Here is a 144179-nt window from a genome sequence, read left to right as displayed (position 1 = left end):
TAATTTGGGAACTTACGTCTACACAAAAGCTGCACAGGAACATTTAGAGTAGCTTTATTCATAATCATCCCAAACAAGAGGCAACCAAAATGTTCTGCAAGGGCATATGGATAAATAAACCGGTATATCCATACACTGGAGAAACGAGGAATGTTCCCGGTCCCTCCCAACCAAACGGCCTGTTTGGGAAACTGAGACGTGTTTGGAAGGGCCCCTCCCCTTCCTGCCCGGGCAAGGGGACCGAGACACAGCCACACTCACTGTGGTTTTCAGCTCCGTCTGACCAGAAGGGCTGATGAGAACACCTGAAAGCTGTGCAGCCCAGCAGTGCTCAAGCTGGGATAAAAGTAGGCACAGCCAATCGTTTGCAGCAAAGCCAGTGAACCTGTTCAAGCAGGGAACTTGGGGTGCAAGTTGGCTTAGTTAAGACAACAAAGAGCTTTACTAGATTTAGAGCTGCTCCTCCCACTGCACCTGGGCAGGGAAACTAATCTGTAGCCCTGCTCGTTGCTGACTACAACCTGCAGCCTGCCTTTCCAGGGAACCTAAACAGAACACACAAGAAGCTTCGAAGCCCATCCAATAGCCTGGCTTACAGTGTCCCCTGAACAGATGGAATGGCCCATGGTTTTACCTGCAGAGCAAAACCAAGGAAAAGATAGTCTTTTTGTAAAATGGAATGGGAGCAATTAGATATACATATGGAAAAGTAATGAACATCTATTCATACCTTTTCCCATACACAAAAATGAATCCAAAACATATTATATACCTAAAATACCTATATACTTAAGATCTAAAACTATGAAACTTCTAGAGGAAAACAAATGAAAAATATATTCACAACCCTAAGATAATCAAAAACACTTTACACAGGACACAAAACATTATAAGTAGACAATCCAATAAAATATGGATAAGTGACTTGAAGATACATCAAAAAAGAAGATAAAGAAATGGAAAATACACACATGAAGAGGTTTTAAACAATATGGGGAAAAGTAAACTATCATCACAATTATATACCATTGCACACCCACTTAAAAGACTACAATTAAGGAAAACTGCTAATACCAAGTGTTGCCAAAGTGTGGAGCAACTAGAACTCTTATATATTGCTGGTGGAAATGTAAATATAAAATGAAACAATCACTTTAGGGAACTATTTGGCTATTTCTTAGAAAATTAAACATACACTTACCTCTGACCCAGCAATCTACTCCTAGGTATTTTATCTAAGAAATATGAAAATATATATCCACAAAAAGACTTATACAAGAATACTCACAGCAGTTTTATTCACAATTATTTATAATTATGAATTATTATATATTATTATTATTTATTAACACTATTTATTCATAACTCCAAACTGGAAACAACCTAAATGTCTATCAGTAGGTGAGTGGTTAAACAAATTGCAGTACATTTATACAATGAACTATTACTCAGCAATAAAACGTAAAAAGAACAAAATACTGATTCGTACACTATAGATGAATCACACAAACATTATGTTGAATGCAAAAAGACAGACACAAAAAATACATACTGTGCAACTTCATTTATGTGAAGTTCTAGAACAGGCAAAACTAGCCCTGTGTGATGGACAACAAAATCAGTGTTTGTAAGGAGAGTAACAGGCTGGTTGCCATGGGACCTGAGGAAACTTCCAGAATGATTAAAATATTCTGTATTTTAATTGGGGTGGTGATTACGTTAGTTTATACATGTATCAAAACTGGTACACTGAAAATATATACATTTTATTGAATGTAAATAAACCTAGAACACTGGTAGACAAATGTTTGAAAACTCACATGGCAGTATGTGAGTTATTAGGAGGGGAGAGCAGTAAATTATCAGGTGGTGGGAAATATGTGGAGACAGCAGGACTTAACCTTCTCTTACGTCCTTTGTACTCTGCCGAGAATCCCATAATGAGACATCAAACACAGTCTGTCCCCTCAATGACACCACTGCGTAATGAACAGAGCAAATAAGTAAACACAATGAGGACAACGCTGTGACAGAACGTGCCTAGGTGTTATGGGAACCCTGGGAGGATGCCCAATTCAGCCAGTAGGAGCACTTCACAGGGGAGATGCCAACCAGAATTCTGAAGAAAAGAAAAACCAGATATGCTTAAGGAAGAAAACATAAGTGGTGATGAGGAAGAAAATTCCTGGCAGAGGCAAAGGAGCAGGAAATAGCATAGTTTGCTTGGGGAACACAAGTAAGTTCAAGACAGATGAAGGAAGACACGGCAACGTAAGCAGAAAGCTGGCAGGGACTGGGTGGGACCAGCCCCCTTAAGGTCGGATTCCAGTTTTAGGCTGCAGATGATTGGGAGGCATTCGCCTGAGAAGCACAGAATCAAGTTGTGATCTTGGAAAGCTCACTGTAGCATGGATGAGAGAAAGGACAGGAGAGAAACTAGAGGCTGCAGGAGACTGGGATGTAAACTGAGGCAAGGAATAATGACCCGGAGTGGGGTGGCCAGGAGGCGGTGAGCGGAGGAGGGGTGAAGTCCAGCACCTGCTACCATGCCTGCGGCAGGTCACAAATCCAAGTCCACTGTCTCCCCCAGGTTGAAATCTGTCCTAACATCTCAACTCATTTCAGCTACCGAAAACTAATTCAGTGGGTCAACTTATGCAGCCTTAAGTAGCACAAGAGCCTTATGGTGACTGGAAGGGACATGCCTCTGAGCATTAGCTCATTCAAATTCCCCTTGGGAATGACTGTCTTTCTACAACCTGTTGGATAGGAAACTCTCGTTTCTGGCCATGCGGCTTGGTCTTTCTTCTCAGATGACTGCAATTCCTGTACACTTCATTTTGCCATTCCTCTGTCTCCTGCAGCTAGGACTAGACTGACTCTCTTTATGCCAATGAGATCTGATTGCCGAGGGAGCCATTCTACTTAGTGTCTGGTGGCAGCCTGGACAAGAGGCTATCCCCTCATCTCAACATGTTTAACCATTAGGTGGAAAACAGGAAAAACAGACTGGGCACTCACTGTCTGAATATTCAGTGTGGAGAAATGTTCCAAACTGCCCTCCACTGAGAGTCCTCAAATTGAAGACAAAATCCAGATTATTTTAGATGGGGACTGTGGCAATGCCTCCTCCCGCAGGACTCCAGGAGTCACCCAGCCGAGCAATCATTGCTGAGCCCTGCAATGTACTGGGCCATGCACTGCGTTACTGGGGCCACCAGAGGAGGGGTGCTGGGGGATCACGAAGGGACTGTAGAAGGCAGTTCACACACTCACACCGCAGCTCCCTGAAGGCATACCAGGTGCTTCCCTAGCTTGGGTGGAATGTAGGCCTGGCAATGGGCAGACTTAAGGTGGGCACCTGAGGGATGCTCCGGGCACTCAGGCGGGGAAGGTTCTTAGCTCAGAGCCTCTGATGCCCTACTATGCTGGCACATGTAGGAGCAGAGAGAGTCTTCCGCTCTCAGGGACATGGACATGCTGGGGGGATGAACCATTGTCCTCCGAGGCTCTGACATCCTGTACTCTGGAAGGAGGCCAACAGCAATGTTGAGAGTGTCCTTCCCCTCATCTGAGCCTCTTCACCTGCAGGGGCGCCCCTCTTCCTCCTGGGAAGCTTCTCTCTCTTCTCTGCCTCTGAATCCACCCAGACCCAACTCAAACAGCCCCTCCTACCTGAAGCCTTCCAGATAACCCAGGGCAGAGTTAGTTCATCCTCTGCGCTTCACAATTTCTGTATGTCACAGAGGTGGTGGCACTGCAGCTGTCCCTAAAGAATGGGTAAGATTCTGGAAGAATTATGTATATAGAATACTACAGGGGCCAGTCACGGTGTGAATGAAGTCTTAGAGGAATGAACGCAGTCCCCCAGTTATTCACTCACTCACTCGTTCAACATACATTACTGAACTCTGACTAGGTGCCAGCCTCAATGTTGAACATTCACTTGGGAGCCTGACAGACATGGCCCTGACCTACGCAGAGACGTGCGCTCCTGAACAAGCGCTGGTCTCTCACATGCACACTCTGGATTTCAGAAAACAATCATCTGCTGTAGTGTAAACTGCACATCAATGTTATGCCAACCTGCTGGCTCAAGCTCAGGAAAAGAGTTGGGATTTTATAGCAGATCTGCGTACAGCAGAGGGAACCACAATCTCTATCCTATTTCTGTATTTCATGACTCTGGAGCTAACAGCAAGATTATTTTCCTGGATTTTTTCTCATTTATTTCTCCACAGAAAGAAATGTTTATTTCTAAAAGAAAAGAAAATCTCCTGATCAGTTATGTATCCCCTGGAAACACCGATGAACTGGGTTATTCTAATCAAGGTGAGCACCACAGTATTTATCACAGTCAGAGAAAAAAGACTGGTTGAATGTGGTTTCTCTTTAAGGACTAGTCAGAAATTTCAGAGAAGGGATTTTCAGATATTCACACTGTTTCCTAGGTCTGTGGTCCCCCAAACTGGAGTAGTTCTGACCTCAGCTTGATTTCATTACAGCTATTTTCAGTCTCCTTTTCAATTGAGTTACATGGCTTATTCATCTTCAGATGTGAACTAAATGTATTTCTCTTTGGGAGGAATGTGTGATGCTTTTTGGAATAATGAGTGGTTCCCTGGCAAAACAGAGAATGGCCAGAGGGTCAGAGACCGTGAGGTGTACAAGCCCAGAAGCCAACCTTACTGACACTGTGGAAGGTAGGAGCAGGTGGAGGGATGGTTTAGAACTCACCAACCACTGCCTGTCACCAGGCCAGGCTCGAGTTGGAGAGGCAACCGCCAGGACACTCACACCCTTTACGCATCTAACACACATTCTGTGAAGTCTGGAGGCTGTTTGCTCCGGTGGGGAACCGTCTAGTACCCTGCCTCATGCAGACAATCTCTAGTGTGCCATAGCCAGAGAGGAAGGAACTTCAGGGGGATGGCAGAGGTGCTGTAAATGGAAGAAGGAAGAGAGAAATAATAAACTGAATAAATTTCAAAGGGTAAATGGAAGCGAGCCAGGTGATGAGGGCTCAAGACCTACCAGAGAGAGAGAAGCAGCAGCACGTGTAAGTATGTGGGATGCGAATGGTTCACACCGGAAACTGCAGCTCACTCTGCTTGGCTAGAGTGAGGGCCTCCGGAGGGGGCAGGGTGGGATATCTGCAGTCAGAGCAATGTAACTCCATGCAAGGAAACCCCCCTACTAAAACTCTATGTTAAACATTGAGCTCTAGAATCATTCTTCAGTGACATCAATTAATGTTCCGCAGATAAAGAAGAGTAGCACATGTTTTATTATGCTAATCATTTGTAACCATGTGTAAGATTCACTTTAGCACATTAAAAGGCCCAGGTCTATGTGCTGTCTTTCCTCCTTCAGATCTGACGAGGTAATTCTGCAAACTGAGCAACTAACTTAGCATGCAGACCCAGCTGTAGACGGCATGGTGAAAGGCAGGAAGAATTCCATCTTAAAGATAAGATTGCATTCTAACACCCAGGAAGTTCAAGAGGCAAGATTCTTTAGCAAGTAGACAATACCTCAGCCCACCTTGGGGGCTGGGCAGGCAGCCTTTTGATATGCTCCTGACCCAGGCGCCGATGTCCCAGAGAGAAATCAAGGCAGGAAATTCCTTATGTTAAGTTAATTTTTAATATTCAGAGACCACTTAACAAGTCCCCACCCCTAAGTTTCTTCATGTTCTTGAAAAATCCTCAACTGCCTATAAAACCCCCTAGACAACACACCACTATGGACTCTCTTGTCCCCTCCTGGCGTGAGCCGGGGGCTCTGTCCTTTCACTTTATCTCTAAATAAAAGCCTGTACCTCGCTCTCCTACCTTGAGTGTTTGTGAAGCTCATTCTTCGACTCCGCAAACAAGAACCCCGGCATCAAAGGTATTTGCCTTACGTGACTATTCAGTGATAATTAGAAAGCACAATTATTTCCCTTTTAACTGGTAAATTAAAAACATTCCACGGGAGAGACACGAACAACACAGAGAGTAAAAATATTTTACAAGGAAACTGAGCCCTGTATATTAACAATGCAATTAAATGGATTGGAAAGAACTTCCTGTGTTCCCTTAAGTTTTAAAGAAATAGTCCATCTGATACTAATCAAAGTCATAAATAAAATATTAGTAAATTAAATCAGTACTAAGTCAAACAAATAAAAATTGGTATCAGTGCTAGAATGAGTCCCTATTATGAAACATATTAATGTAATTAATCACATGAATATTTGGAGGGGTAAGAGGAAGTGATTGTATGATAATGTGGGAGCAGTTTCTGTGGAGGGGCTGAGCCAGAAGCTCTGACTGCGATGGATTCGAGGGCAAATCACACGAGGAAGTGGAGGGGGTAGTTATAGGACAGTCAAGGCTTGGCATGAATGAACACAGGAAAAAGATGGGGTGGTATTTTGAAATAAGAGCACAAAAGATAGTGGTGTATAGATCTATCTTCCTCTCCTACATTCCTTAAGGTGTCAAATACTACGAGACATAGCCTACAGGAAAGGAGCTCACATAGGGGGAATATGTAAATATTAGGAAAGTAAAGAGGTGAACTATGCAACCATCAGTGAGTTATGTAAGTGGTTAAGAGCTCAGACTCTGGAGCCAGACTGATGGGTTGAGTCCCGTCTCCATAATTTACTAGCTGTGTGATCTTGCGCAAGTTATCTAGCCCTCTGTGTCTTGTATACCTATAAAATTAAAATAACAATGGTGCCCTACTCATAGAGCTGCTGTAAGGATTAGACATAGCATCGTTCCTGGCAGTGCATTAAAGAAGTAAAATCAATGTTCTCTACAAAGTATAAACTACTTAGTCCTACTAAGTATAATGCCTGATACTATTAAGTATAGAATAGATATTACGTATCTATATCACATCAGAGTATAGGTACTATTTTTTTCTGATTGGGTACGTAGAAAAGCACAGAAATAAGGAACTGAGAGGATGTCAGACAATGAGAGGAAGAGCTGAGACCAGAAGCTGCTGTGTCATCACCAATAACCGTCGTCATGAAGCGGGTTCCTCCAAGTGTTGAAGTCAGAAATCCCAGAACTCCATTTTTCCCCAGGATGACCTTGACCATTATAGCAAGAAAAGGAAAAAGCTAAGAAGTATAAGGAGGAAGGGGCACAGCACACTAGAGCAATGTCCATGTGAGGAAAAAAATCCAGAAGAATAGGGTTCAAGGTGGACGTTCTGTATACTTCAGTATTATTTGAAACTATGACGGTGAAAATGTACTAATGCAATATTTACGTACTAAAAAAATGATAAAGTGCAAGATGTCACCATCAGGGGAAACCAAGTACAGAGTACATGGGATCTCCTTGCATTATTTTTCAAAACTGTATGTGAATCTCTATGCAACTCAATAGAAATTTCAATAAATACAAGAATAATAATGGAGACTGTGCTTGAAAGAAAACCCTACATTGTCTTCCTCGCTCTAATCCTAGCCACCGCTGCAGAGAGGGGCAAAGGAGCATCTATTTTATACAGAGAAATTAAAACTACGACAACAGGCACGTTTCTCTCCCTATACGTGATGATGCACGGGGGGAAGGCGGCAGACACTCCCTCAAGAGCCACCCAAATAACCTTTGCTTTGGTCTCTTTGCCATGGGTCAGGCCCCTTCCTCTGTGTTGCAGCTCAGGATGTGGTGGCAACCGGTCCAGGGGTGAGAGGGAGATGCGCACAGGAGCCAAGTTCACACATTTGCAAAAGAACCCATGATGCCAGGGCAGCCAAGGAGCTAAAACCAGGGGCTGTTACAAGGTGCTTTGGGTTCAATGCTCCTGCTGTCACTTTCTGTGTGGCTTTTTGCAATCTCCTTAACCTCTCTGAACATCGTTTCCTTACCTGTAATAATCACATTATAACAGTATCACCTTATTTGGAAGATGAAATGCCACGGAGACTTCAAGATAAACAGAGTGGATTGAATAATCCATGGATGTCTACCTCTGCCCAAAACTTTACTAGAATAATAGTTAAGGACTAAAGGAAGTACGATACTCAAGGCCAAAGAGAATGTAGAGTAGACAAAAGGGGAGACACATCAACAATATTCTTAGTATACAGAACACAGTGAAGAAATGTAACAAGTCGGATTGAACAGAGGAAGCTGAAACCTAAAAGCATCTGGTCAGCCTTCCTTGTAAAATCAAAGTACATAAGAACTAGGAGGAATGAAAGCACCTCAAAGTTGTCTTTGTAAAATGTAGAACTAAGACCTAAGGAACGGAAAGTTGTTCATGGCGCCACAGCAATTGGTGTCAGAGTGGGACTAAACCCCTGTCCTGACTCCAATCCTAATGCTTTGCCACAGGGCATTTCGTCTTCCTTGTCTTGATATCTAAGCAGTAGTTTCCAACATGCTGACCAAAATCAGGATTTTCTATTTTTTTTTGAGCTTGTGGCTGTAGGGTCCTGAAATGGGAAATGAGGCTCACTGAGATGAGAAGGGAGAAAGAATTCTTGGGAACCAGGAGGTGCACCAAGGTACCTTCCGTGGCCAAACAGAACGTTGCATGCTAGCTCTTTGACTTTCCCGGAAAGTATCTGCAAATCAGAAAGTACTGCAGAAGACAGCCACACAAAGGAGGCTGATCTGGATGTTATGAAACGAGTGGAGGTTCAGAATTAATTTGCTGTTTCTCTGGTCCCAGGTGACAGTGCTGCTGGAAGCTTGAATGAAGTTCGGCAAATTAATCGTGCCTATTTTATGGGTCCTGAATACTGTGTACACAGCATTCCTGAGGTTGATTACTGTCTCAGGCAGTGCAGGGGGATTGGTTTTATGATGATTTCAATTACAGATAACTGCTGTACCCAGGATCACACAGCAGCTGCTTGTAAACTAGAGCTTGATATGGACCACTGGCTGCCAGAGGCCAAGGGCTGCCCAGAACATGCTTTTAATTTAAAGCTGATGATGAAAGAGCTCTGTTTCTAGAGAAGGAAGTGCTGTTCCTCCCACGTTTTGTGTGCTTTCCCGTTGGTGCTGCCCCCACTTTGGAGTCAGGCAGAAATGACAGCGCTGCTGCAGCTTCCTTTCTGCTTTTCTATAAGAATAACTAGCATGTGTATATTGCCAGTGGGTATGCGAAACTGGCACAGGGAAACAGCCCAGCAGTCCTGAGGCCCTCAAGAGGAATTCCCGGCATTATACAATAGGTCTCTGGCTTCCTGCAAGTGACCTGAGAGGATGCCTAAGCATGCTGGCCAGAAGCACCAGGGCCCGCAGGCACCCAGACGGCCTGCATAGAGAAGTCCTTGCCCCTGTGTCACCCTCAGGCACCTGGAAGCCAGCCTTCCTCTACCGAAGCCATCAGTGAGTGTGTCGCCAAGGGCAGCACTCTAAGCGTCTCAGTTTGAGAGACCAGGTGCCCAGCAAGTGGTCGCCCCATGGCAGTGGCCTAGATCATCACAGCTGCCCAGGAGCAGGGCTTCTACTGCAGGGAACGGAGGTCTGGGGGGCAGGGCCCCCCTCCAGGTCACAGAGAATTGGAGCATCACCTCAGACTACCATCAGACCTCAGGGCTGCACATTCAGTGATGAAGGTTAGAAACTCATTATTTCTATTTTCTTACTGGCTTCTCACATCAGGGTTGTTGTAAAGGCAAAATGTTTATGAATCTGTTCCTACTCACACCTTCCAGCTCTTACGTTTTCCACGAAATCCCACCTTTACGAATGCCACACGTGGGGACCTCCATTAACAAAACCTGGTAGTCAGCACTGCAGCTGTCCCCCATCATAAGCAATGGTTTGCAGGGAAGCAGAGCAGCTGGGGGGCAGCCCAGCCACCCTCCAGACCATGTGAGTCTATGGAACAGATCTGTGTCCTCCCACCTGAACTTGCACAGTTTGAGCCTGCATTGCCCTGACCCCTCTCGGCCTTTGTCCTTCTGGCCCAGAGCATTTCCAGTGCTTTGATCCCAGGGCCCTGGCATGAATCCCGCACACTAACGTAATTTCGATTTTGGTTTTTATGAGGAGAAAAAATATACTGATGATACCTGTGGGGAACCCCATAGAAACCACCAACCCACATTCTCACCTGCCTGTGACTATAAAACTAAGCTGCCTTTTCAGAACAAAACACTTAAAATCTGTCCGTAGCACTTCCCTTTTGTTCTTTGGTACATATGGGGCTGACCCAAGAAATAAGAGAGTCGTTAATTGCCATACATCTGTATGGCTGAAAGGGCCCCCACTAAAGAGATAGTCCTAGAGAAATGTAGGAGATCTACTCCAAAGATAAATTGCAGTGTTCATCCAGGAATGTTGAAACTGCTTTCAACTCCACAAGTGGCAGAATGTCTAGCTTCTAAATGAAGTTTAGTGTCTGTCAGACTTCCTGCCGCATTCAGATGACACTCTCAGTGCTGTCACATAGAGATCCCATCATATGAGGATGTTTCCTGGCTCTTTAATCCCAAAGGGTTGCTGAAAATGCAGCAATCAGACGTCAGCATTAACTTAAAAAAAAAAAAGGAGGTCACACGATGGCAGGGCCACAGCAGGACCAAGTATTAAAGAGGACTTTTTCATAAACTGAAGCCTTTAAGGAAAAACAGTACAATAAACATCATGGCCCAATTTGGCACATAATTTCGCTAAATTAGAAGGAGACAAGGACCTAGCATTCTACATGTACACAGACAGTCAAAAAAAGAGAAATTGGGATCCACTGACATTACAAATGCTAGGAGGACACTATGGGCCGCACTGCTCTGCCCAGGCCCTGCCGCCACTGCTAAGTGGATGCTGCCCTCTGAGAGCGCCCGGTGCTCAATGGCCCAGGGGTTCTGGAGGCAGCAGGGCTGCATGTATGCTCAGAGGGCCCCAGAAACCGTGCTTTCCAGTCGTCTCCATTAGGCCTCTCCCCAGCTCCCCACTCACCACATAACATTATCACCCATCAAAGAGGCCCAAGCCCAGAGATAAACAAGGGAAACAGCCTTTCACTGACCTGCCTGGCTCCTTCTGCCTTCAGGGTGAATTCTCTCCAGGAGGCTCCTCGGCCCCTTGGCAAAGAGGATTTTGGCTGGTCAAACCAATCCAGCAGACATGAGTCTGCTGCCCAGGGGACACTAGGCTCCCACGCCTCACAAACACGTCATCCACACGATGCCCCCACGCGGAGGGGGGAGCTGCTGTGTCTGCCCTCTGCAGTCGCCAGGATGGGCCTGTGCTCACTGGCCTCCCCCTTCCAGCGTCAGTGCCTATTTCTACCTCAGAACATGGCACATGCTGGCTGAATGGACTATTCTTTAATGGAGACGTCCAGAACGGAACACCCAGGACATTTAGAAGAGGGGTGGGTTGTAGTTGGGATGTCCCTTCTGCCGGCAGTTGGGACGGCCTTCCTTAGGCCCTTCAGAAGTCGTTGGGGGAAGAGGTCATTCTTTCCTTCCTCTTTTCTGCTGATTCTCTGTGGGCCACACTCACAGAGGGCTGCCTCAGGAAGAGAGGAGTGAGTCTCTATGTGTAGTGACCTCAGCGCAGTGCGTTCAAGCCCCGCCCCTAATGTCCCATAGCCCAGCATGTCCAGGTATTCAGAGAGCTCTTGCATTTCTGAAGCCCCATTGCTACCACATCACTTGCAGTTCCACCTCAGGGTATTGAGAAGATAAGAACCACCATGGACAAAACGTCACAACATGTATAAACATCAGGAAGACATCTCCAAAAGAAGCAACCTCCAGTGCAGCCAAACGTTCTCTTTTGTACTAGAAGTAACCACCGTCCTGGGCATGGGGTTCCAGGCCCAGCTGCACCCATTTCTTTAGTGAATTTAACTTTCACTTACGGATTTAGGTGCAGTGCCCTTCATCTCCTGCCTGGGTTGACAAGGAACTGAGTTGATAGGGTGCAATATTCCAATAAAAAAAGTACATATAGGAACATATGTTGGCTCTATAAATCAACAACCTCTAACATGCCCATTCAGGGATCATTTCCTATTTGTTCTCAGGTACTCCACGAGGAAGCTACCAAGAGGAGGGACAAAGTGTGAGGGTGGAAATCAGACCCGAGGCAAAGCAAACACTCTCTTCCTTTGTCTCTCTTGCCAGTGTCACTAGTTCATTGATGGCATCATTGGAGAGTTTGGCTTTGAGCCAAGTGTTGCTTTCTGAACAAGGAGCAGGGGATGGAGAAGCCATAAAATGCTAACTGCTCCACATGTAAGCTCAGGGCCACCTGCCCATGCTCCTGTGTCCCATCAGTCATTGCAGCCTCTAGTCCCACCAAGTGTAAGGCTTCCCTAACAGACACCCAGAAGAAGAATAGCACTGGTCTCCCCTGGTGCCTATAGCTCCTGACTGCCTAGTTAACATAAGATGAGCCTAAATTTATTTCCAAAGCTCTGGAAACTCCATTTCCCAGACTGAGATACTGAGTGCAGAATAAAGCAGAGGCCAGGACCACTAAGTCAACAGTTCCACAAGGAGAGAGACCCCACCCGCCACTGCAGAATCCCTCGACCACTGCTCAGCCCCTGCCCCTGAGCAGGAGTACAATATTCCTGGTCCCTCCGCTCTGACTGTTGCCTTCACTTCTCTCCTGGCTCCCCCACAGATACATGCGGTGACACACAGAAAAGCTCAGCCAGACACCCAACCACACACACACACAGATGTACACATACGTGCATACTCACACATAGGTGCTTTAATAACAAGGTGTGGGGCTTCTTATTTCTTTCACCAGCATGGCACTCCAATTTGCTGGTGAAAACAGCAATTTACCCCAGTTGGGTCCCTTTTTGTTTCATTAATTTCTCACATGCATTGGAAGAGTCCTTAGAGACTAAAAGTAGGAAAACTGAGGCCCAGATGTGGAGGGTAATTGCTTGAGTGAATTAGCAACGGTCAGGAACCACTGGGTCCTCTGTTTCCTAAGCTAAGCGGTCCTCGGTCCCTTCTGGTGATGACTTTTCAGCCATTTGCCCCAGCCAGGTTGCCCTGATAATGAAAGGGGCCGCCCACTTCCTGAGTGTCCCCCACTTGCCAGGCATGGCCGAGGCCTCTGATACGCACTGTCTGTAATCTCAGTACCAATCCTGCAGGGTACGTGTTATCATCCGTATCTTAGAACTCAAGAAACCAAAGTTCAATTGAACCACATGAAATGGACAGTATTTGATCATTTCTGCTGATAAAAATGGCAAATCAGCAATTCTCCCCAGACCTCAGAGCAGGTAAGGGACCATGCCAAGCTGTGCCCCGGAGCCCTTGCCCTCTGCTGCGGCCTCCTCCGCCCCCGCACTGGCCTCTGGGTCAGGCCCGCTCCCTCTGCCAGTCGGCCTGTGGCCTCCTTTCATGTCTATGCTCAGCCCAGGCCCACTGCTCCTCCCTGAATCCCCACTGCAGCAGCCCTCTTTCCTGGCCTCAGCCCTCTCTGCCTCGGAGCTTTTCCGCTCTCATCAGATGTCTGGCGACCCCTCTGACTCTCCTGTTCGCCATGAGGACCCCTGTGCCCACACTGAGGCTCCCCGTCCACACCGATCAGGAGAGCTCCTCTCCTTTCCTGGCCTGCCTGCCCTTTTCCTACTTGGAGCCTCCTAAGTATTTACTCCTCACATTTTCACAGTTTACGCACAGGCGCTGTCTTGGCCTTAAAAATACGTCCACAAATGTTCTGATATTTCTGCTTTACAGAGGGAGAGCTTACCTCCTCTCCTCCTGAGCACAGGTTGGCCTTAGTGACTGGCTTCTAACGAGGAGAATACACCACTTCTGAGGTGAAGTTATAACAAGACTGCGGCTGCAACCGGAAGCTCGCTCTTTCTCGACGCTTGCCCTGGGGGAAGCCGTGTCGTGCACAGCCCTATGGAGAGGTCCACTTAGCAGATTCTTGCCAACAGCCACAGGAATGATCCTGAAGAGGAATCTCCAACCCCATCAAGTCTCAGAGAGTGCAGTCCTGGCCGGTAGCTTGGCTTGAACCACCCAGCTAAGATGCTCCTATATTCCTAACCCACAAAAGTTGTAAGATAATTAACATCTGTTGCTTTAAGTTGCTAAATCAGGGAGAACTGAATAGCTAATACAGGTACCTTGAGCCTAAATCGGCAGAAAAAGGCCACCACCATATTGACAATCGCACATCATAGATGGGCTTGCTTACTGGTGTTCCTTAATTATTCTCCTCACTGCCTCCGTAATTGAAGACTGACCTACACTTGCTCCCTTCCCAGGATCGTTCCTCGCCAGGTGCTATTGCTTCCAAGACCTAAGCTAATGGATATTTTCAGACTAATATTTGTTTTTAGTTCCAAACAAACCAATGAAGAGTAAAACAACTAAATCTCCAAAGATACGATGTACTTGTCTAGCATGAGTATGTGCTGACGCAGAAGGACTTACATAGCTATCACACCACTCAAAACATCTCACTGCTTTGTTCTTGGTTTCTGACTTTGAGCTACAAGATGAGAATTTTCCAGTCCACTGAAATGCATGCTGACATTAAAAATGTGTCAGAGCGGCGACAGAGACAAAAGACTCAAATATCTGAAAACTGAGTCTAATTCTCAGGAGTGTGCACCTTACCCTGTGGGCAAATCATTTTAAACACTTCTGTGGGGATAAAACCCTGCAATTACAAGCATGGGATGTCCCTGTGGGTTATTTGGTGGCCATGGAATCCTATTGAATAGAGTTGATTTAATGTAAGTGAACTCAAAAACCCTGCTGGGGATTCAGAAGCTTTTTACCACGGGAGTGCTACTGAGATAAGACGGCGTTTGCTTTCTACAGGCCACTGAGGCGGATGCACTTGGCATTTTCTCTCTCACCCCCTTTGCTCCCCTTGTCTCATCCCTGTGTCACACTCCCTCATCTGCGTGTTAAGCTACTCGGGTCTGTTCAGAAGAGTTAGGGACAGGTTTCATTACTTGTGGCAGGTCTGTCACTGTGGAACCAAGGAATTAGCCTTTCCTTGTTTGTGTCATGCTTACCAGGCCTTTAAATTGATGCACAACAATATCGTTTCTAACCTTTGGGAAATGGACAAGAAAATCAACTTGAGCTTTCTAGCTATTTCGCAAAGTCCACAGCAAGTAGCTTTGCTCATTCTTGCTCTGCGGCATTCCCCAGCTCTACCTGCCCCCGAGTGAGCGGCTAATAGTATTGTGCATCATCTGGAGTCCAGGACACTGGGTAGGAGCTAACGTTAATGATCTGCCCATCCTCAGAATCACCCACCCCAAACCTCTTCTCCTAACAGGGGCACCCTGAGAACACTGCCTTGCTCCAAAGGTAAGCCTCTCCAGTTTGACAGAAACCAGGTCCTTGGCAACCAAAATGGAAGATTGTCCTATAAAAAGGTAAGACATGGATAGGGGAGGCCATGTGAAATGGGTAAACGGGAACCTTAATCAGAGACAAAAATGAGTCTGTTGGATTTGCTTTTGATATTACAGAGAAGGGAATGTCCAAGTATTAGCCCAGAAGTGCTTCCTCCGCTCACCACTTCCACTGACTAAACGGACCTCTGAAGCAGCCAACTGGAAATGTAATCTGTACTTCAAGGAAGCATACTCAGCCTCCATCATTTGAATTTGGTGATTTAATGTTTATACACATGCTAAAGCAGGAAAGAGAGTAAAATAATTTGAAATCAAAATCTGAAAACACACAGGAGTTTGAAAGGAAAAGCAACTGGGCCCCCGTACCAGCAACACCTTTTATTGTCCCAGCTGTCAACCAACTCTGGGATCTGGCTGTAGGCTTTCAGTTCTGTTATATAACCTCTCTATGGTTTCATCACCTGGAGATATTGATAGAATCTTCCTCATAGGACTATTGTGAAGATTAAATAAAACCACATATTAGAACAATTCTTGGCACACAGGGAGCCCTCGGTGCGTATTAGCTATTGTTGTTGATGTTACTTTTATTATCATCCCGGTTCTGTCAGCAGGTCCATGTAGGAAGCCACATCGTCAGCACAGTGCTGCTTGGTGAGCACGGGGCCTGCACATTAGGATGAATCCAGTGCTTACGGACACTGGCCAGAAGGCATGCGGCCCCCATATCTATTATATACAGAGGATCTCATCAGTGGGGTCAGAATACTCTAATTCTGCTGCTTAAAGCTTCCTCTGTTCTGGTGGGGTGAGTGCTGCTCATGCGCCGTTTGCGGTTCTCCTCTGCCTTTCTCTTTCTTTATTGTAAGTCAAACATTCTAGACAGTCTTTCTGGTGAAGAACCACTGTGTCTCCTCCAGGACTCTTAATCTATCTATTATGATCAGTATGCCTTAATTGGAACTTTCAACTCTCGAGGGCCTTACGTCTTTCACAGCCTAGCTCTTGGTGGGCACTACAGTCCCCAAGAATTTACTAGTTTTCTGACAAAGCTTTCGCCCACAATAAGTTTTTGGAAATGTGTAAAATCATCCAAAGAATTCAGTTTAGATACTTCCTAGATTCCTAGTAGTCCAATAAAATGTTCTCTTTTCTGAGTTTGATGAAGGAAATTTGTCCCAGTGCTTAATGTTCTTGTTTATTTCTACTTAAAACGGAAGGAGGAGGAGATTATCCACAAGTGTAAGGTGCCTTGAAACTATAGTCATTATTCCTGCTGGCCTTTGGGTTCTCCTAGGCTGATCACAGGGCAGGACAGCATTACCTGCCCAAGGGGCCACATCAGAGACTGGCAAAAGCAATTGAACCACTGAAAATGGTTTTCATTATATTTTCTAATGATAGTTTTCATTAATTTCTTAAAACTGTCCTTAAAACAAATAGATATCCAAGGGATACTTCAAGCCAGATTAGATTTCCATGTCAATTATAATGAAGCCACTTTCTCTGAAATGCTATCCTAACATAAACACAGCTGATTAGGTCAAAGTCTCCTGGCTAATACTGGAAGAGATCTTCCCGTGTGCAAGATGCCTTATGTAATCTGCGCCACTGGGTTTTCACAACAAACCTTTGAGGTAGGTATTATCCTCAAGAAGCACAAAGAGGTCCCATCAACTTATTAGAGGACCAGAACTGGCAAGGGAGTGAGTTGGGATACTTTTTTTTCTGGTTCATAATTCAATCTAAAAAAGCAGAAGCCACTCTAGATATTTCAAGTAGAGAGGGATTTAATACAGAGAAATAAGTTACAAAATTGTTGGGCAGGCTGGAAGAACGAAAGGGGGCCATGGTGTGATCCAAAGATGAACTACACTGCCCTCTTCTGACCCATGGCCCTGGGCCCCTGAGCTGCCAGGTCATCTGCCTCAGGGGGTCAAGAACCATCAGCATGCTTACCGCTGAAGCCGTAACAACTTCTCTGTCATCCATTTGTAGCACATGCAGCCTTGGGAATCCCGAGTGACCCCTGGAGGAGTACCCTTTTCATCCAAAAGATCAGTTCTTTTCAAGTCGGGTGGAGAGGACTCATCTCTGATCACCTTTGAAGAATCTGATTTGATTTCCACACATGCTACCTTCTCATTTGCAAGGTGCCTCTTCCAATGACTTCATTAAGACATCTCAGAACTGCAGAGCTGACTCCTATTTTCTCAGGCAGAGTCAGGCCATGTGCAAAGATTAAATGCTGGAGTGCTCAGAGGAAGAAATAAAGGTTTTCTCCTGTGGTATCTTCCATGGAAAATCCAACTCTAAATGCATGTGAGTGGTATTTTCTTTTCTGACAGGGCTTCCATCTGCGAACCTGGCTAGAAATACGGACGACCTGTTTGTCCTCACGCATCTGAAAATGACAGAACTAGAAGAGACCTCACTTGACAGATAAAGAGACCAAGAGAAATACTGTGTCATGGTTAAGGTCTAAGTCACAGAGTCAAATGGACTTGGGTTTGAAGTCTGACTTCTCATACTATTTGTGTGACAATGGGTACAAACCTGAGTCAGACGGTCACTTAATCATAGACTTGCCATCCATGAAGTGAGGGGAAGAGGGAAGATTTACTTCTCAAGATATTTTCTTTTTGGTAATAAATGAAATAAAACATGAAACAACTAGCACTCACAACGAGTATTATTAGCATAAACAGAGACAAGGCTACTCAAGGTCTTAAGAAGGGATGGTACAGAGCCAGGTCTGAGACCCAGGCTTCTGGCTCTTTCTTTGGTTATTTTCCGCATGGAGACCTTTTTGGGACAGTTTTTCTTTCCCCTAGGATTTGGCTGGGCAGCTGGTGACCTGCCTGGCCCCTTTCTAATATGTGCCTAGAGAAGGAAAGGTATAAAAACAGCATGTTTATGTAACGAACAGAGACCCCCTAAGCAACACCTGTTCTTCCATCTCCAGAAAAATGAAAGAGTAACAGTGGACCAGCTGAAGACAGGCATCAAGTGAGCTTTTAATCTTGTACCTGCTAGAAATCAGATTTCCGGACTCTAAGCTCCCTCTGATGAATCGGCTGCCCTCTTTTCTCATCTCTGAGATCCATTCGTAGCACATGCTCAGCCAAGGCTCCAGTTCAAAGCATGATCACCTCTGGCAAACTCATCTCCAGGTGATTCAACAGATTTCCGAGAGATGACATGTTCCCAAGTTGTGCTGTCACTCATGTGGGCTCCCTCTACTGCCCACTTGGCTGCACAGACTGGTAGAGGAGCACCTCTGTTACAGTCCAGGTCCTCAGGGGCTCACGGTAGAGAGGAGAGAGCATTGGCAAACAGGCCAAGACCCCACAAATCCAGGATGCCGGGGGAGCACATGCCAGGAGGTGTGATCTTAACAGAAGACATAGTCAGGAAGAGCTGCCGGGAGGGAGTCACATAAGTGGAGAAGTTCAACAGGTGAAAAAAAAAGATAAATGCCAGACAAAAGAGAGCGCACACCCCAAGGCCCAGAGGAGAGAAGCAGAGTGGGTTTGCAAAACCGAAAAAAAAAAAAAATTCTGTAGGATTCTGGGATTGGTAAACATTAAATTAAATCTTGAATCTTGGATTAAGGATATTCCTTTTCCCTAATGCCTTGATACCAGAAAGAAGTTATGTTACACTGACATGATGCCATGGGGATCACCCTTGCAGACCTCCAGCTCAGAGCGGAGAGAGCAGTGCTGGGCACCCAACAGGAGCTGAGGTTTGTATAAAACATAGCAAGCGCCTTAAAAGAGAGCCTTTTCAGCCTGGCAGCTGGGACGGCCTCCCTGTACATTTGCCACCCAATGAGAGTGAGTTGGGCAGGGAAAAGACAGCATTCCTGCTGATGTGGCCACCAGGAGACTCCACACCGGAGGATCTGACTAGAGATGGGACCGGATTTCTGCTGGGCACTCCACTGAGTCTTCAAGCTCCTGACAGCCGAGGGCAAGACAGCAAGTCAGTATTAGGGCCCAGCTTTTGATGATTCAGCTTGGGTTGTCAAAGCGCTCCAGTTTGCCTGGGACTCGGGGCTTCCAGGAACAGGGGGGCTTTCCATGGTAAATCTAGGCAGGTGCCCAATGGGCCGCAATGCCTTGATCACCCAGGTTCAGCCCATGACAAGTGGGCCGACTCTGTGCTGGGCCGCTGATGAGGCCTAACAATATGGAGATGGTTAAGACACAGTTCCTGCCCTCAAGAATTGCACAGGGCAATGGAAAAGACAGATGTGCAACCAAAATACCCTGGGACCCCCATGTAGCCTTGTCTTGATTAAGTGGTAAATTCAAAGAAGTAAGTCTGGCAACTAAAGTACTGAAATCACGTTTCTAATTTCTCTTGCTCGGAGAATATCAAAGGAGGTCCATTTCATCACCACCAGTCTTCTTCCTTTTTACAACCCCCCTTCTGTCACCTCTTCTCCAGATCTCTTGGGAACTCAACGTGCCTAACCTTCTGGGGCCATCCTCACAGTCGGCTCCTTCCCGGGGTTTTCCTGGCACCCTAACTGCAAGGGTTGTCTCCCTTCTCTCTGCCGTGAGCACACAACACCATTTCTCTACCAGAAGCAGCGGCTGGGACGCAGCCTCCTCCTGGGCCAGTCCGGGAGGGCTGGGGGCCCAGCGACTCCACAGTCCCAGTCCTCCTCTCTATCCACAGAGGGGCAGGGCGGTTGTTCCCTCATGTGATCGCTCTGCTTGCAAGGAAGTCTCCACCTCATTTCCCACATAAGCAGATCGTTTCAAACTGCTCTGGTAAGGGCCATGATGAGCATGATACATGCACAGGCACAGAAGTGGGCACTGAGCCCAGGAACAAAGCACATACTCGGTCCCTGGAACTAAACTAGGCTTTGTCCTAGAGAGTCAGGGCTTCTTACTGTTCCACACCCAGAGGAACTCTAACTGTGGAGGCGGGCGGGGGGGGGGGGGGATCTTTTAAGGCCGCATTCAACCAACCCGCAAGCAAGTGAGCCTGAAAACAAAGTGAAACGCATACACCAAAGGGCTCTATTTTCTAAACCTCTGAAGAAAAATAGGTGTTTTGTAGGGGAATCTGGGGTAGGGATAGCTAGGTCTGCAGGGGATAATCTGTTTGGTCACTAGAACTGTGGATTAATTCTGTGGCTAAAGGAACATACAACCTCATCACAGCAAGTGCTAGCAGTATCCTGGCTGCGACAGAGGAGGCCTTGTGCACGGCAGTGCCCATTTGCACACTCACGGCCCTTTGCCACGGTCCTTTATGGAACGCCAGTAAAATCATGCACTGCACAGATCGATACAGAGCCAGACTGCCTGGCTTTGAGTCCACTGACCAGCTGTGGGACCTTGAACAAGTTTTTTCACCTCTCTGTGCCTCGATTTCTACCTCTGGAAAACAAAGGTAATAATATTAACACCTACATCAAAAGGTTACTGAGAACATTAAACAACACAATGTCTGCAAAGTACTTAGAATAGTGCCTGGTATATAGTGAGCAGCCACGTAAGTTCTTGCTTAATGACTTTTTTATTTTCAGCACCATTTAATCTATATTTACATTGCACCAAACACTACTTTCACAACAGTCCTAAAAGTTCAAAATTACGTCTGGTTTATATTCAGGGAAACTGAGCCTCAGAAAGGAAAGCAGCTCACCCAGATCACAGGGTTGATAAATAGCAAAGTTAGGAGCCAAGTCCAGGTCTGTGTGGCCTCAAAGCCCACACTCTGGGCTAATTTGCCATCCTGACCCCTGAAACCAAGTTTTGGAAGGCATTGCTCCAAAGGTTTTTGTCTAAGTCCTACCTCCCTTCTGAAGTCCCTCAGATGTTTGGGGCTGGTCTAGAAGCAGCTCTGGGAGCTGCAGTTTGTTCAGGGAGAGGCCCAGACATGGGCCCGGCCAGCCTCTACCCGGCCCCGGGGAGGTGGGGTCTCAGGCTGGATTCTGGTGCCTGCGAGGCTCCCTGGTGGCTACTCAGGAGAGTGCCTCCCTGGGAAAGTGCCGCCATCTTCACTGTCAAGTGGCCCAAAGGAAACCAGACGTCCCCAGAGCCTCCTCGCCTCGGCCAGTACCCCTCCTCAGGGGAGGGGTGCCGCCTTTGACTCTAGGGACAACCTGAAGGAGAGGCGCAGGCAGGACAGAGGACAGGGTGCTTTCCCACCCTGACACCATAGCTGTGTCTGCAGAACAACAACAGGAAGAGCAAGCACCACAACGGATGCAGCGGTTATTACACATGGACAAGGGGACTGACACGGCTTGAGTTACTGAGTGCAGAGAGCTACTCTGAGCGACCTACACAGAGCATCTCCTATACCCCTCACAACAACCCTACAAATGGTATTAATGACCCCACCTTACAAATGTGAGATTTAGACCCAGAAACAGGGAGTTATTTGCCCAACACCCCACAATTAGTTAGTGGCAGAACAGGGGAGAGGGCCACCTGATTCCAGTCTGTAAATCTCTTCCCAATTCAGAAGACTAGGACTGAGACCTTCCTCTGGTAGCTCTGTGTAACACCTAAGAACTTCCTAACCGAGTTCGCCCCCTTCCCTGACGTACATAGCTTTAACTCTCACTCCACAGGTCAAGTTACACTTCTCCAAAAGGACAATGGCATGTTCCACACCTCTGTACCTTTGTAAGCCTTCTTCCTCTGTCGGGAACACCCCAGCCCAGTTTCTTGGGCTAGCTCATTCCCATTGCTTTTCTTTCAAGCACCACTTTTTCTGAAAGTCTTCCCTGATGCATCCTCCCACCCCAAGCTGCATCAGGTGACCTCTTATGAGCTTCCATAGACCTTCCCTCATCATTGCCAGCACCACACTGAATCAGAATGACCTGTGTAGCAGCTAAGTATCTCAGCATGCAATCTAAATTGTGCAGAAAAAACACCTTTCCTTCATTGCTCCACAACTGAACTTAATTCCCATTTGCGCTCCTAAATCATAATCTCAGTCACTTCGGGCAGTATTAGTTAGCCTCTCAGTCAGTCTGGCTCACGCCTCATGCCCACACCTTCCCAAGTCTGAGTAGGGGTTGAGGGCTCTCTTTCCCCCACAGAACACCCACCAAGAGCAAAGGCTTATCATACTGAGGCATAAGTGAAAAGAAAGATGGATGGAATATCTGCTCCTCGGTTGTCATCCTTAACTCATGCTGGCATCTGCTGAGATACGGCCCACCCCACTTTGAGCCTCTGTTATCTATACACAGAGGCCTTAGTCCCTGTCTCAAGATCTGGTCATTTCTGTGTCTCTTGGGATACATGGGAATCATTTACCTGTTCTCCATGCAATGCTGTGCTCTAAGAAGCTGTCTCAAGGCCACCTGCCCTACATACGCCACATATCCACCTCCACTGTCCCTACTTGTCAGGATAAAGACAAGGACAGCTCGGGGAGCCCTGTCATCATCCCAGGCTTTGCCAAGAAAGTTAAGTGCAGATACGCTCCCTCCAGACTGTTCCCAAACCTACCTGGATATACTGTCAATTCCTTTACCCATCCTCCCTAGAACGCATCCCTGAGAGTCACAGGACCCTCCTATAGGAACAGCATCAGTGTTCATTTCTACTGCAGTCCCTCTAGTGCTCCTCCTTTAGCCCAGAAAACTCTTTAGGGAGAGGAAACCCCAAACTCTGAATGGTCTTATATTCTCTACACTATGAGTTTCTTTAAAGCAAAGATTTGGGAAACTCTAAATTTCTAAGCTTTTGTAAATAAAAAGTCTATTCTTTCAAACTGTCATCTATGCTTTGAATTTCCAAACATTGTTTGAAACTAAAAAGCCAAGGCTCGTCTTACAGTGACCATGAGCAGCTGTCTATGACAGGCTGTTGTATAAAAACAAAGACAAAGCAAAACAAGACTTCCCTGTAGCAAAGAATGCCTCAAGGTCTAGTTTGAATAGGGAATGTGCTACAGGACAAGAAAAAAAAAAAAAGTAACCAAACAGTAGTAAATACACTGAATAGTATCCCACTACTTCTTAACATGTCTGATTCTCCATCAGACTGAGCTCTCCAAAAGCAATTATTTATTTTACTAACACCATGTGTACAATATAGTTCAGTTGAATACATAAATAAAAAAACACTGATTTCTGTTCGGTGTTTGGAATTTCAAGAAATAAACAACTGGGCTATTACACAGAATGTGCATAAGCAATATAGAAGCTCCCTGTACTGGCATAGTAAAGCCAGCAGAATGGAAACCTTAATTCTTCTGCATGGCATTTTCCCCCAGTATTTACTAAGCAGTTAATATGAGGCAGACACTGCGAGACGTTTTACAATACATTATCTCAATTCTATCTTAGAAATGAGAGCATGGAATCTTTTAGGGAACAACTCCTAGTGCCTGGGCCTCAGGTTGTTCACTAGAAAATGGGAGAGATCTTTTCCCCTCAGGATAGCCACCAAGCTCAAAGGCTTATCAGCCCAGGTATAGTGAGATGGGAACTGGAGTGCTAAGTTACAGAAAAGGAGCATCTTTCCTGGCATCTGTGGTTCTGACCTCATTAGATCTGAGAGTGAAAAACTGGGAAACGTATCTGTTATTTCATTTCACGTTTTGTATTATCAACTCTTTCACCGAGATAAATTCAGAGAAGTTAATTTGGGGAAACTGGTAATAATTTCAGGGAGACTCTTGGAAACCTCATATTACATTTGCCGGAGGCTCCTAATTTGACTTTCAATCAACACAGCTGAAATATGTGGCATGAAAATTTTATAGCAAGAGGAAAATGTGTGTGCCAGGGGGTAACCTCCTTTATGAGTTAATTATTTACTTTTAAAGGGAAAATACTGCAAAATAAATCACAGGTGCATTGTTCCTCCTAGTCTGGCTGGCACATGGAGATGACTATGCTCTCTAAAATCAGATGGAATCATTTATTCGGATGCATCCTAGAACTACTGCTGTCCAGCTGTACTGTCAAACTGGAAACTGGAAAGGAGGCAGTTTAGTCAGGGGGATAACCAGTAGACTCAGACAAGAGGTCTGAGCCCAAGCCAGGACTCTCTCCTTCCTGCCTTGCTGGGTCACTCATGACCTTTATCCCGTTTTCTCCTCTCTATCCTGGGGATAATAGTAACCCCCTTACCTGTAGCATATGGCTGCTGCAAGAACTAAACCGGTTGATACACGCGGAAGAGTTTTTACACTGTGAAACATCAGGCCCTTTTGAAAAACGAGAAGGTAACCTGGCGAACAGGCAATGTGTCCTGTTCCTCTTACAGGAAAAACAAGAATAACACAGCTAGCACTTCTGAAGAGCTCACCCCATACGAGCACAGCTCTAAATGATTAAAATTAACTCGTTTTATCCTTAAATGACCCAATATAGTAGGTCGTATTATTACTCCCATTTATTAATAAGGAAATGAAGTCAAGGAGAGGCTAAGGCGTTTGCCACGACGGTGCGCGGTGAAGCCGGGATTCTAACCCAGGCCGTCTGGCCCCGGAATCTCTACTCTTAATGTGCTCGGTAAGATCGGCTTCCTGTCTGTCAGCCTCCCCTCAGACATCTCTATCCTTTGATCCTATTGTAAAGCCAAACTTCTTTGGGCCATAAAATAGATAAAAGAAAGAAATCTCTCCAGAACAGAGTCTGCCTTGGTATCTGGTGCTCCTCCCGCCTTGGTGCTGCTATTTATGTAACTTGTGCCGCTGTAACTTCTGCTGGCTGATCCTCCCTCTGCCCTCGGAGGTCATGCAGAGCAAGACGAATCCCTTCCAGTGGAAACAATGCAAATACTGAAGAGAAATCCTCAAATCCACCATGAACCTTTCTAAAAAACTAAACATCCCTGACTCTTCAACTCTTTATCCTATAGGACATTCCTTGAACTTTTCCAGGTGCTCACTGACGACTTCCGTGTTCCTCTGCTTTTGTCCCCTAGAAATGGGCCGTGATTGGACAGACTTTATTGTGGTGGGCTAGAACCAAACCTGCAAAATCTCCAAAGTATGCCTATCTGGGGTTTTGGGGAAGAATTATGTATATATTCCAGACAGGAATTCTTTGTCAAGTACCTGTGTTGCAAATATCCTCACTCTCTGGGTGTTTTCCATTTTGTTTATGGTCGTTTTTGATGAAGAAAAATTCTTAGTTTTACTGTAGTCAAATGTTCAACCTTTCATTTCCAGTTTAGATTTTCTGCCAACATTTTAAGAAATCATCCCACCACAAAGTCAAAATATATTCTCCAATACTGTCTCCTAAAGTTACATGGTTTGAAGTTTCATCTTAATTTTTAAACATATTTTAGGAAGGAATCCAATTATATATTTTAGTATGTAAATGATCCCAGTACTATTTATCGAAAAGCACATCCATTCCCCCATTGATTTGCAATTCCAGTTTCGTCTGAAATCAAGCTCCCATGTATGTGAAGTCTATTTCAGGGTTTTCTATTCAAATTCATCAGCCTATTTTTCTATCCACAGCTCACAGAATACTTTCATAGCTTTAAAATAAATCTTCATCTCTGCTCAAGCAATCCCACCCACCATACTTTCCTCCTTTGGGAAATTTACTACCACTGCCCTTTTGCTGTTCTAAATTTTTAGAAGTAACTTAACTTCTCCAACCAACCAAAACACCCCACCACCACACATGCACAGCAAACACAAACCTGTTTTATATATTTTATAGTCTAGTAAAGAAAAATAAAGCACACAAATGTGATATGACCATATTAATATTAAATTATGGTAATAAGGCAAATGCATCTTTAGGAATAAAATAAGGTCATACTTAATGATGGAAGAAAAAATTCACCAGGAAGCTATAAAAATCCTGATCCAGTAGTAATATAACCATGGAGTCTCAAAATGTATAAAAAAAATAAGTAGACTTGAGAGGAGAAATTGATTATACACTCATCACAGGATATTTTAACACATCTCTCTTGGAAACTGATAGATCAAGCAGGCAAAATAATAATTATTATAAGGCAATAAGGGATTTGAACAACAAAATGAACAATAGTGATCCAGCAGACATGTTCTGCAAATAGAATAAACACGTTCTTTTCAAGAACACGTGGACCATTCACAAAAAGTGACCATGTCCTGGACCATGGAAGAAGTTTTTACCAAGCCATCAGTACCAGACACTGGATTCTCTAACTACAAGGCAATAATGCTAGAAATCAACAGCAAAATGACAGCCTTTCAAAGTCCATATGTACAGCTCACACAGGGTTTTTCATGGCTTGTCAAAATTGTGGAAAGAGACCCGGTAAATGGCTTTTCTCATGAGAGTAAAGAAAAAGGACTTAACAATGTAAGCTATGGACTTAAGCAGGCTCCAAGTCATTACTAACCAGCCTTGTGACCTTAGGGAAGTGACATAGCCTTTCTGTACCACCATTTCCTTAGTTAGAATGGAAAGTGTCTTTTTTGCAGGGCTGCATGAGGATTAAATGAGTTAATACACAACACTTGGCATAAAGTAAGACCACACAGAAATATCTAATGTTTACTTTTTTAGATTTTGATTTTGTTTAGTTGATGTGATTATTGTTGATACTCTTATTACACTAATACTTGTTTCTCGATTATCACAAAGTGAATTTCTCTTAGGTTTTCTACCCTGGCACTTTCAAATATGAACCATTGATTCAGGTTCAAAGTTACCAGCTTCTAGTTGCTCACATTTGGTTTCTCTGGGGGTTCATGAATCCCAAGGAAACTCCTTTCCCAACTTCTCTATTTAAAACATCCAAAAGGGTCATTCAGATTTGGTCATCTTTTACAAAATATAGGACTAATGCTCTTGTCATATCTTCTTTGAAATCTTTTCAAGCCCTTTGTGGATGAGTGTGGATCCTGGATGTCTGAAATGCTCATGAACTACATGACTTGGGTTAGAAATCCTACCATGTTTCACTTAGTCCCCTGTGACCTTAAAGAGGTTCTGGCTTACAGGTGTAAACAAAGGACAGGCACTACTAGAGGGATGTGACCAAAATGCACTTAATTTTTTTCCCTATTGAAATATAATTGACATAGAATAAGCCAAAAATATTTAAATTGAACAATGGGACAAATTTTGACATATGTACACCACTGTTTAGCCATCAGCAAGATAATGAACATTTAAATCACCCCCAAAAGCTTCCTATTCACAACCTTTCAACAGCTTTGAGATGGAGGTCTGTGCGCGTGTTTATCTGGGAGGGCTGACGTCATGATACTGGTGCAGGAGGGAGGGCAGCAGGACTGGAAACAGGGAAGAGTGGGGGGTGACCCACCATGCCCAGGAGACAGAGGCCCCACCCAGCCCAGCTGACCCGACAGGAGCTCAGAGTTGCCTCACATTGAGGCAGGGAAGCCGGTCCTTTGTACCCAACTTCTACCAGTCTCTGGATATGGACTTCCCCCTGGGGAGGAACTTAACCTTGGCAGTTCCCTTTGGCCCAAGGCATTCCTGGGGAGGGAGCGTAGGTGACTCGGCAGGCAGCATTCCCAGCATTCACTGGAATGAGTACCTATATCCTGAAGGGGTATCTGGGTGGGACAGCACAACATACACCTTCAAATAGCCCAGTAAGGGACACAGGGTGGGGAGACCTGGTCCCTGCCTTCCCAGAGTGAGGATATCGATAGCTCCACTTTGTCAGGGAGAATCCAGCCCAGCCGCACCCAGCACCGTGCCATGCACTGAGCTAAGCACTGCACATGGGTTACTGCACCACCCAGCCACCATTCCACCCTGTGCAGCAGACGGGGCCACTGAAGCCCAGGAAGGCCACGTAGCCACCCAACATCCCGCCATCAGTGAACTCAGAGCTAAGAGTCAAAACTCCAGGCTGTGCTCCTATTCCACATTCTAACTGTGCCTCTTTTAGTTTGTGTTGCCACTCGAATTTTTTATTGCATATTTTATATTGCATATCTTGTAAAAGGTACTACTTTTGCAAGTTATGTTTAAATGTGAAAATTGGCAGTTTGGCACACACTGATTCTATAAATCACTCAATGCCTGTATTAGAAATTACTAAGGTAACATCTGCAAAGTTATGTGAGAGTTTGTCATCACGTTAGGAAAGGCTGTCATTATAACTTTCAATTGTTGAAGGAAAACACCATGCTAGAATTAGCTTGATTCAAAAGTTAGAAATAAGATGGCGATATTCATTCCACAAGAAGGAGAATTTGAAGGCACAGGCACAGAACCTCATTTCTTATTCCTCAGGAAATGGTCATTTTTACTGAATTTTCCTAGTAACTGAGAGAGATCAAGTTTGACTTGGCAGTTCTCTGATGAAATTCATTACCTATTGTAGCTGACAAGGTTCAATCAGAAAGCAAAACCACTGTGACATATTAGATGTATTAAAAGATAAATCATAGGGATTTGACTTTACACAACTGGTGAGGCAGGTTAAAAATGTATGTGAAACTATTCCACCTCCTTCTGGTACTAGAGCCTGATGCAGACAAGGCCATCAGGAAGAGAAGACGGAGAGGAAATGGGGGAAGCAAGGGAAAACTGGAGCCTCTGAGGATGAACAGAAAGGACTCGTACCCACTGCGGTCTCACTATCCCCAGGCTACTACTGGGATGGGGGGTACCCTCCAGGGGAAGCTGGCACCCTTCTTCGCAGAGCTAAGCACACATCTGGTCCATGAGTCAAAAAACTTAAAGGCGGAAATGCAGCGGAAGCTGGAGTTGAGCCGGCTGGTCATCTACAGCACGTGACGGCACGCAGGGGGCTGCAGGGGCACCCCCTGCCCCACGCTGACCTTCTGGGCATAAAAAGTATGGGCACTGCTTCACTTCTACCTGCCTCATCTCCTGCAAAATGCCTCTTGCGGCCCAACTGACTTAGAATTACACAGGGAAAGGAATTCTTAAGTGTGGAAAGTGTAGTTTTAGCTAAGTGGACACAATACAAATCCACCACAACCATTTTTGAGGGCAGGTCTAGCACAACGAGGATGCAATCAGCTGTCGTATCTGAGAAAATGTCACTTTATATCTTCTCAAAACAGATTTGGTATTAGGTAGGCAAAAACTAAGGTTTTTTTATTTCCCAAATAGTAACCAGTTACTTGACATGGTGGATTTACAACCATTACCTTAGTTAATTCTTATGGTTAATACTGTATTATTACTTCCACTTTGCAAACAAATGCATTGAAGCTTGAGAAGTTATCAGGCTTACTCGGAGCTACATGGTAACTTGTAAATTTGGGATCCAGGTCTCCCTGATTCCGTAACTCCTACCTGTCACCAATTCACTATGCTAATCCTGTGGCACTAGAGAAAATCTTCAATTATCACCTCTTATCTGAGAAAATCTGAGGAGAGCCAGACTCTCTGTGGCATTGGTGTGGGTCTGCTTACTTTTTGCTGGATGGAGTCACAGACCCATAAAGAATGAGACCTGGAAGGGAGTCCAGAGATGGTCTCCCGCCAGAAACAAGGACGGAGAAGGGAAAAGAGGAGGATTAAAAGTTCAGAAGGAGAAGCGAGAGAGGAGAATCACGGCCCGTAAAGGGAATATGTGGCAGAACTAAGATTGGAGGAAAAGGGTATGAGCAGAGGAATTAAAGTACTCATGCATTTTCAAAAGGGAGAGAAGGATTTATGTAGTCACGCACAGCCCGACGTCCAGTCAGGACCTGCAACGAGGCTGCGGTGACAGACCCGAGCTGCCGTGTCTCAGTCAGACCTGATATACCTGCTGTCATGACCAAAATGACCTCACCATTCCCACAGCTTGACTGAACTTTATGGCTTCCCTTTTCCTCCAGCATTTACTTTACAAAACTTGTAATTATACTCATTTCTCTGCTTCTTTGAAATGTAAATCTTTTTAAAAGTTTCTTACCACTTTACAACCCTGTACTGTTTTTCTGACGGACCTGGAAGCCGTCCCTCTGAAATGTGAATATCTAGGGAGATGACTCTCTTATCTCCTAGTTTGTGTGGGAGGACAGGAGCCCAGGTTCCTCAGGACCCCCTGCTCCGACTTGTGAAGCGACCTCCAGTCTGGAAGACACAGGAAGCTTACTTTTCCTTTGGGTAAGGCCTATGATTCCCCCCTGCCCACTGTCCCATCTCTTAAAAACTTTTTAGCCCTGTGTTTCAGCAGAGAAGAACCCAGGCTGGGTTCTAGCCTCTCTCTAGTTTAGCGGTAACCTCCAATAAAGTGTCTCTTGCCTGTTCAATCTTGTCCAGTGTAAATTTTGCTTTAGCAGTCATAAGCCAGACTGAGAATAGGCAGAAGTTTAGCTCTGGCCCACCTATTGGGAAAGCATTTATTATGAAAAGGAAAATAATAGCATCAATCAAAAAATGAGGAATTCAAGCACCAGCAGGGCCAAACTGAGAAAGACAGCATAGAGGCTTAGAGCACAGGCTGCAGAGTTCATCAGATTCAAGTCTGAGCCCTCGATCTACCTCTTAAGGGTCCTTACTGCTCTCAGAGGCTGGGGAACATTATTCCACCTTATTTTCTCTATGGCACAGTAAACAGGGATGGTGGTAATTGTGTCATGCTGGTTGTGCTGAGAAGTAAATCAGTGCACCTGACACTTCTGTGAGGCGGGCCTAACTAGGAGTAAAGAAAATTATCCTAATTATTTACACCTCAGAGGGAGCCTTTTTCCCCACAACTTTCTATTCTGAAGTATTTCAGACCTAGGGAAAAGTTAAAGAATGGTAGTGAGTCACCACATTCCTTTAACCTAGATTCACCGACCTCTCATTTTCCCTCTTTCTCTCACTTTCTCCACCATATGAAGATAGGTTACAGACACCATGCCTAAATACTTCACCCCTAAATACTTCAGCATCCAATTCTACAGAAGGAGACATTCCCTACACAACCGAAATGTATTATCACACTGTCTTGCCAATGGGTTTGGCAAGTTCACTATGGTTTCAGTGAGACCGAGATATAACACTGGAACGTTCTTGAGGTGAAAGGGTTTATTACCTGGCTTGCTCTCCTGGCAATAGGTCGAGCACTAGAATTACATCTGCATCCAACAGTCTGCAGGTCTGTACCCCTCCTCCGCCTCTGCCTCACCCAGAGCCCTGGGCAGAGCTCTTTATATGGTGACTCAGTCAGTAATAGCTCATTGCCGACGGGTGTTGAAGCAGTAGCCTAGCAGCGGGCCAGTTACACCATCAAGTAGTTTAGGGTCAGGTAAGGACCTGGCCATAGGAACTTCCATTTTCCCCCCACACACCTAGTATCATCTGTTATTTATTCCATATTTAAGTTTCTTCAACTGTTCCAAAAATGTCTTTTATCGTTTTGTTTTGTTTTGGTTACTTTCTGATGCAAGATCCATTCGAGGTTCACATGCTTCTCTGTATTGTTTACAGAGAAGTAGGTAGACAAGTGTGCATGTTTTTATGTATTAAGTCTGTGTTTTATGACATTGATTTTTTAAAGACTCCAGTCCAGTTGTCTTGTTAATAAACTAGATTCTAGACATGCCTGTTGGTTTCCTCGCTATTAGATTCAGGCGTCCCAACAACTGCAGGATACACATTATTTTCATGTACATGTGGAACATTTGCCAAAACAGGTTACAACATGGGGCCACAAAACAAGTCCCCGATCACATTAGTATTCAATTAGAAATTAACAGCAATAAGATATTTGGAAAATCCCCAAATATTTGAAAATTGAGCAGCACATCTAAATCATCCATATGTCAAAGAAAAAATTATAAGAAAAAAATAGAAAATAAACTGAATGATACTGAAAACATCTCAAAATCTGCATGATGCAGCTAAGCACTGCTTACAGGAAAGTTTGTAACTTTGAGTAGTCATTTTTCTCTATGGAGAAAATTAGAAAATAATAAAGGTCTTAAATCAATGACCTAAGGTACAAGCCAAACCCAAAGTAAACAGAAAAGATGAAATAATATAGAAATAAATAAAACTGAAGCCAGATAAATAAAAGAGAAAACTAACAGTCATAATTCCTTGAAAAAATAATAAGATTGATAAATACTTACCAAGACTGATCAAGAAAACAAAAGGACACAAATTACCAATATTATGAATAAAAGACAGGTCATCACTGAAAAGCCTACTGTTTTTAAGAGGATAATAGGAGAATATTATTAAGAGCTCTACGCCAAAAAATTTGACCACTTAGATGAAATGGACAACTTCCTCAAAAAACACAGCTTACCAAAACCGACCTAAGATTCAGAATATTTTTTAGCAAATATTTTCTCCAGATGATGTTTTGTATAATTTCAGGAGGCACATTATGTCAGATTATCCCACTTTTAGATATGCTGTTTGTTTTCTTGGTTAAGGTGTGGGACATCAGATATGTCCATGAGAAAAGCACATTTTTCCTTTTACCCTGAATAATCTCTGGGGTAATACTTTAAGACTATATAATATCTTGACCCTGCAAATCAACCAATGGTTTCAGCATTCACTGATCATTCTAGTTTGTAAACTGACTGATAATCAATAAGTAATTGATCATTAATAACTAATTACATTGTGATTAAAATACAGATTTTCAAATTGTGTTATTCCATCTACATTTATTAACTAGCATTTTTTATAAAAAGCTTTTCTTCTCTCTCTGGCTCTCTCAATATTTCTCTCATCACTATGAACTCTTGAATTCAATTTTTACTCAACATGTTATAATCAGTTATCATCACTCCCTTTGATATGTAACTTTTCCCAAGCCAGCTTTCGTACTTTCCTTTTTAATGAACCCATTAGTCTTTGCACACTTAACTTGCTTTTTGACATGAGATTTTTCAGGCTTGCCTCGTAAATTCCCTGCTCTGGGCCTGGAAATAGCCATTTCTCTAAGAAGCACTTTACTGATGATTGGTACTTAGAAATCCGGTCTAGGTGCCAACTGTACTGAAGGGGATCTGCTTAAAGCCCTCTTGGTAACCAGAGCTAGGAAGTGTGTGTGTGTATGTCCATGTTATCTATCAATCTACACACATGTGATGAGCTCATACTGATCCCTCTCTTTGAAATCCAACCCTATATCATTTGGCCCCACCTATGAAAGTAAAAACCCTGCTTCCCCAAAACATCAATATATTTACTCATTTGCTTTATCCTATTATACACACGAAACAGTGTCAGAATTATATCACCAATGCTACCACCAAAAACAAACCTACTAAGCAAATGCCAGTAGTTCTCTGTGGTTCTTTTTGACTTTACAATACATTCTATTTAGAGTTTACAGCCAAAGCCCTGTGTTCAAGTTATTTGACCCAAATTCTTTTCTCTGTGATTACTATCAATCTGGCATACAGTTTATTTTTGTTTATATTCAATGTCTACCTTTCTGAGTTTTTGCTGTATTTTTCAGTATTTAAAATTTTACATGGTTCACTATTAAAACTATATAAAAATGATCTACTACAGAAAACCTGCATTCATTCCTATACCCTCGACACCATCCCTACATACCCTAAATAAATATTTTCATTAACTTCTAGTTGATGTACCCTGTTCCATTTTGCAAAAATGAGCAATTTCTCCTTCTTTCTTACATGTTGTAGCCTATTTTATGCACCCATTACATACTGGATTCATGGAGAGCTACCTACTTTCTTTTTGGCTGCACTGAAAGGAGCACTATGTTTGATTCAATCATTCTCCTTTGAGTGATCATTTAAATTGACTGCAATATTTTGTTATTACAACTTACTTCTGAATGAAAACCTTGCACATATACTGTTTCATATTTGTGGAGGTGTGTCATGGGGCAGGTATCTAAAAATGGAATTTCTGGTTCAAAAGGTAAATGCACAATTTTATTAGATACCAAATCCCCTTCAGAGGGGTTATTTTCATTTTGTACTCCCACCAGAAATTTATGGAAATATGTGAATTTCCATAACCTTGGTAAATGCATTATCTGGATTTTGAACTTTCTACCAATCTAATAAAAAATGGCCTCTCCGTAAAGTTCTAATTTGCATTTTATTGTAAGTAAAGTTGAATATGTTTTCTTGCATTTAAGGGCCACTTTAATATTTTTTGTCAACTGTTTGGGTTTTTCGTCCACTTATATCATATTTTGTGTTTTTTCCCCCTATTTTTTTTTGGTAGCTTTAATATACAATCACATGAGCAACATTGTGGTTACCAGATTCCCCCCATTATCAAGTCCTTACCACGTACCCCATTATAGTCACTATAGTAGTAAGATGCTACAGAGTCACTACTTGTCTTCTCTGTGCTATCCTGCCTTCCCCGTGCCCCTCCTACATTGTGTGCTAATCGTAATGCCCCTTATTCCCCCTTATCCCCCCCTTCCCACCCATCCTCCCCAGTCCCTTTCCCTTTGGCAACTGTTAGTCCATTCTTGGGTTCTGTGAGTCTGCTTTTTCCCTCAATTTTTAAGAATTCTCTGCTTATTAAAGAAATAAGTCTTTTGACCATGATATATGTATCCTGATTTTTCACTGGTCTTTTGACTTTACATGTGGTATTCTGCCATGTAAAAAATATTTTTCTTTATTTTTATGTAATTGATAATATCAATCTTTTATTTTGTTGTTTTTAGATTTTGGATTATAGTTTGAAAGTTTGTTCATGCCAAAGTCAGGAGTCAAATCAGCTATGTTTTCTTCTCTTATTGTACATGGGTTCATTTCTTACATTTAGATCTCTGATCCACTTGGAATTTGTTCTGGTGATTGGTATGAGATATGAAACTAACTTTTTTCCAAATGACTATCCGGTTGTCCCAAAAGCATTTATTTTAAAAGTCCATATTGTCCAAAACAGAAGGAATCTGAGGTATGGAAATAAGTCAGAGAAAGACAAATAGCATAGGATTTCACTTATATGTGGAATCTAAAAGAAAATAAAACAAATAAACAAACAAACAAAACAGAAATAGACTCATAAATACTGAGGACAAACTGGTGCCATGGGGGTGGTGGGTGTGGGAGGATGGGTGAAATAGGTGAAGGAGATAAAGAAGTAAAACTTCCAAGGATGAAAAGTAAAACACAGGGATTATAGTCAGTAATACTGTAATAACTTTGTAAGGTGAGAGATGGTAACTACACTTACAGTGAGCATTTTGTAATTATGTAATTGTTGAATCACTTTATTGTACACCTGAAACTAATATATTATCCTTCAATTTAAAAAAATTGAACTGAAAAATTTTAATTATATTTTAAAGCAAATAAAATTGAATTTTATAAAAAGAAAGATTATGACCCATACATAATGAATGCATTAGTTTAAATACTCAGAGGAAGCAAAAGTTTCTTTTTTATCCTTTATAATTTCTCTAGGTGCTACAATTTATTGTGATGTTTTTAGAAATATTAACTTTAATAAATCTAACTTTCTATTTTATACTATACATTAAGAAATCCCTCACAGTAATTATTTATACATCCTAATCTAGCAAAATCCAACTATAATCCCAGTTTTGAATATTTGTTAGTTTCCATAAAAGAAATACTTTGATTTTTTGAAGGAATTATTTATTCTCAGAATTAGTCCAATGAGACAAGATAACTTTCTTAAGGAAACCAATACTGTAACCCTGTTCAATTTCCTAGAATATCAAGGGCTCAATATCAGACACCTTTGCTGACTCATGATTCAGGTCCTTCAGAAAGAAGTCTCCAGGTGAGAGACTGTCTCAGCCCTTCAGTGTTCCACATACTTCTCCTATTCACCGGTGTCCTCTTCTGCACTGGGTAGTATCACATCACCATTTTGGAGAAGGAGAATCCAGAGGGCGAATAAACCAGTTCAAGCAGAAACACCCTGGTGCACAAGAGAAAGAAAGAAGTTGTCTTGTCAATGGGTTTCAGCCCCGGGCAACTTCGCTATGGATTCTGTGAGACCAAAGAAGTGACAGTAGAACGTTTCTTTGGGGTGAAAGGGTTTATTACCCGGCTCGCGCTAGCATCTCTGCGTCCTTCCAGAGCACTGCGCCGAGCTCTCTCTATAGCGCAATAATACCTTATTGCCTACAGTTGTGGAAGCGGTAGCCTAGCAACAGGCCAGTTACACCATCAGGTGGTTTAAGTTCAGTGAGGATCCTGGCCATAGGAACCCCAACTTTCCCACATAAGTAAAATAATGTTTGGGGACCATTAGTCATCATGATTCTGCATACTCCATCTCCAGTAAAACAAACCATCTTAATCAAACACCCTTGGATAATTGGTCCCAGTGACTAATACATGCCCACTGATCCAGAGCCTGAGAAGTGTGGGTAACAAAAAATAAACCTGCTTAGGCTAATGTGATTGATTTTAACTTCCTTTGAAATAAGCGCAACAAACAGTGATGCACCATCTAGTTAACCATGCAGCACAACTGCAATTGTCAAGGTTGTTCATTTCATTACACAGTGTCCTTTCTTAGAAAAAAATTTTTCTGCTCTTAGGATAAGGAGTTGTTGTCCTTCTTCATCTTACCACATGGTTTCCACTGGTGACTTGTTTTTATTTCACTCTGACTTCTAGAAAACCTGGAGCCTGTCTGTAGCCTGTGGATAGGATTCAGGGTGATACATGCATATTAGTTTAAATCATGCAGTTTATGTCCCTATTCTTAATAATGCCCTATTCTTTTTCACCTATCTCTAATTTATTTTGTATTTTCTGTCCCTGTGAGTCTTCTGTTGCAGGTTGAGCTCTTAGAAAAAGATCAGAGATAGAGTATGGGGTGCACGACGTTTATTTGTAATTAACACTGGTGAAAAAAAGAGAACACTGGAAAATTGTACAGGGAAAATTGCAGGCCTGATGAAACCTTTGCCAACCTGGCAGGTGCTCTGAAGTGAGTACAGTCCTGTGCTAAACCACAGTGGTTGGTATATTCTGCACCCCACCAGCCCCCACCAGTTAGTCACCAGACACAGGCTTCCCCAAAGAGGATGTGAGCTCAGGTAAGATGGGTCTCCACTGAGGCGGACTCGGAAGGAGCTACAGAGGCTGTCTGCTGATCATAATAATCTCAGCTGGGGAGCAAGTCCTTCCTTGAGGGAGAAGCTGTGTGGCACACCCACCTCTTTTTCTACATCAGCCTCTTTCTCCATACAGAACGGAAGAAAAGCTGAGAATCTCCCCCAGGTGTCTGCTGTGCCGCTCTTCCTTAAAGAAGCCTCGTAGAGAAATGTTTATGGGATAACTACAGTGCCTAGAGCAGAACGGGGTCTCAGAGTCCCAACTGGTACTCGTCATCTTCTTTCGTTAGGCTTATTAGATTCCATTAACCATTAGCTGCCACCTCTGCTGGGCTGGCTGCTTACACAGTAGTGTTACCCAGACCTTCAGACCTAAGGACCTGAATCTGTGGTCACCATGCCCTTTGGCTGGAATCACTGTTCGAGCCCATTTACAACCACAATTGGGCAACAGAGTACTAAGATAGCCCCTATTCCTCCCTGTCTCTACTGCACAGTAACAGCCCCATCTCCTCCAAAGTGCTCAAGCAACAAGTGAAGTTTATAGTTCAATAGCATCCCTTCCTTGTCCCCTTGAGAAAGTGTACCTCCTTGGCTAAACAGGACATCTAACCCAACGGAACCAGTAGTTACGGGGAAAGAAAAATACAGTAACTCTCGGTGGGGCACGGAGAGTGATGGCAACTGGGGCTTCTACTGTTTCCACCACTTGGTTCTTGTGTGCGTGCATTCTTCCTACTGGGGACACACCATGTAAAGGTCAGTGATTCAGTGCATACATAGCATTCTAGCTATGGCCCCATCCTTGTAGAGTACTGCCTCTGAGCCTCCACAGGTCTGTCAGGCTAGCAGTTTCTGAGTGGAGTAAGCAGAATGTAATATGGCCAGAGAATTCACAGCCACAGATCCACTCACGAACTTCCTTGGCTATAAACAGGTCCTTGGTCTGAGGCAATGGTGTTATGGATCCCATGCCAGTGACTCACAAACAATCTATACATTCCTGGACAGTAGTGCTGGCTGAGGCCATGTGGACAGGAAAGGCAAATTCATTCCCAGAATACACATCCATTGCCACGAGACATGTGAAACTAAACAACTAACCCTTCCAGGATGAAATGAGCTCAATGCAGTCAACCTGCCACCTATAGGCTAGTTGGTCTTCTTGAACAGTGTCGAATTAACACTGTTCTCTGTTGCAAGCACACTGGATATTCAGCAGTGACCACAGCTAGACAAGCCCGGATAAATGAGATTCCAGGCTGTTGGGGTCCTGCATATCCTTTACCTTTGCTACCAGCATTATGTGTCTGTTGTGCCAGCACTCAGGTAGCTGATGACAGAGGCTAGCTGCTGTCAGCTGGGCAGGTCATTTTGTTTACTTGGTTGTTTAGCATCACTTTCACAGTAGATGCTATTTGGTGGACATTAACATGTGGTACAATGATCTTCACAATTCATATCCCATATGTCCATCCATATGCCTGACTTTCTTATCTTCCATTCCTTCTCTTTCCAGGTCCCCAGTCAGCTGGCCAAGCCATTCATCACTATCCATGAGTTTGTACATATTTAATCTCAGATTCATTCTCTTTTCATGCAAAAGGGATAATTAGGTCCACCAATCCTCTGTGCATTGAGAAGATTTCCCTTATATTTCAAGGCCATCTTTAAATGATTCTAGTGTATAGCTACCATCCATTTTTGACTTGTACCCAAATACTAAGGCAACTAATCTGTATACTGAATTGAGGCTTTTTCCTCCTCTTTCACCTGGTGTATTAAATTCTCCAGATAGCCACAGATATGAGCTGAGGAAGGGTCACTGGTGCCATGGAGATCTGAGCGACCTCCTTATGCTCATGTAATTTGCTTGTGTCCTCTGGTCCTGCTACTCAGTCCTAGATACCACTTCTATTTTTCAATGAATTGTTCCTGGGTCCATTTAACCTATGACTTTTGGATCTGATAGACCCCAGCTCATGATGGACAGTTCTGGACATACAGTCAATTCGTTTCTCATGGTCAAATGGTCCATCTCTGCCAGGACCCAGTGGCATGTCCGTTGTTTTCCAAAAAGGTGTATAACTCTCCCTTGCAAATGACAAGGCCATACTTCAGAACCCCAAAGGTCCACATTATGGTTATCTCACTGGGCCTTAACACAAATTATACATATCTTTTCCCACCAATGACAACCCCTGATACTATTTGGTCTTCCAGGCTGTGTGGTCCAAGAGCAGGGCTGCCTGCACTAAAATCTGGTCCTACTATAGATTACTTTTCTGCTCGGAACTCCACCCAAAGCTGCAATATTTCATGCTTCCTTGAATACAGACTGAAACAGAATCCTTAGATGTAGAATTTGCTGCCTCATGAATTCAAAGAGGCCTGCCAGTCATTGTGATTCTTTGAGTTGGAGACTGCAGGAGAGTCATTTGTCTTTTACTTTGGAGGGATGTACCTGCACACTGCTGGTTTCTGGACTCCTAAAAATTTTATAGACACAGAAAACCCATAAATCTTCACAGGTTTCATCTCTTACCTTCTAGAACACATACGTGTAAGACACCAGACCCTCCAGCATACTGACCACCTCTTGCTTCTCTGGCCCAGTCAACATAATATCATCCATCTAATAAAGCAACATGATGTTTTGCAGTATGCTCAGGCAGGCCAGACCTCTGTTCTACACTATGACAGAGAGCAGGACAGTTAACGTAAGTCCTCAAGCAAAATTGTAAATATATACTTCTGTCTATTACACATGAATGATATCTGGTCCTCTTCTATCTGATCCTGTTATGTTATGAAAATAACACATTTTCCAAAACAATTACAGCATACCTGAGGCCTATTAATCTTCCCCAACAAAGATACCACATCTAATACAGTGGCTGTGACTGGAGCTACTATTTGCTTGAACATGCAGTAGTCTACAGTTGTCACCTGGCATTGAATGGTGGTACCATGGGGACCCTGTTATCCTTTAAACCCTACCGGGTGCCATTAACCTCCACTACTTTCCTTGTCCAGAATGCTATATTGTTTTCTTACTTTACCGTCTTGGCTGTTTAAATGGCATGGGGAATAGTTTGAAGAGCCTTCCACTTGATATTCCCTGCTGTGATAATTCTCACCCCACATGACTAGGACCAAATGTGGAGGATGCACCAATAGCTAAGCATGCCGAACTCACTTAATATTCCAGGACCAGGGAAACTGCTATCAGGTTGACCATCTGACCATGAGTAATATGCATTTAGGATCATGGATCCAGTGGACCCCTGTAAGCTCAACCCTGGTCAGCACTCCATTTCTTACCTGGTCATTATGCACCACCACACTAACAAGGGGGCATGGAGAGGTTTGGGTCCCTGGACATTCATGTCAACTCAAACCCTGTATTTAACAGATCTCAAAACTAGGAATTCCCCTTTCTCTTTTCCCTAGTGCAAAATTGTTCGAGTAAATGACCACAGGACCCATTGGAGAAAGAATAGAGGAATCATTACCTTGTAAAGAACCTAGGTGTTCTTTCTCTTAGGAATTGACCTGCCTCTGCAATCAACAGGTTCCACAACTGAAAACTGGATCCAATCTAGAAACTGGGCAAGGGGATCATGAATTCTTTTTAAAATACCAATTTTTTAAAAGACTATTTTAAGTTCACAGCAAAATTAAGCTACAAGTATAGAAAGTCCCAATATATCCTCTGCCCCCACATAGGTACAGCCTCCCCAACTATCACCATCCCCTACCAGAGTGGAACATATGTTACAATTGAGAACCTATGCTGACACAGAAATATCAAAGTCCGTAACTCCATCAGAGTCCACTCTTGGTGTAGTGCATTCTGTGGATCTGGACAAATGTACAATGATGTGTGTCCAACATCACAGTATCATACAGAGCACTTTTATTGCCCTGTTCATCCTTCCCTCCCTGCCAAGCCCTGCAACCACTGATCCTTTTACTGTCTCCATAGTTTTGTCTTTTCAAGAATGTCACAGAGTTAGAGTCATGCAGAAGCCTTCTCAGATTGGCTTCTTTCGCTAAGTAATACGCATTTAGGATCATAACTTTTTATTGAAGTAATACACCCTCAGTCCTCTGATCATCCTTTCTTGATTTTTCTATCGGCACAAACTGAACAGCATCTTAGCCACCCATCTCTTTTGTCTTTAGAGACTCTTCTCTATTAATCATTTCCATAATTCTGTGGGTCATACCCGGTTAACCGCTGCTCGTCTCGCTTATCATCACAGTATTGAAACAGCCTGGTTTAGGATCTGGAAGTACCACCATCTGGTCTCCACCGTTTCGGGTTTTATCATGCCCATCTCCACCAGTGAGCCAAGTACCTGTGCCCGACTATCCTGCTGCAGCCCTTGCCAACAAAGAAGAACCACACTGAAAATTTCAGTGGTGCTTGTGCCCTTCTTAGCAGTGCATTTCTTACCATGAACATGACCATCTCATGGGCCCTCTAGCCAGCATCCCCAAATCTATGAGCTTTTTACTCCCTTTCTCCATCCTTTGCCATGGGAATTCTGTCACTTCGACTTTGTGTAATGTAAGCCATTGCTTTTTCTCATGTTTCCAGGGGTCATCCTGGTAGTAGGTTTATACCATTCCCTGGCATCCTTGCCAGAATGTTCAACCCTGTAATTCAAGAGAACCTTTCCAGGTCAATAACCTCTTTACTATCCACTTTTTATTTCAGGCCCCCTTGGTCGAGCATCCTCAGAATCCAGACCCATATCATCTTCCCTGCCTCTAGTACATGTTGGCAAGTTCTTTTAGTTCCTTGGGACCATTGTCCTTTTACTGCCTTAGCAGGCATAGAACATCTGCTGCAGTATTATGGTCTCTAGAAATTAAAGTCAACTCAGATCCTGTGTACAACTCAACATTAATTAAAGGCCTTGCAAGCAGTAGGGGAGGTGATGTGAGTCCTAGAGCAGGCACATGGTCTCATGAGAGGCCTGTGTAATGTCTTCCAGTGCAAGATGGTGGGTGCTAGCTCTTAATAGGAATAAGTGGGCCATGTCTACAGGCTCAGAGCATTCAGGGCTACATGGGAGGTCAAAAATCTTCAAAGACATCCATGCAGATATCCTAATCCCATCAGAATCCATCCGGTTTTTCCAACCAAGGTGCTAACCTTGGCATGACAAACCTATTTTAGTTGGGCATTTAGTCATCTCTGAAATTCAGTCTTCTGAATATTAATTCCTTTGCTTAGAACATGACTTTCTCTATCATCCCACTAGAGTTGATAAGAGCTTCTCTGTGTGCAAACAAGAAGTCCTCTGGCTTTTACACCTGGATTTCCATTGTCTGTTGTACACCCCCAGCTACTCACTCTTTCTGTTGGGCTTCAGTGGCACTTAACAGTGGCCATCCAATACCATTGTGCTTTGTCATTATTATCGCTCCTGTAAGTTTTAAATGTATGATACATCACACCTGCTGATGTATTCTCTTCCACCAGTACAACCTCCCAATTCAGTACAGATGAAAGTTTTGTCACCTTGTTCCGGGAGCTGTGTGTGCTCCGCACATGACCAGTGGTGGAGTTCACACTGCCAGGTGAATGGTGGTGACCCAGCTCCAAACCCTGTATTTTCTCATACTTTCTCAGACCACACATGGCACTGACTAATGCAGGTTCAGTTCTCTGGATGCAGACACTGAGCTCGAGTTTGAGGTGAAAGATACTTATTAGGGATCAATATTTATAGAAGGAAGAGAGAGGACGTAAAATTGGGCAGAGGGATATCAAACTAGGATAATTTAGCCAATACATGGCAGTGAGCTCTGAAATAAGTATTATTCAGAAGAGTGGCCCTAAAATGACCTAAATATTCCCACCTTGATCAGTCCCCAGATATATACTGCCCAAGAAAATGTGTGCCTCAGGTAAGGTGGCTCTTTACAGCTGAGGCAGACCCTGAAGGAAATGACTGCAAGTCCATCAGCTGAATGCTATCTCTGCCCACGCCCTTCCTCAAAAGGGATCCCCATGTATAAACAATTATTTCATATTAGTTATGTTTGCTTTTTAAAGAAAATTTTAATAGGTTACTAGCAAATTATAGCTGATATAAATCCTGTAAAGCACAACCATTAAAATCCACACAGTTACAGCCCCAATGGGAAGATCAGTTTGCATAAAAGCATAAAAATGAATAGGACTAAGTTAGCATTAGTCTTCCCATCTCTCTAAGACATAGTGCCATTTCTACTCACTCCTCACTTGCTCGTGAATACAAACACAACTTTTCATGACTTGAGAACAGTCTAGAGCACAGGATGGACTTTTACTGGATCTTGTGTTCACTCTGGAGAAGTTTTCCATCAACCAAGACAAGAGAGCTCCTCTATTCTTACTGAATATGGGCTTGATGTTAATCAGAATTACTTTTCTATTGGGCTGATTTGCACTACTTTCTTAAATCAATAGTGTAGGAAGTCTGCTTGCTATATTGCTGCTTCTCTCTAGGAGAAACAGCTAATTCTATCCAGTAACCAAACAAAGTAATATGACTATTAAGGAACATTCTAAGGGGGGAAGAAAAGAGAGTGAGTACCCAAAGGATTCAGTCATTGGAAACAGACTTTCATACTCATGGCTGCAGTTTCTAAAACAACTTAGTCTTCTGACAGGCAGGAACAGTGTATCATCAAAGTGTGATTTACGAATTCCCTGCATCAGAATCACCAGAAGTCTTTGGGAAAAAAATGCAAATTCTGAGAAAGGAGCACCAGAAATTCATGCTTTTTATATTTTTAGCAGGCTGATTAGGTGATGATGGCACATTAGTCTGAGAATGACAGGTCAACAATATCATTCAGTCATAGAGTGAGATATTAAGCAATAATGAAAGCTAAAGTATGCTAAGCTCTGACTATGTGCCAGGCATTTCTGTTAAGTTTTCTCGTTTTATTAACATTATAACTCTACAAGTGAGAGACTGTATTACTTTTATCTTACAGGTGATAAAAGTGACGGACACACTTAGGGGATAGAAGATTTGGAATTAAAAAACAAGAAGTTTGTTGAAAAGTGGTAAGCACTTGTGGGTAAAATTGTAACATTTCCAGAATATCTCACCTGGCTTTAGTACATCTGCATATCAATAGGCGTTCAGAGGGGGAAAGAAGTATGGCTTTAGTGTGTTTGCATCATTTCTCAGGGGTGGAGAGAAGTTCATCTCCATATCAATGGGTAATTACCTGGGCAAGGAGGGTTTATCTGTACCTGAGAGGGGAGGGGAAGGCCGGTTTTGCTGCTGCTGGTGCAGGAAAGAGAGAGGGTCCTGGACTGCAGTTTGTAAGAAATAAATGGATTTTAAACTTTATTTCTCCCTTTGACTGGTTTCGGTTTTTAGAGGTATTCTGTCCCAGAATTTCTTCTCCCCACACTTACAGCACTCTACTGTGAAAGTAGGAGAAAGTAAAGCACAAGATCTTGTACAGGAACCTTAGACATTTATAGTCTGCTGAACTTTTGCTGGTGATAATGAGGACCTAATTACTTCCGTGTTTGACATACTGAAAACATTTTGATATGTATGTAGCATTTTTTAGAGTACAAGTTTTTACCCAGTGAACCAAACGTCATGCATGATGTCTTCAAGAAGTGATCAAGCTCTCTCCGAACACAGACATTGAACCTTGACTTCATTGCAAAACGTCATCTTATCATCGCTTTTGAAGAGCTAGCTGTCTGGCCTGATTCTGACCTGCCTTCAGTTAATATATCTACAAAATAATTTGCTCATTCCCTCCTTATGTAGAACTGTGTGCCATCACTGGCACACTTTTAAAAATGTTTTTTTTTAATGAGTTCATTATGAGTGGAAACAAAACATAGTTCATGTCAGAATTTCACAAAAATATTCTCTTGGTTATTTATTAAAAACAGAATATAGTAAGACTTCATCTCCATCATTATCAACTCAAAGCTGCAACCCATCCTTCTTAAAAAAGTATTTTATAATTAAGAGTTATTTTATATTGCTTCACTAATTATGATGATGAGGATCCTAATCAAAAGGGTATTATCAGTATTATAGCTCATCTTCCAAGTTTGTGGTTAAGACTTTTGTTGGATTTATATATTTTGTTATATGTTTCAGTGTGACACTAAATAGCTCTCAATGCATTAACATTTTATTCAGATGAGTTAGACGTCTTTGTTGCTGACTCTAATTAAAAATAAAATTTCCTTGTCTTTCAAGATGTAAAATGTTTTAAAGAAAAAGTCTTAATTTTAAGAAAATTTCTTTTTAAAAGTTGTTCTATCCAGTAAAGCACAATCATTAACATTGGGAAGCTTGTGTGGAGGCTTATAGAAGCAAAATTAGTTTGCTGTCAAGCTACTTAGAGCTTTAATTAGAAAATTAATTTCTCTTGAACAAGGAGGGGGGCAAGAACACTTGAACTTATTATGTACCTCTTAAATGCTAACATTTGGGTGCTTTGTATATGTTATTTTCAGTTAATTATCCCCATACGTTTGGAAAAAGGCATTAATATCCCCTTTATTACCCACCATTTACATATGAGGACACTGAGATTCAATGAGGTTAAGTATTATGCCCAAGGTCACATAGTTAATGAGTAAAAATTCCAAGGTCTTCCTCCATACACTGTGTTGTTTCCAGAGAAAATGCAATTAATGAGCCAATGTAATCTGATTTGCATATAAACCTAGAATGGCATTGTGCAAAATGCATTATAAGCCAACCCTTTAATCCTAAATATTGCATTTAGCACACCAAGACAATCTTTACAGATTGTTACTTGTTAATCCATGGGTTGGTTTCAAAGAATAAGTACTCTGATTTATTGTGCTGTGACCCAAGTAGATCCTAAGAGTAATGCTGGTGTCTCTCACACAGACAGTATTTCAATTAAAGAGGTTTCTCTCCCATGAGGCCATCAAAATACCTTAGCGTTTCAGAATTGCAGACCATTTGTTAACACAGCAATTGGTGAGAGTGGGGACTGTGGGGGAAATGGTTTTTTGTATTAGGAGTTCCTTTCAAAAAATGTAAAGTTACAAATGAAAGGTAGTCTTGTTACTGACATGAGACTTCATCTACACCACTGACCTCTTCTTGATCTTAGACAATGGCAAAAGATCATGAAACAAAAGGATAAAGTTAAAAGATGATTCACTCACAGAAGACCAAGTGGGGTGAGAACTGAAAGCTTATTAAAGGAAACCATTTCTGTCATTCCTGAGGTTCCTCTTCTCAACTCTGTCTGTAAGCATGCACAAACACAACAGGTAGAAAACCAGTTCATTCCTCATTTTTCATTTATTTAAACATATGAATATTCTGCCTTAGGAGCCAGAAACTGCTGCCTTATATAACTGAGGGGTGTGTGTGTGTGTGTGTGTGTGTGTGTGTGAGAGAGAGAGAGAGAGAGAGAGAGAGAGAGATGTGCTGCTCTGGGGCATGAGAGGCAGCAGGTAGCAATACTGAGGAGTGTAGGAAGGCAGAGTTGCTACTTCCCTTTCAAAGCTGCTGTCTGGGAGAGGGGGTGGGGAATACACCAACCCATCACCATACTGCATGCCAGTCTCACACACGGATTCTTCCCCGTCATGTTCCCTGGGAAATTTCCCCCAGATTAGGAAAAGAACGGTAAGGCGCGTCTGCTTTGAAAAGCGAGTTTTTACCACTGCAGCACAAAGGACAGTGGAGCGCGCCTTCACACCCTCGCAGCTCCACTCACTCGACCAGCTGTATGCTTCAGCACCACGGAGAGCGGCACCCCCTCGGCTACATGGGGAGCCAGCTTCCCGCGCCTCGACACCGGATTCCGGGCATCTAGAGGAGGGACAAGCCTGCGTTGCGTATTTCACCCTCAATGTAAGCAGCTGTGATGATTCTTTCATATTGATTTTTCCAGTAGAGGTTGCTTTCTTGCTGAAATATGTAATTAAACTTTTATTTATTAGCCTTCTCGTGCATTGTTTAGATTTTTAGATGTAAATCTGGATCTGAATTCTTTATTATTTGTTAGATTGGTACAGGATTTTTTTACTTTTCATTGGAAGTCTAAGTTTAGAAAGCCATTTAAATAGACAACTCATCCTGGCAGCCCAGTCTTTTTGTGCTGGAGTGTAGTTTTATTCCTAGAAGAGAGTATGTGTTTTGTCTCTTCTCCTCCTACTTCACTACTGACAGCTTTTTAATTTGATATTTTCGGGTCTGTATTTATCTTAATATAAATATGGGGGTAGGAGGAGAAAGAAAGCTATATTCTACTAAGCAACTACTATTAAAGAACTACAGGTGGGAAGAAATAAATTGATACTTTTCTTCATTGAAAATATGTCCTTTGACATCCATTTCGACATAATGAATATGCTCGTAATAGAAGAGATCTGGGCAGGGCTTTGACACAAGCTTTGAAACTCAAGAATACAGAATCTCCCTCTTTAAGCCTGAAGTTGTATATTCACTTAGGTATGACTGAGTAGACATACTCAGGATGCTATGCCATTAATTGTAATTTAAAGACTTAACAGATTCAGGGTAAATTTGAAAGAGGCAATAGTGATTGACCCTATCTGATGACACTCACTGAATTTCTGCCTCAGAATGCCACCTGCTGGTGGGTCCTATTTCTGAAGCAGTGGCCACACATCAGATTCATGAATGAATTCACATTAAATCCAGAATATTCATTATAGATATGATTCAAACTCACTAAGATCTTTTAAATAATGACACTGGGTCAATTATTTAACAACTTACCAGGGTTCTACGCCACAATTAAAATTTCATGAAAGTTTATTTCCAAAAACAATTGCTCCTAAGCTTAGGGACATGTAAACTAGCTAACTCCTTTAGGCAGTAATTAACCCAGAAAAAATCAGAACTGTGTGGAGCCTCATTGAGGCTAATTGCAGATGCATGTGGTATCCTGGGTGAGAGCTATCAGGCAAATAGCTTAGAAAAAGTAATCAACATTCCCCCCCAGATAAAATATTCAGCATGTTATTTCTTTCATTATTATCATTTCACAATTTAAGGGCCTCTCTTACTTTCTTGGTGGTAGATATTCATTTGAGACACTTTTGTCACAGAGGTCAATGAAACAATCCAAAGATTACACATATCTATTTTATTCTAAGACAAATCTTTGAGGGAAAAAAACATGTAACTATTAGAATTTATTGCTTCAGCTCTATTTGGACCTACACACAATGAGATAGACACCCCCAGTTTCATAACTCCCCAGTTCAAAGAAGAAATTTTAAAAAGCATGCACAAAGCACTAGTTATACTTGGAAGGCTAATATGAGGTAGCTTGAAAATACTGTGTGACCTCTTCTCTAAATGATGTTATTTGGTGAAAAATAAATTGCTGACAAAGTCATTTAACATGCAGGATCTCTAGATATTTTTCAACCCAAGATGAATGGGAAAAAAATATCCCACACTGCAGAACAGTTTGAAAAGTATATCTCAATATAATGTTTTGTAATGAGTAGCAGAGGGATACTTTGCTTGTTTCCTGTTGGACCTGACTGGTAAGGTATATGAACTCATTTATATTGATGGGGTAAATAGGTGCATATCTTTTTTGTGCTATTCAAAATACAGGTATTGTACAAGCAAATTATTGTCACTAGCTTAGGTGGAGCTTGAATGCTTTGGACCCACAATTATTACAATTTTATTAAAGTAGTTAATACTATCCAATGTTATTAGAGCACTTACTAGGCACTATAATTTATATTTACTATCTTGCCTCAACTTCAACAGAATAAGGATGATGATACTTAGAACTAGGTTGGATGCCTTTAGAAAGAGATAAAGTTTTTCAGGAGTATTTTGAAGATGTGGGAATGCCTCAGTTTTTGGCCCCAGTCATCCAAGGAACTTAATACACTCTCCGATACATTAGCTCTCATCTGGCGTCTATGGGCCATTGTTCATAGTGGAGCTAACTGGAAACTAATTTTGCTTTGGAAATCATATTTGATTTTAAAAGTTGTCAGTTACAAACAGGATACAGTAGTTATAGGATTGTATGGCTCCTACATTTGTAATAAGAAAGATACTGGTAAATGTTAACACTTCTATTTATTGATCTTCTTTAGTGAAAACCCAATTTGAAGTATTTAAGAATTAAGTTATTTAACCATGAACTATATGTCAGGCATCAGGGGTACTGGGTACCAAGTAATTCCCCTGCCCTCAAGGATCCTGCACTCTAATGGGAAAATTTATAGCCTAAAGAAGCTAAGAGAAAATACAGGAGGAAGATGAATTACAGTGGCATCACCAGAAAAAAGTGTGGGCTTTAAGCAGGTTAGACTCCTAACAGTGGGTCATAAGCTGTGCAGCTTTAACAAAAGTAATTAATTTATCCGTGCCTCACTTCGTCTTTGGGTTAAGTGAAATAACAACAGAACCTATATCATGTAGTATTTATGAGAATATTAAATAATAATGCATATAAAGTACTCAACATGGTGCCTGCAATATGGTTAACATGTAACAAATGTTAATCATTATGATTGAGGAAAACAGTTAAGCTGTTTATTTCATCTTCACTGTGGTCTTCGGCCCCATGGAAGATAGATTTAATCATTTCCTTTCTATTGGTAAGAGAACTGAGGTTTAGAAGAAGGCTCCAAATCACTTGACTGTTTCATCACTGTTGCTCTGGACTAAACCTCAAACTATGTAGACTTAAGAGTGGATGCACAGCTCAAACTCCCAGATTTTGTTTGGTTCTACATTCAGTTTTGGAATTTACAGACTGATTTGTTTTCAGACTTGAATAATTTCCACAGAGAACTATGGTACATGTAGCAATGCTACAAAAAGACAAAAAATATCTCTGAAAAGACATTAAGTGGCCTTTTCTTCATCAGTAACTAATCACAATCCCTGTGTCCAAAAGGCTTTATGATCATGCTCATCTGCAGCTGGTCTTAGGGTACAGAATTCATACTTTTCATGGATCACTGACATCTGCCTTGCTTCAGACTGGCTGATGCATCTGTAAAAGCAGCTTGATAAAAATAGCAACCAAGGTATCAAGAGGGAATTTAATAATCAGTCCTCCTCTCAAATACGGTTTTGTTTCCACTGGAACCCTTCTTCTCAATGACATCAAATGTCAATGTATGCATTTATGGAAAATGAAAAACACAGTATCTTAATTGAGGTGTTTGATGATTTTGATCACTCATTACCCCAATAATATATGCAAAAAAAATCATATGCATGTGAAGTTCACTTTTAAGAAAAATATTAAAGAGCAATCAAGTACTAACTGCATTTTAGGGAGAAGCATTTTGCCTACTATTGGCCCTAAAACTGTAACAAGATCCCCAGAATCCCACAGAACAACACATCTGATACATGAGTGTAAGCTTTGGCCACCAGCTCCTGTGGACCAAATGACATACCATCTTATGTGGCTTCTTTCTAGCCCATGTATGGTTATAGCCTGACTATAATGTCACAATTAAGTGGCAAAGATACAGTGGCCAAATATACTTACAGGTATATAAATGTTTAAATGAGGGAAGTGGGGAGAAGTTGGTAAAAGGGTAAAAATGTTAACCCATAAGAAAGTTTGAAGATCTAATGTAAGTCATGGTGACTATACTAATAACACTGGATTACATAACTGAAGTTTGCTAAGAGAGTAGAACTTAAATGTTCTCATGCACACGAAATACACACATACATATATACTTGAGGTTTTAGATGTGTTTATTAACCAGATGGTGGGATTCCTTTCATGATGTACACATATATCAAATCACCACAATGTATACTTTTTAAATATTTTACAATATTGTCAATTATACCTTAATAAAGCTGGAAAAACAAAATCAGTGTTTATAAATGTTGCAGCTGAGCTAAGGGTGCAGAATTCTTACTTCTCTGAAGGATATCAGGGTAAAAGAGAATCAGAGCTAATAAGAAGCCCCCAGTTAAAAGGTTAGAAGGCCTCCATCAATATCTGAATCTATTCATGTAGCTTAGGTTCTGCTGTGAAACTCCTTATATTGGAAGCAACTTCCCTGTCGCATGTCTCACTATATGCTTTTATGCATACATGACTTGATGGCCCACAAGGTTTCATCAGTGCCAAATTCTACTAGGAAAGAAGCAAAACTGACAATTCTGTGAGCATCCAAATGTATCTCAAAGCTGACGTTTTAAAGGCTGGGGAAGAGAGGCTTGTTTATTTCTTACTACATCTGGGTGTCTGCTCTCAAGGTCATTCAAAAGACTGCATGTCAAATGGTGAGGATATTTTAACTTCAGAAAAATACCAGCCGTACACATATATTCTTTTCTTTAATAAAATGTAATTATTTTAGAAACATCAAATTTCTATGAGGTTCTACTCCTGTGCAGAAATTATTTGCCCTAAGGTTTAGTCTTTTTGTTTCACCTACCTCAATTTCTCCACCTAAAAAATGAGAATGCTATTCCTTGCCTTTTGCTTGCTTGTTTGTTTAATGAGGGAAATTAATAAACAATGCTTTCACATCCTTTCAGTTTGTAGGCTGTAGCATCTATGAGATTCATACGGACTCTGAATCTAGAATGGGTACTTACGTGGTCCCTGTAAAATGTTACTGTGCTCTGACTTGGTTCAGCAGTTACTGTGTTTCCTTTAAATTAATCTCTTGATGGCTAGTTGCTGTGTAGTAGTTGTGTACCCCTGACCTTGGAGTCTGACCTATGCTCCCTCTTGAGCAGACGGACGTGGAGTCAAGCTCAAGGCCCGCTCCTTCTAGGAGAGCTGCTGCTTCATCCCCGACACACTGCTCAGATGCTCCTGTGTGGAAACTGCCTTTCCTGAGGTTGAGTTGTGATAGCTAAGTCCAGAGAGGTGCTCCCAAGAAAGGTAAAAGCCTCATGACAGGGACAGGCAGAGTAATTAGTCTTTTGGGGGCTCAATTCTCACCTGAGTGATGATGACACCCAGATGCCAGACCTTGAAACTGAGTTCACAGCATCCTCTCCAACAAGGCCTTTTGAGGATACAATGAGGTAACTGCTTAGCTTTCAACTCAGTCACCTCCTCTCCACCTATAAAACCTGCAATAGTCAATGCCTGCCTGCTGTTTGTGAGTCCCTCTCTCTGATAAAGGCTTCTGTTGGACTCCCTGTCTATGGTCTGCTTTGGCATCAGTGAGCAGCCACTTTCCCTGGAATGATGGCATTGCTGAGAGAAATGGGCTCAGAAAGAGCTGAAGAACTTGAATGCTGAGAATCTTTCATACATCAATCTTTGTTATCAAAGTGCACTTTAGAAAAGTGGATGGCAGTTCAGACACTCTTCCTAAAGGAGCACAGAGCCCTCTATTGGGGTTTATGGCCCACAGTTGACTTTTGAGGGAGTTGCCCATAATTATTCCTTGTATTTTTTGCAGATGAAGATGGTGCTCAACTGAACAGGTTAGCAGCTTCTCCCAAGAAGTGTGACTTGGGCCTAGGTAGGATTAGAGAACAAGTTCTGACCTCCAAGTCTTTGCTTTATACCCAACAGGGCCCACTAAAGACACTAAAACCAAGAGCTTTTGGGCAGATCAAAAGGTAAAAGGAGCAGAAAACTAAATGAAGCTGAAAATTTTTAAAATCACAAGACTGCTTGTCACCTTTTAAAAAAATCTTGAAATACTAGATTTAATGTAAAAACCTTCCTCTGTGATTACTTTTATTTTTTATAAATGGTTTAAGTGAAATGTTGAATATTCTTAATGCACAGAGACATAACCAATAGCAAAAAGACAACTAGGAACATGGAAAATAGTTCAAAACAATCCCCCAAGTTCTTACTCTCTAGAACAGATAGTCTCTTATTGAAATGTATGCCATTCTATTTGAATAACGTGAGTGAAGGTAGACTAGAAAAGGAGAATAGAAAACATGGGTAGGGCAAAGCAGAGAATCAGAAAAGTGTGAAATATTCACGTTCATAGACAGTTAGGAAACATCTGGTCCAGACTCACTCTTCTACAGTTGAAGCGCCTTGAACTAGAGACCTGCTTAAGGTCCCCAGGCTGGCTGCAGATGGGGTACCTGGCTCAAGTTCATATTACACTACAGCTGTTATTTCCTCTAGTCTGCCATTTTAAAACACTGGCAAACTAAAGGTTAGCTAACTTGTCCCAAGTCACAAAGCTGGCAAAAGGTAGAGCCAAGATTCCTACTCCAGACTTCTGATTCTGAAGCCTGCTTCACAGCTCTACTCATCTCAGGATCTTCATCTGAGAGAAGCTTAAAAATAGCATCTACTTTATAGGCTTGATGTAAGAATTGCTCAAGTAATTTATATGAGGTATATTAACTTCTTAGTATAATTACTGGCATATAATAGGTGCTTAATAAAGGCTGATTGGTATTACTAGCAGTACTAGTATTAACTTCTATACTAAGACACAACAGGAAAGAATAAGTTAGAAATGAACCCAACATATAAATTGACCTGTTCTTCCAGCTATATAAAAATTCAGTTTTGATCTTCAGAAGCTATGGCAGAATTTCCTCAGGGGGGCTGCCTCAGTGGCCCTGAGAAAGTGGCAATGAGTCTAGGCCTACTCCCTGCCACATCCTGCACTTTAGGAGGTGCTTAGGATGCATGGGACCAGAAAGCATGCACAGTCCCTATATCCTATAGCACTGAATGCAGAAACACAGGTGTGGCTGTGCGTGCCTGTCGCTGTAGGTTTGTTACAGTGCGGGAGCTCAGTGGGGCAGTACACCTGACGCCTGAACCAAAGGCAGCACAACCCATGATGGTCGTCCCTAGAGCAGAGCCCTTGGACAGCTGGCCACACCCACAGGCAAGAGGGTACAGAATAAAGCCAGCACTGACTGAGTTCTTTCTCCATGCATGTTACCTTGTTTAATTCTCCTAGGGACCCTATGGCATAGAAAAGTTATCCATGTCATACAGGTTAAATTGCAGAAAAGTGTTGTGCTGAAGCACAGAGAAGTTAAGTGGCATGCACAACTTTGCATGGATGCAAATAAAATGGACAGTTCTTGGCCTGTGTCAGTCACACCAGCACCCCACACCCTCCACCTGCATCTCCCATTAGACTCCACCAAAACATACTTCTCCAGCTCTGCCACCTCTCCCCCAACCAAGGAGCGCAGGTGCAAGACAACTACTCAATATTCTTCCATTTGAAGAAGAATAGTTCAGATTATCCAGTTTGTCTTGATCTTAATCCAATGATAAGACAATGATTTCTAGTAAGATTTCATGGTTTCTCTTAAGGTGCCAGTCATGACATTCTCCTCGATCTCAACAACTGTCATTTGCTCTGTGCCCTGGGAACCCACAGGCCCATGGGAGAGTAACCAAGCGTCTTTGCCTTGTTGCCTCACAGGCTGGGGAACAGCACCTTCAAAAACATGCAGCGCAGGCACACAACCCTGAGGGAGAAGGGCCGCCGCCAAGCCATCCGGGGTCCCGCCTACATGTTCAACGAGAAGGGCACCAGCCTGACGCCAGAGGAGGAGCGCTTCCTGGACTCGGCTGAGTATGGCAACATCCCCGTGGTCAGGAAAATGCTGGAGGAGTCTAAGACCCTTAACTTTAACTGCGTGGACTACATGGGGCAAAATGCACTGCAGCTGGCCGTGGGCAATGAGCACCTAGAGGTCACAGAGCTGCTGCTCAAGAAAGAGAACCTGGCACGGGTGGGAGATGCGCTGCTGCTGGCCATCAGCAAGGGCTACGTGCGCATCGTGGAGGCCATCCTCAGCCACCCCGCCTTCGCACAGGGCCAGCGCCTGACGCTCAGCCCGCTGGAGCAGGAGCTGCGCGATGACGACTTCTACGCCTATGATGAGGATGGTACACGCTTCTCCCACGACATCACGCCCATCATCCTGGCCGCCCACTGCCAGGAGTATGAGATCGTGCACATCCTATTACTCAAGGGGGCCCGCATTGAGCGGCCCCACGACTACTTCTGCAAATGCAACGAGTGCACCGAGAAGCAGCGGAAGGACTCCTTCAGCCACTCCCGCTCCCGCATGAACGCCTACAAGGGACTGGCAAGTGCTGCCTACTTGTCCCTGTCCAGTGAAGACCCTGTCCTCACCGCCCTGGAGCTAAGCAACGAGTTAGCCAGACTAGCCAACATTGAGACTGAATTCAAGGTAACTCTCCCACTCACCACCCCGCAGGCAGATTGTCCAGTGGGCTCCAGGTGTGTCTAGTAGCCACGTGGGTTGCCTTCTGGTCTAACACAGTGAAGGCCTCAGGTCTCCCCGTTCAGGCTCACAGGAAGGAATGCACTTCCTCAGCCTGTGTCAGATGTAGACCTGGGGGATATTCAGTCCATCAGATGGGATATTTGAAACCATATAAATGTGGAGAAGAGGTGACTTAAGCACTAATCCATACTGGAAAAGACAAGCAGCACACAGGCAGGATGACGCTGTGGTTCTGGTATAAATGCCACAGATCTCCTTCAGGGAGCTCAGGAGGGCCTAGGATACCTGTGGCCGCTTCCTAGTCCGAGTCTTAGACTTGATTGTCTCACCTGCATGGTTTTGATGAGTCTTTTTCGTATCTCTATTCCATCCTAGGCTGTGATGATCCTAGACTCAGTGTCATATCTAATGCTAGAAAGATTTGGCTGAAGTCTTTCCCAATTTTGCAAGGTACTTCTTTTGTCCTGCCAAAAACAGATGAGGAGGAGGTACATGAAAATAAACCTGTCTCTGTAGAGTTGGGCTTGTCACCTCAGTAGATGGACCCAGGGGCGAGCCCTGTAGTTCGGTCACTCTAAGAACACCTGGACCTATCAGGCTGTTCCTGTCCAGCCAAGGGGATAGGGATCCATGTCTAAAGTCCATTATTCAATAATGGTCCTGTGCTCTTAATATCCACCGACATCTTTCCTGAAACAGACTTTTGACAACAGTAATAAAGAGCAAACATTTAGTGGCTACTTACATTTAGTATGCCAAGCACTACTGCCTTACCTATATAATTTTGTATAATACTCATTACCCATTATTGCTACGACCACTATTATCCCAATTTCACAAGCACCCACAGGAGTAGAAAGATATCAAAGCTATTCAACAGCAAAACCATTATTCCTATATAAGCATTTTTACCGCAGAGCCAGCTTCTAGCCATGCCAGGAAATTGCAAGTCGGAGGCCTTGTTTCTGCACTGGGCTTCTCAGTCTCATTTATTTTATCTGAATGATACAGGCATTCTCCATTGTAGGAGGTGTGACTGGTAGAATAGAAACTACAACTGGCTCATAACTTCTCACCCTGACATTCAATCAGAGCCTACAATGCCATGGAACATGCAAAAGAGCGTCACAAGCAGGGTTGACAATGAAGCTGGAGAAAGATGTTACCTGCAGGAGAAAAGTTCATTGCCCAACCAAGATGTCTGTGCAAAAACTGGCCGTGCACAGGCCCCAGTTTGGTGATCAAGGATGGGTGCCAACCCATAGCAAGGGAGGCCCCTTGGACCACATGGTTCAGGGAGATCCCAGAGGAAGAATCAGAACTGGAGAGGGCCTTGCTAAGCAGGAGGAATTAGATCAACGGCAAGAGAGAGGTGGGGGCAAGCAAAGGTGAGGACCAGAGTGGCCCACCACAGGCAGGCCACCAAGAAGGAGCTCCATGTGACCAGAATAATAAAGGCCTCCTATAGGGCACACAGGAGAATGCTGAAGAGATGAGTCGGGTCAGAGCTCAGAGGGCCCCTGCATGTGAGGCTGAGTATTTTGGATATTATCCCATAGGACATGGGGAGCCACTGGTCTGTGATTAGGGGATAAAATGATGAAGATAAAGAGTTTTAGAAACTTGCTAGACTAGCAGGTAAGATGAATTAGAGGATCTGGAGTGTAAGGCACTGGGACTAAAGAAGGGCACAAGTTAGTTTTTCAAGCACAGGGCCTCTCTGTAGGAGAGGGAACACCCACAGCAAAGGACAGAAGAGCCAGGCCTACAGGAAGCTGCAGGACACCACAAGGTGTGACAGGATAAAGATTCCTATGATTAAACCAACTTTATTCCATCCGTCCCCCCATATTGCACCCATCTGCTGAACTGGGGCCACTTCCCTAAATCCTGCATTGTTCATAGCCTCATGCAGAAAAACTGGTGGATGCAGATGAAGAGACGGCCCAAAGCAGCCCCCAAGCAATGTGAGTTATTGCTTCTTCTTCCCTTGCTTCTGTGCAGTAAATTCCACCGACTAGCAGTAAGGCCACTGACACCCAGGGAAGCTTGGTGGAGTTCAGCTTGCTCCCTGGGCTTCAGACGGCATCTGCACAGGTCATGTAAAAGACATGGCTAAGCCAACCAATTTAGATATTTCTTGAAAAAAAAAATTCAAGCAAAAAACGTTTTTGGATCAGATTATTTAAATAATCGCACAATTCTCTACTTATCCAGAATCTGGAAATATAACCTTACTAAATACAATGACACTAGACTAACATTTTTAATTACATCTGAGCCATTTGTTTCCTTTACTAAAATCCAGTCTGGCATATTTCAGTGTATATAATATCTAAAAGTGGAAGTTTGTTGAAAGCATCTACTATGATTTTTTATTTAAAAAGTAAATTATGAAAATTATGGACAATTAAGAACACTGCTCACGTGAGGACAAATCCATTCTACAATGCAATGATTTACTCAGAATAAGAGTTAGCCTAAGTACATTTGCTGGCTATTAAATCCCCCTAGTTACCTTTGTTTGAAATAATGTCTTTCAGATTGTCGAAAAATGGCATATTATAAATTAACATAACCATCCTTTTAGAACTTTATTACTTATTCAACTCTCCTCGTATGTGCATTCCTGACATAATAAATCTTCTCAGAGAAGAGCTTAGCAAGAGGGAAGTAAAATTGTAATAAAAGAATAAAGAGCAAGTGTGCATTGTAAAATGCCCTCTTTAGGAGTCTGTTCTGCTTTAAAGGGACCACACATTGCTGACTGTAGCCAAGTGGAGATTACCCAATGCTGTCAACTGTGTAAAAAAGCTATCAGGTTCTCCTTAGAGATGCCATATACCATCCTCCAGGTCCTCTAAAACACTCATTCTATGAGTGACTCTAACTGTAGACTAGAAAACATTTAAGTGAAAACTTAGAATTCAGTTCCCCAGGCTATGATTTTTGGAGTCATTTTATCACCAGAATAGTCTAGTCGTTAGCCAGAAGTACAGCCCACGTCAAGATCTCCAGTTGTGTTGGAACAAGATCCTTGCTAGCAAGCTATTGTTGTGTGGAAGTTATACAGCTGTTGCAGCATTTTCTTACGTTTCTCTTATCTTCTTGGGTCTAGAAAAATATTAAAACTCAGTGGGGCTACTGAGACCTTCCTAATCCCCTTCGTGGTGCCCATTAATCTAGTAAACATTTCACAAATACTTGAAAAAGGTAATGAAAGAATCTTAAAAGGAAAATCATTTCAACTGATGAAGCGAGTGCTTACTTTTATCTGTGTTTTAAACTCCTCCTACACGTATGGATTTAATAGAGGGACTGGACAGACATGGCAAAAGGGTGAGGCCCTAAAGGTTATGAAGTGGTTGCGGGGAGAAAACTAACACACATTAAATACCTGAAGTCAATCATATTCTGCATTGTTTGGAACCAAAGACCACCAAGCTCCTGGAGGGCAGAGCATCTTGTTGGTCTTGTCCATAGTACTTCATTTGGGGTCTAGGAGCCCTGCCCACAGTGAATTCTGGTTGACTGGTTTACCTGTGCAGGCGACAGAGCAGGGGAAGACTGGCATGGGATGGACTGATGAAACAGGCTGTCTCTGTATAGGGGTACTTGGTGTAGGAGAAACAAGGAATATGTTTAAGTTGGTTGAATTATAGCTTCTGCCACCAAGAACACTGTAAGGTCTCTACCTTTCTGTTGAATTATTCTGCTTGGTTTACTTCACTGATCACCCTGATAATAGTGCTCAGTGTCGCCTTTATTTTGCTGTTGTCTTCCCAGATTTCTCTGCGTTCTGTCTATGCATGTTGTTTGTGTAGCTGATGTTTCAAAAGGATGACAGGTGTTAATCTTTCTTTCAATTTAGCTATGTGAACAGCAATGTCTAGCAAGGGCGGGAGGGGCAGAGAAGGAAAGGACGACAACAGAATATTCTAGTGAGTCTTTGGAAAGGAAGGGAACACAGGATGGGGATTGGAGGTACCCTTCTTGTTCTCTGACCTTTGGCTCAAGTTTAAAAGAACCCACTGTTTCTCAGTCAGGGAACTGTGGAAGCCCAACAAACACTGTCTTAGTTATTTAAGATTTTGTCATTCTGACTATTAGCAAAGCTACAACTGAGAATACGAAACATCAGCACAGAGGCTGCCGGCTGTGTTTCACTCACAAGCAATTTATTCTTACGGACCACAGAGAAGAGGAGGGGGCAAGACAGCAAAGCTGAGCTGCATCTTGCTTAAGGAGTTGATTTTTCTGTTTGTCAATGGGATGTTAAACACATGTATTATGAAAAACAGATAATGAATTATGCATCAATGTTTGTGTTGCCATTTTAAGACCCATAAAAAAAACTCTCTGGATCTAAAATACCACAAATTAAAAATGTAAATAATGATAAATCAGATCAATTTGCCACCTGCTATGATGTCTAGTAAGATCCTATTGTGGAAGGTAAAGACGTTGAGATGACACTTTGTAATACGCTTGCAAACTCATCAAAACGGAAGGGGAAAGAGGAGAGGGGAGGAGGACTGACTTTGTGCTGTGGTAGGGAGAGCTCGGGGCACGTCTTCACTCTGGCCACACGGAGCCAGGGGGCCGGGGAGGCTGTACAAAGGCTCACCCTGAGCCTGAGGCGGCACCAAAGGCTAAGCAAGCCCGCTGCCCCCAGCATCCAATGGGAGCTGCTTTTGCACCTGCCTCTCATGCTTTGAATATTCTGAGCATTTCTAAATTTTATAGACCAACACCCTGGGAAAATATATTTCCTTGAAGTTTGAAAGTTAGTATAAACAACTGCCTGCTTAACATGCAGGAAATGACTTGAAAATTGCTCCCTTTTCCATTGGGAAAATATTTTTTAAGCTATAAAGGCTGCAGGTCTTAAAAGCAGGTTGTTTCTTTCTAAGAGACCGGCAGAAGACTCCTCAAGGCACTCGCTTCTGTATCACCCCCAACACCCTTAAGGACCTGACTGTCACCCAAGCCCCCTGCTTGACCATCTGATGATGCAGAATGTAAGCAGAGAAGAGAAGGATCATGGACGGCAGGCGATGACACTTGATGGAATGGTCCCCCACTAAGCATGCCCAGGCAGGGTGCAGTCAGAGTGTACGTGCCAGTTGTCAGGTGCACCCCGGGGGTAGTTTCATCAGCTTCCGTATCTGAGGGCAAGATCCAGTGACCGGCTTATTTAGGAGAAGGGACACAGGTGACTTCTGCCCATGTTAGCTTTGTCTTTTTCTAGTTTCTACGTAAGTGTCTGAAGGAGCACTTTTGCCAGAGCATTCATTAGTAAGTCATCACAGGAAATGAGCTAATTAATGTGTCCTTTAATGACAGCTTTTCACTGAGTCATAACTACTGCCTCAAGTTAAATGATTTTTCTCTTCCAGGATTTATGTTGTGAGTATCAGCCTCTAAAATGCAGGGAGAGAGTGCATGTTGAGTAACAGGTACTCAGGTGTAATACAGGAGGTCACTTTGGGATGAGCACAAGGGCAGGGGACAGGCACTGCCATGTTTCATTTCCCCAGAACTGTGGGTAGAGAGAAAAGAGTTTGACTTTGGAATCAGACTGACTTGGATTCCAGTCTGAGCCCCATCTCCTGACAACCATTCAGTCTTGGGCACCTATTGGTAAGTAGCTTTCTTACATGAAACATGGGTAGCATGAGGATAGGTATTAGAATTTAATATGTCTAAAAACGGAGTATTTTGTTTTCCCCACCCAAACACTTGCTCTTACTCTAATCTCTGTAAATGACATCATGCTTCAGCCTGTTCTTAAGAGCTTTCTATGCCTCCTCATCCCATTTAACCTCCACAAAGTCCTGGCCCATATTAGGTGCCCTGTAAATAAATAAGTCAGTAAATGAATAATGACCTCCCAAGGTATTGGTGAGGATTAAAAGAGATGAAGAACATAAAAGTCTTTGCAAAGAACCTGACACATAATAAGTATAATTTTTCTCCAGAGAGCTCAGTGGGAATCAGACCACTGGATTTTCAGCATGCCCCACAACTTGTCCTCCTCATAAACACACTTAAGTTTCAGCACCTCGTGCATTCAGAGGGTCTTCCAAATTTCTGCTAAGCTTCCCTTACTCTTCCCAGAAGATCCTTCCAGAATAAGGAAAAGTATAAGCTGTACATGTGGCCACATGGTTAAAAAAGGCCAAGGGAATATTTTCCAATAGGAAAAATGTAGACCACTGAACCTTCGTAAGCCTCGAGTGTTGCTAAAATATTACTGTGAAAAGATGAAATGTAGGTGGGAAAGACAGAGCAGCAAGGGGGGGAATGGAGGAAATGGACAGGCAGAGCTCCTGCCAAATACAGAGGTTTTTTTTAATATCTCCATGGAAAAGATTCCTCGCTACACACATACACACACACACTGGAGAAAAATCATTTCCTATACAAGTGCAACTATCAGTCTGAAGTATCAGAGATGTGGAGAAGGTGGAGACAGCGCTTGAGAACATTAGTCAGTGAGCAGCAGCACAAATTAAATTAAATGGAAATGACAGAGAAGCAGGATTTTTCTCTGGAAAAATGTTACAATGCTATATAAATTCATCATAATAGAATAATGTTAATCAAATACACTGCACACCCATCAACACAGAGGCATGGGTTTTACTACTAGCAAATTCACTTTCAGAATGAATGTGGAAAATATGTCAGGAGGGTGGGATGGGAGTATGGTCTATGGACCTATAGGGTATCAGAACTGGAGGGGCCCTAGTTATAGAGCCATCTAAAGATTCAGCATTCATACATATAAACATACAACAAACATTTACTAAGCCTCTAGTTTGTACCATACTCTGGGCTGGGTGCTGGGATGTAATGATGAATAAGATAGTTTTTCTCTTCAGCACCCTATAGAGTAGTAGAGAAGATAGGCATTCTCCATATAATCACACAAATAAACACAGCTTTACAACCATGCTGAGTGCTGAGCAGTAAAAGGGCACTTTTAAAAGAGCTGACTTAGTGTGTGTGTGTGTGTGTGTGTGTGTGTGTGTGTGTGTGTGTGCTGGCAGCGGGGGGTAGGGGGCATACACACACATTTAAAGATTTCTCAGAGGAGATAATGTTTAAACGATACCTGAGAGTATTTCAGAGGCAAACAGAGACCAGGGAATGGGGAAGACTGTTCCAGGCCTAGAAACTGCACATGAAATAGCCCAAAGCCAAGAGCAGAAAGAGGCCCATCTCCAGAACTGCGAGCAGCTCCCTCCCTCTTGTGGGGAGTTAAGGGGAGGCAGCAGGTGGAAGAGACACTGAAGAAAAACATCTCTGCCAGGGCCTCACCGCTGGAGGCCAGGTTAAGAAGTTGGACTTCATTTGGGGGTGAATGGGAACCACTAAAGGTTTCAGCAGGTTAGTGAGTGACTCACATCTGCCATTTAAAAAGATCTACCCTGCCTGCTGTAGGTAATGGATCAGAGGGTACAAGACTGGAAGGAGCTGGATGACTCTGGAGAAAGGAGAGGGCCTCCCAGAGAGGCAGCGAATGGCACGTGCATGCAGAAGGACCAGTGCGTCTCGGCCAGTGGGTGATCCGTCAAAGTCGGGGTACCAGCACAGGCAAGGTGACCGGCTCGGGGCTGTTTCCAGGGCAGGTTTCTTGTCTGTGAGCACCCAGGACCTTGCTTCTTCTGTCTCTGGGGCCTCCCAGTGCTTCCCAGTGGAAGGGCATAGGGAGAAGAGGCACCCTCGACCTCGCACACTTGGATCTGAGCCATCCCACCAAAGTACCCACTGCTTGGCACATACCAGGACACAACCAGAGCATGCCCACTTGGCCTCCAGTCACCCTACCAGGGTGCCCTCTATAGTGAACAACTCAAGACCCCAACCCCTGCCTGCTTCAACTAACTATAGCAGTCCTACCAGGGCACCCCCTAAACACAGCACCCCAGGATACCCTGAAATGTACCCACCTGGGCTCCAGCCAGCCAGCCAAAGCCTACCCAGGGCATGTTCTTACAGTAAGCCATCTCTTCAAATTGGGAGAGATAGCTGTTTTGTCTATTTCATAGAAACAAAGAAAGTAAAAAAAATAAAATAAAAAGAGACACAGAGGACTGTCCTCCAAACAAAAGAATGAGACAAAACTTCAGAAAAAGAAGTAAACAAAATGGAGTTTAAAAATCTACCTGATAAAGAGTTCATAATAATGGTTATAAAGATGCCCACCAGACTTGAGGAGAGAGTGTATAAACTCAGAGAACTACAACAAAGAGACAATATAAAAAAGAACCAATCAGAGTTGAAGACTACAATAAAATAAATGAAAAACAGCAGAGTAGAGGATGCAGAAGGCACATCAGCAATCTAGAAGACAGAGTAATAGTACTTAAACTGGGCAACAAAAGGAAAATCTCAAAAGAATGAGGATAGGTTAAGGAACCTATAGGAAAACATACAGCAAAAGTAGTACATAGTCACTAGTATAAAAGTTAAAAGACAAAGTAATAAAATCAACTGTGTCTAAAAAATTAGTAAAAGGAATCACAAAATAAAAAGGTGTAAAGTATACCATCATATACAGAAAACAGAGTATGGAGAATAAAAATGTAGTGCTCTTAGAATGCATTCAAATTTAAGTAAGCATCAACTTAACATAGACTGGTTTATATATAGGATGTCATATGTGAACCTCATGGTAACCACAAACAAAAACCTATAATAGATACACCAAAAATAAAGGGAAAGAAATTTAAGCATAATGTTAAATAAAGTCATAAAATCACAAGGGAAGAGAGCAAAAGAAGAAAGGGACAGTGAAAAAATAATCGAAATACAATTAAAATAGCAATATACCTATCAATAATTTCACTAAATGCAAATAGTACAAATGCTTCAGTGAAAATACAAAGAGTGGTTGAGTGGATAAACACACAAGACCCATCTATAAACTGTCTAAAAAACACTCACTTCAGACCTAAAGACACATACAGACTGAAAGTGAAGGGATGGCAAAGACATTCCATGAAAACAGAATTGAAGGGGAAAAAAAGCTGGGGTAGCACTACTTATATCAGACTTATATAATAGACTTTAAAACAAGGATTGTAACAAGACACAAAGCAGGATATTATATAATAATAAAGGGATCAATCCTGCAAGAAGACAAAATTGTAAATATCTATGTAATTAACACAGGAGCACCTAAATACATAAGGCAAATATTAACAGATGTAAAGGGAGAGACAGCAATACAATAGTAATAGGGGACTTTAACCCCCGACTTAACATCAATGGATAGATAATTCAGACAGAAAATCAATTAGGAAACAGTACCTCTGAATGACACACTAGACCAGATGGACATAACAGATATATACAGAATATTCCATCCAAAACAGCAGAATACACATTCTTTTCAACTGCACATGAAACACTCTCCAGGATAGATTACAATGTTAGGCCACAAAACAAGTCTCAATAAATTTAAGAAGACTGAAATCTCATTAAGCATCTTTTCCTACCAAAATGATATAAAACTCAAAATCAATTACAAGAAAGAAAATATAAGACACAAACATGGGAGACTAACCAACATGCTATTAAACAACCAATAGGTTGATAGAGAAATCAAAGAGGAAATTAAAAAAAATACTTGGAGACTAATGAAAATAGAAACACACAGTCTCAAAATCTTTGGAACACAGCAAAAGGGGTTCTAAAAGGAAAGTTTATAGCAATACATGCCTACCTCAGGAAACAAGAAAATCTCAAATAAGCAATCTAATCTTACACCTAAAGGAACTATAAAAACAAGAACAAAGCCCAAAGTTAGTAGAGGAAGGAAATAAGATCAGAGTAGAAATAAATGAAATAGAGACTAAAAATCAATAGAAAATATCTGTAAAACTAAGAGCTTGTTCTTTGAAAAGATAAACCAAATTGATAAATACTTAGCCACACACATCAAGAAAAAAAGAGAATCCAAATAAATATAATCAGAAATGAAATATAAGTTACAACGGACACCACAGAAATACAAAGGATTGTAAAAGATTACTATGAAAAATTATATGCTAACAGAATGGATAACCTAGGAGAAATGGATAAATTCCTAGAAATATAAAATATTCTAAGACTGAAGTAGGAAGAAATAGAAAATCAGAGAAGACCAATTACTAGTGATGAAATTAACTGGTAATCAAAACTTGCCCAGCAAACAAAACTACAATACCAGGTGCCTTCACAAGTGAATTCTACCAAACATTTCAAGAACAATTAATACCTATCCTTCTTAAACTATTCCAAAAAACTGAAGATGAAGGAATACTTCCAAATTAATTCTACAGGGCCAATATTACCCTGATAATGCTGACAAAAGCACTGCCAAAAATTACAGACTAATATCCCTGCTGAACACAGATGCAAAGATCTTCAACAAACTATTAGCAAATTGAATTAAAAAATACATTAAAAGGATCATTTGCCACAACCAAGTGGGATTTATTCCAGGGATGCAAGAATATTTCAGCATCAAAAAATCAACCCATGTGATACATTAACAAAAGGAAGGATAAAAACCATACAGTCATTTCAATATATGCTGAAAAAGTATTAGACAAAATTCAACATCCAGTTATGATAAAAGCTCTCAACAAAGTGGATACAAAGGGAACATACCTCAACACAATAAAGACCATATATGACAACACCACAGCTGCCATCAAACTCAGTGTGAAAAACTGAAAGCTTTTCCTCTAAGATAAGGAAGAAGACAAGGATGTCTTTACCCAGATTAGACAAAATAGATTTTATTTGACATAGTACTGAAGTCCTAGCCAGAGCAATCAGGAAAAAAAAAAAAGGAAATAAAAGGCATCCAAATTGGTAAGGAAGAAGTAAAACTATCACTATATAAGATGACATAGTATATATATATATATATAAAACTTTTGAAGACTCCACCAAAGAACTATTAAAAATAATAAATTCAATAAAGTGACAAGATATAACTGTTGCATTTCTGTATACTAAAAACAAACTAGCAGAAAGAGAAATTAAGAAAAAAATTCCATCAAAAGGAATAAAATACCTAGGAATAAATTTAACCGAAAAGGTGAAAGACCTGTACTCTGAAAACTATTCCACAATGAGGAATGAAATTGAAAAATGACACAAATGGAAGGATAGCCCTGCTTATGGATTGAAATAATTAATAGTATTTAAATGACCATTTAAGCAATCTACAGATTTCATACAATGCCTATCAAAATACCAATGGAGTTTTTCACAGAACTAGAACAAGTAATTCCAAAATTTGTATGGAACTACAAAAGATCTGGAATAACCAAGACAATCTTAAGAAAGAAGAACAAAGCTGGAGGTGTCATGCTTTCTAATTTCAAACTATACTACAAAGCTATAGTAATCAAAACAGTGTGGTACTAGCATAAAAAATAGACACAGAGATAAATGGAATAGGATGGAGCCCAGAAATAAACCCACATTTATATGGTCAATTAATATATGACAAAAGAGGCAAGAATATACAATGGGAGAAAAGAGTCTCTTCAGTAAATGGTGTTGGGAAAACCATACAACTACATGTAAAAAAATCAAACTGGACCACTCCTTTACATCATACACAAAAAAATAAACTCAAAATGGATTAATGACCTAAATGTAAGACCTGAAACCACAAAACTCCTAAAAGAAAACAAAGGCAGTAAACACTTCAACATCAGCATAAGCAACTTTTATCTGGATACACCCAGGCAAGGGAAACCAAAACAAAAATATACAAGTGGGACTATATTTAACTAGAAAGCTTCTGCATAGCAAGGGAGCAAGGGAAATCATCAACAAAAAGAAATGGCAACCTACTGTATAAGAGAATATATTTGCATATGATATATCTAATAAGGGGCTAATACCCAAAATACATAATTCATTCAACACCAAAAAAAAACCACCCAAGCAACCCAATTAAAAACTGGGCAGAGGACCTGAAAAAACATTTTCCCAAGACATACAGATGGCCAACAGGCACATGAAAAGATGCTCCACATCACTAATCATCAGGAAAATGCAAATCAAAACCACATGAGGTATTACCTCACACCAGTCAGAATGGCCACTATCCAAAAGACAAGAAATAACAGGTGTTGGCAAGGATGTGGAGAAAAGGGAACCCTTCTACACTGTTGGTGGGAATGTAAATTGGTCCAGCCACTATGGAAAGCAGTATAGAGGTTCCTCAAAAAACTAAAAACAGAAATACCATACAACCCAGTAATTCCACTTCCGGGAATTTCCCTGAAGAAAACAAAATCACTGATTCATAAAGATATATGCACCCCTATGTTTATTGTTGTATTATTTACAATAGCCAAGATATGGAAGCAACCTAAGTGTCCATCAGTAGATGAATTGATAAGGAAGATGTGGCACATATACACAGCGGAATATTATTCAGTCATAAAAAAAAAAGAAATCCTGCCATTTGCAACAACATGAATGGACCCAGAATGTATTATGCCAAGTGAAGTAAGTCAGGAAGAGAAAGACAAATGCTAAGTGATTTCACTTATATGTGGATTCCAAAAAAATAAAACAAATGAACAAAACAGAAATTGACTCAATAGACACTGAGAAGAGACCGGTGTTTGCCATAGGGGAAGGAGGTTGGTGAAATAGGTGAAGGGGATAAAGAGGCACAAAATCTCAATCACAATATAAATTAGTCATGGGATGAAAGTTCAGCATAGAGAATACAATCAAAACACACTGTAATATCTAAGTTGTCAGACAGTAACTACACTAGCTGGGGTGAGCATTTAATAACGTAGATAACTGCCAAATCACTGCTGTGTACTTGAAACCAATATAATATTGTGTATCAACTACACTTCAATTTGAAAAAATAATAAATTGACAGGGAAAAAAAAGGGGTCTATATACCAACTTAGTAGTGAAAGGGAAGGGACAAAAATATCTAAAGGAAAAGAGGGCTTTTAGGAAACACATGTACTTTTAGGGACCCAAATAGAAGGCATGAGTTTGTGATGTTTGTTCTCATCTGGATGCAGGTGGTCAGTCTCTTTTCTGGCCAGAAACCCCCACCCCACAGGATTTATGGCAGCTTTACTTTGGGGAAGGCTCTGTTAAGAAGTTTTAAAAGAAGCCAAAGAAATTCAGCTGCTGTTTGTTCAGATGTTTTCAGCTTAAAATAATCTTTATGCCATTCTGATGGGCCGAGAGTCCTTAGAGATAATCAATAAAACTAAATCTCTGACAATTCACTGAGTTTGTAATAGAAAACAACTTCTGCGGCCTGGTGTTGGGTGAGGGTGGACTCCAGACCCTGTGTCTTTTCCACACCCCCTTGCCCACAGGAAGTGCTCTCAAACTTTTTAATTGTTGTGGGTTTTACAGGTGAGACATGATCACCCAATGCTATTTTAATCTGAATATTTTAAGAGTAAAATTAAACACTTTTTGTTTCTTGTTTGCATTTCTTTTTCTGTGAATTGTCTGTTCCTCTTTTTTGCTCATTTCAGTTCATTCCTGTTTTAATTTTTGGCTTGTAAAAATTTTTATGAAAAACAAGTCAGCCCTTTGTATTATGTGTTGTAAATATTTTTCAGCTTGGCTTGTTGTATCCCTATGGTATGCCTTTCTGAAGGGAAATGCTTATTTTTTGTTTTATTTATTGTTTTATTTGTCAGTCTTTCAGTTGTGGTTTCTAAGTTTCATGCGATGCTTGGCAAGGTCTTCCCTACTCGAATATTATTTTTTAAATGCACCTGTGTTTTCTTCTAGTATTGTTAACAGCTTCATCTTGTGTATTTAACTCTTTCATCCATCTGGAAACCATTCTGATTTAAGAAAGACATTCTCTCACCTTCTTAAGAGCAATATCCCTCTGCTCCTTCCAGTTAGTTATCAAGATTTGATTCTGTCTGCATAGTCAAAGACTCCCATCTGAAAATACCAAACACAGGAACTTAATGTGATTAAGCAGAATGAAGGTGGCTGCCAGTGAATAGGACTGCACGTTTGCCCATCAAATCCCAGACACAAATATTTAAGCCAGAAGTTTTAAAAAGGAAAAGCCAAAAGCCGTTCAGTTAATTTCTAAAACTTTTTCTAAAAGGCTTTCTTTTTCAGGCTATGAATCATTTTAATATTGGGTTTTTAGGCTGTAAAATGGTAAAGAGCCATGGTTCTCTTCTGCCATTAGGCTGTAGGGGAGGCAAAATATATTTTCCCCCCTACCCGCCTGGTTTCCCAGCTGGAGCCCGCACAAAAGACAGGTTAACAAGAAAAAAATAGACGTTTATTAACAGGTGTATTACACAAACAGATGGAAGAATTCAGAGATGAGTGAGTCAAAGGAGTCATTGGAAGTTGGGCGTATACAGCATCTTAACAAAAGAAGAAGAAAATTTTAGAAAAGTGACAAGAGAAATGAAAAGGATTTTGAGCTTCTGGGGGCATCAAAGTGTTGGAAGGTAAATATGTGGGGGAAACTAATGGTAGCTGGGGGCTAGTTTTAGCAAGGTTTGTTACAAAGACTCCCCTGGTGCTGTCTCTGAACTGAAAAGGGTCGACTAGCATTTTCTCGGCGATAACTTCTTTCCTTCTTGGCAGAGAGGAGAGGGATGACCCTTGACAAACTTACATCCTGCTTTTAGCCAAACGGGAGAGCAGAGAGCCTTTCTTTTATCCTTTTCTTCTTAATTGCCCTCAGCTAAAAATAATCCTTATGTCAAAGCGGCATATTTGGGGGCAGCATATTCTGCTATCCTTCAAGCCCATGAATCATATAAAAAGCTGGAAAATGCCACTGCAGCCTCTGGATCCAAGGTGGAGGTTCACTTAACACCAATCAAGAGAACTGAGAGAACTGCATTTGATTGCAAAGTGAAAAAAATCTCCATCATTCCAAAATCTCACTTGGCATGGATGAAGGAAGTGTCTCCCTCTCTTTTCCGCTTATGAACTATGTGAGCAGTGCTTACCCCAGGCGTTACACACTCAACTCAGTGTAGGAATAAGAAACTGCAATAAACACTCTTTGGACACTCCTGGCATTGGCTTCCTTCCGAAACCTGTGCTCAGACAGGAGGCCATGCACTTTTCCACCAGCTCTCAGTAAAAAAGATCAGGTAGTGTGGTACCATCTGTATGCCTCTGCCAATGCCAAGAGGTCCGGAGAAGTTGGGGAATACAGGCTTTGGTCACAGTAGAAGCAGGATGCTATCAGACCCGGGAAAACTAAGAAAAGTAAAGTTGTGTTTCTAGTCCTCAGATTACAATGATGTAAAAATGATTAAGGCCAAAATTTTGTATTATCAATTTTCAACCAGAAAAGCACTCCCCAAATGCTTGGTAGCATGATTATCTTTCATATTATGATCTGTTTCCCATGCCTATAGTGTGGAATTAATAATAATGACCTATTTTTCTGGGCTCCAGAGCAGGCTTACTAATTATTGATGGATCAATGCTTTGAAAATTAAGAAGGACCACACTGAAATGCTAAGCAATGCTCCTCTCTCTCTCTCTCTCTCTCTCTCTCTCTCTCTCTCTCTCTCTCTCTCACACACACACACACACATTCTGGAAATACAACACACTTCACATTTACTAATAACACAGTTGCTTGGTGGGGGTCAGAGCTCATGTTTGCATTCTTGGGCACCGAAGCGTGAGTCTGTGGGCCTTTTGCATGATGAAGAATAAAGCTTTACCTGTTGAGTGAATAGCTCTCTCCAGCTTCTCCTAGGTACTCTCTGAAAACAATGGTTCAAGAATCATTCTAATGCCAATTTCTCTTCTCCAGTGATTATTAATTGTGCTTAAAGTTTATACTCCAAAAAATTTCCAAAATAGCTTCCCATTGCACATCAGAAACTTGTTTTATGTGCTTAAAACTGACATTTTAACGTAAACATGGAGATGAGCCCCAGGAAATGTGCAGGAAGAAGAAAAATGCTGAAAAAATTAGGAGCAGAGCTTATCTTCCTAAATGGCATCTCTTCTAAGATTACAAATGTAGAAACCAGATTCTGAACATCGTGTTGGACCGTTTCCTCATTGAAGCAAGTGTCTGAGGAGCACTCTCACCGCTGTGAGACTTTGAAAATCACTTAAGGGGACCGAATAGCTTGGGGCCCTGGGGTCACACTCTCCACAGGGCACGGCTTAAGTCACAGGTGCTATGGCATCATAAAAGGTCATCTGGGGCACTGCTAGGAGGGGACCTTGACAGGCGAGCCTCTAGACACAGAAAGGTGGAAGGAAGAGGCGCTGGGGAAGAGGCCCAGGGCTCCCGTGAGCTGCCGTGTGACTCTGGCTCGGTCACTGCACTGCTCTGCAGCAACTCCTCCTCATTCGTGGAGCCAGGTGCTGGGGCTAGTGACCCCTTAAGGCCCCGACTTCTCTAGCCTTTTCTGCTTCTCATTTCTTCAGAGCATTTTCATGAACATTTAAACTGAGATTTAAGAAGAGATTATTCATTCCCATCTTACAGATGAGTGAACAGACTGAGTGGTTAAATGATTTCTCAGCAAAGGGTGGTCTTTGTTCTGTGTACCAGATACTGTACCAGGCACTAGGAGTACAAGCATGGATGGGACCCAGGCTCAATCCTCAAAGCAATGAGAGAGACTGGAGGGTTGAGGGATCATTAGAGCGTAGCAGAGCAGGACCCAACGCTGTGAGAACACAGAGAGGAGAGCAAGGAACTGCCCGGTGATGTCAGAGAAGACCTCCTGGAAGAAGTGGTATTTTGAAGTAGTTCCTGAAGGATGAGTAGGAGTTTATTAAATGGACAAGAGAAAGAAAAGCATAAAGGCAGAGGAATGAGCATTTCAGAGGCATGAAAGACCCCATGTACTTGGTGAACAGGTGTAACTGGAGGGGACCTGAATTTATAGAAGGAGGCTAATGTTGGTAAGGTATGATAATAAAATGTTTGATTTTATCCTGTAGCTTTTTAACCAAGGGGGTGATGGTTTGGCATCTGGGTAGGACAAGGAACTGCCATCAGCAAACGGCAGGTTTTCAAAATGGAGGCTAGTTCAAAAGTCTACACACTAAACTATAAGGACTTGAATTAAAATTGTGACTATGGATATGAGGAGTGGGGATCAGACACAAGAGATACTTTAGATCAGAATCCATAGATTCTGGTAACTAACAGGCAAAGAAAAAGATGAACCCAGGATTTCTAGCTCAGGAGGCTGAGTCGATGGGGACTCTACTTCCTGAAACAGAAAGTGCATCAGGTTTGTTTGTTAGATGGAAGACTCACATTCAGGTTGGGGCTTGTAGAGTTTTAAGTGTCTGCAGGATTTACTGGTGTATAGGACCACTTGGCAGCTGAGTATTTTTTTTTCTTTTTAGTCTATGCATTTATTTCCTTTTTTTTTCCAAGTCCTTTGCCCATTTTTTTAAATGTTTTGTTTGTTTTTTATTGGAATAAAGTTTATAAACAATATTACATTGGTTTCATATGTACAACATAGTGACTCAATAGTCACATGCATTACTAGATACTGGTCATGGTAAGTGTGGTTTTCAGCTTTCTTTTTTTTTTGAGAGGGCATCTCTCATATTTATTGATCAAATGGTTGTTAACAACAATAAAATTCTGTATAGGGGACTCAATGCAAAATCATTAACCAACCCCAAGCCTAGTCCTCAACAGTCTCCAATCTTCTGAAGCATAACGAACAAGTTCTTAAATGGTGAACAAATTCTTACATAGTGAATAAGTTACATGGTGAACAGTACAAGGGCAACCATCACAGAAACTTTCGGTTTTGATCACGCATCATGAACTATAAACAAATTAGTCAGATATGATTATTCATTTGATTTTTATACTTGATTTATATGTGAATCCCACATTTCTCCCTTATTATTATTGTTATTATTATTATTTTTAATAAAATGCTGAAGTGGTAGGTAGATGCAAGATAAAGGTAGAAAACATAGTTTAGTGTTGTAAGAGAGCAGATGTAGATGATCAGGTGTGTGTCTGTAGACTAAGTATTAATCCAAGCTAGACAAGGGCAACAAAACATCTATTGATGCAGAAGATTTCTCTCAAAACAGGGGGGGTGGGGTTCTAAGCCTCACCTCTGTTGATCCCCAATTTCTCACCTGTTGGTCCCCCTGTGACTGTGTCTGTCTTAGGTTGTTCCTCCCTTGAGGAATCTTACCCGTCTCTGGCTAACCAGTCATCTTCCGGGGCCATACAGGGAAATGTAAAGTTGGTAAGTGAGAGAGAAGCAATATTGTTTGAAAAGGTTAGCTTTCTACTTCTTTGCATATTTATGCCCTGTGGCTTCTATGCCCAGCATTTGTCTTGAGGTATCTTTACCACTTGGAAGAATTATGATACTTGGTAATTTTGTTATGAGGCATGAATTCTACTTAAGGGTTGTAATTAGGAAGGAAGAAGAAAAGCTATAGAAGTAGCAGACGGAAGAAAACATGGGAAGATTGATTATTTCTCTGACATATCTTCTTGTAGAGTAACATAAGCATGTATAGGTTTTAAACTACTAATTAAATTGCATACGCACATTAACATAATAGGAATACAGCTACATAAGCAAAGCAGACCTACAATTACCAGCCATCTCCAGTGAAACCAAAAAAACCAGTTAGGCACCCTAGGCATTTGTGAAAACTTATCAATGATATGATGGATATTGTCTAGCTGAATTTGAATAGTTTGAGAAAAAGCAGACAAATTAAAACAACACATTCCTGGGAACTGTTCACATCCCATATGTTCTTTTAACAGTAGATAGTCTGTAGTTGCAAGATTTTGGAGTGCTAAAATTTGCACTGCTCCTAATTCTTGGTTGAGTTCCAACAGTATAGATCCAGTAAAATTTGTTGTTTTACTGTATGCACAGGCCAGCTTAGATATCTCCTTCTTCATTCCAATGGCAAGTCCAGGAACCGGTGGGATGAATGCAGCTACAACTGCAACAGCACCAGGATCTTTGTTGAAGTTTTTTGATGATCATCTTCTGGAATGACTCTTCCAGAGGATGTTGATGTTGGAAGTTCTTCTTCATATCGTATCTTAATTCGTTTTCTGGGTAGCCAAATTAGGCTTTGATCCTCTGTATGAACACAAACAAACCCTTTGCCCACAATTTGATATGCCCTTTATATCATTGTGAAGAACTTATTGGAGATCACCACACAGGAACTGCTTTTTTTTTTTTTTAAGAGAAAGGAATATTATCAGAAAAATGTACTTCCATAGCTGATCATCTGACACCCTTTAAATGATCAAAATAAAGGATATTTAAAGCATGCTTTAATTGCTGATTTACAGTTAGTTTTACCCTAACAGGGAGTAATCCCCCTTTTCTTTCTTTCTTTTTTTTTTATCATTAATTTACAATTACATGAAGAATATTATATTTACTAGGCTCTCCCCTATATCAGGTCCCCCCGACAAACCCCTTTACAGTCACTGTCCATCAGCATAGCAAAATGTTGTAGAATCACTACTTGTCTTCTCTGTGTTGTACAGCCCTCCCCTTTCTCCCACCCCCCCATTATGCATGCTAATCATAATACCCCCTTTCTTCTTTCCCCCCCTTATCCCTCCCTACCCACCCATCCTAGCCAGTCCCTTTCCCTTTGGTACCTGTTAGTCCATTCTTGGGTTCTGTGATTCTGCTGCTATTTTGTTCCTTCAGTTTTTCCTTTGTTCTTATACTCCACAGATGAGTGAAATCATTTGGTATTTCTTTCTCCGCTTGGTTTATTTCACTGAGCATAATACCCTGTAGCTCCATCCATGTTGTTGCAAATGGTAGGATTTGTTTTCTTCTTATGGCTGAGTAATATTCCATTGTGTATATGTACCACATCTTCCTTATCCATTCATCTAGTGATGGACACTTAGGTTGCTTCCAATTCTTGGCTATTGTAAATAGTGCTGCGATAAACATAGGGGTGCATATGTCTTTTTCAAACTTGAGTGCTGCGTTCTTAGGGTAAATTCCTAGGAGTGGTATTCCTAGGTCAAATGGTAAGTCTATTTTGAGCATTTTGAGGAACCTCCATACTGCTTTAAACAATGGTTGAAATAATTTACATTCCCACCAGCAGTGTAGGAGGGTTCCCCTTTCTCCACAACCTCACCAACATTTGTTGTTGTTTGTCTTTTGGATGGCAGCCATCCTTACTGGTGCGAGGTGATACCTCATTGTGGTTTTAATTTGCATTTCTCTGATAATTAGCGATGTGGAGCATCTTTTCATGTGTCTGTTGGCCATCTGTATTTCTTTTTTGGAAAACTGTCTGTTCAATTCCTCTGCCCATTTTTTAATTGGATTATTTGTTTTTTGTTTGTTGAATTGTGTGAGCTCTTTATATATTTTGGACGTCAAGCCTTTATCGGATCTGTCATTTACAAATATATTCTCTCATACTGTAGGGTACCTTTTTGTTCTATTGATGATGCCTTTTCCTGTACAGAAGCTTTTCAGCTTAATATAGTCCCACTTGTTCATTTTTGCTGTTGTTTTCCTTGCCCGGGGAGATATGTTCAAGAAGAGGTCACACATGTTTATGTCTAAGAGGTTTTTGCCTATGTTTTTTTCTAAGAGTTTTATGGTTTCATGACTTACATTCAGGTCTTTGATCCATTTTGAATTTACTTTTGTGTATGGGGTTAGACAATGGTCCAGTTTCATTCTCCTACATGTTGCTGTCCAGTTTTGCCAGCACCATCTGTTGAAGAGACTGTCATTTCGCCATTGTATGCCCATGGCTCCTTTATCAAATATTAATTGACCATATATGTTTGGGTTAATGTTTGGAGTCTCTATTCTCTTCCACTGGTCTGTGGCTCTGCTCTTGTGCCAGTACCAAATTGTCTTGATTACTATGGCTTTGTAGTAGAGCTTGAAGTTGGGGAGTGAGATCCCCCCCTACTTTATTCTTCTTTCTCAGGATTGCTTTGGCTATTCAGGGTCTTTGGTGTTTCCATATGAATTTTTGAATTATTTGTTCCAGTTCGTTGAAGAATGTTGCTGGTAATTTGATAGGGATTGCATCAAATCTGTATATTGCTTTGGACAGGATGGCCATTTTGACGATATTAATTCTTCCTAGCCACGAGCATGGGATGAGTTTCCATTTGTTAGTGTCCCCTTTAATTTCTCTTAAGAGTGACTTGTAATTTTCAGGGTATAGGTCTTTCACTTCTTTGGTTAGGTTTATTCCTAGGTATTTTATTTTTTTGATGCAATTGTGAATGGAATTGTTTTCCTGATTTCTCTTTCTATTGGTTCATTGTTAGTATATAGGAAAGCCACAGATTTCTGTGTGTTAATTTTGTATCCTGCAACTTTGCTGTATTCTGGTATCAGTTCTAGTAGTTTTGGAGTGGAGTCTTTAGGGTTTTTTATGTACAATATCATGTCATCTGCAAATAGTGACAGTTTACCTTCTTCTTTACCAATCTGGATTCCTTGTATTTCTTTGTTTTGTCTGATTGCCGTGGCTAGGACCTCCAGTACTAAGTTAAATAACAGTGGGGAGAGTGGGCATCCCTGTCTAGTTCCCGATCTCAGAGGAAATGCTTTCAGCTTCTCGCTGTTCAGCATAATGTTGGCTGTGGGTTTATCATATATGGCCTTTATTATGTTGAGGTACTTGCCCTCTATACCCATTTTGCTGAGAGTTTTTATCATGAATGGATGTTGAATTTTGTCAAATGCTTTTTCAGCATCTATGGAGATGATCATGTGGTTTTTGTCTTTCTTTTTGTTGATGTGGTGGATGATGTTGATGGATTTTTGAATGTTGTACCATCCTTGCATCCCTGGGATGAATCCCACTTGGTCATGGTGTATGATCCTTTTGATATACTGTTGAATTCGGTTTGCTAATATTTTATTGAGTATTTTTGCATCTACATTCATCAGGGATATTGGTCTGTAATTTTCTTTTTTGGTGGGGTCTTTGCCTGGTTTTGGTATTAGGGTGATGTTGGCTTCATAGAATGAGTTTGGGAGTATTCCCTCCTCTTCTATCTTTTGGAAAACTTTAAGGAGAATGAGTATTATGTCTTCTCTGTGTGTCTGATAAAATTCCAAGGTAAATCCGTCTGGCCCGGGGGTTTTTTTCTTGGGTAGTTTTTTGATTACCGCTTCAATTTCTTTGCTCGTAATTGGTTTGTTTAACTTTTGTGTTTCTTCCTTGGTCAGTCTTGGAAGGTTGCATTTTTCTAGGAAGTTGTCCATTTCTTCTAGGTTTTCCAGCTTGTTGCCATATAGGTTTTCATAGTAGTCTTTAATAATTATTTGTATTTCTGTGGAGTCTTTCGTGATTTTTCCGTTCTCATTTCTGATGCTGTTGATTTGTGTTGATTCTCTTTTTCTCTTAATAAGTTTGGCTAGAGGCTTATCTATTTTGTTTATTTTCTCAAAGAACCAGCTCTTGGTTTCATTGATTTTTGCTATTGTTTTATTCTTCTCAATTTCATTTATTTCTTCTCTGATCTTTATTATGTCCCTCCTTCTGCTGACTTTAGGCCTAATTTGTTCTTCTTTTTCCAGTTTCGATAATTGTGATGTTAAGCTATTCATTTGGGATTGTTCTTCCTTCTTCAAGTGTGCCTGGATCGCTATATACTTTACTCTTAAGACGGCTTTTGCTGCGTCCCACAGAATTGGGGCTTTGTGTTGTTGTTGTCATTTGTTTCCGTATATTCCTTGATCTCTATTTTAATTTGTTTGTTGATCCATTGATTATTTAGGAGCATGTTTTTAAGCTTCCATGTGTTTGTGAGCCTTTTTGTTTTCTTTGTAGAATTTATTTCTAGTTTTATACCTTTGTGGACTGAAAAGGTGGTTGGTAGAATTTCAATATTTTGGAATTTACTGAGGCTCTTTTTGTGGGCTAGTATGTGGTCTATTCTGGAGAATGTTCCATGTACACTTGAGAAGAATGTATATCCTGTTGCTTTTGGATGTAGAGTTCTGTAGATGTCTATTAGGTACATCTGCTCTACTGTGTTGTTCAGTGCCTCTGTGCCCTTACTTATTTTCTGCCCAGTGGATCCATCCTTTGGGATGAGTGGTGTGTTGAAGTCTCCTAAAATGAATGCATTGCAGTCTATTTCCCCCTTTAGTTCTGTTAGCATTTGTTTCACATATGCTGGTGCTCCTGTGTTGGGTGCATATATATTTAGAATGGTTATATCCTCTTGTTGGACTGAGCCCTTTATCATTATGTAGTGTCCTTCTTTATCTCTTGTTACTTTCTTTGTTTTGAAGTCTATTTTGTCTGATATTAGTACTGCAACCCCTGCTTTCTTCTCGCTGTTGTTTGCCTGAAATACGTTTTTCCATTCCTTGACTTTTAGTCTGTGCATGTCTTTGGGTTTGAGGTGAGTTTCTTGTAAGCAGCATACAGATGGGTCTTGCTTTTTTATCCATTCTATTACTCTATGTCTTTTGATTAGTGCATTCAGTCCATTTACATTTAGGGTGACTATTGAAAGGTATGTACTTATTGCCATTGCAGGCTTTAAATTCGTGGTTACCAAAGGTTCAAGGTTAGCCTCTTTAGTATCTTACTGCCTAACTTAGCTCACTTATTGAGCTGTTATATACACTGTCTGGAGATTCTATTCTTCTCTTCCTTCTTATTCCTCCTCCTCCATTCTTCATATTTTGGGTGTTTTGTGCTGTGCTCTTTCTAGGAGTGCTCCCATCTAGAGCAGTCCCTGTAAGATGCCTTGTAGAGGTGGTTTGTGGGAGGCAAATTCTCTCAGCTTTTGCTTGTCTAGGAATTGTTTAATCCCTCCATCATATTTAAATGATAATTGTACTGGATACAGTATCCTTGGTTCAAGGCCCTTCTGTTTCATTGCATTAAATATATCATGCCATTCTCTTCTGGCCTGTAGAGTTTCTGTCGAGAAGTCTGATGTTAGCCTGATGGGTTTTCCTTTGTAGGTGACCTTTTTACTCTCTCTGGCTGCCTTTAATACTCTGTCCCTGTCCTTGATCTTTGCCATTTTAATTATGTGTCTTGGTGTTGTCCTCCTTGGATCCTTTTTGTTGGGGGTTCTGTGTATTTCCGTGATCTGTTCAATTATTTCCTCCCCCAGTTTGGGGAAGTTTTCAGCAATTATTTCTTCTAAGATACTTTCCATCTCTTTTCCTCTCTCTTCTTCTTCTGGAACCCCTATAATACGGATATTGTTCCTTTTGGATTGGTCACACAGTTCTCTTAACATTGTTTCATTCCTGGAGATCCTTTTATCTCTCTCTATGTCAGCTTCTATGCGTTCCTGTCCTCTGGTTTCAATTCCATCAATGGCCTCTTGCATCCTATCCATTCTGCTTATAAACCCTTCCAGAGTCTGTTTCATTTCTGCGATCTCCTTTCTGGCATCTGTGATCTCCCTCCGGACTTCATCCCATATCTCTTGCGTATTTCTCTGCATCTCTGTCAGCATGTTTATGATTCTTATTTTGAATTCTTTGTCAGGAAGACTGGTTAGGTCTGTCTCCTTCTCTGGTGTTGTCTCTGTGATCTTTGTCTGCCTGTAGCTTTGCCTTTTCATGGTGATAGGAATAGTCTGCAGAACTGGGACGAGTGACGGCTGGAAGGACTTCCTTTCTTGTTGGTTTGTGGCCCTCCTCTCCTGGGAGAACAGCGGCCTCTAGTGGCTTGTGCTGCGCAGCTGCGCGCAGACAGGGTTTCTGCTTCCTGCCCGGCTGCTATGGAGTTAATCTCCGCTGTTGCTGTGGGCGTGGCCTGGCTCGGGCAGCTACTCCAAAATGGTGGAGTCGCGTTGGAGCAGGAGCGGCTGGGAGGCTATTTATCTCCGTGAGGGGCCTCCCTGCTCCCTGCAGCCCAGGGGTTAGGGTGCCCAGAGATCCCGGATTCCCTACCTCTGGATTAAGTGTCCCGCCCTGCCCCTTTAAGACTTCCAAAAAGCACTCACCAAAACAAAACAACAACAACCAAAAAAAAAAAAAAAAAAAAAAGCCGCTCACTTTTCTTTGTCCTCAGGTGCCAGCCTCAGGGACCCGCTCACTGGTCTTCCTGCCCTGTTTCCCTAGTATTGGGGTCCCTGTCCCTTTAAGACTTCCAAAAAGCACTCGCCAAAAAAAAAATCGCTTTTCTTTGTTCTCTGGTGCCAGCCTCTGGTACCCACTCACCGGTCCTGCTGCCCTGTTTCCCTAGTATCCAGGACCCCATGCATGCACTGTGTCTGCGCTCTGGCCCGGGTGGCTGGGGCTGGGTGTTCTGCAGTCCTGGGCTCCGTCTCCCTCCCGCTCTGCCTGCTCTTCTCCTGCCGGGAGCTGGGGGGAGGGGCGCTCGGCTCCCGCGGGGCCGGGGCTTGTATCTTACCCCCTTCGCGAGGCGCTGGGTTCTCTCAGGTGTGGATGTGGTCTGGATATTGTCCTGTGTCCTCTGGTGTCTATTCTAGGTAGAGTTGTCTTTGTTATATTTTCATAAATATATGTGGTTTTGGGAGGAGATTTCCGCTGCTCTACTCACGCCACCATCTTGGCTCCCGAAAAAAACAGCTGTGTATTTAAATCAGCTCCTTAGAATACAAGTTGGGTTTGGATGTGAAAACCTGGAAATCATCAGCAAACAGGTGACAGTGGAAGCTGTGCAGATAAAGGAGATCTTGTCAAAACCTCAATCTTTTTTTATATTTACAAAATAGGTACAGTATAAGTCTTACTTCCAAATATTCTTCAGTCATTCATTAGATAGATTACTTTAAAGCAAAAAAATGGAATCTGATTTTCCTGATTAGATTTGGACTTATTTAAATGCAATCACTTGCTCATCTTTACCCATGTCTTCTGGGTTTCTAGAAAGTCACCCCAGTTGTCTGTGCATAAGATAACAAGCCTTTAACAGTCATCTTTGGCCCTAAGACCATCTTTTAGAGCCAAGTGTAACCTTCTCACTGCTCCTAGATCAGTTCCCTGGTAGCCACACACTAACACTTACTTGCTCCTTTGCTTCCTATAAGTAAAATTCTTGAATCAGGGTATGTGTATGAAGTCATTTTATGCAACACTTACTAAGTCCTATAATGTGGCATGCCCTGGGCTGGAATACACAAATGAATGAAACTGATTAGTTAGGCATGAAAATGTCAAAAATACAGAGAGCACTTCATCAGGGCTACTGGGACCTAAGAATTAAATGCAGTAGGGGCCCAAGTATGAAACAGTGGATTTCCCAAGGGGCACCATGAAAGCCACCCTGGAGTTACCTTCAAGCTGGTCTTGAGAAGAGGCAGGGGTTTTTAGAGGCAGCAAAGAGGAGAGTCAGTGCAGGCTTGGGAACACAATGGACAGACGCACCGACGTGAAAAGAATGGATAGGCTCCTTGGTCAGAGATACCACAAGCACTAATTTACTTAACTCAGTTTTGGGTTTTGATTTATAATAAGCAGGGCTCTATGTTTTTTTAATTGCTATTTTGCCATCTAGTTATTAGCTCCACTTAATCAATAGCATTTTCAGCAATCATAAGCAAATTTTTAAAAATTACTTCTATACATACACTGTGCTAAAATTACTCTTCAACACGAGTCTCATGAACATTTACTATTCTGAATCCATAATCAGGTGAGTCATGACATAATCCTCTGGAAGGGTATATTACCTGGTGATGCCAATTCTAAATTAGTGTTTCCCTGAAATGTTTTCACAATATACAGTTAGTACAAATAAGATGCATAGGTCACATTGGCTCTGAACCTCTTGCATCTTCTCTTAATTTGATACTAAAAGAACGAATAGAGTTTTCAGGTCTCAAGTAGAGGAGATCGCAGCCCTGCCAGCATGGCACTGAGGGCAGATACCCGTCTCCCACACTGAGATTTAAGGGGTCAGCAAACTTGGTCCAAAGGAAAACAGGCAGGCTGAAATACAAGAACACTCAGGTTTTTTTCTGATTATACTGGTAATACATAATTAATGTCCAAAATGAATCTGTGTATAAGAAGAAAAGAAAAATCATCTGTCATCCCATCAGATATTGATATGTTAGGGAACTGCCTTCCGGGGTTTAATGTCCCAAGTATGCTACATATTGAGCTCCCAGTTTGTCTCTGTACCTTAAATCCTGCTGGTATTGAAACTTAAATATTCCCTCAATCCACGTCCATCCCCGCATCCTGACCAGCACAGCCCTCGATCAGCTCCCACCTTGAGCCTGCCTCCAGGCCACACCGCACCCCTACACTAAGGCTGTCCTCCACACAGGGCCGGAAGGATTCCACCCAGATACAATCGGCCTGTGCCATTCTTCCCCTTCGGAAGCCCTGGTGGCTCCCCACTGCCTACGGAGTAAGGTCCCAGCTCCTTACCAGGGACACAAAACCCTCCGTGACCCGGCTCCCGCCTGCCCCTCCAGGCCCAGGGTCTTCTGCCATCCTCTGCCTGTCTATGCTCCCCTGTCTCTGGGTTTCAGCTCCCCTGTCTATGGAAGAACCATGATACTATGTACGTCCTAGGTTTGTCATGGGAACTGAATGAGCTAAACATGTAAAGCATTCAGGGTGAGACCTGGCACACGGTAAGCAGTCAGTAAAGGGTGATTGCAGTAAGAACTGTGACAGTCATTTGTTTTAATATTGTCTCCCATTATAGTACGTACAGGGACCAGCCAATGGCTGCTAAGCAAACCCCACGTGAGCAAGACCGGAAGGCAGGGGAAAGGTGGGACTGCTTCTATGGAAGTGAACCATGGGGCTTCCTGAGGGTCCCTCTTTCCTTTCAATCACACATCCTGCCCAATTTCCTGAGTATAACATGGAACAGTAACCCTACAATGAGGCAATGATCTCTGGCTGACAGAGTGACAGGAGAGGCAGAGAGATGGAGAGACAGAGACAGAGGAAACAAGAGAGCACTGGGCAGAGGGAAGAGAGTCCTGAAGTCTCCCAAGGAACCCAGGAGTCTGGGAGGCATGGGGCCGGGGCAGGGCCCCTCAGACCTGCCCGTGCTTCCAGCAGAACAGGCAGAAAGCTGAGGCCGGGCTCTTCTGGGAGTTCAGTGAGCGAGGACCACAGAGCAGCTTTAACCTGGGGAAGAATGTGCCGGGAGCACGTGGATTTCTCTCTGGATACGTAAGTGCATCCCTGTTTATTTAACTATGAGAAGTAATGTAAAACATCGGATAATGTGCACAACCTCTGCACATAACCATGCTACGGCTGAAGTAGCCAATAACCATCACAGTCCACATGTCAGTGAATCCTCGCTCCCCTCCAGCCTTCGCACCTGCCAGGCCGTCTTCCTGGGGGGTCACTCACTCCCTGTTACCTCTCCTCCCCACATCTGCCTCACCCCTGCTAGCTTTACCCAAACTCAGGTCTCAGTTTGTACTCTAACTCCTTTTGGAAGTCCCCCGTATCTGTGGCTGGGAGGCATGTCCAGGGTGCTTACGTCACCTTGTGGTCCTTACCTGGTTACACGTATCATTCCTCAAGGTCAAGGACTGTGCTTTATTTAGAAGTGTATCCCCGTGCCTGGCACACAGTGGGCGCTCAAATATACTTGGAGAATTAGTGAATAAAGTTTTTTGAGTTACTCATCTGTTTCCTTGAAAGACAGCCTCTACCTTCTTTAGGCAAGCCTCTGAATCCATCAGAGGGGACTTGTTGTAAATCAACAAGCAGAGTAATCTATTACCTCTGGGACTTCACAATGCCATGGTGACGGGTTAAGGAGACCCTTACATTGTTAGCAGCTGCCAACTAAGTAAACCAAAAATCAGGTTGGAAACCAGAGTATCCAGCTGGCCCTGAAAGGCAGCACAGTCACCTGCAGATTCAGGGCACCGGCACCTGTGCCTACCTGCACCGTGAATAGTCAAGGATCAGCGCCAACCCCCCGTGCTCTTAGCTTCCTTCCTACTGCCTGAACCTTCCACCTGAGGGCTGATCGTGAAGCTGGGCAACTGAAGTCAGCAAGTGATATGTCAGCTTTGCTACAGAAAGCACTTGAACACCAACACTCAAAAGAGACAAATGTTCCACGTTTATACTCTTTGCTAACCTGTAAGCCACAGGTATCACAGTATTGGCTAATAGTTGTCACATATTGTGTTATGTGACTTATATTCACCATCTTACTGTTTACTGCTTGCAACAACACTATAAAGAGCATCATAATCCGCAAAGTATAGATTAAACTAGAGCACACAGAGATCTGTTATGCACTCAAGTCACAAAGCAGTATGCAGCAGGATGGGATTGGAACTCAGACATTCTGATTCTAAAACCCAGGCACTAACCACTCAGTAACCCTCCTCATGCAAAGACTGATCAGGCCTGTGCCAAACAATTCTAACATCACCAACAGCCCATATACAATCATTTTTCCCAAATCCTGAAATTCTTAGGACAGACACCCTATGGAGAAAGGTAGGGAGTAAGTCTGGCATAAATAAAGGGAGGCCTGCAAAGAGTGAATAATAAATTCAAGGAGCCAGTGGGTGACTGCCGGCAGTCAGGGTCTGGTCTTTAAGAGGGTCACTGGAGCAGGGAGCCTGTCCTGCCCCATCCCACCTGCATGGCAGAACTCTTGATTCTGAGGACCCAGGTGCTGTCCAGATGTCTCTAGAAGAACCAGGGCAAGAAATGCTAGCTACCCACCTTTCTTAGATCTGCATTTCTCGATGGGGATTAAAGGCCGAAGGATATTTGCTTGTTATGGTCCTTCAAAGCATGGGAGTTATCGATATGGTGAATGTTAATGAAACAATTAAGTGTGTGCATGAAAGCTAAAACATGGATTGAAGCTTTTCAATTTTCATCTGCAATAAGGAGCACCAGGCTCAGGTCCATGTTTCACATCCATTCATTATTTCAGTGATTCCAGTTACAGGTAATAAGGATTCAGCCGTGTGTGTTAAATCCTAACATTCACTTTTTTCATCCATCAGCTGGATGAGGGGACGTGCAAAAGGGAGTGCTGAGGGGCGGGATGCGGCCTGGGAGTCCTTTCTCAGCTAAGGTACTAAGCATCTGTGTGCCCAGCACCGTGCTAGTGCCTCGCTGAGCCCTCACAGTATGATTCGAGTGAGTGTTGTCATCCCTCTTTACGTCATCACCACCTCTTAGGTCACCCCTCAGAACCTGTGCTCGAGTCTCTGCAAGGCTCACTGTCCTTACTCCCCCTTCTGCACCTTGGAGGCCTCCCCACTTCACACTCAAGACGTCATAGTTCCTCCTCAGCAAAATCCCCCATGTCACTGTCCCCTCCTCTTGCAGATCTGTCACCTCCTTGCTCTTCCTAAGGACTGGCTCCCTAAGGACACACCTTCCCTGTAGCCCTCTCAAGTGGGGCTGGTTTTGCTCCCACAGTCCTCATACCACTGGGCATGGAGAAGACGTCAGGGGGCATGCATCTCCTGCTCTTACCTTGTCACTTCCAGACCTTTCTCCTTCTATGCTCCCTAAGGACACGCCTCTTGCAGTCAGTTTCATCAGTGTATCACCCGTTATCCCTCCTCATGGCAGTGTGAGACAGTGGGTCACTATCACGCCTCCATGGTTTTAGTTCCTGCTATGTAAGTTCTTGGTACTTTGATATACATACAGATCATGCTTTTAACACCCTGGCTGTTTTAAGAACTCATTTCCTCCAGTGATCTTCCTTGAGTCACCATGAGCCTATCTGAGCCTATACCTCTCATGATCAGTAAATGCAAACTCTCCATAATCTAAGCATCATGGTCACACCCTGACTACTAGCTCAGATTTTTCCATCTCCCTCTAATACCCCTACTCTGTCTATCTTTTGCTTTCCCCCCAGGACCTCTAACTCACTAATCAAACCATCTTTTTCTTAAAGAGGCTATTTTTTAGAGCAATTTTAGGTTCACAGCACTACTGAGCAGGAAGTACAGGGATTTCCCATATGCCCTCCGCTTCCCCATGCAGAGCCTCCCCCATTACCAACATCCCCACCAGAGCACTCCACTTGGCACAGCTGGTGGCCCTGCACTGATGCATCAGCACCATGCGGGGTCTGCAACCTACATCAGGCTCCACTCCTGGTGGTGTGCATTCTACGGGTTTGGAAAAATGTTTGGTGGCATGGATCCACCATTACACTACCGCAGAAAGCAGGTCCACTGCCCCACAAATCCTCCGGGCTGTGACCACTCATCCCTCCCCACAGCCCACCCCCCAATCCCTGGCAATAACCAATCTCTCAACTGTCCCCAGCATTTTGTCTTTTTCAGAATGTCATATAGTTGGAATCATACAGTATGTGGCATTTTTCAGACTGGCTTCTTTCACTTAGTGATATTCATTTATGGTTCCTCTGACTCTTTTCATGGCTGGATAGCTCATTTCTTTTTAGCCCTGAATAATATTCCATTGTCTGCAAGTACCACTTTATCCATCACCTACTGAAGGATATCTTGGTTGCTTCCAAGTTTGGGCAATTAGGAATAAAGCTGCCATAAACATCCACATGCAGGTTTTTATGTGGACATAGTTTTTTACTCCTTTGTCTAAATACCAAGAGCATGTCTGATGCTTAGTTTTGTAAAAAACTACCAAGTTTATATTTAAAATGGGTTTCTTATAGACAATATACAATTGGGTCTTGCTTTTCTAACCATGTTCCCACTTTCCTTCTCCCCTGGAAGTCCTATCTCCCCTCATATAAGCCTCAGTTCCAGGGACTATTATCATCTCTCCTTCACATACACCTCAATTCCTTTGCCCCTTTTGTATTCTTTGGAGAAAATAAAATCCTGGTAAAATCTAATTCTCTATCTATTCCATGCCAGCACCTAGAAAGGGGAATGTGGTTTCAAAGAATCAACTATGTTAGCTGGTCCTTTTAAATTTCTGACCGTAAAACTGAAATGGACTCTTACTGTTCTCCAGCAATCGTACCTTCCTAACCCATTCCCTCTAAAATCCCCTGAAACAACTTCGGACCTCCTCTCCTCAAACTCCCATTACCTACTCAACTCTTATTCTCACCTGATCATTTTTCTTCATATTTCACTTTTAAAAAATGAAGCATTAGAAAGACAATGTCTACAGATTCCAACCTCCAGTGCAGCATCCAGCTCCCAGCACCCCCTCCCACACACTTGACCTTCCCTCCTAGTGTACATACACTGCCTGTGATTCTCTCTAATTCATCTCTCCATGTACATACTATTTACATAATCTTCTGTCATATATACTATTAACTACTGGATTAACAAAATGATCTATGATATCATATGCAATAATCTGCATAATTATCTTCCAGAAAATTCCCATCAACATACAAAATATCATGATTTCCCCAGTTGGGAGGATGGAGGGAGAAAGAAAGGGAAGGAGGGAGGGAGGTGGGAGACAGAGGGAAGGGGGAGGGAGGGAGGTGGTACAGAGGGAAGGGGGAGGGGAGGGAAGGGAGGTGGTAGACAGAGGGAAAGGGAGGGGAGGGAGGTGGTAGTAAGGGGGAAGGGGGAGGGAGGGAGGTGGGAGACAGAGGGAAGGGGGAGGGGAGGGTCAAGAGAGGAAAATAAGAAAGCTTCCCTTGACCCTGTACTTGTCATGTCAACTCCTTGTCCATTTCTCCAAGCCACTTCACACTAAAACTCCTCAGAAGTGCGTCTATGTTACTGATCTCCAGTTCATCCCCTCCCACCCTTTAATCCTCACCAGGCATACCCTACACTCTCCCAAAGTTGATCCCATCGGGGTCATCAGCGGCCTCCAGGTTGCTAGATCCCATGGCTGACTCTCGGTCCCCCTCTTCCTTGGGAATGCTACTACTACCAGCATCACAGGGTAACTGTGACCATTTAATGTGAAATACTTAAATTTTTAGAACACTTTTATTCTAAGCTGTTACTGTAATCACTTCTTAAACAAATTCAGCCTAAATGTCAAAAATCAGACAACCTTCCAGGTTTGCAGCATGCCCGCTTGCGTTGATCATCTCCATTAGGATTTCCCCTGGTGCTTTCAGTAACATTCCGTACCCATGCCTGGGTCTCTGGAGGGAGGAAAGGGGGAGTGGATCTGAGGCCCACACCCTTTTTAAGATCTAATTTCTAAGGTCTCCGGTGAGGAATGAGTGCTGGTTATCCTGTACTGTGCTGGCGTCTCCACAATATCAGTCTGAGATATTCGTTTAAATTCTGACCAATCAGAGTAACGAGCTTCATTCTCTCTTCTACTTTAAGTTTGGCAGTCACTTTGAAAAAGTTTTAGAGTTGGGATTTTTAACCAAAGTCAAGCAAACTAATAATTTCCTGAAATTGGTATTGTCAAAACAATGGCTTCCACACCCAAAATTTAAGGTATCAACATACCTGGTTAGATGATCGTGGTTTGTTCTCTGTGACGGAGCCAGAGATTCACCTCGTAACAAATTAGTTAGTGAAATTTATGGACAAAGAGGAAAGGGAAGAAATTCTGGACCAGTTGAAAATCAAACAATCTCTGTTAATATCTGTGTTAAGCAGAGCTCAATAAATTAATGGTGGATAAATATTCTAAAAATAGTTCAACACATTGACCAAATAAAAACCTCTGAGCCTATAATTTTGGATCGAAAGCCAGCAACATTTTATTCGTAGATATTAATACTTTGTAAACATTCAAACCAATGTGAAAGCTTGTTATTTACCATTTTATTAGTCATACTGGTAAGTGCTTCTACGTTACATGTTCTTTCAGGATTGTTCAAGTGTAAACAATACACATTTACAGACAACATGCTTGTCTATATAGAAAATTCCAAGTAATCTACAAAGAACAAGAAAGTGATTTTTATCTAGGTCATAGAATATAAAGTCAATTTATAAAAATCTATATTTCTAGGTACAGTAATGAACAAATAAAAACCAAACATTTTAAATAGTATTTCCAATAGCTAGAAAAATGAAATACTTGGATATCTTACAAAACATATGTAGAATCTACATTTTGAAAGCTATAAAACACGAAAGAGAAATCAAAGAAGACCCAACTAATGGAGAGGTATACCATGTTCATGGTTTTAAGGATTCAACATAGTTAAGATGTCAGTTCTCCTCAAACTAATCCATAGACTTAACACAATTCTAATAAAAAATCCAGCAGGATTTCTGGTAGATATGGACAAGCCTCATTCAAAAATGTACATGAAAAAGGACAGGAATAAAAAGAGTCAAAAATTTTTGAGAAATAATGGCAGACTTGAAGGACTCAAAGTACTTCATTTGAAGACTTAATACAAAGCTACAAAAATAAAAATAGTGGGTAGTAGTGAAATAAAAGATACACAGATCAAGGACACAAAATAGAGAGCACAAAAGCAACCCTATAAAATAAGGTTAACAATTTTTGACAACTGTAAAAGCAATTCAATGAGAAAGAATACTATTTCAATAAATTAGGCTTGAAGCAAATGAACATCATCCAAGTGCAGTAAAAGGAATCTTAACTCATACCTTATACCTCAAATAAAAGATAACACAAAATGATTCATGATATTCAAAAAAGAGCACAAAATTCACCTAAATGGAAAACCTAAACTGTAAAACTTCTAGAGGAAATCATAGAACATATTTGTGACCTGGAATTAAGAAAAGATTTCCTAGCTATGAACCAAAAGCATGTAATAAAAGAAATAATGTAAGTTGAATGTCACCAAAATTTAAAACTTCTATTCTTTGAAAGATACTAAGAAAATGAAAATATGTCAGAGGCTGAGAGAAAATATTTATAAACCCTATCTTTTATAAAGAAATTATATCCAGAATACATATAAGAACCCTCAAAGCTCAATAATAAGAAAACAGACTGAATATTTTTAACAATGTACAATGGAAAGAAAGGAGAGAAGATGGCAAAGTAAGAGGAGCCTAAGCTAACCCCCTTCCACAGACGCACAAAAGATGCAACTATACACGGAGTAACTCTCTGAAAACAGCCCAAAACTCAGACTAGCAAAACAGACCTTCCACAGATAAAGATATAAAGAAAAAGGCACATCAAGGTGAGCAGGACGGGCAGAGACACAATCTAGACAAGACCCACAGCCCCTGCATGACTGCCCATAAGGAGGAAAGATATCGCAAATGCAGACAGCCTCTCGGAAGAGCAAGGGGTTCAAGCCTAACCTAGAGCATCCCTGCCCTGGGATGACAAGACCCAGACATCTGGCTTTGAAAATCAGGGGGCTTAATTCCAGAAGAGCCAGGAAACCAAGACACTACTTTTAAAGGGCCCATGCACAAACAAATTTGCTACAAGATCCAACACAGAGACAGCAGTTTGAAAACCTCCTGGGTCATATATGAAGATTTATTGACTAGTTTTATAGCATGTGCTGAAGGGGCGGCAATCTGTAGGAACCTTCTCCAGGAATGGAAGCATTGGCAGGCGCCATTTCTCTTACCCTCCTGCCACCTCATTGACCCAAAACTGGCAGGTGCCATTTCTGATACTCTCCATCTACCATGCTAGCACCATTCACCTGGCCCTGGCACTCTCCTGCATGCCAACCCTGCTCAACCTGCCCACCCTGGCAGGCACCAGTCCGAAGCAGCTTCTGCCCTACCATGTCCAGTGAGTGGCCTTGGCCAGGACGGTGCCCCCCAACCAAAATGGCTCCTGCCTGGAGTGGAGGGGGGTGGTGTACCATCCTTGCCACCAGTGCAGCACAGCAGTCAAGACCCAGACAACAGGAGGGCACACACACCCCACACAGGACACCCCTGGAGCACCAGGGGGGATTGTGCTTCTAGACCTCACAGGACACCTTCTATGTAAGGTCACTCTTTCAAGGCTGGGAGAAATAGCTGATCTACTGAAAAAAATAAAAGACAGAGAGTCAAGCAAAATAAGGAGACCAACAAAAGGACAGGAGAAAACCTCAGAAAAAGAAATGATGAAGTGGAAATAAGCAAGCGGATAGAGTTCAAAGTAATAGTCATAAAGATACCAAATTCTAGATAAAAATGAATAAATACACAGTATTATATTGGTTTCAACTATACAACATACTGATTTGACAATTATCTATATTACTAAATACTCACCCCAACTAGTATAGTTACTATCTGCCAACATAGAAACATGGTACAGAAACACTGACTATATTCTCTATGCTGTACTTTCATCCCCATAACTAACTTATATGTGATTGAGATTTTGTGCCCTTTATCCCCTTCACCTACTTCATCCATCCCTCTCCAAACCCTCCCCCATGGTAACCACCAGTCACCTCTCAGTATCTATGAGACTGCTGTTGTTTCTGTTCATTCAATTTTGTTTGGTTTGGATTCCACATATAAGTGAAATCATATTGTATTTGTTTTTTTCTGCCTAGTTTATTTCACTTAGCATAATATCCTCTAGGTCTACACATATTGTATATCAGCTATACTTCAATAAAAATATTTTTTAAAACTCATCAAAAGAGAAATCTTATCACAGAAGAGGAGATGAGAAATTGGCACCACACCCATACAGACACTGTCATAAACTATCATATTCCCCATGCTATTCTCTCAAAGTCTATTTATCAATATTTTCTAAAACTTATGTGCTTTCCCATAAGCAGCCTTTGTCCCTTACTTTCCCCTATTAAGATGGCATATAAGTTCTTATACCTCACTGCTCCATTGGATAGTCACTTCCTCTATATGAAGCCCTTGTGTATGTATGTAAAATTATAAATGAATAAACTTGTAAGCCTTTTCTCCTGTTAAAAAAAGAATGAATTAACACAGTGAAATTTTTTTAAAAAGAACCAATCAAGATTGAAGAATATAATAAATGAAATGAAAAATACACTAAAGGGAATGAATGGCAGATTAGATAATGCAAAAGAGTCAGTGACCTGGAAAACACCCAAGTAATGGAAATAACCCAAGCTGAACAGCAAAAAGAAAAAGGAATTTTAAATTAAAAAATATAGATAGTTTAAAGGACCTCTTGTGCAACATCAAGTGCACTGACATTCACAATATAGGGATCCCTGAAGGAGAAGAAAGAAAGAGGGAAGAACACTTACTTGAAGAAGTAATAAATGAAAAATTCCCCAACCTGGGAAGAAAACAGACATCCAGGTCCATGGAGCACAGAAAGCCCCAAACAAGATGAACTCTAAAGAGGTCCAAACCAACAAACATAATAATTAAAATGTCAAACATTAAAGAAAAAGAGAGACTCTTAAAAACAGCAAGAGAAAAGTAACAAATTAGATACAAGAGAACATACATAAGCCTATCAGTGATTTTTCAGAAATTCTGCAAGCCAGAAGGAAGTGGCATGATATAATCAAAGTGCTAAAAGGAAAAAACTTACAACCAAGCATACTCTACCTGGCAAAGTTATCATTCAGAATTGAAGGGCAGAAAGAAGTTCATCATCACTAAACTCACAACATTACAAGAAATGTTAAAAGACAATTTTTTATGTGAAAAAGAAAATGCCATAACTAGAAGACAATGAAAGAAAAAAAATGTCACTGGTTAAAGTCAACATACAGAAAAGGCAGTGGATCAAACACATATAATCCTAGTATGAAAGTTAAAAGAGAAAAGTATAACAATTAAATATATGTATACTAATTAGCTAAGGGGTACACATAATAAAAAGATCTAATTATGACATCAAAAACAAAACATGGGTGAAGGAGAGTAAAAATATAATGCTTTTAGAATGTGTTCAAACTTAAGCAACCATCAAGTTAAAATAGACTGCTATATACATGTGAACCTCATAGTAACCATAAACCAAAAAAAAAAAAAATTGTAATATGTACCCAAAAAATACAGAGAAAGAAATCTAAGTATAACACTAAAGAAATTCATCAACTCATGGAAGAAAGCAACAGAAGAAATGAACAGAGAAGAACCTTAAAAGAAAACAGAAAACAATAAAACAATTAAAATAACAGTAAGTACACACCTATTAAAATTACTTTAAGTGTAAATGGACTAAATGTTCCAATAAAAAGATACAGAATGCATGAGTGGATTAAGGAAAAAAAACTCATCTGTATGCTGCCTACAAGAGACTCAACTTTAGACCTAAAGATACATACAGACTGAAAGTGAAAGGATGAAAAAAGATATTTCATGAAAATAGAAATGAAAAGGAAGTGGGAGTAGCAATACTTACATCAGACAAAAGAGAATTTAAAACAAAGACTGTAACAAGAAACAAAGAAGGACATTACATAATGATAAAAGGACCAATTAAACAAGAGGATATAACAATTATAAATATTTATGAACCCAACACAGGGGCACCTAAATCTATAAAGCAAATATTAACAGACAAAGAGAGAACCTGACAGTAACACAATAATTGTAGGGGTCTTTAACACCCTCCCATTTACATTACTAAGTAGATCAATCCAAGCAAAATAATAAGGAAACAATGGCCTTAAATGACACAGAGGTACTTAACAGATATATACAAAACTTTTCATCCAAAAAGAGTAAAATAATACACATTCTTTTATATGCACATGGCACAGTCTCCAGGATAGATCACATGTTGGGCCGCAAAACAAATCTCAATAAATTTAAGGTAACTGAAATCAGATAACATCTTTTCCAAACACAAACAGTATGAAATCAATTAAAAGGGGAAAAAAAGAAAAGAAACAACCCAAACTGTGGAGAATAAAAAACATGCTATTAAACAACAAAAAGTCAAAGAGAAAATAAACTAGTTTGAGGCAACAAAAAAATGAAAACACAATGTTCTAAAATCTATGGGACAGAGCAAAAGCAGTTCTAAGATAAAAGTTTTATACAGACCTACCTCCAGGAAAAAGAAATATCTCAAATAAATAATATAACTAACCTTACATGTAGAGGAACTAGAAAAGGAAAAACAAAGTCCAAGTTAGTAGAAGAAAGGAAACAAAAAAGATAAGGGTGGAAACAATGAAACACAGACTAAAAAAAAATACAAAGATCAATGAAACTAAGACTTGGTTCTTTGAAAAGATAACAAAAATTGAAAACCTTTAGCCAGACACATTGAAAAAAAGAGAGCAAGCCCAAATGAATAAAATCAAAAATGAAACAGGTGACAGACATTACAACTGACTTTGTAGAAATGCAAAGAATTATGAGAGACTACTATGAACAATTATATGTTAACAAATTGGACAACCTAGAAGAAATTAATAAATTCCTAGAAACACACAATCTTCCAAGACTAAATCAGGAAGAAACAGAAAATCTGAACAGACCAAATACTAGTAATAAAACTGCATCATAATTTTTAAAGACCTCCCAAATACACAAATAAAACAGACACATGTCCAGGTGAATTCTACCAAATATTTAAAGAATAATTAATACCTATACTTCTGAAACTATTTTTAAAAAATAAATAAAATTCATTCTATAAGGCAGCATTGTATTGATACCAAAACCAAACAAAGACACTACTAAAAAGAAAAAGAAAATTACAGATCAATTTACCTGATGAACACAGATGAGACAATCCTAAACAAAATATTAGCAAACCAAATGCAAAAAATATATTGAAAGGATCATTCACTATGATCAAGTGGGATTTATTCCAGGGATGCAAGGATGGTTCAATATTCACAAATCAATTGATGTGACACACCACGTTAACAAAAGAAAGGATAAAAACCATATGATTATCTCAATAGAGCCAGAAAAATCTGACAAAATTCAACATCCATCTATGATAAAAACTCTCAACAAAGTGGGTGCAGAGGGAATATACCTCAACATAATGAAGTGCACATATGAAAACACCACACCTACCATCATACAGCTGCAAGCTTTTCCTCTAACAGAAGTAAGACAAGGTAGCCCACTCTCACCACTTTTATTCAACATAGTACTTGTAAGTCCTAGCCACAGCAATCAGGTGAGAAAGAGATAAAATGCATCCAAATTGATAAGAAGCAAAATTGTCACTATTTGCAAATGACATACTATATGTAGAAAACTCTAAAGACTCCACCAAAAAACTATTACAGCCAATAAATTCAGTAAAAGTTGCAGGACATTTAGTAAGTAAATATCTTCTGTTTCTCTATACTAATAACAAATTAATAGAAATAAATTAAGAAAACAACCCCATTTATAATTGCATCATAAACTCTTATGAAGGTTTCACAAGTAAACAATGTGGTTACTACATTCACCCTTATTATCGAGTCCCCTCCCATACCCACTACAGTCACTGTCCATCAGTGTAGTAAGATGCCACAATCTCTCCATTTGTCTTCTCTGAGCTACACTGTCTTCCCTGTGACCCCACACACACTATGTGAACTAATCATGATACCCCACAATCCCCTTCTCCCTCCTTCCCCACCCAGCCTCCCACACACACCCCCTTTGGTGACTAGTCCCTTATTGGAGTCTATGAGTCTGCTGCTATTTTGTTCCTTCAGTTTTGCTTCATTGTTATACTCCACAAATGAGGAAAATCATTTGGTATTTTGTCCTTCTCTGCCTGACTTATTTCACTGAGCATAATACCCTCTAGCTCTATCCATGTTGTTGCAAATGGTAGGATTTGTTTCTTTCTTATGACTGAATAGTATTCCACTGTGTATATGTACCACCTCTTCTTTATCCATTCATTTACTGATGGACACTTAGGTTGCTTCCATATCTTGGCTATTGTAAATAGTACTGCAATAAACATAGGGGTGCATATGTCTTTTTGAATCTGAGAAGTTGTTTTCTTTGGGTAAATTCCTAGGAGTGGAGTGGAATGCCTGCGTCAAATAGTATTTCTATTTTTAGTTTTTTGAGGAATCTCCATACTGTTTCGACAATGGTTGAACTAGTTTACATTCCCACCAGCAGGGTAGGAGGGTTCCCCTTTCTTCACATTCTCTCCAGCATTTGTTGTTCCTAGTCTTTTGGATGTTGGCCATCCTAACCGGTGTGAGGTGATATCTAATTGTGGTTTTAATTTTCATTTCCCTGATAATTAGTGATGCAGAGCATCTTTTCATGTGGCTGTTGGCCATCTGAATTTCTTCTTTGGAGAAGTGTCTGTTCATATCCTCCACCCATTTTTTAATAGGGTTATTTGCCTTTGGGTGTTGAGGCGTTGTGAGTTCTTTAAATATTTTGGAACTAGGAATAAATTTAATGAGAGAGGTAAAAGACCTATACCCTGAAAACTATAAGACATTGATTAAAAACTGAAGATGACACAAATAAACAGAAAGATATATAATGTTCATGGATTGGAAGAATTAATATTGTTAAAATGTCCATACTACCCAACCCAATGCAATCTTCAGATCTAGTGAAATCCCTATCAAGTTACCAATCACATTTTTCACAGCCAGAACAAATAATCCTAAGATTTTTAAGGAACCACAAAAGACAAAATAATAGCCAAAGCAATCTTGAAAAAGAACAAAGCTGGAGGTATTACACTCCCATATTTCAAACTATATTACAAATACATAGTAATCAAAACAGTATGGTACTGACACAAAAACAGACACACAGATCAGTGGAATAGAGAACCCAGATAGACCTACACATACATGCTCAAATAATCTACAGCAAAGGAAGTAAGAACATACAATAGGGAAAAGAAAGTCTCTTCCATAAATGGTGTAGGGAAAACGGGACAGCTACATGCAAAGGAATGAAACTGGGCCTCCTTTTTAGATCATATCCAAAAATTAACTCGAAATTGATCTAAGACCTGAAACCACAAAACTCCTAAAAGATACCATGGGCAGCAAACTCTTGGACATCAATCTTAGCAATATTTTTCTGGGTCTGTCTCCTTAGGCAAGGGCAACAAAAGCAAAAATAAATAGATGGGACTACACCAGACTAAAAAGTTTCTGCACACTAAAAGAAACCATCAACAAACTTTTTAACAAAAATGAAAAGGCAACCTACTGAATGGGAGAAGATAATTGCAAGTGATATGTCTGATAAGGGGTTTAATATCAAAATAAATAACGAACTCATAAAACTCAACACCAAAACAAACAAACAAACATTGATTTAAAAATGGGCAGAGAACTTGAATAGATGTTTCCAAAGAAGACAAACAGATGGCCAACAGGTACATGAAAAAATGCTCAACATCACTAATCATCAGGGAAATGCAAATTAAAATCACAATGAGATATCACCTCTCACATGTTAAAACAGCCAGTAGCAAAAAGACAAGAGATAACAAGTGTTGATGAGGATGTGAAGAAAAGGGAAACCCATGCACTGTTGGTAGGAATGTAAATCGGTACAACCACAGCAGAAAACAGTATTGAGGTTCCTCAAAAATTAAAAATAGAAACACCATGATCCAGAAATTCTTTTGATATTTATTCCAAGAAAATGAAAACACTAATTTGAGAAAACTTATGTTCATTATGTTTCCACTAAATGCATGCTTATGTTCACTAAAAAAATTAAGTACATATACACAACAGAATATTACTCAGCCATAAAAAAAGAATGAGATCTTGCCATTTGCAACAACAAAGAAGGACCCAGAAGGTATTATGCTAAGTGACATAAGTTAGAGAATGACAAATGCCTTATGACTTCATTATACATGGAATCTAAAAAACATAAAAACAAAAAAACATAACAATTAAATATACAGAGAACTGATGGTTACCAGAGTAGAGGGGTGTGAGCAAATGGGTGAAATAGGTGACAGGGATTAAGAGTACAAATGTCCAGTTATGAAATAAATAAGCCACAGGGATATAAAGAACAGCATAGGGAATATAGTCCAAAGTATTGTAATAACTCTGTATGGTGACAGATGGAAACTAGACTCAGGTGATCATTTTGCAATGTACATAAATGTTGAATCACTATATTGTACATCTGAAAATAAAATAATAAACAAAAGATGTGAACAGAAACTGTATTAGAAAGGTAGCAAATAAGCACATAAGAAGATGCTCAACATCATTAGCCATTAGGGGATACAAATTAAAACCACAAAGAGATACCACCACAGAGAAAACAAACTGACCATACCAAACTGATAAGAATATGGAGCATGGAACTCATATACTGGTGGTAATGTAAATTACACAACCATTCCAGAAAATGATTGACAGTCATGGTAAATTAAACATATATTTAACCATGTAGCCAGTAATCCCTCTCCTAGATACTTACCATAAAGAATTAAAAATTTCACTCGAGAACTTGTACATGAATGTGTTTACAGAAGCTCTATTCATAAATGCCAAAAACTAGGAGCAACCAAATGTCCTTTTATGAGTGATTATAAACTGATGTGTGCATGAAATGGATGTGAACTAAAAAGAAATTTACTAGTGATACATACAACAACATGGATGAATCTCAGGGGAATTATACTGAGTAAAAGCAGCCAGTCTCTAAAGGTTATATACTACACAATTTCATTTATATTTTATTCTGGAAAAGGCAAAAGTCTAGTGCCTCGTTGTTTCATGCTCAGCACAGCCACGGCTCATGGTCCCAAGAAGCACTACAGCCTGCAGTGGCTTCAAAGCATTGATCTGGACAAAATAACTGGTGTACTTACTCTTCATCCATTCACCAGTCCCCACAAGCTAAGAATGGCTCCCCTTTGTCTCTTTAAGAACAGACTTGAGTATGCCCTCACAGGAGATTAAAGACTATCTGCCTATCACAGTTCATTGAGATAAATGGCAAGGTGATAACGACTTAAATTGCTGGTTTTGTAAATGTCATCAGCACTGAAAAGACCAGAGAGAACTTCCATCTGCCTATGACACCAAGGGTCAACTTTGCCGTTCATTGTATTACTCCTAAAGAGGTCAAATGTAAGTGGTACAAAATGAGAAAGATCTCTATGAACACAAAAGAAATCTCTTCTCTGGTGAACAATGATGCTGATACTATACTCCCCTGATCTCATCAAGGTGAACATCGTCATTCAGACTGACCTGGAAACAGACAAGATTAGAAATTTAATCAAGATTTAATCAAGATTACAGATTTCAACACTGCTAACCTACGTATGGTGACTAGAGGTGCGAACCTGGGAAGGACTGGTGTGATGAAGGACTAGAGATGAAGAGCAGGGAACAGATGCAGGGCATATTTTTGATATATAGATAAGCTATGGAGTGAAAAGAGAAAGAATCAAGTTCTCCATATTTTGTGTTCTCCTCCCCTTGGGCCAGTCTTGCTTCTACTCCAGTGATTAAAAATCAAAAAGGGCAGGAGGTCACAAATTTGAAATCAATGGTCAAAATGAGGTGGCAACAATAACAAAACTGCTTTAGTTTTGGTATCTAATTTTATTTAGTTTTTATTTGTTATTTGTGCTATTTATTAACTATACATCATTTTACATCATCTTGATATTGATTTTCATAATGACTATATATATATGTATTTTATTACAGATTAAAAACTGAGATGCAAAAGAGTTAAATGGCTTGCTCTATTTCTAACTACTCAGTAATAAAATAAGAGTTAAAACTCCAGATCCTTCCAGCTTCAAAACCTGTACCCTACTCTACTACAGAATCTATTGGGTATTCAAATATCCAGCCCACCCTCTACTTCCCCAAGTTAGTTGAAAGTCAGCCCCAGTTATGCCTCTGATTTTTACAGCATGCTAAGCAGAAGGAAACATCCTGCTCATTGAGGGGCAACAAGGTGAGAGGGAAGAGAACAGGATTTGAATCAGACTGAGTTGTTTTGAATCTTGGTTCTATCATTTAGTAATTATGTCGTCTTAGACAAGTACACCGTTCTGACTGATTCAACAAGTATTTATTAAGTGCCCATCATGTTCCAGGAACTGTTCTAGACTCATACGATATAGTTGTGAACAAAACAGCAAAGATTCCTGCCCTCAAGAAGCTTGCATTCTAGTGGAGGCCACAGACAATAAACATAATAAATAGGTAATATACATAGTATGTCATATGGCCATAGGACTATGAAGAAAACAAGTTTTTAAAAATATTAAAGGAAGGCTTCTGAGAAAGTGACACTTTAGCAAAGACTTGAAGGAGTTGATCAAGTTGTTCATGTAAATACCTGGGGGAGGAGTTATACAAAGAGAACAGACAGTACAAAGTTCTGGTCCACGCCAAGTGTGAACAGCAGGGGGTTAGAGAGGCTGGAGTAGACAGAGGGAGGGAGAGAACCATAGGAGGTAAAATCAGGGAGAGACACGAGAGGCGACGTAATATATATCCTCATAGGGCAGTGTAATGACTCCTCTTTTACTTTGAGTGGATGGGGAGCTATCGGAGGGTTTGAGCAGAACAGCGCCATGATCTGACTATTTTTTCTAAGAATCCCTCCAACTGATGTATAGACAATACACCATAGAGGATCAGGACAGAATCAGGGAGACCAGTCAGAGGAGTCTCTCAGGTTAGTCCAACCAAGAGATGGCAATGGTTTGGACCAAGGTTGAAACAGAATTGGTGAAAAGAGATCAGATTACGTGAAGGTAGAGCTTGCAGCATCTGCTACTGAATTACAAGTCACATGTAAGAGGAAGAGCAGAACCAAGGATAAATCTAAGATTTTTTTTGTCCTGAAAAACGGAAAGGGTAGGGAAAGCTAGGTAAGGTAGAAAAGACTAAATCCAGGTTAGTTTTGTTAAGTATCCAAATGGAAATATCAAGGTGTTAACTGGATATATGAGTTAGGTTCAGGAGAGAAGTCTGGGCTTAAGACGTAAATTTTGGAGTCATCAGCATATGGGTGGCATCTGAATTCCAGGTAAGATCACTAAGGGAATGACTATAAGGAAATAAAAGGAGAATTCAAAGAACTGGGCACATCTTTGGGGCATTCCAAATTAAAATATCAGGGAGATGAGAGTGAACCAACAAAGAATGCAAAAAGGAGTCATTTCAGAAGAAAAAACACAGACTACGTTATGCTGGAAGCCAAGTAAAGAATGTGTATTAGAAGTAATCAGCTGCTTCAGAGTACTTGGCAGGTCATTTAAGATGAGGACTGAGAACCCAACCACTGGATTTAGAGACATGAAAGTCACTTGTTGACCTTGATAAGGACAGTCTCAGTGGAGCAGAGAGTGAGTCTTATTGAACTGTGTAAGAATGCAAGAAGTACATTTGGAATCGATGAGTATAGACAACTCTATTGAGGAGCTTTGCTATAAAATAGAACAGAAAGTTGGAGTAATAAATGGAGAGGGAAGTGGGGTCAAGATAAAACTCTTTTTACCTTTGTAAGACAAAAGAGTAGCCGCATGTTTGTTTACTAAGTCAGTAGGGAAAGAGAAATTGACAATGCAGATGAAATAAAGGAAGACTGCAGAGCCATGTCCCTGCCCATCACCCATAAGGAGCTGATAACCAGCACCCACCAGGCAGAGTTGGCCTTAGATAGGAGCAGGGGAAGTTCATCTGTAGTAAGAAGAAGGGAAACAGAGTCCATGAGCACAGATGCATGTAGGTAGGAGAAGTGGTAGTATGAGTACGTGGAGCTCCTTTTCTGATGACTTCTATTATCCAAACAAAACAGGTAACAAGGTCCTCATCTGAAAGTTAGGAGGTGGAGATGTTACAAGAGTGAGGTTAGAAGGAATGAAACGCTTTCTTAGGAGAGAGGGAGAATGAGTTGCCCAGGAGCAACAGGGACTACTTGCCGGCAGAGGTGGTGTGTTTACACGTGCCTGGTCAGGGCAGTTGTGTTTGTTCCAGCACTTTCACTGCACAGAGGCAGGAGCAAAGCAGTGGAGTTGGATTCAACCAAGGTCAGGCTTCTACCGAGTGACGAGGATGAAATAAGAGCAAGAGGATGGTATGTGCAGGGACGATTGTAATGACTGTCCAGGAAATACAAGCTCTGCAAGGAGGGAGACAGGGACCTGAGGGGGATGAATACCAATGAAAAGATGGTATGGCCTATGGCTTGTAGGTCTGGTGGAATCAAAAGATTGCTGGAGTTGGGGTCCCAGAGTGAGCTGGCCATACAGGAGGGGGTGGTCAGAGAGGGAAACATGAGGGTACAGCTGGGGCATTGCTGCAGTTATTGGGAATAGCCAAAGGAATGAGTGGCTCAGTTAAAAGTTGAGGATAAAGCACTGGAAAAGATGTTGTCAAGGAAATGAGAGGGCAGGCGAATGGGAGGGTCACCTTCCTGGATATTGAAAGCACCAAGAATAGCAACAGCAGCAATGCTGGGAGAGTGACACTGAGACAGGAGCTAAAACCTTCATGGAAGGTCAGAGTGACCCAGAGACGATATAAGCGCTAATATAAGGAAAAGTGGATTTGGCCTGTTTGTTTACCTCTGAATCTCTGCTTCCTCATTTGTAAAATGGAAGTGCTGACAGCTCTTCCATCATGAGATTTTATAAGGACTAGTGAGATGACGCAAGTAGGACATCTGTCGCCCATTGGGACCGGCAGACTTTACTGTGCAGGATATTAAATTACTTAGGTCTTGGGTATGTGCCTCATCTGCCTCCAACTCCAAAATTAAGGAGTGTGGCTTGGAAGGCTCACTGAGCTCAGGGTTAACCCACTAAATCACAATCACCATAATTCCCTAGAGATGCTCTCCAATGGCTTTCTCTTAGGCCTGGGCCTGGCCATGACCCTCCCACCTGGAGCTATCATATCCATGTCATCTCCCCCTTCCTCGCAGGCCTGGGTTCTGTCTGTTCTCACAGCCATTTGCAGATACCAGGCTTCTTGTCTTCCAGCCTGTGTCTAGTGCAGAAGGCAAAAGGCACATCACCTGCTCTGGCTGCTCCGGTATGTCTCCCTTTTTATGTCCAGGCTAGCTGGGAGAGCCCAAGGAAGCGGAAGTCTCTAATGAAATGGTACTCTGTGTTCTGTGCTGAGCCCACAAATGTGCAGAGGCTCTGGGGCAGCACAGGCTGACTTACAACTAGGATAGGGAGCTCGGGCCAAGGGCTGGGTTAGACCTTTCCATTTCTTTTCTGTACCCATCCATGCATCAACTCTAAGCACAAGTTTCCACCATGAGATGAGGTCTTATCTAGCTAACAGGGAACTGCCTGTTCTACCAGGAACAGGCAATAATACTCAGAGCCTCCTTGTTCTGAAAGAGAGACAATAGCGTTGATGGAACGGGGGCAGAGACTCAGGGGACCCGAGCTGCAGCAGCACGACTGCCAGAGTTGAATGGGTCCATGTAATGAGGTGACCTTCCTTGCCCATTTTGCTGAGCCCAGTGTCCCTTGAGACTCCCACCCCAGCTCATCAGGGCTCTCGGAGTATCTTAGCTGGGATTAGCTACAAGCAAGGTTTACTTTGCTTTACTCTGGTGCAATCCTGAGGGTGGGTCCCTAGCCTCCTCTACCCCCACACTACTCAGAGGTCACCTCTGCCTTGTTCATGGCTAATTTTTCACTGCCTGGGACACAGTAAGTAGGAAGGGAGGGAGGAAGGGGAGAAGGAAAGGGGAAAGGAGAAGAGAAGGGTAGGGAAGGGAAGGAAGGAAGGAACAGAGGGATGATGGGAGTGTGTGCGCGCGTGTGTGAGGATGGAGGAACACAAGAACACAGCTGTTCGTGTCACCAACGAGCTCTGCGCTAGGTGCCAAAACCTGGAACACTCCAAGTATCTTCCCTGAATCGATCTCCATGACAAAGTGCCTGAGCTGAGCAGTTTCTACCCAGCCTGTCCCTTCTCTCCCTAAATTATACATAAAAATGAAGGGTGGCTGCTCTTGTCTCAAAATATTTTCTTGATCCTTTTCCTTTGCCTACCAAACAAACATCGACTTGCCTCTTTCTCTAATGCAAAGTGTCACCTTGAGGCAGCACTGCTGGAAGGACACAAGAATCATTAATTCAGAAAAATGGCTAAGCGGCGACAGCTTGCCATGCTCCCACCTATTTGCTGAGGAATCCAGGTTCTGGAAAAGCAAACCTGCGTTCCTATTGACCAACCACTATTCACCAGTCTGAGGGCTATTGACATTAACACTGAAAGTGACATTTAGTTCTTGTGTCTTTTCTGAATAGACTCATTTCAACTAAGAAACCAAGAAGGAAGCCTCCGGGAGAAAATATTTTGGGGGAGGAGTGGGGTGAGGATGACATGAAACATTCTTTGTGGATATTCCGGATGCTTATCTGGAATTGCAGCAGTCTGTATGAGGGAGAGAGAAGCTGGCATGTCACTAGGGAAGAAGTCAACCTCTCTAAGAGAATTCACAAAGGTATGCTTAGGGAAGAGGAGAGAGAACTCCTGAGCAACTCATTAAAAAACAAAACAAAAGGTCAAGGTCTAAAGATGTTTATTCAACAGGCAAGTAATTTAAGGAGCCATGATTGGCTGTACAAAAGAATTTGTGGTAAGATTTAAATTACATTTGATTTTTAAATTTATAATTTATAAGCAGATTTTCTGGCACCTAAAAAGAAAGCACACCTGTAGACAGTTTTTTACAATTTTAGCATATCAGCCGTATCCCTCCAGTAAACTTTCTGTGTAGAGCAGTGACCATTAGAGATTGGTGATAAACGAGTGATGTGTTACTTCCGCCAGCCTTCGAAGTTCATATCCTTACCACTCCTCTCTCAGAACTGGGTACGGAGAACTGCCGCTCTGAGAGAGCCTAGGATGGCCTTGGCAGAATCACTTGGAGAACAAGGTCTTTTGAAGACAGATTGCTTAGCCTCATCCCAGGAATTATGAGTCATTAAATCTGCCACAGGGCCCAGGAACCTGCCGTTTGAGCACGCACCCAGGGTGATTTTGAGGCAGATGGCCTGTGGAGATCTCATTGACAAATCCTGGCTCGGGGAAGATATCCTTTGGCTTGTGTGTCAAGGGGAATTGCCCTGCCTTCTGGACCCGCACGTCCCCTAGTTCCAATACTCTCCATGAGCTCATGCTCAATGGACAGGTGCTGGCTGACAGTGCAGTGCTGGGCAGGATGATCTGTGAGGCTCGCTGTGACACACCCTGGTTTCTTTTTATTCTGTCAGAACGATTACAGGAAGTTATCTATGCAATGCAAGGATTTTGTGGTGGGAGTGCTGGACCTGTGCCGAGACACCGAAGAGGTGGAAGCGATTTTAAATGGTGATGTGAACTTCCAAGTCTTGTCTGACCACCACCGACCGAGTCTGAGCCGGATCAAACTCGCCATTAAATATGAAGTCAAGAAGGTAAGCTTCTCCGCCCCTCCTGGCCTTTCTGCATCACAGAACCACTGGCCTAGCTTTGTGCTCGTGCATATTTTATGTTCCCACAAGATGACAGCGACAATACCAACTGCCCGACTTCTCTCTAGACGGGGAACAGCCAGCCTGCAGGACAGCTCAGAGCCCCTCCCCCACCCCACCCCCTCCTCCCCCAGCCCACTGGGAGAGAGACAGGAGAGACAGAAACCGAAAGAGACAGAGACAGAGACAGATGGGGTGGGCAGTGCTGATTATCACTGATAGTCGTTCCACGGACAGGCTTTGAGCCTGGAGGCCAAGAGGAGCTGTTCAGCCTCCAAACCACTGGTGGGGACAACGTCACAGTCAGTGCTCCCATCGGCTGGAAGGCCAATTCCCAAGTTTTCATGAGAAACATACTACTCAAGTCTTTCAGTACCATCTATTGAGCTTCCTCTGTGCCTGGAGACTTGGGTAGAAAATGTTTTAGTGTAGGGGCTTTGAGGAATCCATGCTTCTGGGAAGCTTAGAGGAATTTCACTCCCCAGGACTATGAAAGTCCTCAGCAGGAAGCTCGAATAGACTTTCACAAGAGTAAGCTTGTCCCACCTCATCCATCAACCTCAAGGTTTCTTTAATGGCCACTGGCACCCAGTAGCCCTCAGATCCACAGTGACTGGTCAGACTGAGGTCCTAAGGAGCACAACTCAATTACATTTCACTTTGGAAGTACTTTAGCGTCTTCAGAATCTGCTCTTAAGTTAGACGATGTCATTCATTCTGATAAAAACTGCAGAGCTCCAAAGATCCATGTGTTTAAATAGCAATGTGCTTTCCACATAAGCAAGATGGCTGATCAATCTTTAAGGATTTTTCTCCCAATTATTAGACAGGGTCAGTACTGTGGGTATTTTCAATGCCCCTGAATTGGCCTCTGGGCATTTTTCCTCTTGCCTGATTATCTTAATATGTGTGCGGTAAACTGTCTTTTAAGAAATCACATTTAACTCGAGAGCTCCCAAGTTTGATAAAATCTTCCCTGTCCTTTTACTTTTAATAATAATCAAAAACTCTAAGAAAAAATATCTTTTTTCAAAGACTCTGAGTCCCAAAGATAAAAATGGTAAATCATGAGAAAGGTGGCCTTAGATTCATATTCCAAAACATAGTTTTATGAGAAGGGAGTAGTCAGACTGCAATTTCAAGAAAAATCCTGTTTTCTTAGCTCAGACACTAACTCCTTTTTCAGCCTACCGCAAGAGCTCCCTAGGCTTCTCATCAAAGTGTAGCAACCCCTTCCAGAAGCTGAGATACCCACAGCTTTGGAGTTTAAACAAACCTTGCTGTGGAGACTATTTGGCAATGGTAAAGATGAGCTTGAGTTTCCAGAACCATAAGCATTTCCTTCTTTCCCCAAGCCATCGTAGCCTCCCGCCTCCCAGCGTGGGGGAAGACAGCACAGTGTGAAAGGTGAAGATGTTTCATCTACAAAGAACAGGGCATGTTTGGCATTTTCAGATTTACATTCACAGCTTTGGCTGTTCATGAGCAATTCCAATAGCCCATGAAACGCAAGCATTCATCAGTTTACACAAACATAAATCTAAATCTCTTAGCCAAACTACCTTTCAGGGTAGATCAGATAGTCCAGATGTCTGCCCACCACCTCACAGCTCCATGTTCCCTCTCACTGTCAGCTACCAAGTACAAAACAGTCCTGGTTATGAATAAAAAGAAAGGAAGGCACTCAACGAACATGACGGTTTGCGTCAGAATGAAAAGTTTTATAAGGGAATTACTTAGTGGTATTTGCCAATTAAGAAAGTCATAAAGGCCTCAGGAAATACCCAATGTGAATGTCAAGTGTCTGCTGCAATCCACAGGTAGGAAGATGATAATGACCTGCATAAAATGTCAACCTTGCTCAATTCAAAGACCTCCCAAAAGGTAAATTCTTTCCAATCACGTGTGCCATCAAATCACATGTGCAAAATAAACAGACTCATAGTTTTCCTTGACATTTACTCTGTCATGAATCACCAGTGAAAACACCTATTATTAAAAAGGATTGTTAATATCATAATGAGATTCCATTTTTAACTTCCAAACCTTAGCATGCTTGCATGGGCACAGTCTAACCCTGGCTCTTTGAGTCATGAAATGACTAGCACCAAGGCCTATTTATAAATACATTTCCTTTTATACCTGATGAGCCCAAGGCTGGACTATAAGAACATAAAAAATTCCTATGGCTCTGCCCCCATGCTATCAAATCAAACTATTAATTCAGTGGTTAAATCAAACTAAGTATTCTTGGCTGTTCCATGGGCCCTACTGATAGATGTGACCTTAAAAAAAGGTTTTGTGTTCAAATAAATTTGGAGACCTTGAGTTAAACAGAGTCCAAAGATTTCCTTGCTTAAAGACATTATAGAGCCTTTAATATGCATTGCTACTCTGAAAGAAAATGGGTAAAATACGTATTACTTGATCACAGAACTCTATTTGTCATGGAACATCTGATGAAACTAGTTTTCCATGTAGTAATCTTTGAGAAACTGTAACATCGAATCAGCCTATAAATCTCTGAAATTCATAGATCTAAATGAAGTGGGTACCGCCCTGTTGCTGGTACTCAGCCCTGGAGCATGTCCTTTGTTAGAATGTCTGCCTGTCCTCAGGCATCACCGTAATGTCCAGGTCTCTGGCTGGCTCAGTTACAGTCAGCCTCCACTAGATAAAGACAACTATCCTACTATGGCACAAGGGCCCTGATAAAGAGGAAAGAATCAGGAGGCGGGTTTCAGGAGACCAAATTTCTAGCATGATTCTTAACACTTACTAGTCATGCACTCTTGGGCAAGTCTTTTAAAGTCCTCTGGGCCTCATTCCTCATCTGCAAAATGGGTATGTAAGCTTTTGCTTCACAGTTTTCTGTGAACTTTCAAATGCATTGATATGAGAAGAACTGCTCTGGAAACCGTGAAGTTCTCCGCCGCTCCACAGGGAAGCATCATTGATCATTCAATGATGCCCCTTCCGTGGGACTTTAGGAGTCCTTCTATCTCTAAAGACAGTCCCAAGCTTATCCTTGGTTATATCCCCAGAGAATGCTAGCAATGTTCCCCGGGTAAGGACATCATCCTTATAGACTAAAATTCCTCCAAAAAAGACCACAGACCTTGGGAGGATACGATTGTTCTCCAAGACTTCTGCCTTAACAGGGTAACTCAGCCTCCCCAGTACCCAGGTGGTGTCATCTGAAATGTTTACCATTATGTTTGGTAGACAGGGTTGGAGAAATGGCCAGGAGGGTTCCTGTTAAGGTTAATCTTGGTCCAGTCACTTATTAATGGGGTCACTTGATTGAGTCAGCCTCTCTATGTCTTACTTTCCTCACCTATAGTTTGGAGAAAAACGCCTACTTATAGGATTATGATGAGAATCAAATGGGATAAAGTATGTGTACTTCAAATAGCCCTTGACCTCACCAGGCTTTGGGTATAAAACAAGTAGTACTACACACGTTGCACTGGCTTAGAGTCGGTGTCCACATGACATAAGATACTTCTTTTATCCATCCCGGTCCATTCCAGTCCATCCCAGCCTTTACGGGTCACAGTCCCTTGAGAAGTCAAGCTTGCCTCACGAAGAAGCAAGGAGGCCTCTCTCTCCATGCGGAGTCACACTTCAGCTCAGAAGCAACTCTACTTGTGCCTCACAGATAAAGGAAACAATCCCTCCAGCTTTGGCCCGCAGCCCTGTGTGTATGCAGGCTTCAGGCTTCTTCTCTGGGGCCAATATGAGTAAAAGACATCTTATTGTCTTCTCCATTTCTGCCTCTGTCCCCAAGAACCATGCCTAGATTCCTTCTTAAAGGCCCTCTTCTCCCCCTGCATATCAACTCTAAATAAATGCTTAGGGGACTTCCAGCATCCCTAACTGGGAAGACACAAAGAGTCCCTGAACCTGCTTAGGCTCACTGGGCCCAAGCTGCACCCATAAAAGAAGCCCAGTGTCTGGCATGTAGTCATGGCTGAGGAACTGGTCACAGAGACCCAGACACCACCCCTGGGGCTCTCAAACTTGCCTACCTGAAGCTACACATCGGGGCCCTTCACCTCTCATCCCTCCCTCTCTCCTTTTTATCACTTCGTCATCTCTAGGCCTACAGGGATGTTATCTCCCTTTCTTTCCCCTACATCACCTCTTCCTTCTTCCTGACTTCAGGTCACTTTAATGAGGATCAGGTGAAAGGTCTTCACCTGATCCAAGTTCACTGAAAGAACTTTGTAGGCATGTGTCCTCCGGGCTCAACTGCCAAAGAAAAATGGGACAGAGAGACCCAGAAGTGCCTATTTAACATGACAGAAGACTTAACTCTCCCTGTAGAGGAAATGGAGGCCCATTTGGACATAACAAAGCAAAGGTATGCTACTTTAAAAAAAGGAAAACACATGAATATTTTATCCCAAACTGTATTACTCCCACTGCAGAAAGCATGTCTATTATCAGGCATTATTCCACCATCAGGGTTGGTTAGTTCAATCTGACCAGCTCTGCAGATACTATCTGTGAGCTCTACAGACACTGCTCAGCCTGCCGGGATCCTGAGGAGGGTTAAGACAGCGCTGCGCTCAAAGAGCCATCAGTGTGGCGGGGGAGGTGGGAACAGCTATGCTCTGCAGCAACAGCAGCCCCTGCACTCCATGGGCTGAGCAAGGTCAAGTTCACAGCAGTCACCTCTTTCAGACTTCTAGGTGGCCCCAATTCCCACATCTTGGCATGTAGCTTGATTTGGGGATCCAGTCATGGTGCCAGCCGTCTTTCCTTCCAACTGATGAGACTCCCCACTCTCCTCAAGCAGCAGTTCCACTCCACCGAGCCTTCCAGACCCAGAAATTTTAGAGGTGCTCTTTCATGACTCTGCCAAGCTCCTGGGTGATTCCTGGCTCAGAAATCTAGTCTCATGAAATAAAGACCTGGAACAGGACTGTGGAGGGGGAAGGAATGAAGAGGGGTACCCTCAATAGCCCTACTCAGTAACAGAGTTCCCTTTATCTTCACATCATTGTACTAAGGAACGAAGGTTTTCATTCATTTAGTCACTCGGCATTTAACAGGCATTCACGGATGTCTACCGCACCACCAGCTCTGTGCGGAGAAGACCAAGACCCAGGCCTTGCCTTTGAGGGTTCATGTAACAAAGCAGAGAGGTGTATGAACAATGGGTTACAATCCCGTCTGAGCTGGGGAAACAAGAATGGGAAGGGGGGAGCAGAAAGGCCAGCAAACACTCCAACCAGCACAGTCTAAACCTCAGGAAAACTCTCTCTGAAGCGGAAATGCTTGCGACAGGGCTGAGCTAATGGAAGGTGCTGGATGGGTGGCAATTCAAGCAGAAAGTGGTGAGAAAGGACAGGCAGCAAGAGGTGGAGGCTGAAAAGCTGCGGGCACCTGAGGAAGAGGCGTGTTTAGGGAACATGTTTATGGAGGGGATGAGTGTTTCCCTGTGGCTGTATCACTGGGGAAAGAAACAGACTGGAAAGCTTGTCAGAACCAGACCCCTGAAGAAAACAGACTGGAAAGCTTGTCAGAACCAGACCCCTGAAGATATTAAATGCCATAACTAGCACTTAACTTCATACTGCCAGCCCTATTGAGTAGAATTTTCTGTGACGATGGAAATGTTTTCTTTTCTACTCATATGGTGGCTAATTAGCCTTTGAAATGTGGCTACATAATTATGCAACTGAATTATTTTTAATTAATTAATTTAAATTTCAATAGCCACATGTGGCCAGTGGTTACCAAATTGGACAGCATGACTATATATCCTTATTCATGCATTCAACAAACTTTCACTGTGTGACTACAAAGTATGCTGTGCTAATCACTGGGGACATGGTAGTGAATAAAAATGACATGATGTCAGCCATCACAGGAAGACAGATATTAATCAAAACATCACACCAATAAATTATAATGTTGCAATTGAAGTATTATAAAGGAGAAGAAAGTGGTATTTCAACTTCTAAAGGTAGACGAGACCTAATCAGGGAGGTCAAGGAAGGCTTCTCCTGGGACCTCATGCTTTCTGAGAGTGAAAGAAGAAAAGTTAACCACAGGCAAGGAGGACATTTCTGGCAGAGAGAACATGTTCCAAGCATGTTCAAAGGCCTACGGGAAGAAGAAACAGCATGTACGGGGAACTGAAATAATGTGAAGGTTGCCATGTTAGAAAGCAGGCGGAAGAGCTGGGTGTGGGACGGCTCTGCAGAAGCAAGCAGGGATGGGCCATGCGGAGGCTCACACACCTGCTCATGGATTTTGTTCTTTTCTTTTTTTAAGAATAACATAGGAAACCACTGGAGAGGACTTTAACGAGAAGTGACTGTAAAGATTAGTACAGATGGAGAGACAGCTTTTTCTCTGAGAAAGGCTGGAAAGCATAAAGGGTAAATATGCATGGAGCATTATTTGTTGGGCAAAAGGGACAGTATATTAACCAAGATAGGTGAAGTTGTATTGACAAGCAAAATCAAACTGTGGTGGCTTTTAACAAAAGAAAGTTTATGTACTGCTCATCCTATTTCCATTTTGGAGCAGAATTCACTCAGAAACCCAGGCTGACAGAATGGCCAGCATCTCAAATGTTTCCACCCTGCTAACACCAGAGTCTCATACCGGCTATTAACTGCTGTCACCTGGGAGTGGCGCACATGGTTGCTGCTCACAACTCATTGTCAGCCACGGGTCATGTTACCCACGCCGTCAGCAGAGGAGTCAAGAGGTTTAACCCTGTCATCTGTTTGAAAGCAGAGAAAAATGAAGCTAGCTAGCAAATAACACTAATGACTACCAACAGGAGGAGGTTGAGGGAAATATTAATAGCCTCAACTTCTCTATCAATAGAAAGCAGAAACACCCTGAGGTAGAAGGCAGCCTGGAAAAAGTAAAAAAAGAAAAAAAAAGTTTGGGGAATGTTCTGGGGGAGATGGGGAGAGCGCTGAACAGTAAATCAATAGCCCAGCCAAGGCTGGAGATTTGTACATTTTTTAGTAATGGACTGTGTTCTTACTAAAAACAGAAAATCTCTGAGAAAAATGGGAACACAACAAGTCAATGTCCTCCAAGAGCCTCAGTTCCCTGCTGCCAACTTGATTTCAAGAGACACGGGGCCAGCAGTGCATAGAATGTGCCCTTAGGGCACAGCACCCACAAGGTTCCCCGCAGAGAAAGGTCAGAGGGAGGAGGCAGGGGCCAGTCCCACTCACATCACCGCTCTGTCTAAAGCTGGCTAGGGCCTCTCACCCCAGAAGTTCCTTCGCTTCTTTCTTTAAAAATCACTGGCTTGGGCACATTTTATAGCCATGCTGCAAATGGGCCCATTTTTTTTTTACCTAGAAAAACTCCCAGGAGAAGAAAATAGAACCTGCTGGGTAGCAATATAGTGTTAGGGCCCAGAGCCTGCCTGCTCACATTCCCCTTGCTAAATACATAGCTTTACATAAGCTGTTTAACCCACTGGCCTGCAGGGACCTCCAGCTAAGGCGGACACCACTCCAACCCTCCGGAGCCTCTTGGCTCAGACTGTGCTGAGAGAGACAAGGGGGTCTGGCAGTGGATGCCCCGCGGCTGAAACCCCTCATCCTAGTGCAGTGACTATGGGTAGGGACACTAGAGAGAGGACAGACGACCTCAGCTAGGGTTCTCTTTCATCTCCTCGGTCCCCACAGAGCACAGGGCTGGGGAGCAAAAGGGACCTGGGGACACCAGGGCTTTCTAGAGGACGTCTGAAAGGCCACTCAGCGGCTCACGTGATCTAAGCAGACATTCTCCCACTGTGTCTTCCTGCTGAGACATCATTTGAACAGATGCTCAGAGTTAAGAAGATCAGAGCTGTCACCCACACAGTCTGGCTGGTCAGGCAGTACCCCAAACTTCACTGTAGGACACCCAGTCACTGCCAAACGGTGTTGGAATCCACTGGTGTCAAAAGCATTAAGCAACATCCTCTTTGGAGATTCCCCTCGGCACCTCCGTGGCCCTGGCCTGGCCACATGGCACAGAAATCATCAATGTCTGTTCATCTCCCAGCTCAGACAGGCTATCTTTTGCATAGTTTTGTTTTTCTCAAGCAGCAAATCTTAAGAAGGACTAATCCAAGTATGTATGTATCTCTTTTCTGCCTGGAAAAATTCTCTGGGGATGAAAAATAAAACCTGTTGGTCAGAAGTATCGGCAAAGGCAGAAGTATAGAAGCCTGACCGCACATTCAAATCCCAAACTCTTCATTTACAAGATATGTGGCCTTAGATAAGTTATTTCATCTCTGGGCTTCCATTTTTTTATCTGCATAATGGGAACAAATAACAGTACCTAACAAACCATGATCAATGTTTATTACCACAAATAAGGTAGCTAGAACATCCTAAGTGCATAATACATGTTAGCTAAAGGAAGTTGTTTGCTATGCCGGTTTTACAATCAGAACTATCCTTTCTTAGGAGAACTATCCAAAACCAGGGTACCTCATCCTCAGCACTACCGACATCTAGGGCCAGATAGTTTTTTGCTGTGGGCAAAGAATGTGTCCTGTGTCCTACAGGATATTTAGCAATATCCCTGGCCTCTCCCACTAGATGCCAGTAGCACTCTCCCCTGAAGTTGTGTCAACCAAAAATGTCTCCAGACAAGGTCTCTAATATCCCTGTGGGGAGGAGTGGAGCAAAATCAGCTCCTGTTGAAATCTCTAGGGTAGTTTTCAGAATCTAGGTCATAACCTCTGAGCTGTAAGGCACTGATGCAGGGGCTGTAGTTCTCCAAGGATGCACTGCATCTCCGGAGACCAAACCCAAAATTAATTCAAATTCAAACTCATGGCATCTCTCCAGAACAAACCAAATTCTCAAACTTAGCTGCACAACAGAACCACCAGCTTTGTAAAAAACACCAGTGTTGTTGCCTCATCCACACAGTTTTTAATCCAGTTCTTTTGGGTGGGAGCCCAGGGTCTGTGTTTTTTTAAGGCCCTCTGATGATTCTACATATTGTAAAGACTGAGCTCCTAGAAAGTGGGACCTCTCCTCATTCATCTTGGTCTCTGAAGACAGAGAACAAGACATACCCTGGCACATAATGTGCAGGCTCCATGCTGAGCAAATGAAAAGAAGGTGTCAAGGGCAAAGCCATTGGCTTTAATGCTTCCCCTTGTGGTTAAAACCCATAGAATGGAATTCTGATACTGTTCCAGGCTGGCCTCAGACTATGGGGCCATCGTTTCCATTGCTGACCTCTGTCCCTTTTGGGTCTGTAACTCTGGAAAAGAGCCCTCACTACCCACTGGTTCTGGCCTGGCAGTCTAAGGGATGGAGCTGACAGCTGCGTGGTTCCCAGGGTGGCCCTGCACAGCCAGGGAGAGGCACCGGAGCCCTGGTCCTCTGCAGGGGAGCTCAGCTCGCTGAGGGCTCCACAGTGGGTCTCAGCAGTGCCCCTCACCAGCCTGAGGGCTGGCCTGCCCCTGCACCCTGCCTGACTCCGCTTGAAGTGGGGAAGAGCAGAGCACCTTATGCCTCCCCTCGGCCCTCCCTCAGGCCTGTTGTGAACTATCTGACACAACTTTCTCTGAAGAGCAGATACTACATATCTGCACATTTGCAAAAGAGATTTCAGATCCTCAAAGTACGGGTTGTCACACAGGGCAGAAAACTATTGCCTTTTGGGTTATTTTCCTGCCTTCTGTTCATCTCTTTCAATACATAAATGCTTAGATGAAAGAATAATCTTTTAAAGCATATTTCTTCTTGGCTATCGTGTTTCCCAAGCCATGTAACCCAACAGCTTATGTAACTCTCATTCTATTCATCATGTGATATTTTGTTAAGATAGTCGGAGCTTGATTATCCTTACCTGATTTGGGAGCTAAAAAGAAGAGAGGAATTTGAGGAGCTTTCAAGAAAGGAACATAAATCCCCAGTGCTCCCAAGAAATAGATGGAAAACAGATGCATTTACTAGCCCAAAGTGGAAAGAACAATAGCCATTTTCAAATAATCACTTTTATTCCAATGTCAAACAGATCTTAGATATTATAGTCTCCCTCCCTCCCCAAGGACCTGTGACTAATTCCAGTAATTAAGCTGAAGACCAACTACACATTTCTGTTTCATTATTTCTGTAGTAAATGCTCATATATGGATTCAGAGTCTTAATGAATATTTGATCTTTTATATATTCTTCCTATTATGTACCACAATGCATTATTCTTTTATTAACATTCATCTGCCTAAGGTCACTTGCAAATTACTTGATGGAAGGGGAGTTTTGTAAGTATAATTGTAGATGAAAATCTTTGCTTAATGGAGATCCTTTCATTTATGCAATCCAAGCCACAGTCATATCTTACCTAGATGACTTCAATAGCCTGAAACGTTACCTATCTCGGCCTTTCCCTCCCTACATTCCCTCCCCTGATACTCACAAGAAACAGAATTATTTTAAGTAATCAGATTCTGTCATGCTGTCTCTCAAATCTTCCATCTAAAAGTGAACAAGACAAGGACAGTCCCTGCCCTCAGGGAGTTCACAGTCTAATAATCATCACTGCTAAAGGCAGAGCCTGAGGCAAGGATCGTTGTGCAAGTGAGTGATCTCAGGAGAACCCTGCAATGAAGGAGTAGAAGCAGGATGCGGCAGGAGAAGCTAAGATGTGGTTTCATGAAGCCTAACTTCAGCCCAGTCTTGGGGGGAGCTCTGGAGTGAGTACCACCAGACATGCCCCATATTGCAGTAAGGGGACTGGCCTTTTGCATTCCTCTATTAGTCAGTCATTAGTTGCAGGCTGCCTCCGAGGGCAGGGCATGATCTCCGAGGTATTTCTGTGCAAAGGAGCTTCCACTGGCTGGGGAAGGGTATACATGTGAGCCCTCAGTAGCCAATACCACCAGCGGCTGGAGATAGGGGCATCTTACTTTTGAAGGGATCTTGGCAGGCCACTAACAACATCTTCTTGTCCCTAAAGCACTTCAAATCCAAACTACTAACCCCTACAAGGTGCTTCATGGCCTGACCTCTGCCTTCCTTTCCAAACTCACCTTGCAACAAGCTCCCTCCTGCCCACAGATCTCCAGCCACAGTGCCTGCCTCTCTTTGGCAGTGTACTGACTTGACACTAGCCCACACCACAGAAGTTACCGATCCCTTTCCCTCGAATCTCTGCTGGCGGGATCGTCCTCACTGTTCAAAACTCAGATAAGTGTCTCCTTCTCAGAGAGCCACCTGACCACCCCAGGTGAATGTGGTCTCCCCAGGGCTCCTTCTCTCATCAGCCACTCTGTATCACAGTACCCTCTTTTATAGTAAATATCATTTGTTCACCTATTTATTGTCTATTCCTCCCAACGTAGTAAACTCTGTGGCAGCCACTTACCACTGTATCCCTAGCCTGGAACAGACCCAGGCAAGTACAAGACTCTCACAAATATTTATTGAGTAAGTGAATGACTGAATTAATTGATGCACCATCCCTGAGTTTTCCTCGAGTTTTTATTTTTCTGAAATGCAACAAAATCCCCCACATTCTAGGTGAGATGCATTCCTAAAAGCTGTTGAGGAAACTCTCAGCGTTCTCTCAAGATCAAAATGAGACCAACAGAAAAGTAGCCCCTGATGAGCTACTAGGTATTAGGCATAACTTGTCTCATTCTTGGAACTCTTAAAACTACTGGCACTTAGTCCATGGAAATGCAGATCATAACTGATGGCCTTATTGTATTTAGGAAAAAAAATACCACTGTTGATTAATAAAATTAGTAATAATTTGGTCACCAAATTGCATCCTGAAGAAATTGCAAATCAATTAATTTTTTATACTTAATATTCTATAATAAATCCACCTGATGTCTCATCTGACTGCTCTGCTTGCTGCCCTGCTGACAGGTGCTAGCTCTTCCTAGAGACAGACGTGCGAGGTTGAAGGGGGGAACAATCATGTGACACCTATTATCAGCTAAATCTGGACATTAACTAGATAAGTAAGACCCAGCCCCGGCCACCAGAAAGGAAAGGTTAACGCCAGCAAAAATGCTGTGGGAAACCTTCAAGGAAGACGCAGAGGCAGCTTCTGGGTCAGACCCTCAGAGGTGGGTCAGAGCTCAGAAGAACAAGGGAACGAAGACATCCCAGATGGCAGAAACAGTGGGGGAAGGCACAGAGGTGGGAACTGCAGAGGACCAGGGTGAAGGCAAATGGGAAGAGAGAAGGCTGCTCAAGAGGAGACAAAATGAGGCGCCTGGGGCTGGAGGAAAGAGGGCCAGCTGGGCTGGGCTGGGCTGGGCCAGGAGGATGTGCTGAAGTGTGCAACGTTCATTCCATAACAGAAAGGAAATCCTCGAGGTTGTCTTTGCAGTGTGCCTTTATAACTGTGCTTATTTACTGCACAAACAGCACTGTAACGATAAGGAAAATATTTAAAAGGAAAAGAACACTCTATGATCGTATGCCCCATATGCCAATTGTTTTCATTTGTTTACATTCTCCCAATTCTTTCCCATATGCAGACATGAATTTACAGTTATAGCTATCGAGTAAATAATTTTGTGATTTGATTTACCTAGCTTTAGAAGATAAATATTTTTCTATATTTTTGGATAATTATTATTTTATGCCAGCATAATATCGGTGTACCATTGTTTGTATCTTTCCTACTGGTGAATATTCACTTTTCATATATATTTGTATTTTACCATTACCTCCATACGTATTGTTTTCTTTCCTTCTTTTCTGTTATTTACTAAAATTGAATTTCTGAGAGTGAGGCTACTAGGTCAAAGGACAGAAATATTTGTGAAACACAGTGCAAAATTAGTTTCCCAAAGGGCTATACTATTTCCCAACATCAGCCATATTATACGGCTGAACTGGTTTCATCAGTACTTTACAAGTATTAGGTAATACTAGGATTGTTTCCTCTAACTTAGGAGATGTAAACTACTGTTGTGTGCGTATTTAAAATGCATTCCTCTGGTCACTAGGCAGATGAGCATTTTCTCTGTGAACTCCCCCCACCCACAGTCATTCACCACACCACCAATATCCTCTAGCATTTCCATACTGAAGCCTTGATCTTTTCCGTGTTGATTTGTATGGCTCTTGTGTAATGTGGAACTTCTTGCACATTTGTGGTCAACTTAGTGGTACGTCGTGACTATAGGAAGCCTTGCTTCCATAGACAGTTCTAGTAGCAAGGTCTGATGGCCACTACCTAAGCTGCTATCAGCAGCAAGGTTTGAGGGGACTAACCAAGATGTCATCAGAGGAATCCAGTGGGAGGTGAAGGAGGCCAAAAGTAAGGTGGTGGCTGTTTGTCAAAGGAAGGAACCTATGTAACTGTTATTTTGGAAGTGAAAAGTAGGACTTTGCAATCCAGGGCACAAATTCAAGCTAGAAGCTTCTGTGAGAATGTGGCCTACCAACCGTAGAATAAATTGCTTTACTCATACTCCTTAGTTGCCCTAAGAGAGATTTCATTACGGTGAGCGGGGGGAATTGGAGGCCTTTATGGCAGGAGGGGGCAGTACAGAGCTCAGGGCCCACATGGATGAGAGGAGGGACTGGGCGACAGACAAGGAGAGGAGCATCAGGACTCCAGAGAGCTGCTCGGAGAGAAGGTGCATAGAGTGGCTCTCTCAGTGAGTGACGGCCCTGTCCTGGACCTTCATGTGCATGCCACATTCTCAGGGCAGCCTTAGTCACATTTTCCCACCTCACTGATGAAGGAACTGGGGCCCAGAAAGGGAGAGAAAGTCACCAAAAGTTATGCAGATAGTAAGAAGCACAGCTTTGTTCCTGGTAACAAATCCCCTGTCCCTAACTACCATACTGTGCCGGGACCAGCAGGGCTAAGATCAGCTCTCCCAGGTTGCCAGAAGAGCTCCCAGGCAGGGCGGGGGCAAGTGAACTCCCAGAGCCAGGTGCTCTTGCTCAAGTCCACGGCCCTGTGCGTAAAGGCAGAGCAGCCCACACACTGGAGGAGGGGCCTGATAGTACAAACTAACACAGCAGATTCCCAGAGACAGACTAAGCCTCTCACCAGATCAGCAACTACCCTTCTTACTCAGTTTTCCCTGGTTATTTTCAGCAGACTCAAAATAATACTTGATTTCCTAATAAGGACCCTCATTCAATGGACAAAAAGGAGATGTTAAAATGTTCACTGATTGGAAGCTTCTTTTAGTAATCACCAGGCTGGAATTAAGTGAAATTAAAACCGGTTAGGGGGTATTTACAAAGTGCCAACAACCAAATCCATTAGCACCAGTTAGAGATCCTTAACTGATAATAGACCACTGCCAGAGATAACTGACCGTGGACCATGAGGGTGAGCGGCACATATATATAATATATATATATAGTGTTCTATTAGTTGTAATTGGCTGTGTTACTTATAAACAATACACCCATATCCTGAAGGTTCTTTACTTGGTTGTTAAAAACTTCTTTGTAAAATAATAGACTCCCTCCCAGATAATCAAAGAATGTGTTTCTGCTAAAAAACAGACCTTTCAACAGGATGTGGAAAGAAGATTCCATTTGGAGTAGTGGTTAGAATCCTGAGCTCTGCGGTGAGACAGTCGGGGGTTGCCTTAGGCAAATCACTTAACCTTGCTTTTCCTTTATCCCTAAAGTGGGGGTAATAATAGTTGCCTTATAAAGTTCCAGAAGAGAGTTAAGTACTGGATAAATGTGGACTACTAGCACCTTACAAACGCTACCTTTCAGGAACTAATTCTGATCCACAGCAGACGCTGCTGGGGGCCTGGTTACATATTACCTGTGGGGCAAGCCAGGCACAGCCCACTCCGACTTGCTATAGCCTGTTACTAGGGAAGTTCTCACTCTCTAACCTTAATTTATTCTGTTGGAATTATTATTCTATTATATTATTAAAATTGCATATGTAATATTATACATATATTTATATATAATATTAAATATACAATTAGTGGAGAAACCGGTATAATCAGTATGAATTTGCCTCATGACTCTCGGATTAAGAAATCTCCCATCTTAACTGGTAGTTGGTAGGGACGGAACCCTGGAGTGAGAGGGTCTGGTGGCTTACATCCTGACTGTTGTGTGACCTTAGATAAGTTACGTAGCTTCTCCATGCCTGTTTCCTTATTTCTTAAAACTACAAAAAGCTGATGATTATGTCTGTCATAGGATAATTGTTAGGATCAAATTAATACATGAAAATCACAACAAAATCTGGTGCATCGTAAGTGCTCAAAAAATGTTGGCTCTTACCATTTTTTAATTTTTCTAAATAACAGGAAATCTGGCCCGGTGTCTCCTACCCAGGTTGCCAAGAAGTCCTGTCTAATTTACCCTGGGCATCCTCACCACAGTTCTGAAGACTCAACTGTATACCTGAAGGAGGGCTCTTGGCCTGTGTCCTTCTCCTGGTGGACACCTGATGTCCCTAACACACACTGGTCACCACCATCTGTCCCGAGCCAGGGCTCCATCTTCTCCATTCACTCACTAGGTCCCAGATACTATGGTGGTGCTGGGAATATAAGAACAAAAACAAAACAGACAAGAATCCCTTCCTTCACGGTGCTTCCAATGAAGCAAGATCTCTGGGCCAGACTAGTACAAGGACTCTCCCCTTCCACAAAGAAGTCCCTTGGCCTTGGTCGGTTCCCCCAACACTCTAGCATAACGCCCATTTCAGGGTCCTTCTCATTCCAGGGCAGGGGGTTCATGTGTAATCTGGTATCTGTATCCCATGGAAAACTCCCAAAGCCCACTTCCCTCTTCTAGTCTCAGGAAGCATTTTTCTAACACCAGGTACCCTCCTCCACCCCTCCCATTCATTGGGCCTCAAAAATAGGCCAGCATGTGATCTTCAGAACTATACCTAAAACCCCCAGAAGCTGTGAACCTCTTCCTAAGCCAGGACCACCTGGCTCACAAAGCCCTTCTGGCCACCTCGTCAGTAAGTGAAGGCAAAATGCCACTCATTCTCCCACAGTGAGACTTCACACAAGAAAACAAGACAGGTTCATCTCCCAGGCAGGATATTCAGACACACAGCAGTGCAGAGCCAGTCCAGGTGAGAGGCATTCACAGCTCAGCAAGCAGTAGGTAGCGGCCGGGCCCCAGAGCAGTCAGAGGGAAGGGGGACCCAGAAAAGACCCATGGGTCTGCTAACCACGCAATTAACATGATCTGGGGAGACCACCTGCAGCGGAGTTCAGGAGCCAGATTTCAGATGGTCCGGAGGCCTTTAGGGAAGATTTAAAAAACACAGGTGAGAGCAGCTGTGCCAAGGAGGGCTGCTCCCTCCTCAGGGAACAGAGAGAAGCAGAGGATGAGCGTCGCGACAGAGAGGAGGTGGGGACCGCGGGGAAGCCCTTGCCCAACAGCCCCACAGAGGAAACACGGCGGAGTGTTGAGACTGGAAGCAGAAGGGAGGTCCAACCAACAGCAATCGTTTGATTTGGTTACAATTCTGCGGGTCCGGAAGCCAGGCAGGACTCCAGTGATAAGCTCTCAGGCGCCCGACGCTCCAGCTGGAGTCGTCTGCTCGGCTGTCTTCAGTGCTGGCTGGGCTGGAGCGGAAGAGGCCAGAGAGCCCCACCTCCATGCCGGGCACCTCGGTGCTCCTCCGTGCGGTCTCTCTTTCTCTGTCTCCACACATGGCTACGTCAGGCTTCCTAACAGCATAGTGGTGTCAGGGAGGTGGCTTCTTACCCAGCAGGTGCCTTCCAAGAAAGAGCTCTCCCAGGAGAAGGGAGATGCTGAAGATCTCTTAGGCCCAGTCTTAGAAAGTTTGCGGCATCACTTCTGCCACAGTCCATTGATGGAAACAGATCGCCACGAGCTAGCTTAGCTTCAAGGGCAACAGAACTAGAGTCCACTTCCTGAGGAGGGAGAGTCAGGGTCACTGCAAAGCATGTGACATGGAAAATATTGCTGCTACCATCTTTAAAAATGCCATTTTAGTCCAGGAGGAAAGAAGGGTCAGAGTTCCTCTTGGTGGGAGTGCACTGTAGAGTTAAGGAGATGAGCTAGAAGATTCATTCATTCATGCAGCAAACATTTGTTGAGAACCTACTATGTGCCAGACACTGTTCTGGGCACTTTGAATACAATGTAATAAAAAAGGTCCTGGTCCTTATGGAACTTACACTCCAGTACAATGACAGACAATAAATACAGAAGATAAAGTCAGGAGGTTGGTAAGTAATATAAATATAAAAAATACAGGGTGACAGATGAATGGATAAAGAAGATGTGGTACATATATACAATGGAATATTATTCAGCCATAAGAAGAAAACAAATCCTACCATTTGCAACAACATGGATGGAGCTAGAGGGTATTATGCTCAGTGAAATAAGCCAGGTGGAGAAAGACAAGTACCAGATGATTTCACTCATCTGTGGAGCATAAGAACAAAGCAAAAGCAAACTGAAGGAACAAAACAGCAGCAGACTCACAGAACCCAAGAATGGACTAACAGTTACCAAAGGGAAAGAAACTGAGGAAGTTGGGTGGGAAGGGAGGGATAAGGGGGAATAAGGGGTATTACGATTAGCACACATAATGTAGCAGAGGGGAGATACTCGGAAGGCAGTATAACACAAAGAAGACAAGTAGTGATTCTATAGCATCTTACTACACTGATGGACAGTGGCTGTAATGGGGTGTGTGTGGTGGGGACATGATAATAGGGGAAGTCTAGTAACCATAATATTGCTCATGTAATTGTAATTGCTCATTAATAATAGCAAAATAAAAATAAATACATACAGGGTGAGAGGACAGGAAGGGACTGAGTTATAGATAAAGGGAAGGCTCCTACTTCAATCAGGGTGGTCCAGGAAGGCCTTGGTGTTTCAGAAATAGTCAGGTCAGTGGGACTAGACCACAGTGAGCAGAGCAGGAGAGTGGCAGGATGTGAAGGAGGCAAGAACCAGATTATCAAAAATCTTATAGACACTGGAAGAAATGTGATTTTTTTCTCAGCAGAGTGAGGTCTGGCCTTTCTCACCCAGCTGATGGAGGCTCGGGAACCCATCCTCACTAGCTGGATAATGCCATCTCCCTGCTCTTGGGGAAAGAAGGTGGGGTGAGACCACCGCACTCACCATCATCCCTGTGCCCCCTGCCTTATCCTTAGGTCCCCAGCCTGCCCTTGTGGATTCTCAGAGCTTCGGGGTAGTGCGCTTGCTATACATTTGACATCATAGTGACTAGAAGCTACCCAAACCTGATCCAGAAAAAATGTAAAAAGAATTCTGCATAGCTCCAGATGGCCTTGTAAATTAAGTTAAACCCATAGCTGGCCCAGGAACTTTCCCCATCATAATTACATTATTGATCATTAACATTTAAAGAGGCTGCAAACAGAATCCTGGACATTGCAATAAATCAGCATTGTCTGCTGGTTGGTTCCATGAGTCAGGTGTTCCTGGAGCCTTTTGAGACTGTCTGATGCTGCAATTTAAATGATATGGTTCTGCTCCTTGGTAAATGGGAGGACAGCAGGGGCAGAAGCAGGGGCAAGTATATGCACACACACTGTCTACACCATGGGTATCTGCACCATGTATCTAAAAGTAAAGTCTATTATAACTCCTCCTAGCTCTCAAGGCACCCTACTTTTCCAAGTCATGTTTAGTGTCCACCTTAGCATGATGCAAGACCCTTGAAAGACTCCCATCTCCCATCACTCCTCAGTGGTCCATCCACCCTGTACCTCTCCTGACACAGCAGCTCTGGGGCATCCCTAACACAACAAAACAACACACTTTATTAAATACTTAATCTACACCCTTCACCATACCAAATGCTTTGAATGCACTCATTCAATGTGCCATCAATACAGGGATCGGTAGATCCAGCTCAGAGGCAAGTCAAGATTTAAACCAGGATCTATCTGACTCTTGAGCCCAAAGTCTGTGCGGCTCCTTCTCCTCAGCATGTCCTTCTTGATTCTTGGTGGCCTGGTTACAGCTCATGTAGTTTATGGCTCGGCTCAAGGGTCCCTCCTCTGGGAAACCTTTCCTGACTGTCCTTCCAAATCCCCCCCTTGGGCTAGCTGCCTCTTCGCTGCTATCTCATGGCGTGCTGAGCTAACCCCGTTACGGCACTCACTGAGCTACACTGAATGTGCCCGTGTGCTCACGTGTCTCTCTGACCAGACTTTGAGGGCCCCGAGAGCAAGGACATTATTTTAGACCTCTGTGTTCCTGGTGTCTTGCTCAATAGGTATTTTCTGGATGGATGGATATAAATTTATGTATTCACAAATGTAACCTTAAATGTATCACAATAATTTATGGGACTCATTCTCTACTTCTTACAAAAATGGACATGCTGCATGGAAGAAAGAGAGATTTTATTTGCCATAGATTGATAAAAACCAGCAATCAACGTATGGCCAAAACTCAACCCATCAAGAAACCTTCTCTGGATAGCATAGCCTGGGGGTTGGCCCCTGAATGACAAAGGGGATGGACTACTGTTCAAATACCAAATGCAACTGTCAAGGAGACCTTTGCACTGGTTGCTGAATATTCATACCCCTCATTTGACATCTAAGAACAGGGAGCCAGTAACCACCGGTATGTTCAGAATGTCCCTTCACCAGAAACAAACGGTGCAAGCTTCCCCGTGTTCGGGCTGTGATGAATTTCCACATTTCCCAGAGAAGTGACAGGAGCCATTGAGGATGTCCAGGCTAGAAGCCATGGATGACAGAGCAGACACAGATACCACCAAGAGAAAAGAAACTAACATTCAGGAATCTGGTTAAGGTATGCACCAGGCTCTTGTCTAAATAACAATGTCCCTTCAAGTATCAAAGGGTAGAAATGGGCAGTGTGACACATGGAGTTAGGAGACACCCCTTCTCTGTGTGCTCCAGGTGTGAAGAATTATAGCGGCTGCTGGGGACACACCCTATTACTTGCACAGGGTCCAAGACCATATGAAAAAGAACTTGAACACTGTTTACACTGGGTTTGACTCTGTTGATCAGGATGGTGCTGGGAAATGGAGGCAAGAAGTAAGATTAATTTTTAAGAAAGGTCTGAGAAATAAATTCCCAAAAGTTTCAAGAGTCTGTCAAAGATCTGAATGTGGGGGATGAGCACAGGTTGTGAGCTCAGCGTAAGGTGGTATTCATATCCTCCCCGACCTCCCACAAGCCAAGACGAGCTGTGTACAAGGAGCTAAGGGTACTGCCCCAGGACTTAACACTTCTGTCCATCCAGCATTTGGGAAGCTAACTCATGCAGTCAAATCAAGGTAAAATTAAATAAGACAAGTAGACCTCCATCTGGGATCATCAAAAGCAGAATCGTGCAGGCCTGAGCGCCGAGAAGGGGAATCTGTGGAACAATGAAGACATCACCTCACCTTGGGCATCATTTCCAGCAATTCTGCTGGGGGTCTGCCCCCTAAAAAAGATGGAAATTGGGAAACTTTGGACTCACAAAGAGAAAGTTGTAAGTAAACTCCAAGTAGTTCCCTGTGATTCCTTCATCTGCAACTGAACTAGTATTTTTTTTGATAATTTGAGAAAGTCTTTTTGAAAAATATATGACTATCCCCCCTACCACCTTGCCACGAGCTCCATTACCCTAGGACTACAGTTTTTGTTTTGGTTGGAAGCTGTATTTCATATTTCAAGAAAGCACATCCAGTCTACATTTGTCTTTTTCAGTTTAATTAAAAATAGATGCAAATTTTCTACATCAATGCCAATACCTTTGGGTATTCTTGCAAGAAAAATTTAAAGTTCTTCCTCTACTGAAGAACCATGAAAACTGTAGATGAACACTATGTATGTGAGCATACCTTAGATTGTTTAAAAATTTTAATGGGTGACATAATTCTTTGGACAGGGCTTACGATACAATGATTTATATTTCTGATCTTTATTACAGAAATAAAACATTACACCAACAAAAAAAAAAACAGTATTTTGCCACTTAAGAATCGAACCATACACCAAAAATAGAATTGTATTTCCGGACCCTTGAAACCTCCCTTGAGTTGTTGTGGTTATGGTCATTTTACAGATGGAGAAACTGAGGCATGAGACGTTAAGCTACTCTGCTCCTCACTGGTTAGCAATACAGCCAAGACTGGCACCCAGACGTGCTGACCTCAGAGCATGTGCGTCTTCTATGACCCCATGACACCAAAGGGACAGCACAGTCACCAGGGAAGGTCTACAGAGTTACAGATACAACTTGGGAACATTATCCAGTCAGACCTCAAGCTCAGAGAATTACCTGAAACTACAGCTTCTCCTAGCAAGATGTTAGTGTCAGGTAGGACTTGGCAAGAGGCCCAAGTTCCTAATTAGGTTCCTTCAGCAAAGTGGTTTTTTGACTGGGGTCTGTACGTTTCAAGGTTGTCAATCTGGACTCAGGTGGCCTCCACATTAACCTGGTTTCTGGCAAAGCAGTGACCAGGTAGTTGAGCCACTGCTGAATCAACTGCTGCTACTCCTGTCTGTACACAGGGAAGAGGGCCCGGGACTTCACTGTCAGTGTGGTGACTCACTCCTTCCAGAAGATGAAGCTGTCGAGGAAACTGGCTTCCAGCCTTTCCCCTTGCGCACCCCTGATTTTTACCTCCACTGGGACTTGGCTGGCCCACAGGCAGAACACAGAAAGATGAGGGTTCTAACAGCACCTTTAATCAAGAGGCCCCCTGACCTCAGGGGGCTTGGAGAAATCACTGTGGTCTCTCGTGCTTTGGAGTGTCTGCCTGATTTTAAATCCACCTTGTGGAAATAGAGGAGAACAGCTGAAACATTGTCTTTAAAGTCAGACTGGCCCGACTTCAAGTCCAGACCCTGTCATAATTGCCTTTGTGATTGTAGGCAAGTTATTTAACTTCTCTGTGCCTCATGCTTCCATATTTAAAACAGGGATATAACAATACCTATCTCAAGGACTTGATGTGAGGGCTAAATAATATAGTGACTTAAGGCCAGAGCCTGAATAGATGCTCAATAAACATGAGCTGTTCTTTATTTTAATCATAATTATGATGGTCTAAGTATTTTCTGGATTGGTGTCAGTTTGCAATGGTAATGGCATACATAGAAATTAAACAATCCTGAACTACTCCAAAACATAAACCTCAAACCCTACATTAGCCTCACATTTCAATCTTCTCTTGCACAAGAACAGCCTCAATAGTTTGTATCACCTCTTCCTGTCTACCCTCTAGTAAAGCTGTGAAGACAGGTGTTCATCAGACCCTGAGCAACAGAGGTTGATATTTAGAAATTATCCTGCAGTGACGAGTCACAGAGAAGATCAGGGAGCAAATCTTTAGAGACTTTGGAAGAGCATACAGTTTATTGCCCAACAGGTATTTCCTGAACCCCTACTATGCAAAACACAAGGCTGCATACTCTTGGAGACACAAAGACAGTTGGTTCTTTCAAAAGCTTAAGAAGAACAGAAGAGAGCAGAGGTAAACACACAGTGCAGCTATTCACACCTTGACCATGAGTCATGATTACCAAGTGAGTGGGCCACAGAACAAGACCCAGAGGAGCCCAAGACATCTAAGGGGCCTGAGGGACTTGACAGGACCTGAAGATAGAGAGAAACTTGGGTCTAGAAGGCTGAATAGGAATTGAACCAGAGAGGAGTAAGAGTCCTCCCTTGAACACAGACGGGGGGGCTACACAGGCCGTGTCTGGGAGTAGTAAGTAAAGCAGCTTGGCTGGAGACGAAGGCTCAGGACGGTGAGTAACTGGAGACGACCCACGAGGGTATGCTAGAAGCTGCTCCCATTTCCCCTTTGGTTCAATGCTAGGGCTATGCCCTGAGCTGGGCGGAGAGTGGCCTCTCGGTGACACTGTGAAAGAGCAGAGGCGGCCATCTGGAGCCAAGCAGAAGCTCACTCAGCTCACAGTGGGACTCAGGAAGCTGAGTCACCTCAACAGTACCCTCTGGGCCCGCTGCTGTGGGGGGACTTATGGTGGGCACTGTAAAATCACACACTTGCCATCCGCCTCTAGAAGGCCAGCCACGGGCCCCTGCCATGGCACCAGCGCTTAGGAAATGGCTGACCCACAGCTCTGGGAGAAGTCCAGCACCATTTTGGGGGGTTCCTATGCCCTAGAGACAAAGCACAGGCTGTTCACAAACAAGTATCTTCATGAAAAAAAATCATTCTTTCTCTGGTCAGAGGGAAGCTGGTGAGTCACAGGTAGTCAGTCCTCAGAGGAACCCGCCAGAATCTAGGGCACTTGTAAAGGTAACCCCTGGTTGGTCTAGAACATTGGACATTGGCTTAATTTGAGGTAGGAGAGTTTTTCATGTTCTGCTGTCCCAGGGAAACGGGAACAGAGAGTTGTCTTGGAGAACAGTGGAGAAAACTACTCAACAGAGTGATGATATCAAATCTCTGCGGGAGTAAAGAGCCTTCAGAAATGCCCATCTCCTCTGGCTGGGAGATTTCTAGAATGGCTCAGTGAGCAGCTGCCCGGCAGGACCCTCAGCTGTGGGGATAACTGAGAAGCGTGCTGGTGGGACTTTTGGCGGCACAAGCAGAAGAGGAGGCAGGAGAAGCTGGAGTCAAATGGCAGACGTCACGCAGGCACCGTCATGGAATCTCCCAGTAAAGAAGGCGGCGTCTAAAAGATACCCGAATAGTAAGAAAATGGAAAACTTAGAAGGTGGTGTTGCAAAAAGGTGAGGAGGAGGAAGGCAGTGTGCCGAGGCAACGCACATAAAACAAAGAACCAAAAACCCCCGAGCTGGGCTCTCATCCTGGTCCCCCTCGCTGGCTCGGTTCTTGGGTACCCCCTTCAGATGACCATATGAAATTTTCCCGGTAAGATCTTCAAAATCCCAGCTGCCTTTAGGAAGGAAGGAAATTGTTGTGGTTGTCATTGTTTTCTAATCCCTGGCACTTGCACATGAAAATCAATTCGGTGCAGACACGATTTCAGTCATTTATCCGTTCGTCATGTGTCCTGGGGAACAAGCAAAACCTTCAGCCTCTTGCACCCATGTGCCTCTTCCAGATGTGGTGACATGGCCAGAAGTGCTGGGAATCTGCCACATCACAGGGACAGCGAGTAAGGAAGGCCACCCTGGTCCTGTGGGTGGCACCGGGTTTGCAGTCTGAGCTCAGAGAATGTCTAGCTGGGCCATTCGCTCCTTCAAACGGCACTGCCTGAGCCCCCAGTCACTGAGCACCAGGCTAAGCACCACATGAGCCACCCAGGAGTTTTCTCCCCAGTAGGGGATCATTCAGCCATATAACTATGATAAAAGGGAGAGACTAAGAATTACTTAAGAGAGTGAGAGATTCCCACCTGAGGGGGTAAAGTAAGCTTTCACGGCAGAGATAATTATTGAGCAGGACAGAACTTGGCTATGTGGAAATGAGAGGGAAAGCATTCCAGGCAGCAGAGAGACTGTGAGCAAAGGCTCAGAGAAGGGCAAGCCTGAGGAAGCTCCGAGAACAGCTCTGCTGGAGTTTGGCCAGAGACCAGGGATGGGAGGGAAAAGAGCAGGGGTCAACCTGGAACAGCAGCTGGAAGTCAGGTTTCAAACTCTATCTCCTACTCTCCCCTCCTTTGTTGTCTTCTTCTCTTTTTTTCCCCTCCTTTCTTTCTCTTTCACTTGCTGCCTTTCTCCCCAGTCCCCTGCTCCGAGGCCTCCATTGCTCCATGCATCCCAAACAGGGCAAATGGAGTGCATGTGGGATTAGCACAGAATTTCTATTGCTTTGGAGAAGAAAGTTAGAGATCAAATGTGCTCCCCAAGAGGAGTGTGCTGCCCACTGCCACAACGTGAAAGGAGACCCCCAAAACTTTGGCTGGAAAACCACAGGAGCATCTCTGTGGCACATCTGAAATCCGCAGGCTCAGAGATGTCATTCTGCTTGGCAGACAGAATGGAGAAAGTGGCCTGACTCAGAAGGGATGCGGGAAACCTCAGCTGGTGAGGTGCTGCGTGGAAGTGGTTAAGAACGTCCACTCTGGAGTCAGATCTGAAGTCATAGCACCATTTAATGGGCACGATAGTTCCCACCTTGTGTAATGAGGATTAAATGAGAAAATGATTCTAATGTGCTCAGCACAGGTCCCGGTCCATATGAGTACTCAACAGATCTTTGGTTTCTGTTTATTTATTATAAAGAACTAGGACCAGGAAGGACTAAGTCCAAGCCAGACAATCAGGAGATTTAAGAAGGAACTTACTAGAATGGAAGACCTCAGGCTGTGGAATCAGATAGACCAGTTGGACACCTAACTGCACCACTTTCTAGCTGTCGAACTTGAGCTAACCCAGCCTGAGTTTCCCCAACTGTGAGATGGGGATGATAATATAACCTCAGCTGTATATGAGGATGCAGTTAACAGGTCTATTTTTTGGAGGGTTATTATGTAATTAAAATCCCTTCATAAACTGGGTCCTCAATAATTAACAGTAGAAACACTCATGCTGTGAGTATTCTCTTGTCACTCCCACCGCCATCCTCCTGCAGTAGCCACTTGCGAGCGACAGGGCTAAATAAACAGGCTCGATGAGCATGGCGACAATGTTGGTCACCAGAATGCTCCACTGATTTAAAACTTGATAAAAAACAATGGCAATTTTTGCTTTCTTTTTTATTGCAATCAGGCATACTACATTTGTCAGGAATGTTTAACTCTAAAAACACAATGGCCACTCAACACTCTCTCTGAAGGCATAAACTCCACAAAGAGAAAAGCTAAGTGACCTACTTAAACAGCTCTGAAGGGGAAGCAGAAGTGGTAGTTGGAGTGGCAGCAGCAGGAATGCCAACGCCCACCTTACATACTCAGCACCTGGCCAGGGGCTCAACACCCAACACGCGTTTTCCTCTCTCACGGGTCACAATGCCAGGAGCAGGAAGTGACTTGCCCCGGGTCTCCCAGCTAGGAAATGGCAGATCTGGGATTTGCACCTGGATGGTCCAACCTCAGAGCCTGTGCACGTAACCAATTAGCTAACTGCTGGCATGGAGAAGAGCAGTGGGAAGATTAGGTTATTGATGGAGGCAAAACAATTAGCTGGGCCACGAGTGGGACTTTCAGCAGTAGGTCTCACAAGGAGGAAGGGCCCAGGGGAAAGCACACCAGGCACCCGCTGGTGGGTGAGCATTCAGTGCTTATTCACTCACTCACCGTGGAGAACCTACTCCAGAGCCGGCAGGGTGTTACTGCTAAACCCTATTCCACCTGCAGGGTGACAGAGCTGAGAGCTCCACGTGGAACAAAGACTGCAACTGCCCTATTTCCAGGGCTGAGCACCATGCCTGGTGAAAGGGGACACTGAGGAAAAGTTTGCTGAGTGAATGAATGAACAAATAAATCAACAACTGAACTCGTAAATGAATGAAATTTGATTTCTCTTTTTCCCTTTTCAACTTCCATGACTTGAGAGCTTCGCCAAGACAAAATGGGAGGGAAGAACATTAGCAGCACTGAACCCAATCCTGTGAGATGTTCCAAAGAGTAAACGGCAGTGCAGAATCACTCTAATTCAGATCAACCGTCTACACAAAGAAAAACCACTTTATGACTGTGGCTTGAGACAATGTCTGTCTTACTTTGCTTATGTAGACAGTTTCCAAAAAGGAAAAATATTTCTATAAGCAAATGCTGGTGATGAGCTAAATAGAAAATCTTGACCAGAGTCACACTGGACATCAGTAGAGCCCTGATGGTTTATCTCTATAAAAGAAAGTAATTTTCTCTATAAGCATTGGATTTCATACATTTTTCTCCAGCTAAGTTATTCTTCAGCTTATCAAACCATGTACCGCCACATCTCATTATTCTATAAATGAAGCCTAGCATCAGAGAGAAAAATCTGTGCTTAAGGGATATGGAACTCACACAGCCTCACAGTCTCTGAGCTCAAATGTAGCCCTCTTTCCCTCCCCTCAAAAAAGGCAAAACGCAGGACTTAACAGTTTTGAAGGTGGAGCAAGTGAGGGGCATTCAGGAGAAAGGAGGAGGCTTCCTTCAGGTCCAGTAACTTGCACGCTCCCCACTGACGGAGGGCTCGCTAATCAGCAGCGGGTGAGTATCGGTGTGCGGCTGAAATGATTTGATGGTAACCCTGGCTGCCCTAGTACAGACCTGCCCACTTTGAGCTAACTGCCTAGATAAACCAAGCTGCACCTTCAGTGGAAGATGAAAAAGGAGGGACTGGATAGAGAGGGAGTGGCCTACCCCACACGGTTAGGTTACGTAGACTTTCCAAAGGTACCAACATTTCAAGAGACTATCTGCTGAAATAGCATGGAAGCCAGAATAAAGACAGGAGGGTGCAGCAGAGCTACAGGGAGTGGAAGGGAAGGAAGGAGAAATAAAAGGAAGGGACAGAAAAAAATGGGAAAGGAGAGTCATGCGCTTATTACTATTTATCAAATACTAATACAGCACTTACTATTTTCCAGGTACTTTTCTAAACACTTTATAAATAGTAATTCACTTAATCCTCATTATTAGCCTCATTTTACAGAGGAGGAAAGCCAAGCAGAGAGAGAGCCGATGACCTGGGAGCAAATGGCCAACGTGCAGCAGAGCCAGGACTTGAACCCAGGGAGACGTGCATCAATCCAAGTAACTTCCCCTATCACGGAAGTCTTGGAACCTATTGTAATGTATCTGGTCCAAGGGTGTTAACATCCCATGAAACAGCCCTCAAAATAGTTAAGGAACCTTTATCAACAACTAACTATTCCTCAATCCTTATAGAGGAATATAAGATGGGGAAAAGAGTAAAGTGAATGGTTTCCCTTTGGGCAATAAAAAAATAGTAGCCCATGGATCAACTAAAAGCAAAGTAACAGCCAAGATTCGGCCAATATACTCAAGAGTTCCCATATATGGGCATTATATTCTATGTCACCAGGGGCTGGAAGGGACAAGAAGTTTAGGTGAGATATTAACAGAAATCTGGCTTTGGGTACAATATTGTTATATTAACCATATTAATATAAGGCTGGTCAAATGTGCCGGCAGGATAATTGGCCTGGGACGGATTAAAGAACTTCAAGAACTAGCAGCCCCATGAATCCTGGTCCCTCCTCATCTCAGGTCCTGTTTTCCAGTCTGGCTCCTCCCACCAGTCTCTTTTTTCATTAAAGGTAATTCTGTCTCAGAGCTCCCCCCAATCTCTCTTTGCATTTTAACTTCTCTTGGCTCCCCCGAGATCTCTGGACAGTCCATCCCACTTGTGGCTGTGGCTTGATTTATTTCTCCTGAGGCTGCTCAGCTCCACATAAGCCACCTTAACAGCTTCTCAGCCCCAGGCCATCGTGAACTTGCTGCTATGAAGAGTATCAGTCATGTCACAGGAAAAACTGAGGTGGTCCGATCAGTTCTTCCCTTGAAGAACTCTCGTAAAAGTGCACCATGCTCCCAGTCTAGAATGGTTTAGGGGAAGAAATGGCCTGGGCAAAGCTCACTGTGTCGTCCATCCTTTGATCATTCCATCCTTCTGTGAGCTACATAGGCAAGACAGCACGATTCCCATTCTAGTCTAGCTGCGGGCTTTTCCTCCATGCTTTGACCCTGCTTCTGAAAATCCTCCCCTTGGCCCTCTCCCCGGGGGCTCTCCCTGCCTTTCCTCCCTCGCTGAGCACTCTTTTGATTGGGGTGCTCTTTGTGTCCTGACCCTCCGCCCTGTGCTACCTTCATATTCCTCGGGTCAGGGATGATACTTCAAAAGCACAGTGGAAAAGCTCTTTGACCCACACAGAACTGTATGTCATCACATTGTCTTCAATGGCCTGCCACAAACACAGAAAAGTGCCCATATAAAGATAAACAACAGTTCAGCCTTCAGCTATCAGCTGCTGTCAGCTTTCTGGGAGCATGACGAAGTCTATCTACAGAGAAATGGTATGTTTGGAGTTAGGTTGCTTTATTACAGAGGAAGAAATGTAGCTGTGGAAATTAGCAAAGGTCTAATCAGAGGAGGAGAGTCTCAAGAGAGCTCCTCGTTTCATTTGGGACCGCTGTCTACCTCTGAGGCGGGCAAGGGAGAGTGGGAACGGTCCCCCTGTGCCCTCTCAGAATGTCTTGCCCTCTGGCTCTGCTGCCCAATCTGTTGTGCTGACTTGTCCGCAAGAGGCAGCAGCAGAAGCGTGGATGGGCTCTTCCAGGATAGAGACACAGAGGCCAATGGAGGGAACTAGGCCTGGAGTCCTTCAGAGCAGCTACAATGCAGCGAACCTTAGGGTGAGCCACGTGGCCTTCTGCTATTTTGAAGATATATCCTACCTTCTAATCGGATTGTGATTTTCTCCAGGGCAAGGTCATCTCAGCACCCAGAGAAGGCTGACTGTTGAAAAACGAAGTGACTGACCCCCCTTCCCACCCGCCCATCCCTCTATGGTACCTGTGTTGTGAACAGGTGCTGAGAATTACGGAAACATCTGCATGATTTTCCGTTGCTTGTTCTACTTTGCTGTTAGCCAGACAGCACAGGAAAGCATACTGCCTGCTGGCTTCAGGGTTCCTAACTGGGTTAAGGAGAATCCACTGCTCTTGTTCTTGAAAGGCATGACCACAGGGGTTTCCACAATTTACAGCAATGAGTGCAAAGATGCTACAGAAAAGCCCCATGGGCAGCTCCACTGTTTGCGTAACAATGTTATCAGGCGCTGTTGCAGGACCAAATGAACCTCTGACAGTGTCCTCACAGATGACCTTGCTGCCGCCATGAGTTCTCAGAAACTGGAAACAAGAACATGTTGCCATCCACATTGGGAATTTGAAAAAATACAGTTTTATTTATATTGTTCTTATAATGAAAAGGGAATGTTTTGCATTTCCTCAGGATCACTGTACACATTCCCTCAATACCCAATGAGGTAAACGGGATGAAAACTGGCACATTATGCTCCAGGGAAATCAGATGAAAAGTCAGTCCCTTCGAGGAATGCCCAGTCTATCCGCTCTAATCCATGGGTCCCTAGCCCCTGAGTAGGCCACCCTGAGCAGGGCCAAAGAGCCCTAGCACACATAGTAGACCCTGGATAACACAGATTTGAACTGCATGGGTCTACTTACACAGAGCGCTTTTTCAAAAATAAACTGAAATTTTTTTTGGAGATTTGCAACAGTTTGAAAGAAACACTTTCTTTTCTCTAGCTTACGTTAAGAATACAGTATCTAAAACATATAACATACCAAATATGTGTCAACTGTTTATATCATCAGTCAACAGCAAGCTCTTAAGTAGTTACGTTTTGGGGAAGCAAAAGTTATACATGGATTTTCTACTGTGGGGGGGTTCAGCACCCCTAACTCTCATGTTGGTCAAGGGTCAGCTGTAATGGCATCCTCCTGTCACAGGGTGGAAATAAGCTAAGGAGAAAAATGTTCTCAAATGTAAACTTTAACATTTTACTTAAATATTGCCTATTACCGGTTTCCACCGGCCAGGACTCAGAATCAGCTAAGCAGATAGCCAAATAGCGCCAAACATTTGCAGAAAAAGGAAGTTTGGCTTCAGCAACTCAAGCAGAAAAAGGATGATTTTGTATATAAATATACAGCTGTCTCGTGGATCATGTGGGCAGAGTAGAGCTGGGTCCCAGAGAGGGCGGGACACTCTCTGAGCCTCTTTCTTTTTGCTCTTTTTAAGTGGCTTGTTTCTCCGCACAGTGGAAGATGGTTACCCACATCTCCCAAGGCTACAAGTAAATTAAGAAACTAGTTCTCTCAGTCATAGTCTCAAATACTCAGCTGAGAAACCTTGGCAGGCCTGGTTTATGGCAGGGTTCCAGTCCAGTACGCTATACCCAGCAGGGTGAGGTCATACAGTACAAAGTGGCCTCAAGAGGCCCATCTTATAACCCAGGCATCAGGGCAGGGCAGTCCCAAGGGGGAGTTGGTGATGAGAAGCCACTGCATGAGGGATGCAATGTTTCCGTGCCCAGCATGCCACAGAGAGCCCCACGAGCCAAGCCAAACACCACTGCAGTCCAGTGGGGAATTACCCAGGAGCTCGAACATGTCCTCTAGATGAAGGACTTTTTCTTAGACAACATAGGAAGAGAGAGGAGAACCTTTCTACAGTATCTTGTTTAATCCCACAAGACCATGTACCATGCTCTGTTTTGCAAATGAGAATATTGAAGCTCAGAGTGGTTAAGTAACCAGCCGAAAGTCACCTGGCTAGTAAATAATAAGGAAAAACTCAAATCCATGTGGTACTCCCAAACCCCATTCATGTTCCACCATTCTTCTGTTTGCCTCCAAAATGAACTCCTTCCAGAGATACATCTCCCTGGATGGCAGACAAGCATTAACCCTGAAACTGGCTATCATTTTCTGTGCCTGAGACTTCTATATGTCCTCAAACTGCCAAGTACTGATGCAGGCAGTCCTGCGAGGACCGTGACTATAGCACAAAGTCCCCCAGCATCCCCCGTTCAGAAGAGCCCAGCAGGTACCTGACCCAGCTGCCTCAACTCTAACACCCAGGCCACCCCCAGGTGAAACATTCCAGCCCCGAGCTACTCACAGGTCACACACTGTTCAAGTGTACCAATGCCATTTTCCTGTTTGCATTTTGTTTTTGTTTTTGTTTTGTTTTTACAGTTCGTTGCTCATCCTAACTGTCAGCAGCAATTGCTTACCATGTGGTATGAAAATCTCTCAGGCTTACGTCAACAATCTATCGCTGTGAAATTCCTGGCTGTCTTTGGAGTCTCCCTAGGCCTCCCTTTTCTCGCCATAGCCTATTGGATTGCTCCGTGCAGCAAGGTACAGACTGCTTAAGGTGCATGTCATTTGCAGTTATTTCTTCTCTCTTCTTAGCATGACCTGAAGTTCATTTTTGTTCAAATCACCAGCTGATCATTTCCCACGTTAAAAGAAAATAGCCCTGAGGTACCCAGCAAAGGTAGAAAACCATACAGAACTGATTTTTTTAAATCATTTTTTTAAAAAAGAGAGGAGTGGTAAGACAGGAAATTTTAAACATGTGAAGCATAATCTGATAAATAACAAAAGTGAGAGGGAATAAAGGCACTTTCCCCTTCTAACTATGCAATGTCCTAGGCATGGCCTCCAAACGCATAGCAGTAATTACAGGAATGGTAATAGGGACAGCCAACATTCACTGGGCACTTTCCTTTTGCTAAGCCTTTTTCAGAGGATATCTCATTTCATTCCTTCAATTACGTTATGATGCATATACTTCACAAAGTAGGTTCAGAAAAGAGCGGTAACGAATAGGCTAAGAGTCCAGTGCAGCTCATGCTGGGGCACTGCAGACCCACCTTAGCGTCTACTCAGTTTCCCAGGCTTTCTTAATTGGATCCTGGTCCACACGGGCAGCTAATTAGGTCGCGAGAAGGAAAGACACAGGAAAGAGAAGGAGATGTTGAAAAGTGCAGAGCTGGGTTTCTCTAGGGCAAGGGAGAGTATCTGGCGCCCATGCATCACAGGGGGAGGGGAATCTGCAGGTGCCAAGCTGTCACGCCTCCCACTCTACCATCCCTATGGCCGGGCCATTTGATCCAAAGCCCCAGGAAGCCCCAGCAGGGACTCTAGTTTCACGCAAGAGTTAGTGCCTCTAAGACCGAACCATGCAGAAATTTTGAAATACGTTTCACGGGTTAAGATGGTCCTTAAAGGTTGCAAAGCTACATTTACCCACTGATACATTGAAAAGGACTTAAGCTTAAGTGATCAATGTTCAGTAGAAGAAATATGACTACAGGGAGATTAGTACCACAGGATATTTCATCAGCTAATGTGGTTAATAAAGGTGTCATCAGTGAATAGAACCTCTTGCCAACATCACTAAGAGGAAACTCACGCTGGGACAACGGGCCCAAGACTTCAGAGTTGGCTGTTGATGAGGCCACCTGACCAGGCAGGCAATGAACTTAGCATAGGAGGGGTGCCACAGAGACGTGTTAGGGCTCAAACTCTTTCTTATGTAGAGGGTATTACAAATAAAAGTCTTCAGACTGAATATCTGTCGTGTTAAACCATATGTCTACTGAGGATTTTGTTTCCATGCACTCTGCCATGCCATGGATTTCTAAATCAGAATTCCCCAAATGATACAGATGTAGGTGAAGGCAAGGTTTTCTGTCCTCCATTATGAGCTGGATAAAAAAAATTCAGCAAGTGAAAAAAGCCAATCAGATTTTAAACTGGATTAGAATTGTTCATTGATTTCAGGCACGTGTTTTCATACTAGAATTATCTAGTTTACACTGCAGGTTAGATCCTTGCCTTCACCCAGAGCCTAGATGGATAGGGATGCTAACCTCTCCACTCTTGGAGCCCCAAACTGATTCTAGGAGGCTGTCCAATCATTAAAGTAACAGCACTTGCTAGGAAAAAATCATTCCCAATCCTCACTTCTGCTCTAAAACAAAACGTGACACTTCCAGGCAAGTGGGACTAGCCAATACCAGCAAATCACTTTGCCTCTTCCTGCCTGGTGGCCTGGGGAAATATTCAGAAAGAGATGATATACCAGGAGCTGCATAAATTTTTTACATTTACAGTAAGTCTGAGAATAATAATTTTGGCCAATATCAAGTACATGTGATGCAAAAAAAAAAAAAGCACATGAGGGACAGGGAGGGAATTCTGGACTTTTGGGGGACCCAGTAAATCCAGAAGACCGATGCCACCATGGAACATAGGGGTCAGACCTATAGCAGTCTTCTAGAACATTCTGGAAGCAATGATTGCAGGAAAGTTTGGCCCTATGGCTGGAGCTCCCTCTTCTATGTTCAGATACACTCCTGATTAACATTTGGTGCTCCTGGAGCTTCTAGTAAGACTGAAACAGGACAGCACTAAAGATACACATGAGCTGGTCATTAAGCCATTTGTGCCTATGTGCACTTTCTGGGCTGCAATTCTGAGCTCAATGCAGTGCAAGCTCAATGTCTGGAGCTGAGTGACAAGTGGCATGAGATAATTCTGGGTGGCACCGCTCATTCTAAGGAAAGATTCCCTCATTAAACAGCTTGTCAAATTTGCTCTGAGGCAGCTAAAGGACAGATAAAACAGCCAAGATATTTTTAGTGTTTCCTTTCACCATTTAGAAAGAAAACTTTTCAAGTTTGGCAGAGATATTTTATTACTAGGGATTACAGAGGGGTCACATCTTCCATGTGAAGAAACCAGCGTCTTTAAAGGCTTCTGATGTCCAGAATACAATGTCCTCCTGAGAGGAGTGGTACAGTGCAGAAATCTGTTGGTCTGCTGGCATCCCTGCTCCTAAGGGATCTTGGGAGCCTTCTTATCTGTCTAGTAAATCTATGAAAAAGGCAGTGTCATTCCAGTAATTTCTAGTTCTAATGACATTATTATACCTCCCTCGAAGAAATTAGACCTTGATGTTCTTTAATAAATGTATTCATAAAATGTTACTGCTAAACCTCATCAACCATTTAATGTCCATCAATGTCTAGCAAAGGTTGAGGTTTCTGTTTCCAACCTAATAGTGCATTTGTTTTCTAACAGTTGCTGTCCTAATCTAGGGACTATTAGGGACACCAAAGTCACTTGATTAGCTGCCAAAATAACCTCATCATTTCTCTCCTATTGAATTCCCAAGGCTGTCGATTCTATTTTTACCTAAGTTCTGAGGGTCTCTAAGAAAGACAGTTAAATGAGATTATAATGCTGACAGTGTCAAGAGTTCTTCTTACTAATATGGTAGTTGAAGAGGGTAACCAAGTCACAGATGTGTACATCTGGTGATAACTACAGGTCTGGAGCATGGGGCAGGCTTGTCAGAGTCAACAGGAGAACAGATATTTTGTCATCTCTCTTCACAGTCAGCACCCTGAGTGAGGTGGCGCAGCCCACGGGGAGGCCCAGGAGCGCTTGTCTGCAGGCATGCTCCTGCAGGGATCTTGTCCAGCAGAAACCTTTCACCTCTCAACATAAGACCCAAGGCCAAGGGGCCTTTACAGCTGACAGGGCTGTTTCCATTCTTCACTGTTCCATTCTGATTCTTAATTTGGGTTGTTTGCTGTTAATATCTGAGCACTGGCAGAATAACAGACACCTTCCAGGGCTCAAACAGCGTCTCTCTAGCCAGTGGATGAGGGAAGAAGTCAGCATCATGAAAAGTGCTGCGGAACCACACAAGTTCTAACTGTAAAGGGAAGAGAAATGAAACTGACTTCTTTGGTTATCTGTTAACCTTTTGCTGTTCAATTATCCTTAGAATTAGTCCCAGGACTCAGGCAGGGAGAGCTGCAAACAACTTTAGACTCCTACCTCATGTCTTTGTAACGTGCAATAATCTATCGGTGCTACTGCCATGTAACTCTTGCTTGGAGAAATATCAGTGTTAGTTGCCACCCCAGGTCCCCTCAGCACCATTCCCAACAAAACAACTAGTGAGGAGGTGCAGGTGACTCCGCAGCTTTTGAAGATCCCTGCTTTACCTTACCAAAGCTGAAATGGTTTGAAACAAGTCTTCAAACCATGTGGTCCAGGGATAATCAGGAGAGGACGGTGCCTCCGAAGGCCTCTGTGCGCCCCTCATTTGTCTTTACCAGAGATCTACGCTAAAGAAAATCACTAGGCAATTTTTGAAGCACTGCCATGGAGGGGATATTTGTGCCAGGAAATAGGTCACTTCTTGCTTTTACGTTACAAAAGTTTCTGCCCTCACATCCAAACAGAAAGTCTATCACCTGTCACCCTACTGACACAGGATTTAAGGATTTAAGAAGGCTGATCACTTTCATGCTTAGCCCAGTCTCAGCCCTGCCACACTCTCTCCCAATCTCTCTATTTCCAATCACAGGTTTTAGCCTGTCTCTCTCCACAAGAAAATCAGCAACTCTGAAGGGAAAGACCAACTCTTACAGCTTGTTTCATGTCCATCATCTCCAGTGCCTAGCATCTTGTTGTACACAGAAAGCACCCTAAAAGGGCTCATCGCATGAATAACCTAAGGACTCTGTGTAGGCCCCACTTTGTGAACCCGGGCATCTAAGCTCTTCCAGCATCAGCTGAGTTTCTTTTGAGTTTCCCCTTAGAGAAATTGCCTGAAGCCCTCCAGGGCCACACAGCAAGTGCTTCCTATGTGTCAGCTGCTGTTCTGCTTTGTGCATAGTATATAGTTCATTCCTTACAAAAAAAAAAAAAAAAACAGAAACAGACTCAGAAATGCAGAGAACAGACTGGTGGTTGTCCTAGGGGAGGGGGTGGGGAGATGGATGAAATAGGTAAAGGGGAAAAAAATTAGTGAGAATGTATGATATCTTGATCTGGGCAATGGTTATATGAGTGTATGCATATGTCAAAATTTGTCAAACTGTACACTAAGATTTGTGCATTTTATTTATTAAATTTAAAGTTAAAAGGTAAAAATAAAAAAGCAAATACAGAGAACAGACTGGTGGTTGCCACCAGAGAGGGGCATGGGGTGATGGGTGAAATAGATGAAGGGTATAAAGAGGTACAAACTTCCAATTATAAAATCAATTAGTCATAGGGATGAAAGGGCAGCATAGGGAATATAGTAACATCTTTGTATGTTGACAGAAGGTAACTACACTTATCGTGGTGAGCATTTAATAATGTATAAAACTGTCAAATCACTAGGTTGTACACCTGAAACCAATATAAAATTGTATATCAACTATATTTCAATTTTTGTTTAATCCCACACAAAGATAAAGCAAATAAATCCCTCAAACCAGCTGTTCTGAGGAATCCCAAGGCCTACTTGGGTAGTTGAGTGCAGATTCCTGCAGTCATGTGCCTCACCTGGGTGAGAAGACAGAAAGGCACTCCCATATCCTCATCCGGGCGTTCCCTGGGAGGTGCTACATAGAGGCCACTGATAAAGGACTGGGAAAACCCGGCCATCTGTCACTTAAGAGCTGTGTCCATCTCTATTTTCCCCACCTTTGTCTGACATTCCTGAAGCCCTGCTGGGACACACAAGACCTGGTTCCCCTGGCACCCTGCTCAGCCTACCCTCTCCCCCCGACCCACTCCCCACCCTGCAGCCAGGCTCCGCGTTCTCTCACCTCACCACTACCCCAGTGAGGACACAGTCACAGGGACAGTGGGAAGACTATTTAGGGACATCTCCTGGACACACCAAAGTATCCCAGGATCCTGGTTGGGAAATGGGGCTCCAAGATTCCAACACAGCTAAAACGTTGAAAAATCCAAACAAACTAGTTGATATATAAATCAAAATGACACATGGTTTAATTCAGTTTTTCACCGAATTTATGTTAGCTATTTTATTTGTCCTTATACTTAATTTCTGCATTTTGAATATAGCACATGTACCATGGCCAACAATGACCTACAGTCCCTATTTTGTAAACAATGAGGTTAAACATTAAGAGAAATGCTGCTTGTAAAACGTTTGCGGGCCCCATGGTTTACAGGTAAACATTTTTTTCCATTTCTGAAGTTACTCTACTGTCCTATGACATTTGACAATGCAGGTGAATTCAAATAAGTTTCTTCCAGCACAAGTAGGATTCCCAATGTCTGCACTTGAGATGCAATTTCTTTAAAAAGATAAAAACTTATCTTTTTAAAATTTCAATGGGTTCTAAGGCTTTAGAATCATTAACAAATCATGTTACACTAATAACTAGAATAATTAGAGTGGACGACAACCCTACTTAGGCATACTAAAAGGACATTATCGAGCTACCTGATTTATAAGTATTGTGTTGAACAGAGTCATAATTAGGGAAGTTTTACCTAGAGAAACCCCTGTAACTGATTTTCTACTGAACCAGTACTCTATCTCCTGGGTGACATTTCATTCCAGGACATTTCACTGAATGAGGCAGAATGTGAACCTCAGTTAACCAGTCGCTGGCTGTAACTGAACATTGCCCTGGAGGATGAACTGAGCCTCAGAAAAGGTTTCCCTCTTTGCTCTTGTCTTACAAGCATACCTGTGTAAGGGGTGAGAGTTGATGCTTAGATAAGGGTGATGGTAGTGACCTGTAAGAGACCCAAGTGAGTTTATTACGAGGGGTCAGCAAAGACTCACTGTGCAGCCCCCAGTTCAGTCCTAAAATATCTAAGTGGGCTTTGGATGGCAGGGACAGAGAAGATGTGACCAATACCTGCTCCCTAACAGGGCATCATTTGGGTCATTTCAGGCTTACATGAAACAATTGTACAACTTAATTATGCGCTGGGTCATTAGGAAAACTTCCATGTTTTAAAACAGTATCACAGAGGCTATGGTCTTTTCCTGTGCTACAATAAAATTACAATTTTTTAAATCAGAAAATAAAAGTCCCGTATGTCTGGAAACTAAATAATCTCTGAATTAAAAGTGAAACCAAAGGGAAATTACCAACTATTTATAACTGAGTATCAGTGAAAACTCTATGTTTCAAAATTTAAGGGAACACAACTAAAGCAGGACCTAGTAGGAAATGTATAGCTTTAAACA

General features: G+C 42.7%; 1 protein-coding gene across 1 annotated transcript; it reads left to right on the top strand.

The window, feature by feature from the left end:
* The first annotated feature begins 54705 nt into the window (after nucleotides 1–54705).
* Nucleotides 54706–115225, top strand: LOC118916936 (short transient receptor potential channel 7-like). Its single transcript, XM_036894314.2, has 3 exons — nucleotides 54706–55477; nucleotides 105511–105851; nucleotides 115051–115225. Exons 1-3 carry the CDS (start codon nucleotides 54725–54727, stop codon nucleotides 115223–115225), a joined length of 1269 nt encoding a protein of 422 aa, XP_036750209.2. The 5' UTR covers nucleotides 54706–54724.
* Nucleotides 115226–144179: the final 28954 nt, after the last annotated feature.

The sequence above is a fragment of the Manis pentadactyla genome, chromosome 13 (assembly GCF_030020395.1).
Source record: "Manis pentadactyla isolate mManPen7 chromosome 13, mManPen7.hap1, whole genome shotgun sequence".
Taxonomy (NCBI): domain Eukaryota; kingdom Metazoa; phylum Chordata; class Mammalia; order Pholidota; family Manidae; genus Manis; species Manis pentadactyla.
Note: the sequence above shows the minus strand (reverse complement) of the source record. Positions and strands in the feature narration are given on the sequence as shown.

Excerpts from the sequence above, each read along its gene's own strand:
- LOC118916936 (XM_036894314.2), top strand. The coding sequence starts at position 54,725 with ATGCAGCGCAGGCACACAACCCTGAGGGAGAAGGGCCGCCGCCAAGCC. Across the intron at positions 55,478-105,510 it reads ACATTGAGACTGAATTCAAG|AACGATTACAGGAAGTTATC; the intron begins GTAACTCTCCCA and ends TTATTCTGTCAG. Across the intron at positions 105,852-115,050 it reads AGCCTGCAGGACAGCTCAGA|TCTAAGGGATGGAGCTGACA; the intron begins GCCCCTCCCCCA and ends CTGGCCTGGCAG.